This window comes from Mytilus trossulus, chromosome 12 (assembly GCF_036588685.1).
Source record: "Mytilus trossulus isolate FHL-02 chromosome 12, PNRI_Mtr1.1.1.hap1, whole genome shotgun sequence".
Taxonomy (NCBI): domain Eukaryota; kingdom Metazoa; phylum Mollusca; class Bivalvia; order Mytilida; family Mytilidae; genus Mytilus; species Mytilus trossulus.
Window position 1 is genome coordinate 45,646,541 of NC_086384.1, and position 144,179 is coordinate 45,790,719.

Below are 144,179 nucleotides of genomic sequence, written 5' to 3' on the forward strand. Positions count from 1 at the left end.
ACATGACCATGCACAGAAGTACAATGGATCCCTGAGGTAACCAGACCATGCCCAGTATAACAATGGTTCCTTGAAGTAACCCGATCATGCACGGTAGTACCATGGTTCCCTGAGGTAACCTTACCATGCACAGTAGTACAGTGGTTCCCTGAAGTAACCTGGTCATGTATAGTAATTTACAGATGACCTGAGGTAACCTGGTCATGTACAGTAATTTACAGATGACTTTAGGTAGCCTGTCCGTGAAAAAAAAAGAACATAGATGTAATCTGGACTGACTAAGCTGACGAAGGGAGTTATGAACATTCAATTGTGGTAACCTGAGGTTTGTAGAAAATTAGCTTTTTGCAAAGTTTATCTGTGGTAACATGCAGCTGGTACAATGACCATGAAGTTATGACCTTAGGTAACCTCACCATATTCTAACATACAGAGGTATTCTGAGGTTACATATTTATATACAGTAGTTAAGAAATGACATTAGTTAACATGTGCACTTGGCCATGTATAGAAATGCAGAACTGCCCTGAGGAAAACTAAAAAAAAAAGTGTTTTGTAAAGTTTATACAAAGTGTGGTAATACGAGTATGTGCAGTAATACAGAGTAACCTCACCATGTACAGCAATACAGAGGTAATATTAGGTAACCTCACAATGTTCAATCATACAGAGGTGACATGAGGTAACCTCACCATGTGAGCAATCATAGATATGATCTGAGATACAGGAAATACACAGTACATTAGAGATGACCTAAGGTTATCTGACCATGTACAAAAATCCACTGGAGATGTGAGCTTTTTCCTTGAAAATATCCAACATCTCTCAAATAAGATTGATTAAGACAATTAACATTTTAAAAAAGCAGTTATATACTATATAACCTGTGCTTGTAACTACGTTACTTTTAAAGTAATGTCAAATGAAAAAAAATAGATTACTGTTCGTACTGCAATGTTTCTCTTTTTTAATACTGGTCAATAAAATCCTTACAGTGTGTACTGGCTGGTCATCATCGCGTATGATACGATTTTGATACTCATTCACAGCTAATGAATATTATGCATAGATATAGATCACCACGTGTAGCCATAGACTGAGAGTTGTAGATTTGTAGTGTAAATATATAGATGCCGTTTATAGAATACAAAATTAGATCAGAAACATATTTATTAAAATTGAGAAAGGAAATGGTGAATATGTCAAAGCGACAACCACCCGACCATAGAGCAGACAACAGCCGAAGGCAACCAATGGGTCTCCAATGTAGCGATAATTCCCGCAGCTGTAGGTGTCCTTCAGCTGGTCCCTAAAAATATGTATAATAGTTCAGTGATAATGGAAGTCATACTAAACTCCGAATTATACACAAGAAACTAAAATTTAAAATCATACAAGCCTAACAAAGGCAAGAGGCTCCTGACCTGGGACATGCGCAAAATTGCGGCGGGGTTAAACATGTTTATGAGATCTCAACCCTCTCCCTATACATCTAGCCAGTGTAGAAAAGTAAAAGCATAACCATACGCACATTATAATTTAGTCCAAGAGAAGTCCGAATCCGATGTCAAAAGATGCAACAAAAGAAAATAAATAAAATGACAATAGTACATAAATAACAACAGACTACTAGCAGTTAACTTACATGCCAGCTCCAGACCTCAATTAAACTGATTGAAAGATTATGTGTTCATCATATGGATATCAGGCACAATCCCTCCCGTTAGAGGTTTAGTATCATACTATCATAAAATATATGAGAAGAACATAACCCGTGTCATGCCAACAACTGTTTTTTTTAGAGATAGATGTGTTTAGTTCCGATTAAAAGACTCTATCAGTGAATCAATATTAAAGCCAAAATATGCAATCTTTTAATGACCTGACAACAGTATCGTAACTATATCCCTTTTTAATAAGTCTATTTAAAGGTTTTGTTAGTTTCTGAGGAGAATACTGACATTTTTGTTATTTATATAGAATATTTCCATAAAAAAATGGATGTGAAATACCTGAACGTATACGATGTCTGCATGTTGAGTTATATTTACGAATTATTTCCTTATACCGATGATAAAATTTAGTAAATGTTTTGACCAGTTTGTAATATCGAAAACCCTGGTGTAATAATTTTTTAGTAATACATAAATTTCTTTCGCTAAAATCTAATACGTTGTTACATACACGAGAGAATCGTACAAGTTGAGATATATAAACACCATAAGATGATGACAAGGGAACGTCACCATCTACAAATGGATAATTAACAATAGGAAATGAAAAAAACATCTCTCTTATCAACAATTTTTGTATTAATCTTCCCGTTTATGATATAGATATCAAGATCGAGAAAAGGGCAGTGGTCATTGTTATCATTAGCTTTAATTAAAGTAAGTTCTACAGGATAAATTTCTTTAGTATACATACGGAAGTCGTTATTATTGAGAGCCAATATATCATCCAAATATCTAAAAGTATTGTTAAATTTTTGTATCAAATATTGTTTTGATGGGTATCTGCTAATTTAAGTCATACATTGTAACTCATAACAATACAAACACAGGTCCGCAATAATTGGATCACAGTTAGTCCCCATTGGAATTCCAATAACTTGACGATATACGGAATCTCTAAAGCGAACAAAAATGTTATCAAATAAAAATTCAAGTGTATAAATAGTATCAAATCATGTCCAATTGACATAAATTTTGTTTATTGCTACTAAAAAATGATCGCAAAGAGTTTGAACATATGTATACTCGCATTCCGTCTTTTTAAATGCCCAGTTAATTAGGGATGTGATTTTTTCTTAATAAGAATATGAGGCAAAGTGGTATATAGGGTAGAAAAATCTAAACTTTGAACATATTTAAAATCACCTATATATGCATGCAATTTATCAAGTACTTCCAACGAGTTTTTGACACTCCAAAAGTAATTAATTCCACTATTTTCAAAGGCCTTATTTGAACAATTTATAATTTATAATAGTCTTTTATTGTACCAAGTGTACTAGTAAGTAAAACAGACAATTTAGTAGTTGAACAATGAACAGTGGCGGGTCCGGGGGTGTTCTGGGTAAAGGAAACCCTTTTTTTTTCGGAGATCAATGCATTTGAATGGAAACATATAGTTGGAACCCCCTCCTTGTGTCCTGGATTGGGAACCCCCCCTTTTTTTTAATGGATGGATCCGCCACTGCCCCTCATGCAGTCGGACAAGATGGACTGATTTTCAATACCCTATCTATTAAATGTTATCATTTTCTACTTATGTTACTTTAAAAGAAGTAACTAAAATCAATATATGCGTAATCTGTCCATGTGATAGTGTCATATGTTATTAACTATTTTAAAGCCAATCGAGTAAAATACGGATCTATAAATGTATGCTTTGCTTATATGATAAAGATTTATGATTATTTATACTTTGATATAATTGATGGAATACTTTTCACATATCGATTGTTTGTACAACTTTTATGAGAAATAAAAACCGTATGTGCCTTCCCCAAGTTAGGAGCCTGTAATTCAGTGCTTGTCATTTGTTAACTAGTATGTGCTACATATTTGTTTTTGTTCATTTGTTTTATATAATTAAGGCCGTTAGTTTTCTCGTTTGAATTGGATTTCATTGTTATTTCTGAACCATTTATAGAGTACAATGCGATATGGACTTTGCTCATTGTCGAAGGCCGTACGGTGACCTACAGTTGTTAATTTCTGTGTCCTTTTGTGGACAGTTGTCACACTGGGATTTATACCACAGCTACTTTTTTTTTATATGTATCATTATTTAACGCATACATATCGTTATCTAGGTTCTTTTATTTTAATTGTCGTCTAAACATCAACCCAACAATGTTAGATCTGTAAATTTGCTTTCGCAAATTGTCGGTTCTTCCCTCGCCGGGATTCGATATATATATATCTACTACCCCTTTCGAATAAACAAAGAATGGTACACAAAGAAGCTTTTAATAAAATACATTTCAAACAAAGATAAGAAAAAACCAACGAAAGTGGTAATTATTTAACAATGTTGCATTAGTGTTAATGCTAATCTTACAGTGCAAGATGCATGCAGTACACTTAAATTCAAATAATGCCGTGACAGTTTATAGCGATATTTTTTGTAACAGCTCAGTGGCGGGTCCAGGGGTGTTCTGGTGATAGGAATCCTTTTTTTGTTGGGAGATCAATACATTTGAATGGGAACATATAGTTGGAACCCCCTCCTTGTGTTCTGGATTGGGGACTCCCCCCTTTTTTTTTAAATGAATGGATCCGCCACTGCCCCTCATGCAGTCGAACAAGATGGACTGATTTTAATAACCCATCTATTGAATGTTATCATTTTCTACTTATGTTACTTTAAAAGAAGTAAACAAAATCAATATATGCGTAATCTGTCCATATGTAAGTGTCATATATTACCAAACACAATGATAGTCAAAGTTTCAACAGGACATTCACGAAACTTAGGCAGCAATCAATTCATTTTCAGGGGGGGAGGGGGGCTATGTTTTTTTTTTTAAGTTTGTTTGTAATTGTTCTGCCACTTTATGTAATGCTAAAATTGAAATGAAAGAAAAAAATGCTTTCGACCTGTCTCCAAAAAATGTTGTCTTTCGCCGAAGGAACAAAATCCTTAGCCCCCCCCCCCCCCCCCGAAAATCAAATTGTATATACATTTATTTACATAAATCTCTATGAAACTAGTTGTTGACAACTATTATTATAAAAGTTTAAATCGCCATTTAAAAAGGTGTTTTCTTTTTAATTATTTTAAGTCATTTACGTTTCACTAAATAAATATCTGTTCACGTTGCAATGATCACAAATAAAATAAACCAAATATTTGGATTTTTTTTGTGAATTATTTGTCGTAACTTATTGTAAAAAAATTGTATGTGTTCTTGTTTTCTTCTATTTCTCGCAGATATACTGTCAGTTGAAATAGAAAGTACAATGATGTATTTATAGTTTATTCTATTTTTAGATCATGTTATTACTACGCATATGGGCACTATTGCCAAGATTACCTGAGGGCACCGATTACCTCAGGGCATACAGCAGCGGACCTAACTGCCATCTGCATGTGAACACGGCCTTACATATGTACTACATGTTGTACAATGCTATATTAAGTAAGTATCAAGTGTGTATATTCATATCGTACGGAAGGGTCATGCTAATTTATTTTTTTTCCAATATCATAATTAATAAATAATTTGATATAATTGGAAAATGTAAATAAGCATGACCCTTAATGGCTTCCATTATATTGAACATTTCAAAATTATTGCTATTTTCTCGACCTATAAGGACAATTTCATGTTGTTTAATTAATATGTTTTATAAAAATGTACATACGCACTGTAAACATGTTTAAATTTCTACATGTTTCATGTGCCTCATCCGTCAGGAGTCTGCACCCCGGTGGCCGTTGTTTTTTAGTTTCTCAAAATTGTGGTCGTACACGGTTGTTTCACTGCAAAACTGAATAGTACTTTTAGAACGGAAACATATTGGCGTAATATGAAATATATATCTGAACAATACGTATAATTTGCATACGAACGGTACACTATTCCAGATTCTAATCGTGGTAGTTCACAAGGTATCCGCCCGAATGAGACATATGACCCTTCTATGACACAAAAGTACAGCCAAAAAATCTCCCCGTGACATTTTTTTTTGTATATTCAAAAATGTTGAGTACTTCATTGAATGCACCAGTTACCAGTTTAAAAGTTTTTGGATTGACCCGGCAGATAACCTATCCATCCACTTCCCCAACTCGAGACAAGCACGCTCACTGTTTTTACCATATTGTATTTCCTTTTAATATTAAAAACTAAAATCAAGCCATTAGTTCTTGTATTTTGGATCGTTTATTATCAATTTGTTCATTGTTTAAAACCGTACGGTTAGTTTTAACTGTTTTTTTGTTTTTTTGTTTTTCGTGTATATGCTATCTCTGACCTGAAAATGTTTGTTGAATGTCAGTCACTCGTTCTTATTTAACAAGAGTATTTTTCATTATCTTAATACTTGTCTTAGTGTTCTTCGTCGTTGTATATTTTCAACAAGTGAGAGGTTTAAGAACCTATAAAACCAGGATCAATCATCCATTTTCTACATAAGAAATGCCTGTTCCAAGTATTACGACAATATTAGGTAATATAATTTTGACGTGGTACGGTATTTACATATCCTGCTAGTCTGTTATTGTTCTAATCACTTTTGTATATCTATTATTATTTTGGCTTATGTGCTCCATCTTAAGTGTGTCTATATATTTGTCATTTTGTTTTTCTTTGAAAACATAGTTGTGTTTATTTGTCTGTATGGCTGTTAAGATTATATTACAATGTTAACTGCTGTACACCAATTTATAACATGTTAACCTCTTATGTCTGTATAACGAAAATGTATGTACCAAGTCAGGAAATAAACAGATATTTCCATTCGATTGATGTGTTTGAGCTTTTGATTTGCCATTTAATAAGAAACTTTCTGTGTTAAATATTCCATGGAGTTCGGTATTTTTTGTTTATATTATTTTTATCATATATTTTGTGTTCAATATTTTTCCACAAGGATACTTCTAAAGATTACCTGAGTTGTATTTTACAACTTTCGGGATTTTGGAGGTCCTTAATATCCCTTAACTTTGTACTTTATTTGCGTGGTTTTATTTCGTTTTGTTGTTTTTATTTGATGGTCACGGATGAAATTTTCGTAACCGGAATTCGAGTCTGGCGTTCATGGTTTAATCCTGGTAACTATGACGAACCTTTATATCGTACTTGGCATGTGATGCAATGCCTTCATAATAAAATCATATACATAATGCATTGCCAGAAGTTTTTCACAGGTAGTTTAGTTAAGTTGCGACCCTAAGACGTCATTCAGCTATTTTGGGATTTTTTTGCGCAGTGATAATATAAGTCTAACTATGTTTTTATTCTGAGGTTAATTATGTATTATCCTTAAAAAAAAAACAAAAAAAAAAAACACACATTTTAGAATAAAGAAATCTTCAAACAATTGTGTCAAGTTACGATGAAAACAGGCAAAATAGTTAAAAAGTATGTGTCAAGTTCCGACGAAAATATTAGATCATCTTTTCTCAATTTTCAGGTGAACTCCATTAAGTGGTCTGGTTATGAAACCTTTTTCAAGAGGCATTGGTATCTGAAAACAAAGGAGAAAAATAAAAAGCTGGATTATTGCAATTGTAATCCTTTGACTACAAGGTCGTTTTCTCATTTTTAGGCCATGGCTTTGCCAGTTTATTCTTGACTTATGAATTTGAATTTTCATTTCGTATATATCTCGGAATTGCGACCAAACATAAACTATAAGCATTGTATCTGTTGACCATTAACCTAACCACATGTTCAATGTCCAATCTGTTATCCATTAACATACTGCTTGTTATTCATGTTGCATTTTTGTAAACTTTTGTCGTAAGGTAGTGCTATAGACCGCTAGAAATAGATGCAAGAAAAAAAAATTTAACAGGCGAATGGAAACTAATTTCATCTTTAATAAAAAGATATTCGACTGCTTTTAGTCTCATCTGAATGACCTCAATTGCAAATTGACGCCAAATGTATGACAATTCTCGAAACTAAGCTTACGCACATGGATAGAAATTATACCATATCTCCTAATTTTATATAAATGTTTTCACCTACCTCTGTTTTGGAACCGACTACAAACTTATAATTTTGCACCGTTGAAATGAGAGCATACTTGGTTTCAATCAGAGCAAGTCGCATACCGATACAAACACGTGGTCCCAGGCCAAATGGCAGATAGCTGTACATAGGTCTTGTTGCCTTATTTTCATCTGTAAACCTAGACGAATTTAAATGCATATGCACCAACATCATATAAATGTCAAAGCATAACTGTATCAGAATCAAAGAGTTGTTGCAAGCGTTCGTACGCATATAAAACGCGACACGCACCATTCACGTGCCAACAGATAAACGTCCTGATTCTGACTGCACTTGGAAAATGGACGATTCACGTTTGCAAGTGTGTGTTTTACTGCCTGATGAGGAAATCCAAAATTATCATTTTTTTATATTCCTCAGTGATCCTTGAGGGGTGCAAATTTACTAATTAATATTAAATCTTGATTTAGTCATAACCAATAAAATGTTATCTGTTCATTGTCAATAGTTTTAATACATTTCTCCGGTATTCACTGAATCTAAAAAACAACCAGAATATTAAAACTTATACTTGCTTTCAAAATACAAAGAAAAACACAAGAAGCAAATAAATCCTTCTGAGAAAGATTTTATTCCTTCAGAAGTCAAGGATGATTTTCCAATTAATGAAGCGCATTTCGTCAAGTCATTTACATGATAATTGAAATCTCAGAACTCTCTTAACGATCTGCAAAATAGTGTAATTGATAATAGATTCCTTACAAGTTTTCTTGGAATCTACTAGTATTCAATATATGTACACAGGTAAAATAGCTACGGACGTTTCACGGACGTGGTAATAAACGTCCGTAAAACATCCGTAAAACGGATGTATTACGGATGAAACGGTTACGTCCGTAGAACGTCTGTAAATATTATAGGATTAAACACATTTTTTCTAGAGGTTATTGATGTGTAAACCGGGGCGGTTAACTCACAAACTGAATAAAAGTCCGAAGGACTTTTATGTCAAGTTTGTGAGTTAGAGACCTGGTTTACACATCAATAACCTCTAGAAAAAATGTGTTTAATCCTTATAATTCTTCATCCAAACATACGCGATTATTAATTTACATTATTACTTTGATGGCTACTATATGTACCATCAGAAGCACAATGGCATGTCGTAACCAAGGAGTACGCCGCCATCTTTACTTTCTAAAAATTTAAATGTTCTATAAATGCAACAGAATCTAAAATGAACTAGCACCTACCTCAAAAACTTCATTTTGATTAGATACTATCCGAATTTGAAGCGTACAAGTAACGAAATAATCTTCCGTCTGGAAGTTTTCAATCGTATGACGCCGTGTTTTGCCATGACGTAAATTCGCCAAATTATTCGTGAAATTTCCCGGAATTTTATTCAAATTTTATTTTTATACATTTTCGAAGCTCAAGTGCATGTATTTTATTTCTTCTTTTTTTATTATTATATATGCATTAGAATAGAAACAACTGGTATGCAATTGTTTTATAATCTCAACTTGCTGAAGATCCCAGTACCCCTGCAAGAATGTGTATCGCGCATGAATAGCTTACAAAAGTAGTTTCGGAAACATGGTTTATCGAAGTGTAAACCAAGAGAAAAATTCTACTTGACCAATGCAATTCAAGTATTTATAGATATTCAAATGATATAAGAATTATACATCCGTAAAACATACGTGTAAAAACTGACGTAAAACGGATTGTCTGATTCACGGACGTATCTTAAACATACGTTTTACGGACGTTTCTGCAATATCCGTATTAAGGCCGTTTCATATTCAAAGATGTAAAAGTACCATGCATGATATATGCACGACTGCTAATACACGTACAAAGTAAAATTCTTAACTTGCTTTCAACATTCTGCATGCCAGACATACATATGTATAGTAAATCTCTGCTTCAAGGCTATAACTTTAAATATTAGCATAATATGAGTACATACATGTAGGAAGTGATTTTTTATTATTGAAATAATTAACTTTTGTTCCTTAAGAACATCCATTGGCAACTACCCTATATTTTAAGCCTAGAAATAGTGTACTGTAATTTTTTTTTTATTATAAATGAGCACTGAATTTCTCTCCCATCAGCCCAAAGTGCATGAAGGGTCAATGATAAGAATTAATGTAAAATAAAAAAAAATCCATACCTATCCTATTTTTTCAAAGAGGTAATAGGAAACACATATATTATTTTATTTGATCTAATTGAAAAAAATTAAATCTAAAAATATCTGTCCATTTTAAAAAAAATTAAAGGTTGATTTAATATTACAATTAATATAAAAAAAGAAGATGTGGTATGATTGCCAATGAGACAACTGTCCACAAAGAGACCAAAATGACACAGACATCAACAACTATAAGTCACCATACGGCCTTCAACAATGTGCACAGCCAATACGCCTAGTCAGCTATAAAAATCCCAGATAAAACAATGTAAAACAATTCAAACGTGAAAACAAGTGGCCTCATTTTAAATAAATAAATTAACGAAAAACAAATATGTAACACAAAAACAAACCACAACCACTGAATTACAGGCTCCTGAGTTGAATTATAAATACAAAGAGTGCTTGGTGTCTTTCCAACAACCAACTAATAATGGATGCATGGTTAAATAATTGCCATGGATGCAGTTAAAGAATATAAAACATCTAGCATATAACCTTATTTGTGATGCTTAAGCGAAAATGACTGTATGTATATATTGTACAAGGCTGCATGAATATTAAAATTACCTCAAACCAGGTTTCTTCACATGAGACCAATGGCAATGGATCTGACTGTTGAACTTGTCTAATATATATGATTGTTGATCATTCTGATTATCTGTCCAAGTACAAAACTATGCTAACAAGAAATTGCACATGAGCATATAGAAAGTACCTGAAAAGTTTCAGATTGTTTAATGTCTGAAGTAGTTCTACTGTTCCATGAGGATCATAAGATGCAGGGGGAAGGAAACACTCTTATCGTGGGTTACACTAATGTCCTGACAATGTCCTGACAATGACCTGACAATGTCCTGACAGAAATGTAAATGCTTAATACTTTTTTATTATTGGAAGGATTTACTTGAAATTTGGAATCAAGCAAGATGAGAACTTATATTTAATAAATAAAATTTAAAAAAAATAAAAAAATATTTTTAAGAGTTAGAAAACTTGACCTGACCAACTTGACTTTGAAACTACTAATGTCCTGACCGATATAAAACAGCTAAGAAATGTTTTATCATTGACAGGATAGACTTCAAATTTGATACCAAGGAAGATTAATACATTTGATACAAAAATATAAGAAAAAATAAGAAAAAAAATATTTTCAAGAGTTAGAAAACTTGACCTGACCAACTACATACTCCCGTGACTAATGTCCTGACCGATGTAAAATTCTAATAACTTTTTTTTTATTTGAAGGTTCGACTTCAAATTTAATGTCAAGGAAGATTCTAACATTGAATACAGAGATATAAGTAAAAATATTTAAAAAAATTAATTTTAAGTGTTAGAAAACTTGACCTGACCAACTACGTCTTTCCCATAACTATAATGTCCTGACCAATGTGTAAAATGCCTAAAACTTTTTTATTCTTTAATGTATAGATTTCAAATTTAATGTCAAGGTAGATTATATAAATACTTAATATATTGATGCAAGAAAAAGATTAAAAAAAATAATTAAAAGAGTTAAAAAAGTTGACCTGACCAACGTTGACTCTGCTCTGACTAATGTCCTGACCGATGCAGAAAACTTTTTATTATTATAAAAAATGACTCAAGTTCCTTACCAAGGAAGATGATAGCAATAAATATAGGAATTTATGAGAGAGAAAAAAAACCGCTGAAATTTTTATTTTTTTTATTTTTTTGAAATGTTAGAAAACTTGACCTGACCAACTTGATATTTGTCATGATGAATTTCCCGATCGTTATAAAGATATAACCTTTTTATTATTTATTGGGATACTACCAAGTTAGGTATCAGGGATGATTACATTACTTACTATAAGCATGTAAAAAAATATTTTACACGTGACCTCACCAATGTTTACCTTGTATTGCAATGTTCTGACTGATGAAGAAAAGACAAATATCATAAAACTGTTTTTTTTTCTCTCTCTAAAGACAGAATATACTTAATTCTTTAAATCATATTGATATTTTTTTTATTTAAACATAATAAAGAAAGAACTTGGATGCACTTTTTATTATTCGTAATATATGTGTATAAGAAAGGCAAAAGACAGTGACATAATAAATTTATATTTCTGTGTGATTCTAACATAATTTTACCGTTTGAATGCTTGTAAAAACAATATATCGACATCAAAAGAAGCCCATTTCCTGTCCTTATTTATCATGTTTATGTTATTTGACATGTTTAATCCCTCATTAACTAAACAACAAAAAATGAGTGAAATAAATAAGAAAAATATAGTTAAGTAAACACTCAAATTTGTGTTAATTTTAATTAATGTATGTGTGAATACATTTTAATTATTCATGTCACTGTCTTTGGACTTAATTGCATTCTGTTTATCTTTATAATCCTTTCATATTAAATGTAGAAAAGGTGCATTTACTTATATCTACAGCATCTCTAATCACATATCACTTTTCTCAGTGATATTAAACTTAATTATATCCCTTTCAATAACAAAAAAGTTATGGAACGATCAGGAAATTCATCATGATATAAAGATCAAGCTGGTCAGGTCAAGTTTTCTTACATTTAATAAAATAACAAACATTTTTTTCATAATCTTTTATTATGAAAATTATAATTTCCCTTGGTAAGATTCTATAATTAAGTCAATTCTTTCAATAACAAAAAAGCAATTAACATTTTCTATATTGATCAGGTCCTGGACATTAGTCCGTGCAGAGTCGACTTTGGTCAGGTCAAGTTTTCTAACACTTAAAATTAGTTTTTTTAATATTTTTTCTTATATCTCTGTATTCCAAGTTAGAATCTTCCTTGACACCAAATTTGAAGTCGAACTTTCAAAGAACAAAAAAGTTATTGGCATTTTACATCGGTCAGGACATTAGTCACGGGAGTACGTAGTTGGTCAGGTCAAGTTTTCTAACTCTTGAAAATATTTTTTTTCTTATTTTTTCTTATATTTTTGTATCAAATGTATTAATCTTCCTTGGTATCGAATTTGAAGTCTTTCCTGTCAATGATAAAACATTTCTTAGCTGTTTCATATCGGTCAGGACATTAGTAGTTTCAAAGTCAAGTTGGTCAGGTCAAGTTTTCTAACTCTTAAAAATATTTTTTTATTTTTTTTAAATTTTATTTATTAAATTTAAGTTCTCATCTTGCTTGATTCCAAATTTCAATTAAATCCTTCCAATAATAAAAAAGAATTAAGCATTTTCATTTCTGTCAGGACATTGTCAGGTCATTGTCAGGACATTGTCAGGACATTAGTGTAACCCTCTTATCGTGTTTTAATCACAACAACCAATTGCAATAGTCACATGGTGTTACTTCGTCCCTAAACCCGCCCTTAGAATATGTTAAAGTAGTCAATGTATGTAGAATAATGCCGCTGAAATTAACCTTTATCATACATTTATCCTCCTTTGGTGTGGAATAAAAACAAATTACCTGCTTCTATTTTATTTGTGATTCAAGCAAGCATTTTTGAAACCAGTACTATGGGAAGAAAGGGGTTACTATTTTTTCTTGCAATTATTGTAAATATGTTTAGTTTTAATTTGTTTCCCTAGCATGTGCCTTCTTGTAATCTTCAACATATTGAAGTTAAGAAGTATTATGTAGATGAAGTATTTTTGGGCAAGATAGAAAATTACACTGTAAATGGCCTTTTGATGTAGGTCTATTGTTAACGATGAGGTTGGAAAGGGGGTACCAAGTAAATTGATTTATAACCAAAAATCCAATCAAACGAGATATTAAAGACGGAGAACAAAAGACAAAAACATCAATATTTAAACTTACCATTAAACATAACTGAACTGACTGATCCAGAAATTTTTATAAAGGGGATTGGGGGCACTGACTGTTAAAACAACTGGGCTCTCGGTCATAAAACTTTACTCAGTACTCCGAGTACAAAATAAGTGCTCGAAACACAAAATCCAGTATTTAGATTGGTTGATTCTTGAGTCTGAGTACAAAAATCGTGCTCGAAAGTTTTATGACCGCAAGGCCAGGCCTCACTAGTTAGTCATGCATTGCCAGCGGCGAATCCTGAAATTTTCAGAAGTGGGGCCCACTGACTGCCTAACTGAGGGGTCTGCTCCGGTCATGCTTCAGTGATTTCCTATGTAATCAACTTAATGTCCTGGCCCCTCAAAATTCACCTCTACATGCACTATCAATCAAATATTTCCAACAAAATGGTGAGGGGCAGGCCTGAGGGTGCCCTTAATTCGCCTCTGAATGTGTGCAACATGAGCATACAAAATAAAAGAGTTAACTCAAGTACTGATAGTAAATAGTAAACAGTTCGGAACTTCCCGGGGTTGCTCAAAATTTGGCAACCTACGTCTCAATTGAAAATTTAGTAAGTACAATTTTGATTTGATTCGACATATTGACAAACATGATAACACAAGGGACACACTGACGACATCAAAAGTTTGATGTAGGATAAAAAAAAAAATAGTTTGGGAGGGTGGTGGATGGGTTGCTGCAAGTTTTGATTATCCCACATCAAATTTACATGTATATTCAATCATTTTTTCCAAAATTAAGTGAAGAAGGAGGAGAGGCAGTGAAAAAACTAGGTAAACTCAATTAAGTTTTGTTTATTCAACATTGAACTTTTGATGTCGTCCACAAGATCTGGTGAGCTTTCCGTTGAATATAGGAGGAGAATTATAAAACAAAATATATTGTTTAACTTTTGAACAATTGATGATCAAGTCCAAAATTTAGCAATTTCAAAGATCTATTAGGGTGATAATGTAGCACTGGCTATTCAAATATTTGTTGTAAAACCTTAATTGTATATAGAGTAAATCAAGGAGACAGAAAAAAAAAACTTCGACGTTTCCTAAAAATCATGATTACAAAAGAAGGTCTGTCCGATTGGTAAACTTTCAATTGCACTTAAATGAATGATAAGTGAACATGTAGCCTCAAAAGTTTGATTTATTAGCCTAAAAGTTAAAAAAATGCGGGAGTTAGAGGTATAAAGGACCGTGGCCCAAAGAGATCTTGTAATGAAAACAAAAAGTTACTTTAGTGGTGTTCATCATATAAAAATCATTTTGTATTCAATATTCAACTGTTTGTATGCAGATTCTAAGATGAATATAATAATCATTTATTGGAGAATTTATCAGTACTCTACACTATCACTGTGCTTAAACGGCCGTGGGTAACTTAAGTTACCCACAGCCCAAGATGGAGCCGCCTGGCTTCGGTTAGGAAGTTTGCTCCTATATAATTACAATACCATGAATACAAAATAAATGTTCAGTAATTAAAAAGTTATATAAATCTTTTAGGGAAACTCTGCAATGTAAAACGTGGTTAGTTACTACAAAATAAACGATTACAGCACGATTTGCCAAAACACTTATGATGTCCGTAACTTCAAAACAACTTGTCCGTAACTTTTTTCCTTATACCAATAGGGATGTCCGTAACTTTAGCATGATGTCAGTAACTTTAGCATGATGTCAGTAACTTTCAAAGTGGTCAATCCTTAGCAGAAATACAGATGAATCAGTCCAAACCTCTAAAGAAGATATGTATGATTTGATACCCGATCTTATTGAACCCCTGAGGTCAATGAAATTGTTAGAAAATTTTAAATCTACCTTTATTACTATAATAAACTGACATATGTTCAATAATATAGCCTTCAATGTACTCCTAGATATTGGCATTTTTTTCTCACAATCAACAACAAATCACACTAGATATAGTAAAGACCATACCTTTTTGGCTAACAATTCAGAATAATTTAAAGGAAAGAATGTCATTTTTTTTCCGCCAAGGACTCATCAGTGAACAATCTATAAAGCTAGAAGAATGTTAGATAAATTTCGCCGTACCGTCAGATCCCGTTTTATTCCGGGAATATTTTTTTCAAATTTAACGGAATATCCGTGACACTCTGGTTTACTTTTTCTCTTGTTTAGTTTGAAGCATATCGCTATTGTATAAATCTATGTTATGATTAAGGGGTTTGATAGTGTTTATTGTCCTTTAACTGTTGAAAATGTTAATCTTACAATTTTGAAAAAAAGTTACCCACATCCGAAAATAAAGTTACGGACAGTCTGATTATTTTTAACTTGTAAGTTACGGACATCTTATGCATTTTTTAAAAGTTGGCCTTGCGTTAAAGTGAAGTCAAAATTAACGAATTTGAAGTGATGGTAGGTGATTTCTTTATTCAAAAAGCCTATCAATATTTACATAGATCATGAAAAACGTTGCAAAAAGTATATTTCGTATCAACTGTCATCTCAACGAGTTTAGAGTCCGCCATCTTGGGCTGTGGGTAACTTAAGTTACCCACGGCCGTTTAAGCACAGTGACTATATATTCTTTCATGATACGGCATGCTTTGGTTTTATTTTTGACAAAATTTTGCAAAAATCGCTCTAGATTTCGCTTTAATTTATACTTAATTTCTCTCAAACTACTAAGCTGATTAAAACAAAACTTGTTAATTTAGTGATCAAAGTGAGTGAAATACATGTTTGTCATCTATAATGACTGAAATATTTGGACAGAGACATATAATACTGTATTATATGTCTCTGATTTGGATTATGAAGCACCTTATCCTACATCACCAAATTATTGTCATGTCTTACTTAACTCATTACTGTAATATGAATAGCATGTGCTAAAAATATATTTCGATTTGACTGTTGCAAGTTCTTCTTGACATGTTGTCTCCTGAAGTGTGTGAAGTACTTATTTCCATGTGTAAAAAATATTGATCGTAAACGATCGTAAATATATATATGAAAGCTTGGCAAGTGGAATACGAAAACCCGGAAATATCACCGTTGCCGTTTTTTACACTATGACGCAACTCATCCATGGACGCTCGTCTGCTGCTGAATTCATGTTTTACAGTTGAAAAGAATGGAAAGAAATATAGTAGTCCGATAGATAATACGAGGACCTCTTGTTTTTCAAAACTGTTGGGTCAAACAGTTATTGTAAACAGATAAATTGAAATGGATAGCTTGTCGATTAACTGGAAGAAAGCGGTAAACGAAACGCACACAAACAAGAAAGTTGTGTTTCTTTTTGATGAAATACATACCCACTATTTTGTACTTGGAAAGCACAACGAAAGGTAAATATTATCATGCACATATTTAAGAAGATGCTAGTTGTGTACTATTCACGAAAAAAACATTTGACTTTATAAATTTCATCGCATGCAAACCCGAAAATCAGTCAAAGACAAAGTCAGCTGACATAGCTGCGGAAACGTAGCTCTTCTTCTTTAATAGGCCATGGAAAAACAATTGGTGATTTCGTCTAACCTGACCCACTGCCAAAAGGGCCTAGTTTTTTAGCAACCCTTTCTATAAATGTTCCCACACTTGTTGGTTAAGCTATCATGCAAGTTAGTTTTATTGGAAAGGGGGGTGCTTAGATGTTATTTGAAAAATATGCGTGACTGGATTTCTGTACAAGTTATAAAAAAACTAAAATTAATGTAAAGACTTACTTGTATAATAAACCAGGAACGAAAATATTGAAAAATTAACTGACAGGGCAGATATTTCAATTTTTAAAAATATTGAAAAATTAACTGACAGGACAGATATTTCATTTTTTTAAAAAACACAGGATTATATTTTTATTGTAGCCCCACCCCGTAAAAGTCAAGTGGTGGCTTACTTATTACCAACACGCCCTGCTTTTAAATTGCTCCACTTATAAAAAGGGTTTAATCTGTAAAAATATACTCCTTCTAAGAATGGCCTCGCCCAACTTGGGTAAAATCAAAATGAATATAATCATGATAATCAAGGATTTGTATAGTATACATATACAAATCCTTGATATAATATATAAAAGAATAAAGGTCTGCAAACTTGCCCTTATTTACATAAATTTGTACTTATGTAGACTACATAGTCCAAATAATTATGACTTCTTGAAAGGCTTTTACACAGTCGCCATATATCAGTATTTTTATGGCCCCCCAACTTAGTTGGGGGGGGGGGGGGGGCATATAGCATATTTAGTTTTACCCTTGTTCGAAATTCCGTCATTCGGCAACAAACCATTATACCAAGTTTTTTTTCTAAACACCTTCAGATATTAGCTCATTGAACTTTTTATATTATTTATATTAACAAGAGCAACACACACACACACACATGTTGGTGTATGAATACACAACGTAGGAGTGGGCGTGTCGCCATAAAAATTGACAACATTGAAAATAAAAATTATACTTTTAACCAATCAGAAGACAGTGAATACTTCAAATTTATTTATCGGAGATTGGTATTACATTGGCATAGTCGTTGTCGTCCAAAGACATTTGGTTTTCACACTCTAACTTAAGTAAAAGTAAATAGAAATCTTTGAAATATAAACACAAGGTTCATGACCATAAAAGGAAGGTTGGGATGTTTTTGGGTGTTTTGGTCTCAACAGTTTAGGAATTAGGGGCCAAAAAGGCCCAAATAAGCATTTTCCTATGTTTTCGCACAGTTACTAAAGTACAAGTAAACAGAAATCTATGAAATTTTAACATACGGTCTATGACCACAAAAGAAGGTTGGGATGGATTTTGGGAGCTTTAGTCCCAACAGTTTAGGAACTAGGGGTAAAAAAAAACAGGTCCCAAAATAAGCATTTCCTTGGTGTTTGCACAATATAAACTTTAGTATAAGTTAATATAAATCTATGAAATTTAAAAAAAAAGGTTTATGACCACAAAAGGAAGATTTGGATTTGATTTTGAGAGTTCCCAATTAATTAGGGTCCAAAAGGGTCCAAAATTAAACTTTGTTTGATTTCATTAAAAAATGAATTATTAGGGTTCTTTGATATACCAAATCTAACCGTGTATACAGATTCTTAATTTTTGGTCCTATTGAAAGGGTCCAAAATTAAACTTTAGCTTGATTTTCACAAAAATTGGTACAAATCAGGGTCCAAAATTATTATATTCAGTATTGTGCAATAGCAATAAATCTTTAATTGCACAGTATTGTGCAATAGCAAGAAATTGTCAATTGCACAGTAGTGCGCAATATCAAGAAATCTTCAATTGCACAGTATTGCGCAATAATAAGAAATATCTTGTTACACTAAATTGAAAAATAGCAAGAAATTTTCAATTGCACAGTATTGCGCAATAGCAAGAAATATTCAATTGCACAGTATTGTCATGTTTTCAAATTAGTCTACATTAAGGTCGAAAGTGTAAAAAATTAAACTTTGTTTGATTTCAACAAAAAATGGGGTTCTTCAATATATGCTTAATCTATTAAAAGCGTCAAAGAAAAAAATAATAGTCTTTCAAGACGTCACACTTACATTTTGTATTTGGACACCTATATACTACCCAGAAATTAGAAAACACTGATACAAAAATAAAAAATACAAATTTAATATATACATGAATGATATCTATTGATTTAAAATGATGTGTTATTTCTTAAACAATGATTGGAGATTCATATTTATTATTAAATTATTATGTAATTTATGTATTTATTTACTGTATCATAATCCAATATAATCTATTTGGACTTTTTTTTAGCTGACTCGAAATCATGCTGTTTGGGCCCTCGTGTACAAAGTACATAGGAAGTGGACTCCTTGAGAAGGTGAAAGGTCTGCTTTACATGTACGTAATGTTTATATAAAAATACAAAAATGTGGTGATAGTGAATGAGAAAATAGAAGAATTTTTTAAAGTGTAAATTCACTTTTTTAGCTCACCTGGCCCTTAAGTGAGCTTATGCCATCACTTGGCGTCCGTCGTCGTTGTAAACTATTTCAAGAATCTTCTCCTCTGAAACTACTAGGCCAAATACTTCCAAACTTTAACTGAATGTTCAACAAACATGGTCGCCATTGCTAAAAGTTTTAGAGCATCTAGTATAAATTTTATATTTCATTTCCTTGAATGTCAAGAAACATAGCTCCTATGGCTAAAATAGAACATAGGAGAAATGATTTTTTTTTGCTTTTGAAGAAAATAGGATGATTCAAAGAACATTTAAATAAATTGAAAAGCCAAAATAATCATTAATGAGAGATTTAACCAAAAAAATTATGGTGAGCGATTCAGGCTCTTGAGAGCCTCTTGTTCCACTCCTATTGCCCTAATAAATCTGTCATATTGTAATGATAAGGCCATGACAAATTAATTTTGGTTTCCCCTAACATGGGAAAATTTTAAAGAACCGGCAGGCAGGTTTTTTTTTTTTTTTGTAACCATCCATAATTTTGTATCTATATTGTTTCTACAGCGGAACTTTAATCTTGCATACTTCCAACACACTTTTAGTTGTCTTTTTTTTTTTTTTTTTTTTTCACAAAATAATTGAATGTAGACCCGGCGGTAAAACAGTGACCCGGTTGGGTTAGGGGAAACCATGAATTATTTTCCCATGGCCTAATAATATTTTAATTACGTAACTATTTTCAAAATAAAATATTGTTTAACGAGAAAAAAAAACTCTCCACCAGATATCAGTTGACATTGAAGTTAACTGTTAACAACAATAGGTCACTTTACATCCTTCAACAATGAACCAATACTGCATATTCAGGTTTTAAAGACCCTATTTGAGAATCACAAATTTGTTAATCAATTCAAACAATTGATACAAACTAAAAGACTGATCATGATTTATACAATGCAAAATATAAAAAATGCAGAACAAAAAAACAAAATATGATAAACAGCAACGAAAGACAAATGGAACCACTGAATTACACTAAAAGGCTTCTGAACATGGGACAGACCCATTCAAAAGGTTGTGGTGGGGCTAGACTAGTAGTTTGTGGTGTCAAACCCACGTCCTTTAATTGGGGGCTGGTCAATTTTTCTCATTTCAGATTTCATAAATAAAAAGAAAATTTCTTCAAACATTTTTTTAAGAGGATTATAATATTCAACAGCATAGTGAATTGCTCAAAGGCAAATTTTTGTATTAAGTTCATTAGACCACATTCATCCTGTTTCAGAAACCTACATTGTATGCTGTGTCGTCAACTATTTAGTCACAATCCAAATTTAGAGCTGAATCCAGCTTGAATGGTGTGTCCATACTTGCCTTAGCCATTCAGGGTTCAACCTCTGCGGTTGTATAAAGCTTACCCTGCGGAGCATCTGGTTGGCTTATATAAATACATGTATCACTGAAACAATATTGCATTCAGAGCAAATCTGACCTGAGGTTAAAATGTTCACCAGGTTAAGAAGATCTATCATTTTTTTCAGGGAAAGTTTGTTGGTCTAGCTTAAAAGATCAAAACTAATATCAGCCAATTTTGCTAGATCAAATATTAAATGCAATTTTGGCAGATAATATAAAGTCTTTATTTCATTAAACATTATTTCTTTTAGCATTTTCAATGGATGTACAAGTACAAGTACTTTGAGAAGTAGGAGAAGCTAATCAACAGGACAGAATTCATTTGGGTCATTGCTGTCTAGATTATATAGTGGATTCATAGATAATCGAATAGATTTATGTGCATATGAGCACAGAGGAGCAGTAGTCAATGAATAATTTTGTGAGGAGAGGTATGTCTATATTAAAAATGACGACTTTATTTGATATAAATTTTGTTCTCTTTTCAAATGCGGTAAATCATGTACATGTAGTTTCCAAGATTTGTTTTAAAATTTTAAGTCATAGAGTTCCAAGTTTTGATTCTTGTTGTGGGCAAGTTTGAAAATTATCCATGTTAACAGTTAGAAGTGAGAAATTATTTTTTTTACAAAACCATAAACAATTTGTTGAGATTGATGATGAGGTCAGTTTAAGGAAAGCAAGAAATAAGTTATAATGGTAAAGTAATTAATATTGTGCAATTGTAATAATAAAATAGGGTTATTGCATGAAAATTGTCCTGATAAGAATTTTATATTGCACGAGCTTGCAAGTGCAAAAAAAAAGATTTATGTTCTACAAGGGACAATATTTCCCAATATTCATGCAATAATTTTGAAGATTTATTGCACTGGGTCAGTGAAATATTAGAATTTATTGCACGCTAACTATTGGTTACTTTCTGTTGGAAATATTATATTTCTATGCAATAATTCTCCTTAGTGCTTAACTTCAATGTTGACAAGTTTCTAATTTCTTGATACAGGTCTGAATTTGGATTGTAAATAAATATTTGACATATTATAGGTTTCTGAATAAATGTAGTCAAAGAACTTGAAATTGGTTACACAGCTACTTTTGCATTGGTACGTACTATATCTGAACCAAAAATATGTAGTACTGGAAATATTTAGTACCATTTAGTTACTTTAAAATTATCATAATATTAAGTTCCTTTATTTTACAGTACTTGATTTGTAATTGAAAATTAAGTTCTACAGTACTTATTTATATGACCCCAAAATATTTTTGGGATCATATAATGGTATGATGTCATCTGCGTCATCATCGTCTGAAGACACACAGGTTTACGGATAATAACTTTAGTTTAAGGATCTTCATGAAACTTTTTCAGAAGGTTCAATACCTCAAAAGGAAGGTTGGGATTGATTTTGGGGATGATGGTCCCAACTGATTAGGAATTAGGGGCTCAAAAGGGGCCCAATTAAGCATTTTCTACTTTCAGTATAATAACTTATGTAGAAGTATTTCAATTGCTCTGAAATCATACCGCAATGTTTAAAACCACAAGTAGAAGGTTTGGACTCATTTAAGGGGTTATGGGGCCAAAGTTTAGGAATTGAGGGCCAAAAAGGGGTCAAAACAATCATTTCTCTAGTTTCAAGACAATAACTTATGTGTAATTGTATGGATCTCTCTGAAATTGTACCACAATGTACCATATAACAAAGGAGAGGCTGGGATTAAGTTTTGATTTATTGCCTATAATATGTAGGAATTAGGCCTAAATTAAAATATTGTTTGTTTGCCCTTTTCCGACCCTATGTTTTGAAACAGGGTAGGTAGGTAGGTAAAATATTTTATTTTTTTCCCAAAAAAAATAACTTGGCTCGGTATATTATTTGTCATGGGTAGGCAGGTAGATATAATATTTTATTTTATAGATACAAACTCTGCATAATGTAATTTGTGTCCGTTTTGTTTTTGCAAATAAGTTTTCTGGGACAATTAGTTTATAAAAAAAAATATCACGTAGAATGTGAAGCTAATTCATATGCACTACTATTTTGTTTTCAAATATCAAAATATAGAGCTGTGCCGCATATCTTCAACGTTTATATGCCTGGAACTTTGAAGAGTTTGAACTTGCACTTACATTCTGTACTATGTACCTTGTATGCTTACCTCAAGATTTTCTGTAAAAGATAACTTTGTACTGATAAGATATGTCCGGACAGACGTACATTACTAGTAGAAAAAGTCCCTAGAGTGTTTCCAATAAAAATGCTACAAGACTTAAAACTCTGACAATTGTCACGACTCACGTATTTTACATCGCATTTATAAATGACCTGTATGGAAAACTTGGCGATTTTACTGCCAGATATTCTCCACTTTACAGGGTTTTGTCACTTTTGGTTCATGTCAGATATAAATAATATAGCGACATCGTTAACATAATCATCCTGATCTGCGGATCACAAAAGGCCATCCCTACATAGAATACAACGTCCGTTTACAAATAAGTTTGTACACACGTTGATGATTTTGTATCAAACGAACTTTTTTGTAAATGAAACCTGCTCTTTAAGTATAAAGGTACAGAGTAGCGTACGTCATATCATGGAAGCGTTCACATGCTGAACATCTATTTCAAACAAATGCTTTGAAACTTCAATTGCAAGTTTTCATGTCAAACGCTCAGGTGATACCAAACAGACTGGACCTTATAACTTAAAGATAAAACCCGAGAATTCCGGGTAAAATAGTTTTGAGCGGGAAATACAAATATAAGATTTTTGGTAGGAACGAAAAAATAAAATAAAATAAAATCTTGCTGGTAAATACAAATAAAAGATTTTCAGGCGCAACGAATTTATAGGGTCGGTCGGTAAAGGGCAAACAATCAATATTTTAATTTAAGCCTTAGTGTTCAAAAAAGGGCCAAAAAGAAGCATGTTTCTAGTTTTCAAACAATCATGACAATTACTTGTGTTTAAGTGTATGGATCTCTCTGAAATTAAGTCAGAGCATCGGTTCATACTACATGTAGTTTTTGTCTGGACTTCTTGATTAATTTATATATATATACAATTTTAGCTTGTTACCAAATGAAAGGAAAGGACAGTATTGACAAGGATTGATATCACTGGTGAACATGTATGTCATGTAGGTGTGAAAGTCCTGCAAAACAGAACTGATATCAAAGTAAGTTCATCTGTAGAATTGCAGTTAATTTAGATACTTTGATGTTATCTTCCTTAAACTGTACATGTACACTGTTAGTTATTTTTCTCACTTTCTGATTCAATGCATGCATCAAGCCTTACTCTGCTCCCCTCCTACTGCTCCATACACACACACTTGAGATGTCAGAAATTCAGACTATCATAGCATTTAAATTACAAACTTTCCTAGTCAGACGTATTGATAAGTAAACGTTGTAATCATTTAGAAAACTTTAAAATATTTGCCACTGGAAGTTAAAATAAGGAAAAAAATCAACCAATTAATGATTTTGCATTAATTAACAGAATAAATTTGCAAACATATAGCAATTTATTGAATTAGATTATGTAAATGGATAAACCCTTCACGCTTTTTCAATGAACCAGACTCAACCAATAATTATACTGCAATCAGCTATTTTACTATACAGATAAAGCTATATGTATAAACGTTAGCTTTATACATCAATGACCTCAACTAACCTATAAGCCCCGCCTCCTTTCCGGACCTACGTCACGACCATGACAACGTAAAGTAACAATGGTCAAACTTTTATTAATTTTTAACTTTTATGTCTTCACATTGGATATTTATATACCATGTATATCAAATGTTATTAATTAAGTTCATTTTCCCTTTCTAATTCCTTAACTTCAGTAGAAAGACAATATCATGAATATAGGTATAGTGTCTTGATATATGAAATTTATTTGTATTCGGCACAAAACGGGAAAATGCTCGGTAGAACCTCGCATTTTCCCGTTTCTATGCCTCATACAAATAAATTTCATATTTCAAGACACTATACGTAAATTGTCTAAATATAAAGAGATGAGGTATGATCCTCAATGTGTCATTTAAAAGACCAATGGACATTATTATATATATACATGATATAATATAATGCTATTTCACACTTTCATTTTTTGTCAAAACATAGCGATAAGTATTTCTATTCTTGGCAGTGATGTTAATGATTTGTATAAAGTTTTATATTTTATAAGGTAGAAGATCTGGCCTTGAAGTCATTAAACCTTTTAGTCAGTTATTATACGACCGCAAAATTTGAAAAATTTATTGCTATCACGTTGGCGTCGTCGTCGTCCAAATACTTTTAGTTTTCGCACTCTAACTTTAGTAAAAGTGAATAGAATTTTCGCACTCTAACTTTAGTAAAAGTGAATAGAAATCTATGAAATTTTAACACAAGGTTTATGACCACAAAAGGAAGGTTGGGATTGTTTTTAAGAGTTTTGATCCCAATATTTTAGGAATTAGGGGCCAAAAAGGGCCCAATTTGCATTTTCTTGTTTTTTGCACAGTAACTTTAGTAAAAGTAAATAGTAATCTATGGAATTTTGACACAAGGTTTATGACCACAAAAGAAAGGTTGGGATTGATTTTGGGAGTTTTGGTTCTAACAGTTTAGGAATTAGGGGCCAAAAAGGGGTCCAAATAAGCATTTTTCTTGGTTTTCCCACCATAACTTTAGTATTAGTGAATAGAAATCTATAAAATTTAAACACAAGGTTTATGACCATTAAATGAAGGTTGGTATTGATTTTTTGGAGTTTTGGACATAACAGTTTAGGTGTAAGGGGCCCAAAGGGTCCAAAATTAAACTTTGTTTGATTTCATAAAAATTGAATAATTGGGATTCTTTGATATGCCGAATCTAACTGTGTATGTAGATTCTTAATTTTTGATCCCGTATTTAAATTGGTCTACATTAAGGTCCAAAGGGTCCAAAATTCAACTTAGTTTGATTTTGACAAAAATTGAATCCTTGGGGTTTTTTGATATGCTGAATCTAAAATTGTACTTAGATTTTTGATTATTGGCCCAGTTTTCAAGTTGGTCCAAATCGGGGTCCAAAATCAAACTTTGTTTGATATCATAAAAAAATAAATAAATGGGGTTCTTTGATATGCCAAATCTAACTGTGTATGTAGATTCTTATTTTTTGGTCCTGTTTTCAAATTGGTCTACATTAAAGTCTAAAGGGTCCAAAATTAAACTTAGTTTGATTTTAACAAAAATTGAATTCTTGGGGTTCTTTGATATGCTGAATCCAAACATGTACTTTGATTTTTGATTATAGGCCCAGTTTTCAAGTTGGTCCAAATCAGGATCTAAAATTATAATATGAAGCTATTGTGCAATAGCAAGAAATTTTCCATTGCACAGTATTGTGCAATAGCAAGAAATTTTCCATTGCAAAGTATTGTGCAATAGCAAGAAATCTTCTATTGCACAATACTGCAAGTCTTTTCAATTGCACAGTATTGCACAATAGCAAGAAAAATCTAATTGCACAATATTATGCAATAGCAAGACATTTTTTAATTGGTGTTATCTTTCTTCGTCCAGAATAGTAGTTGAATCAACTTAAATCTTTGTTTTATACAATATACAATGTATATTCACTTTTTACTACCAACTAATAAATTAAAACAATCTTTACCATTCAGTGATAACAAGCATTTTTGTAATACTTTTAGTAACTTTACCTTTATTTTTAAGATTTTAAGCATAAAATACATGGTCAACATGTGCACTCTTAGGTCTTGTTGAGGCACAGGTTACCTATGAGATGTATGCTTAACATGCTTTCACAATTTTGTAAATACTTGTTCAACCTACAGCTTGTATTTAATAAAAGCTCTTCCTAGTTAGGTTTATGGTAGTTTAATCATAATTCCTCCATCATTTGCCCATTGTTTGAGTAATCTATTGATACTGTTTCTGCACATTGGTATATGAGACAGTGAGTACATACACAACTTTCTTTTAAGATTTCTTAAAAGGAAAGGCTTACATTAGTTTGACAGCAACCTTACAACAAAAAGTACAATAAACATGGACATGACAGCAGTTTTTACACAACCCCCAAAAATCACATCATCGTACGATATTGAAAATAAAATTAAAAAATGTTCCAATATTATTAGGGGGGAGGTCAATTTGCAACAGCATAGTGTAGTGCACAAAAGCAAAAAAATGGATATAAATTCAAATCAGATATCTAATTAAAGTTCTTTGACTCCGTTTATCATATTTATTCTTTGTCAGAGAAACCTATTATTTGTCAAATATTTAGTTACAATCAAAATTCTGACCTGTATCAAGTGCTAATATTTTGTCCATTTTTTCCCCAACTGTTCAGGGTTTGACCTCAGCACTCCTATCTCTGCACTTGGCAAAACAACTTATTTTAACATGCTAAACTAACATTTTGCAATAGGCATATATGTTGTAGGCTGTTTGGGACCTCTTAAGTGTATTACACTATTAATTATTATAACATTACTTCATGGAAGTTAGATTTTATATTTTTTTTATGAATATTTAATTTCAGATACCATCCACAGTGAATATGGTGAAGAATAACCAATACATGTACCATGAATACAGGACATGGAAGACCTCACAAACTTGGGAGTTTTACAAAAAATAGAACATTTAAATTTACAAAGAAGACATTTATTTTGACATTCATAGACTTGGAAAGTAAAGAAATTAGAATGTGAATAAAAATCCTTGGAAATAAAATTTTGAACTTTGAAGAAGATTGATGTTTGTTTTAAGAAAGTTTGAAGAAAAAGGATACATTCAAAACTGTAAAAAGGAAACATTTCATTATTCTCAATTTATACTCTGGAGATCAATTACTCTTGATATATAATTTAAAAAAGATCCTATAAAAGTAAGGAAATTTGGTTGAATTGCCAATGAGAAAAATATCAAACAGAGTTCACATGATGTGAGCAATTATAGGTCACCATATGTCCTCCAACAATGAAAAAACCCAACTATAAAGTGTGTTGTGAAAAGGTTTGGACATGACAAATTGAGAAACTAAGAGCCTTATTTTATCAAGTTAATACATGAAAGCAAAGTATGAACCAAAGACCAGCACTGAAATACTTCTGATTATTGTTGATTTACTCTTGAATATTCATGCAGAATGTTTAAAAAGATTTTAAATCAGAGTTATCATCAATATTCAACTTGTTAAACAACAAGTGGCGTACTGTATGACAGAAAGTTCTATGTCAAAATCCTTGTATTTGTATTGCACCAGAAACAAATTGTAGATAGAACACTAGGATACTATAAGGAAATGTAGATAAAAAGTATCATCACCTTAAAATAAAGAAAAGCATTTTGTCATTGACAATTCCATCAAAAGTCTCAGCAATACAATGCAACTGTTACATACAAATCAAACTATACTATATACTATAATAAGTGTGTAATATATTCTACAATAAGTGTATTATATACTATAATATACAATATATTATAATGCATAATAATAATAGACGTTATACGTCCGTGGTACAAAACATCCGTATTACGGTCGTGGTACTAAACGTCCGTATTACGGACGTGGTACTAAATATCCGTATTACGGACGTTTAACAGACGTTTTACGGATGAAAAGCAACGGACGTTTTACGTCCGTGGTACTATTCGTCCGTAGACGTGCCGTATAATACGGACGTATTACGGATTTTTTACGGACGTAAAACATCCGTAGCTATTTTACCTGTGTATAGGTGACTCAATAAAGAATCAGAATTTTGCATTGAGATATTGAAATTTTTTATATTTTTTTGTTTTCTGACAACAGCAGAAGGTCACCAACAGGTCTTCAATGCAGCGAGAAATTCCCGCACCCGCATGCGTCCTTCAGCTTGCTCTTCACAAATATATTATACTAGTTCAGTGATAATGAACGCCAAACTAAACTCCAAATTATACATCAGGAACTAAACGTTGAAATAATACAAGACTAACAAAAGCCAGCGGCTCCTGACTTGGGACAGGCGCAAAAAAATAACTGATTTTGTAAAGATTGGATTTGTAAATGGTTTAACGTTGCCTCCAGTTAGGATACATTACCGTTGGTCCTAACAACTATGTTACTGCAATTCAGAAGAATTATTTGCGATGTTTAATTTTTGCCAAAAGTATAACAGAATACGTGAATAAATAAACATTTGCTTTTTGGAATGTATATAGCATGATTAATAGGCAATACTAAAATTGCAATACTTTATTTCGTGTTGCTGTAGACTATTCATCAATCACAAAACCAAACTACGCGAGAATCAACTAATTTACAATGTTTCCATTAACAATTTAAATATGATCTTTACAGTGATTCGACTTTGAACCCCATAATACTACTGTTGTCTTTATTTACGTTCATAAACTTGTGGAAATAAATTAGGAATTCAGTCGTCCATTTAAATTTATAAAATGAAAGGACTTCTATTTCAAGAAAATTCTGTATGTGAGCGTGTAAAACTTAAATAAATATTTTGACTAATAGTTTTTTACCTTTCTGGATCAAATTTTTCAGGTTCAGGCCAGTATTTTGGATTTCTGTGCAGGGCAGATATTGGTATAGTTACATCAGTGTCATTAGGTATAAACAGTCCATTGACCGTGATATCACTTTTGGCGCGTCTGTTAATCCTTCGTAAAAAATAGTACTGATTAATATATATAATTGCAAATATCTATCATTGGCTAACACAGCACTGACCACTTAGTTTGAGAAATCATCATGGTTGACCACTGCTGGACTAGAAATCTGATCAAATATTATCTATTGTGTAAACCCCTGCAACTGAGTTTTATTCTACTGGATATTTTTTTTGTATGAAATTGCGGTGAGGCTAAGATAAAATTGGAAAAAAGGCAGGACAAAACAAGAATGTGTCCAAAGTACATGGATGCCCCACTCGCACTATCATTTTCCATGTTCCATGGTCCGTAAAATTGGATAAACTCTGATTTAGCATTAAATTAGAAAGACTATACTATAGGGAACATATGTACTAAGTTTCACGTTGATTGGACTTCAGCTTCATCAAAAACTACCTTGACCAAAAACTTTAACCTGAAGCAGGACGAACGGACGCACGGACGCACAGACGGACGAACGGAGGCACAGACCAAAAACATAATGCCCCCCCTACTATATTAGGTGGGGCATGAAAATTTGGATGACTGCATTTTCTAGCTAGCCTCCCCATAACTAGAGGGTTTTATTGACCTTTTTGATTATGTGACTTATTTGTAGGTCTTACTTTATTGTCCATTATTGCTGTTTACAGTTTATCTCTATCTATAATAATATTCAAGATAATAACCAAAAGCTGCAAAATTTTCTGAAAATTACCAATTTTGGGGCAGCAACCCAACAACAGGTTGTCCGATTCATCTGTAAATTTTAGAGCTGATAAACAAATTTACAGATTTGCTCTTTATGCTTTGGTTTTTGAGTAATAAGCCAAAAACTGCATTTTACCCATATGTTTCTATTTTTTGCCGTGGCTGCCATCTTGATTGGTTGACCGGGTCACCGGACACATCTTTTAAACTATATACCTCAATGATGTTTGTGGCCAAGATTGGTTTGATTTGGCCCAGTAGTTTCAGAGATGAACATTTTTGTAAAAGTTAACGACGACGACGCCGTACGTCGGACGCAAAAGTGATGTGAACAGCTCACTTGGCCCCTTCGGGCCAGGTGAGCTAAAAAAGCTATAAAGGCCAAATAAAGTACAATTTATAACAGGTTTTTGCATAATATTCTTTTCCGTCAACCTTGTGTATATGAATTCAATATTAAACTTGACACCTTTTGGTTACAAAATATTTTGATCATTTGTTGTGTCCGAGGTTTTCCTGTTTACTATTATTTTAATAATAAAGTTGAATTTCAAGGATATAATTTGGAAAAAGTGAACCTTGTCCTTTATTAAATTGTTTCTAGTTAAAATGTTGTCAAGAAACAAACATACTACGTTATCAAATAGTTTATTTTTTTTGGCAGCAAATCTATCCATTTGTGCACTCGAGTAAATGTTGGAATTAGTCTTTGTCAAGTGTAAATAGGTTTTCTTTAATGCGACGGTAATATTTCGTCAAAACTCGAACTGGTAATGTGTGAAATTCACTAATTTAAACATTTTCTTTTATATAAGGAGGTGCAAATCCATATAAAGATTTGAATACCAGAACAACTTTCTGATGTTAAAGAACAACTATTGATTTTGTTCTACCGAAGTGCAGTATTTTTCAATATTAATCCAAGCATTGAATCATTTCAATTTTAAGTTTATTTTTAAAAAAAAGTATGTTTTTGTTAAGCCTTGAAGAACCTTATGTAACGTAAAAAAGCATTTTCTTTGAATAAACGAACTTAACTTCAGTTTGTTATTATGCAAGAAGACAGTTTATTTCAAAGTTGTCCAATTTGATCAGGTTCACCTTTGTGTAAAATCATACCTTTATAGATTGAATCAATAATGTCGACTTAAATGCGGGTAAAATAACTTCTGGAGCTCAGTTTTTAATAAGACTATGATGACTTTATAAATGTACTTTTATTAATATTCTTGTAAAAACAATGGTGAAGTTTATATCAAATTTACCTTGGTACTATGGCATACAGACGAAGAACCTCTGCTAGGAACATCTCTAGATACTTCATGTTGGGAAGCGAATCATAGTTGGGAGGTCTCTGTTAAAATAGAGTTTGACATTCTTAACTCAAAAGTGGAACAATTGACAAAGACATGTGTGGAAAAACGAGAAAAAAGACAAATAAGTCCACACAATACTACATAAAAACTATAAATTGAACGACTCCATGCCTTTTCCCGCTTCGAAACAACAGGTATGATTTTTTTTACTGCTGTAGAAGGGTATGTAGATTCTGCTCCACATATCTATAATACTAAAATTACGAGGTCCAATTTGTCAGCCGTCATCACGTGAAAGCGACGAATCAAAGAATTCAACTTTATATACAACTTATATAGTAAAAAGGTGTAGATTAAAAATTACACCACTCCAGGCCCTTTTGTTTTCCACGTAATTAATATTGCCAATAATTAAGAAGTTCCGGGTCGAGTCCGATACCGATACCAATAGTATAATCACCTGTTACTTATCACCTTATCTGTACGTTCCGCATCTGACAGGGGCACCACCAAACAGTGTATGCAGGATTAATATGCTATATACACGGGTCATAATAACAGGGTTGACACTAATAAATTGTCAAATTGTTACCTATTGTAGTATTTTAATCAGTAAGACTTTCTAAGATAACAATACGAATACTAAATATCTGGACTAAAAATAAGGCGTATAGGTACAGTTTTCAATTTGTTAGCGGGCATGAGTGACGTAAAACAGCGAATCAAAGAATTCAACATTATTTATAACGGAAAATGCTGTTGATTTAAAAATACTCCATTCCAGGACCTTTTGTTTTCCAAATAATAAGTATTTATCATGACCAATAATTGATAAGTTCCAGTTCGACGGCTTCAAACAGAAAAATTTGAAAGCAGAGAAAACTGTGTATCTTATAATCGGCATGATTTTATCAGATGACAATACTAATACTAAAGTAAGGCTTGCGCATAGTTATATATTTTAATTCAGTCACGGACCCGCGATGTCACGGGTGTGTTCTAGTGTTACCTATAATGTTTCGCGTGGTAAGTACTAGTAGATATATATATAATTTAAAAGTAAAAAACACAAAAAATCACATCATAAATCGAACATTGTTTCTGTTAGCGATAACGAAAACAATTCTGTCTGATGAACCGCTGGAGATGCGGTGAAAGCGCTAACAGAAACAATGTTCGATTTATGATGTGATTTTTTTGTGTTTTTTACTTTCAAATTATATTTTCTGTACCAAGGACTTTTTATTTATATATATATATATATATATGGTGATAAGTGTGATAAGAAATATACGGATGAAACACTATCAATATTAGTTATAAAGCTTACACAAGTACAAAGTTAAGGAGCATAGATGACTCAAAAATCACCAAAAGTTGTGCCAAATACGGTTACGGGGTGATCTATTCATGGGTAAAGAAAATCTTTTGTTTTTAAAAATGAATATTTGTCAACAGGAAATTTATCAAAATTACCATATAAATGATATTTGTGTCAACACCGAAGTTCTGACTACTGGGCTTGTGATATCCTCGGGACGAAGCGTCCACCAGCAGTGAGTGGTATATCATTTTTATTGATTTGATTCTTCTATCAATAGTACGTTCACTTTCGATCGTTTTGTCGAATAAGCCTGACAATTCTAGTCAATTAGCATTAAAGTCGAATGCACCAGCCATGTGTGGGATTGAAACAGTACTTACACTTTTTAGAACCCATGGCCAACGAGGCCCCATGAAAATGAAATTTTCATACCTTCCCTAGTTCGTTGTCAATTTCAGTAAACAATCTTTCTTGCATATCGGGATGTAAGGCCAAAGCATAGGCGGCAAAGGAAAGAGTGTTCTTTGTTGTATCATAACCAGCTCCAAAAAATATCATGGAATTCGTCAATATTTCATTTTCGTTCATTCCTAAAAAAAAAAAACAGAAATTAATCTGAAGTTGAAGAAATTTAATTCGTAGCTACATGTTCTGGACTTTTCCCCCTGATTTTTGGAAAAGTCATTTGTTTACAAGATAAAGATAACTTGCCCTCATGGAGAAGCCGAGAATGCCACAGGTGTCGGTGCGGTCCATGTTCCTCAGTTCCGCGAAATGAGTTGATTCCTTTTTTATAACCCTTTTTTTTTTTTCATAAAAGCAAGGGTCTAAATGGTTTGAAAATCAGCTATTTATAAAATATACAATAATAAGTATTTTCTAAGGGAACAATTTTTGTTCCCGGTGACTAGTTTTGCTTACATACACAGATTTTGTTTGAAACGTTTTTTTTGTACATGTAGACATTCAAACAAGATAAGTTATATAGTTTTCTTTTTTGCATTGTTTGATATCTTGCAGTCCAGAATGTTTTCATCTTATACTATTTGCTATTAGTTTGCCTACTGTTGAAGGTCTTACGGTGACCCTAAGGTATTTACATGCTCGACCTTTGATATCATAAACAATGTTCTAATTTGTAGTATGTAGTCTAGGTGTACACACACTCAAAAGTCAAATTACAGCACATAAGGCGATAGGACTGCATACCTCTATTTTTGTACTCAGAAAAGTCAAGTCCTCCCAACTCATCAATCCTCCCATTTTCTTTGTCTTTACTTTTATCTTTATGAGAGTTCAACATCAATTGAATAAAATCTCGGAAATGACTCTAAAACAAGAGTAATTTGTTATTCTCGTGGGATTTTGTCTGATGCTCAGTCCGTTTCTGTGTGTGTTACATTTTAGAATTGTGTCGTTGTTCTCCTCTTACATTTGATGCGTTTCCCTTCGTTTTAGTTTGTTACCCCGATTTTGTTTTTTTGTTCATGGATTTATGAGTTTTGAACAGCGGTATACTACTGTTGCCTTTATTTATAGTATTGCTTTTGGTACATGACTCATACAGAAAACAATAACTCATTTGATAAGATGACGCAGATAAATTAGAAAAAAATGTTTATCTATTTTGTTTATTAAGTTCAGGTTTTTGCAAAGCACTGTGACACATAAATATTACAATTAAAATTTAAAGGAAGTTGTTTATACAATCAATGTTCAACACAAGTTCGTGCAAAAGTAAAGCATCAAACCAAAAGCGAACTATTGTGTTTCACTGTCTTGGTACATTGACACTTTGGAATCAATTCTAGTTACTTCCTTTAAGTTACAATGAGGGTCGGTTGAAAACAAAACTTTACAACAAAAAAGATGATTTCAGCTTTCCAATTGTGAACTTTCCATTTCTAAGTAGCAACATTCCAGCAGCACCTGCATAAGGGGTTCGTAAATTTTACGGACGTCATCACGAGTTGGTTGACCGTTATGGAATAACCGTTTCACAAATGATTTCGGATATGTTCCTAACGTCGTAACTACAATCCCCTCCCCTTTCATGAATGTGACTTACCGAATTAGACTATTTACCGGATTTGTTATCACATAAGCAACACGACGGGTGCCACATGTGGAGCAGGATCTGCTCACCCTTCCGGAGCACCTGATATCACCCCTAGTTTTTGATGGGGTTTGTGTTGTTTATTCTTTAGTTTACTATGTTGTGTCATGTGTACTATTGTTTGTCTGTTTCTCTTTTTCATTTTTAGCCTTGGCGTTGTCAGTTTGTTTTAGATTTATGAGTTTGGCTGTACATGTCCTTTTGGTATCTTTCGTCCCTCTTTTACCACTAAGATTGCATGACTGGTCTTACTTTTTGTGCCGCAAAAGAGCTAACATCAGGTTGCAATTGGAGTTTCAGAACTAAATCACAACTAAAACATGAATTATTAATGTTTTGAACATGATGTATAAACAACATGTAAGTCATATATTGTTCATTCGTATGTTTGTTTGATTTTTTAAGTCAGTTTTGTTGTATGTCTGTGATAACCGTTTAGGCTGCTGGGTCAACAATTTTGTAATATTTACCATAACATTTATATCAGTGGTTGAATGTTTACCCATATTGCAAAACAACGTAATATTAACTATCATACAAGTGTGATGTTTAGCTAGCTATAAAATCCGGTTTCAATCACTATTTTCTTCTGAAAGTGCCTGAATCAAGCAAGATTAGTTGTTTGCCAATCGAACCGTTGGTTGATATATTCTGACTATAACGCTTGATTTTATTCAGGTTTTACAGACGTCTTTTCCCCCTTTTTGAATTTACCTTGTAGTTCGGTATTTTTGTTAATATTTTTTTTAATATAAAAAAGCATAACATGATCCAGATATAAAGTTCACAATATATGAGAACAAAAAAATAAGGCCACACTTAAACATAGTTTTGTCTGCACAAAAACTATCCAAAGACCAGACATTTTCTTTTTTTTCTCTCTTTTTTTACGACAAAGATCTATTAAAGAGTAAAAGCTTTTAGTGTTCATGCCTATATAATTAGAGACAATCTTTTTCACATCAGAACGATGAAACAATTTGAGTAAGCCGCTATTTCCTGGTTTGGAAGGGTTAGGGCAAACACATATTATTGTGTTATTATAGCCTAACCTAAAGAACACTATTTATTCGAACCAAAATTCAATATATTGGTAGCGTACTCTTTAATTGCCACGTGGACTTTAATGGACGAAGCAATGTCACCACTGTTTCGGAGATTTACTTTATACTTACATTGGAGTTGGACTTTCTTTCTGCTACTAACTGTTGTACAATATTTCTGAAAAAATCCTCAGAACCCTCTCCGAATACTGGAGCCTTGAACAGAGTTCCCATCAGATTTTTCAAGAACGGAAAAATCACTGAAACATTGTATTATACATACTATATGCGTAACAGAATATTAGATTAAGTTATTCTATATCTCCATTGTAAATTGCGCTTAGAAAGAAAATGAAAATGGCGAATTAATATAAGTTAATCTTATAACACGTATTTCAAAGTAATAGAAACTTAAACCTCTATGTTCATTGTCATTTATTGCAAGATATCAGTGAAAAATCAACAAGGCATTAACCTACAGTTGTTAATTTTTGTCTGAGTCAGTTGGTGTTATCTGGAGAGTTGTTTTATTGGCAATCATGCTTCCTTTTCTTTTTTATAAGAACAATAATAGTCACTTGGGTTATGGTACGATGATACATCACTTACTAACTATCAGGAAATATGGCTTTACAACGGTGTCCGTGACTGTTAACTTTGCATTTTTAACAAACTCGTTGTCAGGTTCTTTTTGCGAGTTCACCTGAAGACCAAAGGCAGTGCTTGCAATGACATCCAATGTAAAACCACCAAAGACTCTGAAAAATATAAATAAAATGAGTACATCTGACACACAGGTTTTTGAAAAAATAGAAATACAATGTGAATAGCATACACATGAACAACACATTTTAAAAATAAATATAAAATGTGTATATATCTGACATATTACAATTATTGAACTTGCAGCTTTTATTTATTTAAAATAATTTCTATGAGTTCGGTTTTTAGTTTTTTAGTGTATACGGATCATTTGCATGTTACATGTTGCATTTCTAACTTCTCGTAGCAATTTAGTTGAAAGCTTTGTTAACATATTATATTAAAAGGTGGAGGCGACAAACAATTTAAATTGTACGACTTGTCATTTTGAATTACTGATTTAATCTTTAACAGGTAGGTGTCGCTATTATGGTCATTTTTAATTCCCACTTTGCTTTCTGTTAATGGTAACCAGTAGAGAAGAAAAAAAATCCCGTTAATGGTAACCAGTAGAGAAGAAAAAAAATCCCGTTAATGGTAACCAGTAGGGAAGGAAAAAAACGTTAATGGTAACCAGAAGAGAAGAAAACAAGAATGTGTCCCCAGTACACGAATGCCCCACTCGCACTATCATGTTCCATGTTCATTGGACCGTGACATTGGGGTAAAAACTCTAATTTGGCATTGAAATAAGAAAGATCATATCATAGGTAACATGTGTACCAAGTTTGAAGTCGATTGGACTTCAACTTCATCAAAAACTACCTTGACCAAAAACTTTAACCTGACGCGGAACAGACGGACGGACGGACGAACAGACGAATTGACGAACAGTCGAACGGACGCACAGACCAGAAAACATAATGCCCCCTCCTATCGTAGGTGGGGCATTAAAAGTAATAAGAATTTGGAGGCTTTCATGACATTCAAAATATTCACAAAAGACGAAAATTAATATAATTTCAAAAAAATAATTTGAATTGTTTTTTATGAGAATAGCTTTTTATTAACACTACTTGTTTGGCACTTCCGGAATAGTCTGTCATTTAACGATTCTAAACAGTTTTAGATCTGGACTAGAAAGGGAGAAGGTTTGGATCCATTAAAACGTTTAATCCCGCTGCAAATATTTGCACCTATCCTTAGTCAGGAATCTGATGTACAGTAGTTGTCGTTTTTTTATGTAATTTATACGTGTTTCTCGTTTCTCGTTTTTTTTACATAGATAAGACCGTTGGTTTTCCCGTTTGGATTGTTTACACTAGTAATTTTGGGGCCCTTTTAAGCGTGTTGTTCGGTGTGAGCCAATGCTCCGTGTTGAAGGCCGTACATTGACCTATAATGGTTTACTTTTTTTAAAATTGTTATTTGGATGTAGAGTTGTCTCATTGACACTCACACCACATCTTCCTATATCTATAAGGATTACAACTGTCCGAATCAACTAGGATAAATCAGTCCAAGTTGGTTCAAAAAAGAAATTCCCAGGGTAGAACAATTCGAAATGAAAAATAAATAAAAGCAGTTTTATGATCGTGATTACTGAATAGAAAAATAAATAATAGTTGTGTTTGCCATATTTGTTATTCGTTTATTATTTTACGTCTTTGGGTTTTCCATTACAAAATTGTACATTTTGTCATGCTCATTGGTTAGGGCCTTATGTTGACCTATAGTACATTTTTTTTACATCGTTCTGTGATCTGGTAGATAATTGTATCACTAACTGCAATCATACCACGTTTCCTTATTAAAATTGATATATCGGTGTCATATAAATAAAAAAAATCACACTCACTCTGTCATTTCTACGGTTTCATGTTGTTCTAATTTACCATTGATATTATTTACGAGATCATCACAGCATCGCAGTATCATTGGAAGCATCTGGTGATATAGAACAGAGAAAATATTTACCGAAAAAGTTTGATGGGATGGTTATAAAATAAATCTACAGAATCATAAATAGGCACTGTGTCATTCGTATTATTCTTAAATAACGTCAAGGCGTCAGCAATGTAGATCCAGTTTGCAAACTTATGTTTGATATTTTGTAGGCTTTGAATTTTGGTATTAAATCATGCATACGCAGTAATAAATCTATAAACAAACTTTTACAAGCGCAAGCATGACCAAATTAAATGGATGTTTGAAGACAGACAAGTTTTTTTGAAAAGCTATTACTTAAAGAATGGAAATGGGGAATGTGTCAAAGAGACAACAACCCGACCAAATGAAAAAACAACAGCAGAAGGTCACCAACAGGTCTTCAATGTAGCGAGAAATTCCCGCACCCGGAGGCGTCCTTCAGCTGGCCCCTAAACAAATATATACTAGTTCAGTGATAATGAACGCCATACTAATTTCCAAATTGTACACAAGAAACTAAAATTTAAATAATACAAGACTAGCAAAGGCCAGAGGCTCCTGACTTGGGACAGGCGCAAAAATGCGGCGGGGTTAAACATGTTTGTGAGATCTCAACCCTCCCCCTATACCTCTAACCAATGTAGAAAAGTAAAAGCATAACAATACGCACATTTAAAAAAATCAGTTCAAGAGAAGTCCGAGTCTGATGTCAGAAGATGTAACCAAAGAAAATAAACAAAATGACAATAATACATAAATAACAACAGACTACTAGCAGTTAACTGACATGCCAGCTCCAGACTTCAATTAAACTGACTGAAAGATTATGATTTCATCATATGAACATCAGGCACAATCCTTCCCGTAAAGGGTTTAGTATCATACCATCATGACATATATGAGAAGAACATAACCCGTGTCATGCCAACAACAGTTTTTAGAATAAATGTGTTTAGTTCCGACGCAATCAGTGACTCAATATTAACGCCAAAATATGCAATCTTTAATGACTTGACAACAGTGTCGTAATTATATCCCTTCTTAATAAGTCTATTCAAAAGTTTTGTAAGTTTATGAGGTGAATACTGACACCTTTGTGATTTATAAAGAATATTTCCATAAAAAATTGGATGTGAAGAACGTATAAGAAGTCTGTACACTCGTTAAGTTGTTGGAATAATCTGACGATAAAGTGTCACTAAGCTTCAATCATAAATCCCCTTAGTGTAACCAATTTCATCATAACATTTTACGATATTGAAAATAATTTCTATAAAAAAAATACATTAATTTTTCAATTTACTATAGATGCTTAAGGATAAAATAGTGTTTTTTTAAATATAGCCAAACTTACAGTTGAACCTGAGCTAGATCAAAGACCAGATCCGAAGATAAACAGCTCGGGGCTTTTTATAGCTGACTATGCGGTATGGGCTTTGCTCATTGTTGAAGGCCGTACGGTAACATATAGTTGTAAATGTTTGTGTCATTTTTTTTTTTTTTTGTGGATAGTTGTCTCATTTGCAAGCATACCACATCTTCTTTTTTACATATATACAAAAAAGAAGATGTGGTATGATTGCAAATGAGACAACTATCCACAAAAGATCATGTTTACTCAGGTAAATATGTGTATCATTGGCAATCGTATCACATAATATTATGCTCATATTTTATATGAAATCAAACATACATTCTTTAATTTTCCAGATGTAAACGTAGGTGTCATAGTACTTCTAATAAACTTCCAATGGTCATCTTCTGCAGCTGTTATCATACTGTCCAACAAATCATCAGTCTTTAAAATCAGCTGCAATGTACAATACACATTTAAGGCCAAAAACTAAAATATATGTTTCCTATTACATCTTTGAAAAAAATTGAATAGGTAGGTCGGGCATTTTTTTTTTAAATTTTACCATATTTTTTACATTGAGTCTATTGGAAGGACAGTCTGACTTTAATAGTGCTTCTTGAAAAATGACAAATAAAAAACTTCCAGGGTACGATATTTTTTGCTTAAATAATAGGGAGGGTATGATTATAGGAAACAGGAAACACATCTTTTTCTATTTAACCCAATAAACATAGTTAATAAATGTATCACCATTTAGACTTAAAATGGATTTGGGTATAGAGCTTAGTCTCAGATTCCGTAACTTTTAAATATTATTTATTTTTTGTGTATTATTCTGTTACTGTAAATTAATTAATACTTTTTGTAGACGTATACGTGCGCAAACAAACATTATTGTAGTTTTATTTAACAAACTTACGACTCGCGGCCGAAAGTGAACTAATCGTGTAGTCGGCTTTAGTATCCAACCACCAACCAAATTTTATTTTTAGACTTAACACAATTTACAACTCACCAATCGTCACATTTCGACTGATTCCGTACAGAAGCGGAGTCACCCGAGGATTGCCGATTGACAACTCACCACACGATTAGTAAATGTTTGATATTCTTTAATAAATATTTCCTTGATCAGATCTGTATCCGTCACTAATAGTGTAGGGATAGTTCCGTTATATATTCTGCAAAATAGAGTTATTCAATGTATGTACAATTATAATAGTTAGTTTTTAACGAATAAATAGTTTACATTTATCATTTCAGGGCTTTTAATAGCTGACTATGCGGTATGAGCTTTGCTCATTGTTAAAAGCCGTATGTTAACTTCTGTGTCAATTGGTCTCTTGCAATCATACCACATCTTCTTTTTTATAGCAGTGTTATATGAAATGAATATGAGAACATACAGCTGATAAGTATCTGCGTCGAAGAAAAACTTATCTTATACAAGTCCACGTTTACTATTCAGATGCAGGATTTTCACACGATGCAGAAGACCCATTGGTGGTCTTGGTTTGTTCTTTTTGTTCTTTTGGTCGTTTTGTTGTCACTGTCACATACATGAAGTCCTCATTTCCATTCACAATTGTAAGTGCATTTGTAAGACTGCGATTGATTTTGGAACATTTAATTACGAAATAAAAGAATTGTTGTCTGTTATGAAGAGTTTTCATAGTGATTGAACGTTAAACAGTTACATACTTTGCATTGAGATTTTTCAACCCGAAAAAATAGTTTTCATGGTTTTCTAGATGTATAAATATTCATTTTCATAAAGTCGATTTCTATTACTATTTTGTGCATTTACGCCAAGATGATGTTATATAAAATTGGAAACCCTGCATTTTTCGTGCATTTCAATTACATTTTGTAGATGCACCTTCTCGGTCTAACCTCAGAGATGTATCTTATTCTTTCAAGATGTATGTACTCTCACTTTATGTAATTAGCATGATCAAAATGTATTTATCTTTTTTTTACATGTACGTTTAATATAAACAGAACTCTATATTCGTATGTAAGTTCACAAAGTTAATTTATGCAAGTTTAGCATTACATTGATGTTTAAAAATAATCATGTGTAAATATAATGTTAAGCATATAATTTATACTATGTGTAAATACTAAAATAGCGTAACAATTATTTAAAGCACTACACAGTTAATTCTGCAAACACTGGTAATACATGTTTCGAAACGTACCCAACCACACTGCCATACTTTGGAACTAGGTCTTGGTCAGTTTTGGTTACTCCCTAAAATACAGCACAATATCATTAATACAGATTTATTTTTTTGAAATTAAGCTTTGTACAAGCTCATTATTAAGTTTTTCATAAAATGGAATGTAAAAGTATAATGATGATAAGAAATAAGATTTTGTAAACAAATATATATGATAAGTTGACATTGTGTACTTTTTGTACTTCTTTTTTTTATCTATAAAGTAATAGAGACTATAAACAGCGACTGCAGTAACAAATAGATAAAGGAAGATGTGAAACCCCCTTTCCTCATGGGTTTTGACCCCCTTTTTCAAAAATAGCTGTATCCGCCCTTGGGTATCACACCAGAATAATGACAGAAAAATCAAACCCTTAGTGGTCAAACATGTAGCACCTATTGATTCAATCTCTGGCACAGATTTCATATCCGTTCCATACATGCTTTGCAATACTGCACTTAATATGACTTCTTTGTTTTTTCCCATAAAAAGTATCTTAATTAAATAAACAGTAATGTAAATAAGAGATTGGGAACAAAAAAGTACGCAAAAAAGGGATGGCAGAGGTCATATTGAGTGTAGTATTACAAAGTATTGAAAGGAACGGATATGTGATCTCTGCGCCGGAGATTGCTATTGATTTACTACCTGTACATTACCTTTACTGCCAAGTCTTTAATGCTGCCAAGGATAGGGAATGGTATTGGTCCAGGAACTCCCAACCTTCTCCATAAAGTATGCTTCCATAATGTATATCTGGTGAAAACACTTTTTTTTGTTATAAGTGATTAAGATTTTAAAACAATGTTGACCGATGTATCTCAATTTTTGACACTTTTACATATTATGTCAGTTTGATTTGCTCACACATTGATGTCAATATAAAATATAAATATACGACTGGCATAGAAGTGAGAGGTTCAGCTAGCTATAAAACTAGGTTTAATCCGCATTTTTCTACATATGGAAACATTGTACCAAGTCGAGAATGTGATAGTTGTTTTTCAATAGTTTGATGTGTTTGTTTAAAATTTTGGTTTTGCTATTTGTTAAGTTTTTTTTTTTTTCATTTAAAAATCTTTCTTGACGTACGAGTTTTTTTGTGTTTTTACTTTTTACATATATGTCTCAATTGCCGGTGGAAAACTTGACACAATAAATTTAGGTTTAAAGGAAATATGAGAAAAAACAAGCAAAACATTATTTTGATGTAGTCACGAATTTTCTATAACGAAGATACCATAAATAATAACTTCTTAGATCTCCCCAATTATATCATTAAATTCATGTTGACATAAGAAATAATGTTTTCTGGGGTACGATCTCGACCGTTTTCAAGATATTTAAACATTCTCAATAGCAGATGCTCTTATCTTATCTGTCTTTCAACTCGCCTTGAAATGACAAACAGGAAAACATATTGCTGTGGTGTCTTCATATCATTATCCAAATATTAGAGCATTCTGATAAAGAAGACAGTCTGGATTACCCTTGGGGACTAACCCTGTATATCATTGGGGGTCAAACCCTGTTTATTATGGGCGGGGGGGGGGGGATGGTCATAACCCTGTATATTATTGGAAGGGGGAATAATATGTATATTAAATGTACTGTGGGCGACTAACCCTGTATATTATTCAACTTGTCTAAGTACGAAAAGATTGTACATAACTATCGTTTAGTGTCGGTCGGAGGTCTCAATAATTTGCTTATTTTAACATTAAAAAATGACAGGGTAGGTGATATATATTTGATTTGATTAACTGTTTTGTGTAATTTAAAAATGGTGCCATGGTCACAACTGAAGGCCCCGTGTCCATTTACTGTTCATAAATTATAGGCAACAAATACAAATTTCTCATAATATTCTATTAAAGAATACATGTAGCCCTCTTTCAGTTATCCCAAATTAAAAAGCAGAATAATAATAAGAATTCAAAAAATTTAAACCTCCTCTTACGATCCTTTATAATAAAAGATGAAACGGAAATGCTAATTTTAAATTGTTTGATCTGACATTTCATATTTCAACCTTTAATTGTCCTACAATTCATTTAGATACAGAGTGTGTTTTAGGGTTGGATTCCATCCCTTTGTATTTGACAACTAATGTTTTTGTATGAAAGCATAGTTATGGTTAGCACCTCCCCTTTTAAAATGGCAGATCCGCTTGACTTTAAATTATATAGTCACAGTTTATACATATATGTACGACAGGCCATACCTCATCTGTCACTATGTGTAATACTAAACTTTAGTGTAAATTAAAGTTTAATTTCCAGTATGCTAACTAAATCCATATTTGGCAATGTACATAATCCGGGTATCTTCCAAGTAACAAGCTTTCATACAAAAACATTAGTTGTCAAATACAAAGGGATTGAATCCAACCCTAAAACACACTCCTGGATCCGCAGCTGGAGGCTTTGTGCGCATATGTCGTGTCTCTTCTCTTCTCTTTTTTGTTTTAATTAGAGCGTGCGTTAAAGCTCAATTGTTTATTATTCCAAGCATATCAGAAATGTGATTGCCTAGTGTCAACAAATTAAACAAGCCCGTTATCCCCGTGGAGCTTACCATAAGTCTATACTAGCAAGTTAAATAATTTGAAAATTAAGGAGATTTTATGTTAAGGCACATGAGGAGATGGTAGATAATTATTCTTAATGTTGATAGGAAAATCAATTATTGATGATACATGTATCATTTTTACAATATAATACCCTCATTTCAAGTTGGCAGTCATCTTGAACATAATAATATATACTAGTCAACAAAAGAAACGATACACGACCTTGGAATAATATTTATCAAAAAGTATTAAATATAAAACAAAATGAGATACAATATTTTAAAAAGCTTTAATTTGCAATGAATGCACATATGATAATGAAAAGCAAAACCTGCCGGAAAATAATTTTGTTACCCTTTATTTAGTTTCACTTTACACTTTTTGTCTATGGTAATTAACTAATTGATAATCTATGCATTTTAACGATTTATTGTGGACCAAACATTACTTTATAAATAAACGAAGAAACTGTATGATTTAAAAAAAAAGACTTGATGGCTAACATTGTCTTTACCTTTTAAGGAGAGGTTGGCATCAATAGTTAGAACTTCTGTTTTTGGAACTGTCGTTTTATGTAAATTTTGTCCCCCAAAAAAATCGCTAAATGACGTCATGAAAGCAAAACTATTCTTTTTAACGGATTTATACTTCCATGGTCATTAAGCACTACTATACCTTCAATAATGGTCCTTTAAACGGAAAACTTCATCTTTAGTTTGAAAAAAGTCGTGTATCGTTCTTTTTGTTGACTAGTATATATCCCACCGGGCGTCAAGCAATTAACAACCAATAATTAATCAACCCCAATGCCAGTCGAGATTCCCTTATTGTCATTTTGAGTTTTACATACTTAGAATTTACGTTAGACTTCCCCTTCGTTTGTAATGTTATTTTTGTGATAACAAGTCCGAACAATACAAAGATCTCAGGGATTAAATATTTAACATTAACAATTGAAAATCTGACTTGTTTGTATACAAAATGATTAAGAAAAACTTACAAATATAGTGTAAGAATGAACAGTAGAATCGTGAATATCCATGAAGGTATATCTACCAGACCCAAAACTTCCATGTCTACAGCGTTATAAATAAATCAGTATTCGTCAAAAACGACCCAGGATTTAATACCTAGTGAAATAAGTATGTTGACTCAAAAAAAGGTTAAAATATAGGTCGCTCAATTATACGTGTGTCCTAGATCGCAACTTTATTTATTGATTTCATCATCCGTAACTTGACATGTCTAGAAAAGTTTACAAATGAGACCTTGTTACTTGGAAGATACCCGGATTATGTACATTGCCAAATATGGATTTAGTTAGCGTACTGGAAATTAAACTTTAATTTACACTAAAGTTTAGTATTACACATAGTGACAGATGAGGTATGGCCTGTCGTACATATATGTATAAACTGTGACTATATAATTTAAAGTCAAGCGGATCTGCCATTTTAAAAGGGGATGTGCTAACCATAACTATGCTTTCATACAAAAACATTAGTTGTCAAATACAAAGGGATGGAATCCAACCCTAAAACACACTCCTGGATCCGCAGCTGGAGGCTTTGTACGCATATGTCGTGTCTCCTCTCTTCTCTTTTTTGTTTTAATTAGAGCGTGCATTAACGCTCAATTGTTTATTATTCCAAGCATATACATTTGACAAATGCTCTGTTTCTGATAAGCAAATTCATTTATTCTTTTTTCTTGTTGCACTCCAGATGATCTTTTTATGAAATACATAATAAATTAATTTGGCGCGTAAGCAACACGTGATCTCCTCACCTTTTAAAATACTTGATGATTTGTTTTTATAGATTAGTGACCATACGATCGTTTTTAGGAAATGACGGAGTGGCAACCATTGTCAAAAAGAAACTACTTTGATCTTCTGCTGCATTTGAAACACTGCAATTGATGAACAAGAATCGAATTATTGTGCCTTTTATTTTTGTTATGCGTACATATGAATGAAGAGCAAGGGGTGGATTTCATGCCAAATCAAATAAACACTTAACATAGTAGTGTTAGGGAGACAATTACCACCCCATTCAGGGGCGGATCCAGCCATTTTAAAAAGGGGGGTTTCCTAACACAGGACAAAAAAAGGGGGGTTTCCAACTACTACATGTCGTCATTCAGATGCATTGATCGTCCAAAAAAAGGGGGGGTTTCAACCCCCGGAACCCCCCCTCTGGATCCGCGCCTGCCATTATAACATTTCACGTAATCGATAATACTGATGTTGCAATTCCCCAGGGAAAGTTGACTTAAGGCGGGGTTGGTTGTTTTGTATAGAGTTATCTCCCTGTAGTGTTAGGTACCACCTTTAGACGGGGTTGGCTGTTTTATATAGAGTTATTTGATATTGATGATATCAATCGTTTATATTATTTGACTTTTTACTCTGAGTCAAAAGTGTTTCTAATAAAGATTTACACAGAAACACGTGTTTTTCACATGGATAGTGTTAGGTACCACCTTAAGACGGGGTTGGTTGTCTTGTATAGAGTTACCTCCCGGTAGTGTTAGGTACCACCTTAAGATGGGGTTGGCTGCTTTGTATAGAGATATCTCCCTGTAGTGTTAGATACCACCTTAAGACGGGGTTGGCTGTTTTGTATAGAGTTATCTCCCTGTAGTGTTAGGTACCACCTTTAGACGGGGTTGGCTGTTTTATATAGAGTTATTTGATATTGATGATATCAATCGTTTATATTATTTGACTTTTTACTCTGAGTCAAAAGTGTTTCTAATAAAGATTTACACAGAAACACGTGTTTTTCACATGGATCTGGGCTGATCCAATCGTAGTACTAATTTATCATATTAGAATATACCATGTATAAACAATCAGTCCGTTCGTAAAAAATCTAAAGTAGTTTTATGCATGTTTTGGCGGTTTTTTCTCTACACTAAGTAAACTATCGTACTTTCTTCATTTTAACCTAAATTACGGTACTTGATAACCAATTGCAAAATTGGAATTGAATAATGTATAATTCTCAAGCTTTGGGACAGTGATAAAAACCTATTTTTTAAACTGTTTTACGGATTATTCTCAAACAGACAACTCATAAAGGAAAAATCACACACTCTTTTGACTCGTACACTTCACATACACACTCAGTCCTAATAAAAAAGATAGCCGTTCTCCCTTATATGATTTGAAAACCATTTAAAAAAAACACACGGAATCCTAAAAAATATGGAAAAGTATACGCAAACCTTCACTGCAAACTTGTTTATGTCATAAACTTTGACTGCATTCTCAGGCTGTCAAACCTTAAACTTAGACGTTTGTTTTCAAATGACAGCTTGTCAACCTTTTCCGATAGAAGATAAACAACCATGGCGTTGTCAGTTTATTTTAGATTTATGAGTTTTACTGTCCCTTTAGTAACTTTCGTCCCTCTTTTTTAACAAGTCGACATGTTAATATCGGAAATTAGAACATCTGAATTATCATCAAAGGTGTTTTTTTTAGATTTTAATCAAACTCAGTGTATCATCTTTAAAAAGAAAAAAAGAGGGTAAAGATCCACAAAGAAAATATCTGATGTGCTCACAGCAGCTAAATACAGACTAGTTAAGACAATCAAAAACCATAAAGAAACACTTTATTCAAAGCCTACCACTGACGATTTTTTTAATGGAATTAGAAACTATAAATAACGATACAGCATGCTGCAAATTAGAATGATTTATTCTAAATATCGCCGTGCTTTGAATTAATATCTTCAATATTTGTTTAGCCTTGAAAATTTAAGACAAATATAGTACGTACATATAATCCTGTTAAATTTTGAAGGGAAAACCATCATTATCTTCATTTACGTTTTAATTCTCAAAGGTGATTGAGATTTAATGTAGCTTATCATTGCGGTGATCAAGTTTTGTCATTATAAAAGACAAATTTTGAATGGTTTCTTTTTACTTATATGTATAGTTTCACAGATATGCTCGTTAAAGATACCCTAAAATGCATTTTGAAATTTAATTTGATTTATATCGTTAGATATAAGACACAAACACAAAGTTTTCTTCTTTATCAATAGTTTAATGTCATTGCGTTCTAAACACAGTAGGTTTAACTTCAAAATCTAGCTAATGTAAAATAGAAATAAAACCTAAAACATGTCGTTTAACCTGTAAATTTTAATCTTCCTTGGTTGTAAAATCTAATTCAAGGTATAAAGAGAAAGAATCGATTTATGTGTATGTTATGAAAACGTCTGTTGTAATGTTTTCTTTAGATCACGAAAGACAATTTGATTTTGTCCTTTATGTATAAAACAAAATGAGGTGATGTGATATGATTACCAATGAAACATTAATATATTATAAATCAGCAAAACCCGTTATCTTATAGTCGGCTTAAAAAGACCAGACATACTAAGATTTGAAACCATTCAATAAAAAAGATTAAAAAAAACAACGTTCTTTTCATGACCAAACTATAATGATATACATCAACCAATGAAAGGCTTCAGTTTGGAATCTGAAGCAAGTGTCATACAAGTGAGAGGTTTTAAATTAGCTAGCTTTAAAACCATGTTCAATCCACCATTTTCTGCATGAGAAAATGCCTGTACCTGGTAAGGAATACGACAGTTGTTATCTATTCGTTTGATGTGTTTGAACATTTGATTTTGCCACTTGAATAGAGACTTTCCTTTTTGAATTTTCCTTGGAGTTCAGTATTTTTGTAATTTTACTTTTTGTTTATTTCCTTTCTTTTCGTATATATTTATTCAAAAGCACCTGAGATTACCCACAGTTTTTGGTGAGGTTCGTCTAGATTAGATCTTTTTTTCTATATGTTGCGTTTTGTGTACTATTTTTTGTCTCTTTTTGTTAGCCATTGCGTTGTCATTTTATTTTAGATTTATGAGTATGAATGTCCCTCTGCTATTTTTTCGCCCCTCTTTCATGAAGGATATTTATAAACTACACAAAATACAGCCCTCCCGTTTGCTCTACATTGAAGGTGATTTTGAAATACAATATATAATAACTTCTCTTTGAAAAAACATATGGACACGGCTTAACTAAAAAAAATAACAACCACTTTATTTTTAGAATTAACCATAAAAAGGTTTGAAAAAAATAGTAATTGTTCTATGACACATACAAATGAGACATAACATATAAAAAGCAATACTATGTGGTAGGCTAAATGCAAGAGACCGCTATCAGTTTGTGCACTTTATGTGTATTTTGAAAATATCTATGCTCATGATTGTTCTGAGGGTAGAATTATTTTGAAGATTAAACTTATCAGTAGAAAAATTATCCTAATCTAGTTTTTAAACCTCGATTCAACATTCATGTAGTATATCCTTACACCAATATTGTTACAGACACTGCTAAAAAAAATTTAGAAAATAAAGGCAACAGTTGTATACCGCTGTTCAATAGTCATAAATCGATTAAGCAAAGACTTATCCGGGTCTCTAACAAAAAACCGAGAGAAACACATCAACTATAGAAAGAAAGAAACAAACAACATTAACACTGAACTGTAAAAAAATCATCAAATAACAGATGGAAATAGTGTTATCCTGCTGGTTTGTGATGCCAATAATAAATATGTTGAACTTTGTCAAATGAGCTTTGAATATATTTATCAGAGATTAAATATATAAGCTAGACATTGCTTTCGAAGATTGCCATTTGAGGATATATTTTACACTAGTAATTTTGGGGCCCTTTATAGCTTGTTGTTCGGTGTGAGCCAAGGCTCCGTGTTGAAGACCGTACTTTAACCTATGATGGTTTAATTTTTAAATTGTTATTTGGATGGAGAGTTGTCTCATTGGCACTCACACCACATCTTCCTATATCTATTTGATAAAAGTTTAAACAGATCAGGCCGTTGAATTTCTCGTTTTGATTGTTTCACATTTTATCATGGCAACGTCATTACCTCCTCTGTAACTATATCTTATGCCCTTAAGAGGTCTACTTTTACATGATAACTTAACGATCTCCACTACCAATTAGGTTTCCCACGGTTGGTTTGATATAGTCATAAGCGGCATGGAAAATATATATCGTTAAAACAAATCATTACTCATTGTTTTCTCTCTCTCTCTTTTTCTCCCCTCTCTCTCTCTCTCTCTCTCTCTCTCTCTCTCTCTCTCTCTCGCTCTCTCTCCGTTTTTGTCCTTCTGTACTGATTCAGCGTTAAAAAAAAATATTTCTATGAGCACCTTTTACAAAACCTGTATTGATCTTCTAAAAGAGCGGCGAAAGATACCAGAGGGACGTTCAAACTCATAGATAAAAAATAAACTAACAACGCCATGGCTAAAAAAGGAAAATAAACAAACAAACAAATAATTGTACACAATACACAACATAGAAAACTAAAGACGAAGCAACATAGCTTATTATATGGTATTTGTTTGCTCATTATTAAACACCATACAGTGCCCTATAGTTGTTAACATCTTGTGCATGATGTATTAACACACACACTCTAGTCACAATCTCGTTATATCCGATGTCTTCTTTCCACGTAGGCATTCCTATTATAGTGCAACGCTCTAAACACTGAATTGTAAAATAAATCATTAGATAAGAGATGAAAATAGTGTTATCCTGCTGGTTTGTGATGCCAATAATAAATATGTTGAACTTTGTCAAATGAGCTTTGAATATATTTATCAGAGATTAAATATTTAAGCTAGACATTGCTATCGAACATTGCCATTTGAGGATATATAAGCATTTGATAAAAGTTAAAACAGATCAGGCCGTTGATTTTTTCGTTTTGATTGTTTCACATTGTTTCATCATCCAGGTGTCTTTAAGGTGGTACCTAACACTACAGAGAGATAACACTGTAAAGTCAGCTAAACGTTTTAATTACGTTGTGTTGTGAAGGATATATTAAGCTTCTTAGTGATCAAAATTGGTGTTTGTCAAAATGCTATATAACCAGTGTTATTTTTCTGATAAAATGGTTGGTTCAAAATTCTTGAAATTTTTATATTTTTGTTTAAGGGTCAAAGTAAATACTTTGTAAAAAAATTATGAAAATTAAACGAGCCAAATTAATTTTAGTGAAAGTGTTGAGTACCACCTTAATAGCTTATTATATGAAATAAGTTTGCTCATTATTAAAGACCGTTCAGTGACCTAGCTATAGTTATTTACATCTTGTGCATGATGTATTAATACACACACACGTCTAGTCACATTCAATCTCGTTATATCCGATGTCTTCTTTCCGCGTAGGCATTGTTATTATAGTGCAACGCTCTCTTTACGCCTAATTACAAATGCCACAACCTTTGAAAGGTCTACTTCTACATGATAATTAAACAATCTCGACTACCAATTAGGTTTCACATGGTTGGTTTGATATATTTATAAGCGGCATGGAAAATGGCTTCCTTTTTGGCAGTTTTCCAATTGTCTTCGGTAACAATTCTGCCATTCAGGAACTTTCCTACAATATTGTATTTATATTTCAAGCTTGTCTTGACATAAGGGAAAGTATGAACTTCAAATTGCTATCACGTTGTGTTCGCTGTCGTCTGTACTCATTCAACGTCTTAAGTTACGAAGACGAATATACAAACAATAGATGGAGAGGAACTTCGAACACGAAATACTCTACATTTTATAAGGTAAACATAATATATAAGTTATGAATTGTCGTCTAGTTTTTACTGTTAGAGGATTGACCTGGTTGAAGATTCACATTGATCCGTGTGTGTGACTTAGACCTTTTGGAGTGTCGAATTGCTCTCATTCTGAATAAACATGATATATTTGCCATATGGAGGTGAACAAATCAATTAGTTGAATTATAACATATACAAAACATCTTAATTGCATACATATAGATAAAACATAAGGTAGATTTAAAAAAAGTATTCCCTATATGAACTTAATCTTTGTATATATCTTCAAAAAAAAATCATTACTAATTTTCTCTCTCTTTCTCTCTCTCTCTCTCTCTCTCTCTCTCTCTCAATTTTTGTTCTTCTGTACTCATTCAGAGTCTTAAAAAATATGATATGTCTATGAGCACCTTTTACAAACCAGTATTGATCTTCTAAAAGAGCGGCGTAAGATACCAGAGGGACGTTCAAACTAATAGATAAAAATTAAAGTGACAACGCCATGGCTAAAAATGGAAAATAAACAAACAGATAGACAAATAAGAGTACACAATACACAACATAGAAACATAAAGACGAAGCAACACGAATCCAACCAGAAACTGGGGGTATTATCGGCTGTTTCGAAAGGGTGAGCAGATCCTGCCATGTATATGACAACCGTCGTGTTTTTCGTGTTTTAAGTGGTAAGTCTATTTTCATATAAAGGGTCAAGAAAAATAATTAAAACAAAACAAGGGACAATTCGCATTCAGTTATGGCATAATTGAGTCGAGGAAAAAAGAGAACGACATAGAGGCAACAAAAGGATCACATCGGTGGTTTTTTGTCAAACACATAAATACACATCAACTATAGTAAGAAAAAAGGAACAACATAAACACTGAACTGTAAAATAAATCTTTAAATAAGAGATGGAAATAGTGTTGTCCTGCTAGTTTGTGATGCCAATGATAGATGTGTTGAACTTTGTTAAAGGAGCTTTGAATATATTTATTTGAGATTAAATATGTAGGCTAGACATTGCTTTCGAACATTGCCATTTGAGGATATATAAGCATTTGATAAAAGTTTAAACAGATCAGGCCGTTGATTTTCTCGTTTTGATTGTTTCACCATTTTATCATGGAGGTGTCTTTAATAGCTTATTATATGGTATTTGTTTGCTCATTTTTAAACACCGTACAGTGCCCTATAGTTGTTTACATCTTGTGCATGATGTATTAATACACACACATGTCTAGTCACAATCTCGTTATATCCGATGTCTTCTTTTCGCGTAGGCATTGCTTTTATAGTGCAACGCTCTCTTTACGCTTAATTACAAATGCCACAACCTTTGAAAGGTCTACTTCTACATGTTCTACATGATAATTTAACAATCTCGACTACCAATTGAATGTCACATGGTTGATTTGATATATTTATAAGGCGCATGAAAAATTGCTTCCTTTTTGGCAGTTTTCCAATTGTCTTCGGTAACAATTCTGCCATTCAGGAACTTTCCTACAATATTGTATTAATATTTCAAGCTTGTCTTGACATAAGGGAAAGTATGAACTTTAAATTGCTATCAAACTTAGTTCGCTGTCGTCTGTACTCATTTAGCGTCTTAAATTACGAAGACGAATATACAAACAATAGATGGAGAGGAACTTCGAACACGAAATACTCTACATTTTATAAGATAAACATAATATATAAGTTATGAATTGTCGTCTAGTTTTTACTGTTAGAGGATTGACCTGGTTGAAGATTCACATTGATCCGTGTGTGTGACTTAGACCTTTTGGAGTGTCGAATTGCTCTCATTCTGAATAAACATGATGTATTTGCCATATGGAGGTGAACAAATCAATTAGTTGAATTATAACATATACAAAACATCTTAATTGCATACATATAGATAAAACATAAGGTAGATTTAAAAAAAGTATTCCCTATATGAACTTAATCTTTGTATATATCTTCAAAAAAAAATCATTACTAATTTTCTCTCTCTTTCTCTCTCTCTCTCTCTCTCTCAATTTTTGTTCTTCTGTACTCATTCAGAGTCTTAAAAAATATGATATGTCTATGAGCACCTTTTACAAACCAGTATTGATCTTCTAAAAGAGCGGCGAAAGATACCAGAGGGACGTTCAAACTAATAGATAAAAATTAAAGTGACAACGCCATGGCTAAAAATGGAAAATAAACAAACAGATAGACAAATAAGAGTACACAATACACAACATAGAAACCAAAAGACGAAGCAACACGAATCCAACCAGAAACTGGGGGTATTATCGGCTGTTTCGAAAGGGTGAGCAGATCCTGCCATGTATATGGCAACCGTCGTGTTTTTCGTGTTTTAAGTGGTAAGTCTATTTTCATATAAAGGGTCAAGAAAAATAATTAAAAAAAAAAACAAGGGACAATTCGCATTCAGTTATGGCATAATTGAGTCGAGGAAAAAAGAGAACGACATAGAGGCAACAAAAGGATCACATCGGTGGTTTTTTGTCAAACACATAAATACACATCAACTATAGTAAGAAAAAAGGAACAACATAAACACTGAACTGTAAAATAAATCTTTAAATAAGAGATGGAAATAGTGTTGTCCTGCTAGTTTGTGATGCCAATGATAGATGTGTTGAACTTTGTTAAAGGAGCTTTGAATATATTTATTTGAGATTAAATATGTAGGCTAGACATTGCTTTCGAACATTGCCATTTGAGGATATATAAGCATTTGATAAAAGTTTAAACAGATCAGGCCGTTGATTTTCTCGTTTTGATTGTTTCACCATTTTATCATGGAGGTGTCTTTAATAGCTTATTATATGGTATTTGTTTGCTCATTTTTAAACACCGTACAGTGCCCTATAGTTGTTTACATCTTGTGCATGATGTATTAATACACACACATGTCTAGTCACAATCTCGTTATATCCGATGTCTTCTTTTCGCGTAGGCATTGCTTTTATAGTGCAACGCTCTCTTTACGCTTAATTACAAATGCCACAACCTTTGAAAGGTCTACTTCTACATGTTCTACATGATAATTTAACAATCTCGACTACCAATTGAATGTCACATGGTTGATTTGATATATTTATAAGGCGCATGAAAAATTGCTTCCTTTTTGGCAGTTTTCCAATTGTCTTCGGTAACAATTCTGCCATTCAGGAACTTTCCTACAATATTGTATTAATATTTCAAGCTTGTCTTGACATAAGGGAAAGTATGAACTTTAAATTGCTATCAAACTTAGTTCGCTGTCGTCTGTACTCATTTAGCGTCTTAAATTACGAAGACGAATATACAAACAATAGATGGAGAGGAACTTCGAACACGAAATACTCTACATTTTATAAGGTAAACATAATATATAAGTTATGAATTGTCGTCTAGTTTTTACTGTTAGAGGATTGACCTGGTTGAAGATTCACATTGATCCGTGTGTGTGACTTAGACCTTTTGGAGTGTCGAATTGCTCTCATTCTGAATAAACATGATGTATTTGCCATATGGAGGTGAACAAATCAATTAGTTGAATTATAACATATACAAAACATCTTAATTGCATACATATAGATAAAACATAAGGTAGATTTAAAAAAAGTATTCCCTATATGAACTTAATCTTTGTATATATCTTCAAAAAAAAATCATTACTAATTTTCTCTCTCTTTCTCTCTCTCTCTCTCTCTCTCAATTTTTGTTCTTCTGTACTCATTCAGAGTCTTAAAAAATATGATATGTCTATGAGCACCTTTTACAAACCAGTATTGATCTTCTAAAAGAGCGGCGAAAGATACCAGAGGGACGTTCAAACTAATAGATAAAAATTAAAGTGACAACGCCATGGCTAAAAATGGAAAATAAACAAACAGATAGACAAATAAGAGTACACAATACACAACATAGAAACCAAAAGACGAAGCAACACGAATCCAACCAGAAACTGGGGGTATTATCGGCTGTTTCGAAAGGGTGAGCAGATCCTGCCATGTATATGGCAACCGTCGTGTTTTTCGTGTTTTAAGTGGTAAGTCTATTTTCATATAAAGGGTCAAGAAAAATAATTAAAAAAAAAAACAAGGGACAATTCGCATTCAGTTATGGCATAATTGAGTCGAGGAAAAAAGAGAACGACATAGAGGCAACAAAAGGATCACATCGGTGGTTTTTTGTCAAACACATAAATACACATCAACTATAGTAAGAAAAAAGGAACAACATAAACACTGAACTGTAAAATAAATCTTTAAATAAGAGATGGAAATAGTGTTGTCCTGCTAGTTTGTGATGCCAATGATAGATGTGTTGAACTTTGTTAAAGGAGCTTTGAATATATTTATTTGAGATTAAATATGTAGGCTAGACATTGCTTTCGAACATTGCCATTTGAGGATATATAAGCATTTGATAAAAGTTTAAACAGATCAGGCCGTTGATTTTCTCGTTTTGATTGTTTCACCATTTTATCATGGAGGTGTCTTTAATAGCTTATTATATGGTATTTGTTTGCTCATTTTTAAACACCGTACAGTGCCCTATAGTTGTTTACATCTTGTGCATGATGTATTAATACACACACATGTCTAGTCACAATCTCGTTATATCCGATGTCTTCTTTTCGCGTAGGCATTGCTTTTATAGTGCAACGCTCTCTTTACGCTTAATTACAAATGCCACAACCTTTGAAAGGTCTACTTCTACATGTTCTACATGATAATTTAACAATCTCGACTACCAATTGAATGTCACATGGTTGATTTGATATATTTATAAGGCGCATGAAAAATTGCTTCCTTTTTGGCAGTTTTCCAATTGTCTTCGGTAACAATTCTGCCATTCAGGAACTTTCCTACAATATTGTATTAATATTTCAAGCTTGTCTTGACATAAGGGAAAGTATGAACTTTAAATTGCTATCAAACTTAGTTCGCTGTCGTCTGTACTCATTTAGCGTCTTAAATTACGAAGACGAATATACAAACAATAGATGGAGAGGAACTTCGAACACGAAATACTCTACATTTTATAAGGTAAACATAATATATAAGTTATGAATTGTCGTCTAGTTTTTACTGTTAGAGGATTGACCTGGTTGAAGATTCACATTGATCCGTGTGTGTGACTTAGACCTTTTGGAGTGTCGAATTGCTCTCATTCTGAATAAACATGATGTATTTGCCATATGGAGGTGAACAAATCAATTAGTTGAATTATAACATATACAAAACATCTTAATTGCATACATATAGATAAAACATAAGGTAGATTTAAAAAAAGTATTCCCTATATGAACTTAATCTTTGTATATATCTTCAAAAAAAAATCATTACTAATTTTCTCTCTCTTTCTCTCTCTCTCTCTCTCTCAATTTTTGTTCTTCTGTACTCATTCAGAGTCTTAAAAAATATGATATGTCTATGAGCACCTTTTACAAACCAGTATTGATCTTCTAAAAGAGCGGCGAAAGATACCAGAGGGACGTTCAAACTAATAGATAAAAATTAAAGTGACAACGCCATGGCTAAAAATGGAAAATAAACAAACAGATAGACAAATAAGAGTACACAATACACAACATAGAAACCAAAAGACGAAGCAACACGAATCCAACCAGAAACTGGGGGTATTATCGGCTGTTTCGAAAGGGTGAGCAGATCCTGCCATGTATATGGCAACCGTCGTGTTTTTCGTGTTTTAAGTGGTAAGTCTATTTTCATATAAAGGGTCAAGAAAAATAATTAAAAAAAAAACAAGGGACAATTCGCATTCAGTTATGGCATAATTGAGTCGAGGAAAAAAGAGAACGACATAGAGGCAACAAAAGGATCACATCGGTGGTTTTTTGTCAAACACATAAATACACATCAACTATAGTAAGAAAAAAGGAACAACATAAACACTGAACTGTAAAATAAATCATTAAATAAGAGATGGAAATCGTGTTGTCCTGCTAGTTTGTGATGCCAATGATAGATGTGTTGAACTTTGTTAAAGGAGCTTTGAATATATTTATTTGAGATTAAATATGTAGGCTAGACATTGCTTTCGAACATTGCCATTTGAGGATATATAAGCATTTGATAAAAGTTTAAACAGATCAGGCCGTTGATTTTCTCGTTTTGATTGTTTCACCATTTTATCATGGAGGTGTCTTTAATAGCGTATTACATGGTATTTGTTTGCTCATTTTTAAACACCGTACAGTGCCCTATAGTTGTTTACATCTTGTGCATGATGTATTAATACACACACATGTCTAGTCACAATCTCGTTATATCCGATGTCTTCTTTTCGCGTAGGCATTGCTATTATAGTGCAACGCTCTCTTTACGCTTAATTACAAATGCCACAACCTTTGAAAGGTCTACTTCTACATGTTCTACATGATAATTTAACAATCTCGACTACAAATTTAATGTCACATGGTTGATTTGATATATTTATAAGGCGCATGGAAAATTGCTTCCTTTTTGGCAGTTTTCCAATTGTCTTCGGTAACAATTCTGCCATTCAGGAACTTTCCTACAATATTGTATTAATATTTCAAGCTTGTCTTGACATAAGGGAAAGTATGAACTTTAAATTGCTATCAAATTAAGTTCGCTGTCGTCTGTACTCATTTAGCGTCTTAAATTACGAAGACGAATATACAAACAATAGATGGAGAGGAACTTCGAACAGAAAATACTCTACATTTTATAAGGTAAAACATATTATCGCTATTTTGTGCATTTTTACTTTGATCTTTTTTGTGATAATTTTCATATCATGCTTCTCGCTTGAGATGGAAACATTATCGCTAGAAACTAAGGAGACCACGTGGCGTTGCTAACGAAATTGACATTGAAACTGACAACGTCGTCATAGGTAAAATAGCGATAAACAGATTATCATTGGTCATCTCAACTCGATTGCTTTTCTCACTTTCGCTGTTCCAGCTCAAGGGAGAAAATCAATCTCGTTGAGATGATCAACGATAATCTATAAATATATTAGTTATGAATTGTCGTCTAGTTTTTACTGTTAGATGATTGACATAGTTGAAGATGCACATTGATCCGTGTATGCGACTGAAGACTTTTTGGAGTTTCGAGTTGCTCTCATTCTGAATAAACATTTTATATTTGCCATATGGAGGTGAACAAGTCAATAAGTTTGAATTATAACAAATACAAAACATCTTAATTGCATACATATAGATAAAACATAAGGTAGATTTTAAAAAAGTATTCCCTATATGAACTTAATTTTGTATATATCTTTAAAAAAAATCATTTACTAATTGTTCTCTCTCTCTCTCTCTCTCTCTCTCTCTCTCTCTCTCTCTCTCTCTCTCTCTCTCAAAGTTTGCCAATCTGTACTCATTCAGCGTCTAAAAAATATGATATTTCTATGAGCACCTTTTACAAACCAGTATTGATCTTCTCAAAGAGGGGCAAAAAATACCAGATTGACGTTCAAACTCATAGATAAAAAATAAACTGAAAACGCCATGGCTGAATAAAGGAAAATAAACAAACAGATAGACAAATAATAGTACACGATACACAACATAGAAAACTAAAGACGAAGCAACACGAATCCAACCTAAAAACTGGGGGTAATCTCGGCTGTTTCGGAAGGATGAGCAGATCCTGCCATACATATGGAAACCGTTGCTCATGTTAAGTGGTACATTTAACCAAGTATAAGAACGACAGAAAGAAGTAAATTCAGGATCAAATATATATATTTATATAATTTATAAATATATAAATGTAAGTTGGTCGGAAAGTGCACATTTCAGATGGTTGTGTCATGTATAGAAAACATAAAACCAATTATTTTCCCGTTACCTATTTTGTAGCGATTGAAAGCTTGAATTTACTTCTTTACGTTGAAGTTACCTGATTGGCTACTAGGATGTCCTACCACATAATAGGTAACCTGTCAATAAAAAAATAATATAAATACCGGAGTCAAAAGTCGATATTATGAAGGGTTTATAGTATCATTTGTAAGCGACAACACTCTAGCAAGGAAATAAAAATTGAAAACACATGCCCCTGAATATGCGGGTGATTCTGAAATTCAAGGTTCAATACGGGTTCAATGATATTACGGAAACGATAAAAAAAACCTAGACATTGCAATGTCTTACATATTTAAGATTTTCTATCATGCCTTTATTGTTTTTCATTACGGCATTAAGTAACAGAATGCATCAATAAACAACAAGAAACGATAAAACTATTCTTTGCAATGGCATTTATGCATCACTTCTAGACTAAAACAGTAAAAGATTCATCAATAAGATATAAAAATCGTTATATCGTCAGATATTATAATTCATCCTCTAAAAACCTAAGACAAAATTAGAGACATTACGTCGCAGCTCCTACAACATTCATCACGCACCAAATTACATGTATGTAATAAAACAATTACTAGTTTTGGCTTTCAGACGCTTTTTACACGATGGAACATGCTAAAAGATTAATTACTTTGCTATTTAATCATCTGTTGATAATTTAACGTGTAGGCTGTTTTGCTAAAAGATGCAGTTCGTAAACTATTTTAATAAAATTCTTCAGGAATCCGAATAGCTGCGTGTCAATTATTTCTATCCCATTACATTATTGAACTTTTATTTTTGCAAGATTTTTTTTATTATTATGTTCAAGATATTTGTGCTTGTAGTAAAGATTTCATTGTAAAAAAAAACCATGCGTTTAAGCCGCTTATTTCTTCGTTTACTATTTAAAAGTATACCCCGTGATTTCTCGCTGCTTCAAAGACCCATTGGTGGCCATGGGCTGTTTTCTGTTTTTTGATAGGTTTGTTGTCTCTTTGGTCCATTCCCGGTTTCCATTCTTCTTTAAATTTTGCTCTGGAAACAAGAAAAAGTTTCAAGCGGACACATAAAGAATTTCGCACGATCACATTTTTACGTTCAATAGACCGCCATATCTGGGTTAAATCCATTATTGGCAAATATTTTGATAATTTCACATCTATCATAATGAACAGTTGAAAAAGATTCAAGTTAATAGACGAACAATGTCATGGTAAACTGCTTTAGCACAAAACTTTCATATGGAACTGAATGGAAGAACACATTGCCATCAGCCCATTATATCGTAATAAATTAATGTTAAAAGTCAAAAGAGACAAGAGCTATTATAAAAAGGAATAAACTAAAATTGACTAATGGCAAAAAATACGAAACGACTCGAAAAAAAAACACATTTAAAACTAAGCAACACCAAACTAATGGTGCAAACTCTTGTGCTGTTGATAAAGCTGTTTGTTAAGGTTTCATGCAAAATGTCGTGTGACATTTAACTCTTTTCTATCATTAACTAATCATATTCCTATAAATATATAGGAGGTAAGATAACACTATATATTTAACATTGCAGACATTTCATATCAATGGGATTACACAGAGAACCACGCTGCCCTTTTCAGCTCGGACTAAAAGACGTTCGCATTGTACTCAAAACTATTTTCTTCTTATTCATCCAAATTGATTTGAACGTCCATAAATATGCGTATAAGTAACACGCTTATTCCTCAGCCTAAATCTTGTTTCTTTAGGACAATTTATTGGATAATAGATTTTTCATCATTTAGAAAATACATTCTACAGAAATGACGTGATAGTTGACGTGATATGACTCTTAACAACAAAGTCTTATAGGTACAACCAAATACCAAAAACAAAATTAAAACAATAGACAACTGCCCATTGCCGGATAAGTACACGGAGATAATGATGCAACATGACGCAGATTAAGAAAGGAAGTAGTTAATTTGAAATATCGCAATGTTTTAAATTGTATCGTTAGACTTTGTTTCGCCATGATCATTTGATTCAACTTTTGTTATCCATTCGTTTGTTGGGTTTGAGCTTTTGATTTTTCCATTTGATTAGGGACTTTCCGTTTTGAATTTTTCTCGGAGTTCAGTATTTTTGTGATTTTAGCTTTTGATAGAATACTCGTATATCTGATCCTATTCAATTTTGTTGGAAAACATTATTATCTTCATTTCATCTTTCCGTTGATTCAGATAAAGCTTATCATTTCGGCAATCGAGTTCTGTCGGTTTAAAAGCAAACATTTAATGGTTTTCTTGTACTTATATGTAATTTAATCTTTCGAATATAATACGGTTTCACAGATATGCTCGTAGAAGATACCCTAAAATGCTTATTAAATTTTTATTTGATATAAAACACAACTACAAACGTGTGTTCGAAATCAATACTTCAGCGTTCTTAGGTTTTAAAAATCCAGGTTAACCTTCAAGCTTATGCATGACAAACAAAAAATAAACAAAATAAGTTGTTTACTTGAAAAAAATCATATTCGTTAAAAGTGAATAGAACATGTTAAGCTGAACAGAGTGCACAAAAGACTAGATTGTTACAAAAATGACGTTGTGCTTATGGGGGGACTTTTTATAACTTTATATAAGGAGATGTGGTCCAACTGACGCGCAGCTAATCATTGATAGGTAACCATTTAGCCATCAACAACGAGGAAAACCAATACTGTATATAATCAGCGTTAAAACACCCTATATGACAATATGTGAAACAAATTAATCCCAAAAACCGACGATTTCCCATAAGAGTTTAGGAGGAGCACTTTCAAATAAGATGATATCTATTTTTTAGATGAATGAAATAAATTTGTACATGCATAATAATTATCCTAACACATTAAAAGCAACCACAACATTTAAAAAGCAACAGAAGAGTTCCAATAGCATGTGTTAAGCAAAATACATATCTTTAAAGTGAATGAAATACTTTTTTCATTCTGTAAATAAAACATTCGTAAAAGCAATGGTAGTATACCGCTTTTCGAAAATAATAAATCGATTGAGAGAAAAAAAAATCCGGGTTACTTACAAAAACTGAGATAAACACACCAACTATAATAGAAAAAAAAACGAAACAACAGAAACACTTAAGCACAATATAAAAAAAACATAACGTCAATACAATACACACAGAAACGAATTTTAAGATAACAATTGTTTTTTTCTTGACTTAGAACAGAACATTTTATGAAGAATAATGGGTTGCACTTGGTTATGCGGCTAGCCAAACCTCCCACTTGTATGTCAATGTTAAATATAACACTTAAATACCAAACAAAACATCTAAAAACCATCACAAATACCACGTAATTAGCAAAATGCAAGACACCACTGTCAGTTTGATATACTTTATGTGTACTTTGAAATTTTATTATCATTATTGCTCTTTGAGTAGACTTATTGTGAACATAAAAACATTTAAGTAGGATAATAATCATTATCTGCTATTTTACCTTGATAAAACTTTATAATTAATGTCCTTTAATCGATAATGTTGCAGACATTAAGCAGATTAAGTAGAATAAGTCATTTCATTAGAAATGAGAAGATTGCAATCGTGATGATTTGTGATGCCAATAATAAAATTGAGAATGGAAATGGGGAATGTGTCAAAGAGACAACAACCCGACCAAATAAAAAGACAACAGCAGAAGATCACCAACAGGTCTTCAATGTAGCGAGAAATTCCCGCACCCGGAAGCGTCCTTCAGCTGGCCCCTAATATGCCCCTAAAATACATGTTTTAAACTTTGTAAATGCAGTTAAGAAGATAACTCTAAGAAGTAAATATGCAAGGCTTGTATGGAGGATATATTTACATTTAAATAAACTAGAACATATCAGGCCGTTAGTTTATTCTTTAGGTCTATTTCACATCTTGCCATTATCCGGTTTTTAAGCACCCAATACGGTATGGGTTTTGCTCAACCTGACTTTTAAACATATCTTTTGGAGCGTTGTTTGATTACATATTTTCACTTAGTTAAATTTGAACAGACCAGATCGTTAATTTATTCTTTGATTAATTTCACATTTTATCTTGCCATTATCAGCCCCTTTTTAGGATACTATATGATAAATGTTTCACACATTTTTGAAGTCCATACGATTAATTGTAGTTTATAGGAAGAGCTCCCTTTACATTAAGATTATGAACAGCGACAAAGATTTGGTCTTCTTTGATGCGGGGTTCACACATTGACGATTATTGCTCCCGTTTGAGATCAGATAGTGATACGAAACTAAAAGTGATAAAGTCGGATTACTATCCTCAATTATCTGTAAAGTCCTATCATTGTCTGAACGCATTCGTTTAAGTTTGAAACAGATTCCTACAAATTCCTATAGATTTCCTATTTGAGAAAACCGAATCTAAGCGATACGAATATCTATACGCCAAATTAAGAAATGAATGTTACTTTTGTATAGAGTTTTTCACCATTTATATCCTTTGGTTGAATAGCCACTGAGTCCTTGTAAACGACACCCCTGTAACAAGAAAATAATGAGTGAAAAAGCATTGCCCTTGTATATGCAATAAATAAGGAGATATACACGTACAACATATGTGTGGGTACTGCTGGAAATGATTGTTGAAAACACGTTTCTGTTATATAGGTGAAATGTTACATAATCAACAAATCGTCATTCCTTTTACATTTAAGATTTATTGTACGTTTAAGTAGTTCTCTTTCATTAACGCACAAATATATCAATATATTATTTTAGGTTCATGTTGATTCCTTTCACGAAATTGGTACCGTTGATTTTATTACTACCACTGGGTCGATGCCTCTGCTAGTGGACTATTAGTCCCCGAGGGTATCACCAGCCCAGTAGCCAGTACTTCGGCACTGGCTTGAAAATACGGATTTTTTTGTGTTATTAAAATTTGCTGTTACAAAATATTAGAAATTATTATAAATTAAGGAATGTATCTCCCTCATGCAAAGCTCTGATTCCTTTCACGAATTTGGCTATACTTTTTGGACCTTTTGGAGTAAAGCTCTTCATCTTTTATATATGCTTTGGATTTCAAATATTTTGGCCACGAGCATCACTGAAGAGACATGTATTGTCGAAATGCGCATCTGGTGCAACAAAATTGGTACCGTTGATTTTATTACTACCACTGGGTCGATGCCTCTGCTGGTGGACTATTAGTCCCCGAGGGTATCACCAGCCCAGTAGCCAGTACTTCGGTACTGGCATGAAAATACGGATTTTTTTGTGTTATTAAAATTTGCTGTTACAAAATATTAGAAATTATTATAAATTAAGGAATGTATCTCCTTCATGCAAAGCTCTGATTCCTTTCACGAATTTGGCTATACTTTTTGGACCTTTTGGATTAAAGCTCTTCATCTTTTATATATGCTTTGGATTTCAAATATTTTGGCCACGAGCATCACTGAAGAGACATGTATTGTCGAAATGCGCATCTGGTGCAACAAAATTGGTACCGTTGATTTTATTACTACCACTGGGTCGATGCCTCTGCTGGTGGACTATTAGTCCCCGAGGATATCACCAGCCCAGTAGCCAGTACTTCGGTACTGGCATGAAAATACGTTTTTTTTTGTGTTATTCAAATTTGCTGTTACAAAATATTAGAAATTATTATAAATTAAGGAATGTATCTCCCTCATGCAAAGCTCTGATTCCTTTCACGAATTTGGCTATACTTTTTGGACCTTTTGGATTAAAGCTCTTCATCTTTTATATATACTTTGGATTTCAAATATTTTGGCCACGAGCATCACTGAAGAGACATCTATTGTCGAAATGCGCATCTGGTGCAACAAAATTGGTACCGTTGATTTTATTACTACCACTGGGTCGATGCCTCTGCTGGTGGACTATTAGTCCCCGAGGATATCACCAGCCCAGTAGCCAGTACTTCGGTACTGGCATGAAAATACGTTTTTTTTTGTGTTATTTAAATTTGCTGTTACAAAATATTAGAAATTATTATAAATTAAGGAATGTATCTCCCTCATGCAAAGCTCTGATTCCTTTCACGAATTTGGCTATACTTTTTGGACCTTTTGGATTAAAGCTCTTCATCTTTTATATATGCTTTGGATTTCAAATATTTTGGCCACGAGCATCACTGAAGAGACATGTATTGTCGAAATGCGCATCTGGTGCAACAAAATTGGTACCGTTGATTTTATTACTACCACTGGGTCGATGCCTCTGCTAGTGGACTATTAGTCCCCGAGGGTATCACCAGCCCAGTAGCCAGTACTTCGGCACTGGCTTGAAAATACGGATTTTTTTGTGTTATTAAAATTTGCTGTTACAAAATATTAGAAATTATTATAAATTAAGGAATGTATCTCCCTCATGCAAAGCTCTGATTCCTTTCACGAATTTGGCTATACTTTTTGGACCTTTTGGAGTAAAGCTCTTCATCTTTTATATATGCTTTGGATTTCAAATATTTTGGCCACGAGCATCACTGAAGAGACATGTATTGTCGAAATGCGCATCTGGTGCAACAAAATTGGTACCGTTGATTTTATTACTACCACTGGGTCGATGCCTCTGCTGGTGGACTATTAGTCCCCGAGGGTATCACCAGCCCAGTAGCCAGTACTTCGGTACTGGCATGAAAATACGGATTTTTTTGTGTTATTAAAGTTTGCTGTTACAAAATATTAGAAATTATAATAAATTAAGGAATGTATCTCCCTCATGCAAAGCTCTGATTCCTTTCACGAATTTGGCTATACTTTTTGGACCTTTTGGATTAAAGCTCTTCATCTTTTATATATGCTTTGGATTTCAAATATTTTGGCCACGAGCATCACTGAAGAGACATGTATTGTCGAAATGCGCATCTGGTGCAACAAAATTGGTACCGTTGATTTTATTGATCCTCTGGATAAAATGGTCGTATTTTCACCTCAAAATTTACTCTGAGTACAGATAAATCTGTGCATCTGTAAAATAATTCAGGCATAGCATGCCTTAGATAAAAAAAAATTAAATATATATTATGTTTGAGAAAAATAAAAACTTACCACGTTCTTGCAGTACACTTTTTCCATTCCTCAAAAAGGCGCCAAAATAAACTAAGTTGGGAAACAGGTTTGAGAACTTCCCCACGGGTAATAATTAAAGTGACCGTTTTTAATTGACATGGACATTAGATGGACAATAGATACCTGACAATAATTGGTATTTAAACTGTGTACCTGAGTGGACCATATCAAGGGAAACTCAACTATTTGTTTATTTCGTCATCTTCTGCAGGGACGAAAAAAGTGGACGGGAAAATACAGTTAAGTTATGAATTTTCTAAATCATACAATGCATTGGTATTCTATTTATCTAGGGCATGCTATGCCTTAAAACTTTTCCAGATGCATAGATTTGTCTGTACACATAGTAAATTTTGAGGTGAAAATATAGTCATTTTAGCCTTATGGTCCACATGAACCTTTAGTTACAAGCTTGATCAGTTAACAATAGAACATATAAAACTGTTACTAGCTGACCCATTTTTGTATCACTACTAGACTAAAATGGTTATTAATTGAATGATAAAAACATTTATTTTTATTTTCAGATATTCGATTTTCATCTCATTTCTCTATAATAGACAAAACTCACATCTCCCAAAAGATTCATTATGTATAACATTACATGTATATATTTAACAATTATCGGCTGTAAGACGATTTTAACACGAAGGAACATGTTTAATATATAATAACTTTGATATTTACTCACCTTTTTTTAATTTGACTTGGAGACGTTTTTCATAAAAATGTAATTTGTGACCTATTTCTTAAAAGTCTACAGGAAGTCGACCAGCTTCGTGTCAATTATTTCTATCCTGTTACATTATTGAACTTTTATTTACTCCTTTTTAATGAAAGTTTTTATCATTAACAAATTATTTGTAAAAGTAGATGTTAAAAGTACATGCAGTTAAGCTGTTTATTTTTTAGACTCTCTATAAAATCATAATAATTCTCTTTTAAGCACAATGCCATAGAAGTAAAAATTAGTTCCAAGGCGACACCATGACCAACTCGCACTGTCACTTTTCTATTTTCAGTGAACCGCGATATCTGGGTCAAACCCTATTTCATTTTGGCAAATATTTTAAGTTCACATCGTAATAGACACAAGCTGATGAAACAACAAATTCATGGTAAACTACCTCAATCAATAACTTTAACTCAATATGGGATGGAAGGAAGCATGATAGCACTGACCGGAATCATAACTATCCGCATATTATATTTATATCCGCATGCTATAAACTGATTAAGAAGTGTCGGAATATGCCAAATAGAGAATTCAAATTCAAAAATCAAAGAGGCCGGCAAAAATGAAGAAAAAAACGAGGAACCACGAAAAGACTACAAAATACTACATGACAAAATCAAAAAGCCCTAAAAAACATTAACAATGAAAATGAGCTGTTTCAGACGGAATCCTTATATAGTTGATAAAGCAAGTCGATACACAATTATTAATTTTATACTGTGTTTAAAAAAAGATATTTTCAACTGTTGTTTAATGTGTTATGGTTATTGATTTGATTTAAATATTGGGAAGAATCACTCTTTAAAAAGGCCTCATATCTGGCGGCGAAAAATGTACAACACAATGAAATTTACCTGCAGAAACCATTCGATGGTGAACGAATTCGTTTGAGTATGGACTGATATATCAACAATAAGTATAAAACAAAACGATTAATAGGTTTTAAGAAAAAATACATTAACAGGTGAAATATGTTTTTCCAACAATTGTAAAAGAAAAAAGTTTGAGTCGTCAAATACTTCGTTGTAAACATGTTGTCTCGTAGGCACATTCTCCATATTCATTCTCAGTTTTATTGGAAACAAAGACAGGTTGAAGAGGTCGTAATGAATATTTCAGTATAGTTCCTGCAACTTCTATTTAGATATTCCAGAGGAACAGTGATATCAAGTGAGTGACTATATGACATGAAAATATACAGTCAATATAGTTTGACTGCTCTAATTTAACGAGTGCAGTATAAACAAATATGCCATAGAGCTATGGAAGCATGTTTTAAAATTAGGGGGGGGGGGGTAATGTGATCTGGACGATATTTGATTCAAATGTACATATTTGTGATCCTAAAATAAAATATTTTACTATTTGGTTTTGAAATTGGCGGAACTTGTAATTTTAAATATACAAAATATTAATTTGTATGAACGAAAGGAAAAATCCTCTACAAGATTACCTACTCAACAGTGGAATAAACTCTTTGAATATTGTTTTTATTGGTGTAAATATAGATTTTGTTTATCAGGAAATTAAAACCATAGTAAATATTAGATATATGTACTTCACCGTACCACAATATGTCGATACTTTTAATTTAGCATTCATGCAACTCATTTTTTTTTAATATTAATGACGTCTTTCACTAAATTCATTATATATATTAAAAGTGTACTGTTTCATATAATGATTGTTTTCATGAGTTGCTATTGGTTTAGAACAAGCTCTACGTAATCTGTACTTATCTGTATCAAATGAAAATTTCTAATCGCAGAAACACGTTTTCATGGGACTTTTTGAATGTTATCAAATGAAATATTGTTGTTTATTTTTCAGATATTTTTTTTATAATGTCAGAAATTAACTACGTTAAAATGAAAAGAGATTGTGAGATCTCCGGAAAAGACTTTTCATTTGGCATACTTTAAAACTGATACTGAGAGGAATTCAAAAAAAATGTACGCCTGAACTGTCATACCTGGTTGATTCGAAAAATTATTACGTGGCAAAACACAGACAGCACATTGGATTACACAGTTTGGATTTTATAACAAATGAAATCAAAACCGATGTACCTCTTTTTCGATATATGTTTGAGTACCTAATGAGACTTATCATAAATTTCTAATTTCATGAGCATGATGAGCAACACGATATATGACAAATGTGGAACAACATGAGCAACACGACATATGCCAAATGTGGAACTACATATGCTACCCTTCCAAAACACCTGAAATCAACTCAAGATTTCGTTTAGGTACGTGTAGCTCAGTTTTAATGTTGTATTCTATAGACAGTTTTTTTTATTTTTGTACGTTTTTAGATGCGTTTTTTTGTAATGGTATTGTCAGTTCGTCTTCGACTAATGAGTTTGTACCCGTTAGAATCTTGCACTTCTTCATTATATAAACCTTACCACTTGTGATGATATTTCCACGATTTGTATTTGCAGTACTCTTAGAAATAATGTAGTAGGCGTTTTCTCAGGTTTAATTAAGACGTTAAAGCGTAATGGTAGTTCAATACCTTTTGAAGAGTCTCTCGATACTTCAAATCCTAATTAAAATGAAATGTAAGACCTGTTTGACACCATTATTCACTTCTGTAGCAGTTAGCACTCGTTAACCCTAGCTTCACATCACAAATTTTATCTATTAAAAATAAAAAAATAAATAAAAATACTTAACTCCGAGGAAAAAACAAAACGTAAAGTCCCTAATAAAATGGCAAATTCAAATGATAAAACACATCAAACGAATGGACAACAATAACTGCCATATGCCACATATGTAGAAAATGGTGGATTGAACCAGATTTTATAGCGGTAAACCTCTCACTTGTATGACAGTCGCATCAATTTAATTTACTGAGATAAGAATTTATCAGCACTGCCACACTAAGGCTTGGTCTTTGAAAACAATCCCACAATTGTTCTAAAAGAAGTACATCTGAATTTTATAATAGAAGGACATCTTGATATTAAAAACTGACCATGTCTTTCAACGTAAAATAAGTAAGTACGATATCTAAGAACTATTTCCTTGATAGAATTTTACGGAAGCAGTATTAAACCTAGTGGTTAAATAATTCATTTCAATAAAAATTTCGTATTAGTTAGTTGTCCGTTATGAAATGTTTCTTTCCTAGATGACAACGGATACTCCTTCTTGAAGAAGACATAACCAAAGTTGACCATTATGTGCAAGACTTTCGATACCCTACGTGAAGAACATGCTAACACTCTGGGTCACCTCAGATAATCCACTATTTTGTGGGGCTCGTGTTGTTCAGTTTTTTAGTTTTCTAATCTGATGTGTTTGCAGTACTCTTAGATATAATGTAGTTCGCGTTATCTTTTAGTTGTCCTCATAATTTTAATCTGTTTATTATAAATACTAGTATAGCGTAACCTGGAAGACATAGCGCGGCATTGTGTATATCAACAATTTCAGTCATCTTTCATTTAAGATATTTAATTTTAAGTGTTAAATAAACATATTCTGGTCTCATCAGTTTTCATTAACTCTGTCACGATGTAAGTAATGTAGGTCTAACAGTGTCAATTATATTGCTTAAAATAATATTACGGATTCCTAAATTCGTCGCTTGTTATATTGAACCAGACAGGTTTAATTAAGACTCTAACGCTTAATGGTAGTTCACCACCTTTTGACGAGTCTCTTGAGACTGCAAGTCCTAATTAAAGTGAAATGTAAGATATATTTTACGCAATTGTTCACGTCTGTAGCAGTAAGCACTCTCGTTAACCATAACTAAACACCACAAATTATATACATTAATTAACCGAGATGAGAATTAATAGAGACGGTCACACCAGTCTTGGTCTTTGAAAATATACCACATGTTTTCTAATAAATGGACATCTTGAATTTAAAATGACTGACCGTGTCTTTCAAAGAAAATTAGTTGGTAGCATAATTATTTTTTTAATTTTATTTCATTATTGCCTCAATAGAGTTTTGTTGCATTTACGGAAGCAACATTCATCTCAATTGAAATTTTGTTTTAGTTACTGTGGATTCATGATTATTTGATGCATACCAATTTCCGTATATTTCGTGGTACCAGGTAAACCACGGAATAAATTCAATAAATGACAAATTTTCTACAGACTTGTGTGCAAAACCACGAAATTAAATATCCACGAACATACAAGTTTTGCTTTATCCACGAAAATAAATGAATCCACAGTCGTTACCTGCTATGGAATATTTCTTTGCAGAGATAACGACGGATACTCTTCCTGAAATAAGACATCACCGAAGTTGTCTGTCATGTGGTACACTACCGGTACCACATGCGCAGAAGAACATGCTTCAATACTCTCTCCATCACCTCATGTAACCACTTCGTCTAGTGGAGTTCGTATCGCTCAGTCTTTTAGTTTTTAAAGCTTTGTTTTGTAGACTACAGTCTTTTTGTCTATTCTCGCTATTAACATGACGTTGTCAGGTTGTTTTCCATTTATGAGATTTTAGTATTCCTTTGGTATCATCTGACTCATGATTGAGTAAGTCCAACTACATATGTGATGTTGGGTTTTATCATTTTGTATTATAGAAACAAGTGTGTTTTCTTTTTTTCATCTGCAAACTGTTATATGACTTTATAAGTATGGGTCAAACGTATCAATGTTGGAGATGTCTTGGTCCATGTTATTTAAGCTGTGTTGACGTATTGGACCAATCAAAGACATAATATGCAATTTTATGTAAAGCTAATTCAAGTTCTCCAGGCTGTGGGAACACAGATAAGCTGTCTTAATCATACATACATCAATTAGATATGTTGATAAGTTCATTTGGACGAGATGGCGACTGCGATTAAAGAAAAATGTATGTAGCGCGAACACCTGTAAAAGTCATTGAGTGTGTCAGTAAAAGAGGGGCGAAAGATACCAAATTTTTATTTCTAAGAGCTCTTTATTCCGTAGCATCGAAGTTAGCAATACTGGCTTATCGAGGAAATTAAGATAGAAATCATATTTGTAGAGCTCATAAATAACAAATCGGCTTTGATGCACTATATATATATTCAATAGTAACGATTATATATGCACCTATATAAACACGAGAATAAAATTTACCCGACTTTGGTAAATAAGGCATACACTTAAAGTCACGAAATGCGTTTTTAATGTTTACTATTTCAGTCCTCTGTTTTTTTAGAAAAAAATACATTATAACTCTAAAATAATACAATGCTTGAAAAATCATCTTCCTATCTCATATATCTTCATTCACTTTGTCAATTTGTTAGTAATGAATTTCAAACATTCTCATTAATACTGCTTAAAATGATAACACGGTTTCAACAATACGTTGTTTGTTATATAGAACCTGACAGGTTTAATGCAGACTCTAATGTATAATTGTTATTTACCATCGTTTAAAACGTCACTGATGATTGCAAGTTCTAATTAAAGTAAAATTTAAGAGGTACTTTATTATTTTTACTTATATTATGTTGCACTTGTAAATCTAGAAGTAAACCTGATGAAATAAAGTTTGAAAACATATATATGTGGCTTAAATGAAATTGTAGTTTTAGATTAAAGAAAATGCGAAAAAGGGACAAAACAAAATCATAATTCCATTAAGAACATAACTGCACGGCAAAACCTCCTCCACCCCAACCCTCAAACAAAAGGAAATCTAAAAAAGTAGTAAGAAAACACTTTATAGCATTAACACACTGGTGGATGAGCACAGGTACTCTGTAAGGCCGAGCAGATGTTACTGGTTTCATTCGCCATAGTACTTTTGTTATGTACAACGCAACAACTAGTTCAAAACTGTCTTTTCCTTAAAGATACGAATGATCTAACTCTGACCAAGTGTTAAGCATTGCTATCAAATCATGTTTTAAAAGGACAGACAAGACTGTTACCGATACGTTGATACGTTACCTCTCAAAATACAATACCTCGAGATTATTGTAAACGGTTAACCAAATAACGAATACTTTTAATGTTAGTTATTAATGTTATCCTGTTAACTGTCGAGAAAACATAATATTGAATATCATTTCGAAATTGGTACATGTAATTATAAATTGAAAGATAAAATTTTAAATTATCATTAAAGTACTAACGAAATCAATTGTTTGGTATATCTAAATCTTTCCAAGTATAAGTGAGTCAATTCCTGGTCATGTTTTATGTCTTGTTCAAAAGACTTAGCAATGTAAACGTTTGCAATAATCAACATGTTTTTTTATAATACAATTTTCTTTTTGTTAAATCGTTTTGATCTTTTTCGTATTGAAATTTGCTAAGATGAATGTAAATAGTTATCAAAAGTACCAGGATTATAATTTTATACGCCGACGCGCGTTTCGTCTACATAAGACTCATCAGTGACGCTCAGATCAAAATAGTTAAAAAGCCAAACAAATACAAAGTTGAAGAGCATTGAAGACCCCAAATAAACTTCATAAGTGTAGTTACATAAAGCTAACTTTCATAATTAATCTCAATGATAATCATTCACGTACAGCATTTAAATAGCATAGAAGGCCATGTACTATGAACATTAGAAAGAAAGAAGAAGATATTTTAGTATATTCTAACAATTCAATAAACAATATCTAAAGTGAACAAATTTTGCAAGGTACAGATGTTAATCTTTAATTTTCATTAAGCAATTGTAGGGAGATCCAAACAAATTTTTTAATTACTTTACCTCAGAATATTACGATATGGCCGCAAATGAAAAAAATAGCAATTATCGACATCCAAGGTTGAGCAATTTTGTTTGTCGATTTTTTAACTTATGTGAAAAGTCATTTAAGGTACGTTACTGTGTGAGTTACATTTTCGGGTTGTGTTTTTTGTTGTTTCGTAGTTCTCTTATATTTGATGTGTTTCCCTCAGTTTTAGTTTGTAACACCTATTTGGTTTTTTTTTCTCAATCGACTTATGGATTTCGAACAGAGGTATACTACTCTTGTCTTTATTTACTCTGTACAAATATCCGAAAACTCTGTTTAGATTACATACAGATATATAATATAATACCTTAGCTACAGAAAGCTGCTTTTAACCGAATCATACAAACTGGTACAACAACATAAAACACAATAATGGAAGTAAAATAACAAAAGAGAAAACACATAGCACTAATCAAGTTATTCACACAAGCATTAGAAATGAAAAAACACAGCAACTTTCATTTTTTTATTATAGTGGGTCTTTCTGTGTTGTTACGTTACACTATTGTTTAAGGTTAGATAAGGTTGGTACCTAATAAAACGTTTAAACCTGCGACATTTGTTTGCATCTGTTGGACGATAGGAACCTTATGTTCAGTTGTTGTAGTTTGTTGATGTGGTTCATAAATATTTCTCGTTTATCGTGTTTTCTATATAGATCAGACCGTTGGTTTTCCTGTTTGAGGGTTAAACACTAGTTATTTTGGGGTCCTTCATAGTTTGCTGTTAGGTTTAGGCCAAGACTTCGTATTGAAGGTAGCAATTTGACCTTTAATGGTTTACCTTTACAAATCGTGACATGGATGGAGAGTTATATACTAGAAATGACAATAATCTGTTTTCCTTTCTGAAATGATACTGGAGACTTGAATTGATCTGTCTTCAAATTCATGTACATCGTCACTTGCAAAAAATAGAGCTACATATATAATGTATCTACAGGTATAAATGAGTGTCACACAACCAATGATATCATTCCCATTTAATTTACAACTTTTTGTAAGATATCAAAGGGTAAAAATTGTAAACACGACATAGATTATTGATTGTTTTGCTTTTTGTAATATTGAAGATATCAAAAGCTATAACGCAATATTACAACATTCATAATGCTTTTTTGCATGCTCTCGATAATATTTTTTTTAACGGTATTATAATTTTATCATTTCCCATGATGGCCCATTTCTGGTCATTAATATACAATTAGAGACAGAAGTTTTCCAACTTGTCTGATTCCAAATAGGTTCTTCAACTTAATCAAAAGTCTGATTTGATAAGGACCATTACATCGCCACTTTTATTGTTTCTTTCACGACGTTAAATATGATATATGCAAACTTGAAATAGATTGTCGTTGAACATTTAGTATAAATTCGTTTCTAAAGTCGACTCTCTTCTTGGTTAGCAGTTGCTTCATTGTTATCGAACACAATTATCAAGAGGCCTCTCCCCTATTCTTTCAAGCTCTTAAATTGTAATATCATATGTGTCGTGTTTACGTCTGAAATTTTATGTTGTGATGAGGTGAGGAGATCAACGCAGTCGATTGTGTTTTGTCTTTTCAATATGGTTATTAAAATATTTGACATTAAAAATTCAATTTAAGAATATCATATGCATACACATGTAGTGATATGTATGATAATATATCTTTGAGTTGACATAAACTAAACCCTTCGTGCTGATTGTTATTAACTTTTGGCGAGTTTACAGCTTTCAAGTTCGAAACTTTGCAGGATACAAGTCAATTGCTTTTTGTATCTGTATTTGTGAGGTATGTTTCCATTTCTGCTTTAGTCATACTTTGTAAAAATTTCAATAATGTTTAACAGTTTTGGTTTAACATGATTCCCTTTGGCCGCCTCCCCTGACACAGAAAGTATTTGTGACTAGTGATTCAGTATAATTGGACTTTTTGACAATAAACAAAATATGATGTCTATATAGCATAAAATGTACATGTATTCCATTAAGGTTTTGGATAACCTTGTAGTATGGTTTTGAAATAAAGTACTATAAATTACAGTCATAGCCCCTTTGAAGTTTTATGATACAGTTGAATTTCAATGCCATAATTGAACCTAAAAGAACCTCATCCAAAGGTTTCACAAAGATGACAATGAATCAGATACACATCTTTCCAAGAACAGCAGGGTGGTCCTTTAATGTAGATAATGTTGTTTGAAGTAAAACATAATAAGAGTTAGCAAAAATTGTAAATTTCTTGGTAAGAGTGAACAATGACCACATAATTAGGTTTAAAAAACATCAGAGGCTGTATATTTTGTATTTGTCTGATTTTTTTTATGCATAGAATTTCGTATCAACTCATTACTCTGGTTTTGTTATGTTGCTACACAGAAATTTTGATATTGATTTTCACATTAAAAGCTCATTTGTATTGAGTAATAAAAAAAGGAACCTTTTCGCACTAACGTTCAAATCTGAAAAGATCACCTTCATTATTACCAAAATTTCAATCAACACTGTATATTGCTGTACCTAAGTATAAAACATGTAAAAATTAGTTACCTACTTGTTATTCCATGAAAATATGCCGAAACAGTATCGTGCTATTTATAAACACTTTAATGTGTATGTCATTTGACTTTCTACCTGCTTTGATTTGAGCGTCACTGGTTTGTCTTTAGTAGACGAAATGAGCGTATGACATACAACATTTTAAACCTGGTTTCCTTAATAAGTTATTTTGTATACCGCATAAAAGCTTTTATAAAATAAACCTGCAAATCAGGAATCAACTTTTAACAGCCGTGACAGCTGGACATTTATTCATTCAAAAATGTAATATTTGAACCCGGCTAAAATAATAAATAAAATTAAATTTGCACAAAAATGATCAAGCGTTCCATTATTACTCCATCTTGAATAAACGCTGTCTTTCGGAAGCAAGGGTTGAACCAATTCAGTAAAAATGTAGGCGTAAGCAATTTTGTTTTGCATTTTTCTATGTGTGTTTGCGTCTTAGAACTTAAGCATCAATATATTAAAAGTATGATTCTACTTAACGCATGCAGTTATGTTTTTTTTCAGAGTCATGACACACATTGGGGAAGAACAATCGACCCTCCTAATTTTGATCGTCCTACTGTCGTTGCTTCCTTTCTATTTAAGCTGTCTATTTTTTTAATATGTATATTTGCTTATGAATGTTTTTATTATCTTCCATACATTTAATTTTCAATAGTTGAGTAGGGAAATATATTTGGACCAAAGGACAATTTGAATATCTTTGAGTGTAATCTTTGCTGAACCCCATGGTTTTCGCCTCCATTTTTTATAAAATTGACAATGTAGTTGGGAAATGGTGTTAATAATTTCTGAACCGTTGTTTGCTGTGAAATTTAAAAAAACGGACTGTCAAACAGATAACAGCTCATAAAACATACAGAAGTTTGTATGGGAAACCTTGATTGATTTATTACATGTAACATGTGTAATTTGCTCAGACCTAGATTTTAGTAGCTGTGAGTAGTACTACTTCTTTTAGATCGGTTGTTTGTTTCGTTAGACTTTTAACTAGCAATTGTTTGTGTTTTGTTTCAACTGATGATTAGTAAATCCTTTATGCTTAAGTGTGTACATGTGTTGTGCTTTTTAACAATGTATAGTGATAAACTTCAATGGAAACCCAAATAGCACAAGGGAGACCGTCTTTATTTAGAGACATTAATCGAACAGAAAAACATCATACGAGCACTCGTACTGAAGTTTCTACGTGACCTACTTTAGTCATTTATCAACATTATTGGATAGAAGTTGGCAATAATATTGAGTTTGAGCTGTCACTAAGTGTCAAGAAAAATTATATTGTTTTAATTTGATCCAATCTAATACGCTTTTAAAGTGATATATATGTATGCAGAGACACTTAGCATCAGTTAGAGTGCTTGAGTTTAGTGAAAACAAGCAATTTTCAAAGAAAATCAGAAAAGATTTTTTATCTTGACGTACATCAAATGAACGCATTCATTTGATTTTAACACATTTGAATTTAATATGCTCACCCAATCAAATATATTGAACTGTCGAAAAGGACGTTGGATGACGTAAATTAATTGAAAACAAAAAAAATAAAGATCTTACTAATGTACTACGTACAATTGCAAGAATATACAAATATCATTTTATTGAAACAATATAATATGTTCACTCAAAATTGCTTTCTGAAATAACATTCACCAGTAATGCTACATTCCAAGAAATGAAAACCAGGGGCGATTTCATATCAAGTTTTGACTATACTTAAAGTTCTTTTAGATTATATTATGCCTTTATGGCTGGTATTATGTTTTGATGCAATTACTTCATGTTCTACTGAATTGATACCTCTGCTGGTACATGTATCTCTTCTTTCTTGTTTACGCCAACTTTTGTCATTTTTGTTACATTATCTCCAAAACATGTTTGTGAGAACTCTCAGATTTATGCTTAGTGTCATTTTTGTGGAGATGTATAAGTATCCTGCTACGTCAACGATTTGTTTTTGTTATATATGTACTTCTATTTAAACTCATCAGACCAAAAAAAAACATTTGCTACCATATATCGGTAGTATATATACCCTTGTTCAAAAGTCATTAATCGGTTAAGAGAACCAAAACCAGGTCACAACAGTTCCAGATTAGGGGATGATTGGCACCTTCAAACTAGTTCAACCCGCTACAATCTGCATGTGCCTGTCAATACTCAAGAGCTTGTAATTCATTGGTTGTCGCTTGTTACTGTGTAGTGTAACATATTTGTTTTTCGTACATATATAAAATCCGTGAGTACTACATTTGTCAATTGTTGCCTTCTATAGCCGACTATCTTGTATGGGTTTTGCTCATTGTTAAGGTAGATTTATGGTATACCGCCATCTTGGATTGTACAATCACAGTATAAAATTGGTCTAGTTATTTGCCTAAATCAGCAAATTTGGAAACAGATTTGCAATTTAATGGTTAGACAGTTTATTTATATAGAGAAAACTTGTTAATTTATTGTTTTATTCAAAATATTTTAACAAATATCAACCTTTTGGTTATTAAAATCATTTTTTTAAAATGAGCCATTTCAGGGGAGATAACTCCTTTAGTACAAAATGTATACTGGGCTAATAGGAAATTTTTTATTTTTACTTGTGGCAAGAAAACAAGTTCGGTGACACCATGTTTTCTTTTTATTTTCTTAAAACATATTATGAAACCTATCTTCTCACAATTGATTTCAAAATTCTATCTCATAGATTTTTTTGTATCCACTCTTATGTTTTTTAATGAACAACTTACCAAATGTAGGCAATTTTCAACGACTCATAGCTTCAAAAATAGCACGGTGACCTATACTTTTTTTTATATTTTTGAAAAAAGCATATTAAAATCTTCATTTTTGCAAATTATAAAAAAATTCTGTCTCAAAAAACATTTACATATGATCTACCTTAAACACCATTCGGTGACATATATATGTTAATTTCTGTCATTCGGTGTCTTGCGAAAAAATGTCTCATTGGCAGTTATAAAACATCTTTTCATTTTCATATAAACCTAACATATTATCTGCGTGTCTGTCATACATCAAGAGCCTGTATTTCCGGATCGTCGTTTGTTGCGGTGGATGTTCATTCGTTTTTTAACATAAATATGGCCATTTGTTTTTCTCGTTTGAATACTTTTACATTTGATATATTTTGGCCTTCTATGACTGACTAAGCGGTATGTGATTTATTTGTTATGAAAGGCCGTACTGTGTCAAATAATCGTTTATTTTTGTCCCAATTAACCAACAAAACTGGTACACTACAAATATTAAAGAATACCTACGAAGATGCTAATACGATACTAGTGCCCAGCTTAATCAAAACGGGGGCATTGCAATATACAAATTACTTCAGCCTTATTAATGTTACCTAAAATGACAATCTTACATCAGGATTCTGACATCTGAACATCTCAACTACTGGTAGAAGTAACGATCTGCCTCCTCACGATCAAGTAACTATTGCTCTAAATATTGATTAACTATGCATTAGTTTCCATTCGTTTTATGTGTCTGAGCTTTTGATTTTTATACGACCACAAAAGAATTTTGCGGTCGTATATTGGTATGACGTTGTCGTTGTCGTCGTCGTCGTCGTCGTCGTCGTCGTCGTCCGAAGACACACTGGATTTCGCACTATAACTTTAGATGAAGTAAAAAGAAATCTATGAAATTAAAAGACAGGGTTTATGTTCACAAAAGGAAGGTTGGGATTGATTTTGGGAGTTTTGGTCTTAACAGTTTAGGAATTAATGGCCAAAAAGGGCCCAAATAAGCATTTTTCTTGGTTTTCGCATCATAACTTTAGTAAAAGTAATATAGAAATCTATGAAATTTAAACACAAGGTGTGTGACAATAAAAGGAAAGTTTGGATTGATTTTATGGAGTTTTGGTCCCAACAGTATAGGAATAAGGGGCCCGAAAGGTCCAAAACTTAACTTTGTTTCCCAAAATTAAGTAATTGGGGTTCTTTGATATGCCGAATCTAACTGTGTATGTAGATTCTTAATTTTTTGTCCCGTTTTCAAATATGTCTACATTAAGGTCATAAGGGTCCAAAATTAAACTTTTTTTGATTTCAACAAAAATTAAATCCTTGGGGTTCTTTGATATGCTGATTCTAAACATGTACTTAGTTTTTTTTATGATGGACCTAGTTTTCAAGTTGGTCCAAATCGGGGTCCAAAATTAAACTTTGTTTGATTTCAACAAAAATTGAATCCTTGGGATTATTTGATATGCTAAATCTAAACATGTATAAAGATTTTTTGATTATAGGCCCAGTTTTTTTGAAGTTGATCCAAATAGGGGTCCAAAATTAAAATTTGTTTGATTTCAACAAAAATTGAATATATGGGGTTCTTTGATATGCTGAATCTTAACATGTACTTAGATTTTTTATTATGAGCCCAGGCCTCACGGTCATAAAACTTTCGAGCATGATTTTTGTACTCAGACTCGAAAATCAACCACTCAAATTGCTGTATTTCATGTTTCGAGCATAGTTTTTGTACTCCGAGCACTGAGCAAAGTTTTATGCCTTCAAGGCCAGGTTTAAAGTTGGTCCAAATCGGGGTCCAAAATTAAACTTTGTTTGATTTAAAAAAAAAATTTCTTGGGATTATTTGCTATGCTGAATCTTAACATGTATAAATGGTTGAATGGCTTGAATGGTTTTGAATGGTTTTACACGAGTAATTTTTGGGCCCTTTATAGCTTGTTGTTCGGTGTGAGCCAAGGCTCCGTGTTGAAGGCCGTACTTTAACCTATAATGGTTTACTTTTTAAATTGTTATTTGGATGGAGAGTTGTCTCTTTGGCACTTACACCACATCTTCCTATATCTATAAAGATTTTTTTATCATAGGCCCAATTTTCAAGTAAGTCAAAATTGGGGTACAAAATTAAATTTTTGTTTGATTTCAACAAAAATTGAATCCTTGGGATTCTTTGATATGTTGAATTCAAAAATGAAATACGAAATACGAAATACGAAATATTTTATCAAAGAAACCTGTATAAAGATTTTTTAATAAAGGCCCAGTTTTCAAGTTGGTACAAATCGGGGTCCAAAATTAAAACTTTGTATGATTTCAACAAAAATTGAATATATGGGGTTCATTGATATATGCTGAATCGTACCATGTATTTAGATGTTTGATATTTGGGCCCGGTTATCAAATTGGTCCACATTGAGGTCTAAAGGGTCCGAATTGAACGTTATTTGATTTCATCAAAAAATGAACTCTTGTGGTTCTTTGATATGCTGAATCTAAGATATTGGATATTGGATGATCGTAGGTAAATGTCCAATTCAAAACGTTTAAGTTTTTAATTTTAAGTTCTTAGACCACATTCATTCTGTGTCAAAAACCTATGTTGTGTCAAGTATTTAATCACAATCCAAATTCAGAGCTGTATCAAATTTGAATGTTGTGTCCATACTTGCTCCAATTGTTCAGGGTTCGAACTCTGTGGTTGTATAACGCTGCATTCTGCCAAGCATCTGGTTTAATTTCATAAGGGACTTTCCAATTTGAATTTTACTTGAAGGTCGGGTTTTTTTTTATTTACTTTTAACACGCATTTTCACGAGATTTTTCTATTAGCAAAACAAACGCTAACCTAAATATCCAACTACTCTGAGGTTTTTCGTTTTTATATTTGTTTAGGGGCAACCTGAAGCATGTTTCCTTGTGCCGGAATTTTTTGTTGCTGTATTGAAAATTCATTGGTTGTCTTTGTCTGTTTTCTGTTTTTTGGTCGGATTTTATCTCTTTTACACATTTGCCATTACCATTCTCAATATTATAGATTGTTTTAAAATCAGACATAATTTGATACTACGTGTTTGCACTAACAATGACAAAAAATATCTATATTTTTTAAACTTCATTGTAAGTGGAATTTCCAGTTTCCCCATAAACCATACAATTTGTTGTTGTCAATCTATAATACAAAGCCTTCTACTGAAAAAACTAAAGTAGATTTTTCAAATTTGCTGACATTCTAGTGACCTCTAATATTCCGACGCATAAAGTAAGATATAAATGACAATTCAAGTTACATCAAAATGTCAAAAATGCAGATCTATAGAATTGTAAGTTTCGCATCTAATATTCAAAAACACCATCTTCTTGTCCAATTTCTGTAGCATTTTTCTTTGCTGTATGATTAAATTACAATCATATATTACTGTAATCAACTTTGTACTCTATTAGCCTTTTTTTAATTCGAGCTTCATTGGTGAGTTTTATCGTCGACGAAACTGGCGTTTGGCGTGTACACTTCAAGTCTGGTATCTATAACGAATGCATTTATTGATAATCCCAAATAATTATGTACGATGTAATCTCTTACTCCTCAACCCTGAAAGCGAATCTGAATTTCAGATTAGGTTTTTTTTACAGCTTTTCGCATTGATACACTGGTACGTACTCGTATTAACAACATGTTACAGTTTTGAAATACTAAGACTTTTCTATCTCAGGAATAGATTACCTTAGCTGTAGTTGGTATAACTTTTAGGAATTTTTGGTTCTCAATGCTCTTCCACTTCGTATTTTTTTTGTCCTTTTTAAACATTTTTGATTCGAGCGTAACTGATGAGTATTTTGAAGAAGAAACGCGCGTCTGGCGTAAATGTACAATTTTAGTCTTGGTATCTGTGATGAGTTTATATACAAACACTGGGTCGATGCCACTGCTGGTGGAGATTTATGTCCCCAAGAGTATCACTAGCCCAGTAGTCAGCACTTCTGTGTTGATTTGAGTTATCATTGATATGTTCATAATAATAAATTTACGGTTAACAAAACTTAGAATTTTGCAAATGCTAAGGCTTTTCTGCCTCCTGAAAAGATTACCGTAGATGTATTTGGCAAAACTTATAGGAATTCTTGGTCCTCAAAGCTCTTCAACTTCGTACTTTATTTGGCCTTTTGTCGACCGTCACTGATGAGTCTTTAGAAAAGACGAAACGCACGTCTGACGTAAGTTTCAAATTTAAGTCCTATGATCAGTTTATTTACTCTCATCATTATAATAACGAAGTTTTATTATTTACAAATCAAGAATTGCCATTACATGCAAGTTAGTCGACTATTACTAGTAAAATAATGATATTTTGTGGGTCAAATTACAATTCAATGATTTTCGTTTGTTGCATTCTCAATGTACACATTTTTCCAGTAAATAACCGAATGCACACACTTCATTCGTCATCTATCCCTCGGTAAGGATTTAAACTGAAGTTCACATGAATACGGATTCAATGAGTTCGTACTTTTCACTTGCAAATGAATAACTCATTATTAACTTCTCTTCGCTTCATTTGACAAAATTAAACCCTACTGGCTGGTAAATGCGAACTTTTTTCGCTTTCATTAATGATCATACTTAAGATTTTTTTAAAATCTAGAAGCAAGTGCGATATGTTTTAATTGATCGAAATATTATTTTGCTAACCAATAATATGAAAAAAACATAATTCATATAAATGATCATCACAATCCAAACAAAATTTACCGTTTTACTTCATATCATTGATAAATAAATAAATTAACAAATAACAATTTCACAGATATTTTTAATAGTTTATTTTTTTAGTATCAATATTAAATCAAGGCATATCTCTATTAAAATATTCATGGATAATTTCTAAATTAGAAGGACACTTAAATTTGAAACTTAATTATCATAACTAAGGTTTCAAAAATCCTCAAGGAAATTGAGTTTAGGTCGATTTGGCTTATGTCTAATTATTCACTGTGTTCACGTGCCTCTTCAAATATATTTAGAGTATTTAAACATCCTTTGCTTTGAGGTTTTTTGCTAGAGCGTTAGACAACAACCAGCATTCATTAGCTATCGTATTCTCATTAAATGATTTCAATGTTTCTTTATATTATATATTACACAATTAACTTATTTAAACGTCTATATATAACAAAAACCTTGCAAATAAACGACCTTTTCGTACCAGAAGTTGCAAATTGACCTTTAAACGAATCTTCACATTAAAAAAAAATTAACGACAGACAGAAGGGAAGACATGTTTTTATTCACCTAACTGTGGTGCCTAACCAAACAGAGAGAGAACTCTGTCTTATTAGCTAAACGTTTTAATCACGTTGTATTGTTACGGAAATATTAAGCTTCTCATGATCAAAAATGTTTGTCAAACTCAATACATCTAATGAATTTTTACGAGAGAATGATTGGTTTAAATTTTTGAAATCTTTATATTTTTGTAAACGGGTCAAAGTAAATATTTTTTCTCAAAATATAATGAAAATTAAACGAGCCAAATTAATTTAAGGTACGGTGTTAGGTACCACATTAAAAGCGAAGTGTCTGTAAACCTGTTTGCAATTAGATTCCCATGCGTTATTTACAAGTAAGCAGTCTTGTCTGATAAGAATGGGGACCTACCAAGTTGTATTCATTGTGAATTAACTCTCATCTCTTATATGTATTAAATATATAAGTCAGGAGCCTTTTGCCTTTGTTAGTCTTGTATTCTTTTTTATTTTAGTTTCTTGTGTACAATTTTGAGTTAAGTATGGTGTTCATTATCACTGAACTAATATATATATATTTGTTTATACGCCTCCGGGTGTAGGAATTTCTCGCTGCATTGAAGACCTCTTGGTGACCTTCTGCTGTTGTCTGCTCTATGGTCCAGTTGTTGTCTCTTTGACACATTCCTCATTTCTATTTTCAATTTCATACATGTAAATTACGTCTAAATGTAGGTTACAGGTGTGAAAAATTCTATTATGCAGGTGATTAAAGCCGATGTTTAGGTGATTTACACCGAAATACTAATGAAAAAAATTTGATATGAAACCAGTGTTTATTAAATGAAACTTATTGTAAACATGTGTACGATACGTGACGTCGGGTGCAATCACAGCTTAAATCATAGTTCATGTAGATGTAATTGTAAATGCTGTAGACTTTAGCTTTTCATCTCTTTGAGTATATCTATAGTCTATAAATCCCATGCTTAAGCTAACATATTAAGCTTGCATTTTGCTTATTTAGTTTGAATAAAAATACACATTTATAATATACTTTTTTATGTTAACAAGATTTTTACTGCCTTCATTATAATTGAATATTTTTGTTTATTTGTTATTTACCACTTCAGTTAATGCCTTGCATGAATTTGAAACGATCAACTGTTATTGTCTCTTGTTATTGATTCGTTCGGATCAATGAACATGGAATAACTTCCTCATTCCGAATGAGTTGATAATTCAATTTAACGATAATTTGTAACCGTCATGATAGTTTTGCATAATATCGGAAAGTCTTTTTCCGGCATTGACAAACTAATACCATCATTTCTGCATTATATCGATAATATTGAAGTCAGGAGTGTTTGCAGCCTTCTTGATCAATTTGAATATTAGTTTGTCGACTTTTAAAAATACAAATAAAAGCATTCAATATAGCTTTCAAAGTAACACATAAAACAGAATGAACATGTGGTATAAATATATTGTATAAATAAAGGCAACAGTAGTATACCACTGTTCGAAATTAAAAAATCAATAGAGAAAAAACAAATTCGGGTTACAAACTAAAACTGGGGAAAACGTATCAAATATAAGAGAATAAAAAAATTAACGGTACTAATTTTCTTGCACCAGATGCGCATTTCGACAATACATGTCTCTTCAGTGATGCTCATTGCCAAAATATTTGAAATCCAAAGCTTATATAAAGATGAAGAGCTATAATTCAAAAGGTCCACAAAGTAAAGCCTAATCCGTGAAAGGAATCAGAGCTTTGCATGATGGAGATACATTCCTTAATTTATGATAATTTCTAATATTTGTAACAGCAAATTTGATTAAACGATTATTTTAACGTTATTATTTTTTTCCTAAGGTCGATCTGATTATTTTCTTAATACTGAGTTGTGGTCACAACCCTCCTCAATTTTTTTTTAGTACTAATACAAACAAACTCATTATAGATGGTAGGATTGGAATTAGACATTTACGCTAGTCGCGCGTGTCGTCTACAAAAGACTCATCAGTAACGTCATCATTGGTCATAATAAAAAATATTGAGTGTTTTTGATCAGCTATATAACTTGTATTTCTCGTCTTTATTATCAAACACATTCTCATGGAATAATTTATTTTTTCATTTTATTATTCATAACACACTTCTCTGATTTGAACTTCAAATAAAGCAAACCCGCAAAGTGGAAAGGGATTAATATAAGTAGTAAAACTTGTTTCCCAATCCACTATAAATAAATATGTTTAAACTAATAAAGCAAAACTCGTAAACAAAAAGCATATTATTATCTCAAGTTAGAAACAGAACGTTTTAAGAGTCTAACATCAAAATTAATGATAAACAACAAGAATCAAATATGTTTCTCTCCTAAATGGAATAGTTCCGATGATTTTATTTCTCGTATTTAACAATAAATCACGTGTTGTACGCACATCAATAGATAATTTATGTTTACATATTAATAAGTTCAAAAGCTAGTCAAAAGAAATAACTTCTGATCAATAGTGTTAATACTATGGAACTACGTCATCAACGCTTCTGATGTCATAAACCTTTTACCCCAGTTGTATCTATCTTCCAAAGCTTTTATGAAATCTCGTTTGCAGTTGCTTTGCAAATTCGCGTTTTGAACGTTAAAAAACAATGTCAAAACTTCTATCTGATGTCATAAACCATTTACGACATTTTTAATTATCTTCTAAACAGCTAAAGAATCTCTTTGATAAACCAAAAAACGCGTCTCAAAGGGTAAAAACGATGTTGTTTCAACGAATTGATCTATTGATCGATGTACGCGACATCAGTGAAGAATATCAAAAATTAAAATCACAAAAATAACGAGGGACGAAGAAATTTGAAAATGGAAAGTGTCTAATCAAATAGCAAAATCAAAAGCTGGAATACGTATGGATAATAACTGTTCTACTCCTGACTTGGTACAAGCATTTTCTTAAGTAGAAAATGATGGATTAAACCGGGTTTTATAACTAGCTAAACCTGCTATGACAGTCGCATTATATCATAATTATTTCATTTTTGACTTTATATTATTCTCTTATTTGAACCTCTAATAAAGGAAAACTAATAACAGAAAAAAACGTATTATTACCTCACGCAAAATGGGTTCAAAAGGTTAAAAACGACATAAGAGTTTCAATAGAGTTGATATCCTATACAACAGATGCCCGATGCACTTGACATCAATTAACAAGATCAAGATAACTTGAATAAAGTTAAATTAGTAGTCTTTTTTCTAGTAAGTTTTCTTTTTCGTCTAATATATAAAACTGAAATAATGAGTTAATCCCTGTTTTGTCACATCGCATATTAAAGTCTGTCGTAGTTTTAAATTGTAGTCACTTTCTCTTCGTGCTTTTTCTAATGATATTCGGTTGTCTCAGTAGAATTATTAAAAGATGGTTTCGACGACTCTAGCTATGTAAGATATAGCAATAACTGTTAGGCAGTTGTCCATCATTAAAAAAACTAACTGTATCGTGTGATGTTAACATATTTTGTACTAATAAAAAAATATGTTTGATTGCCAATGCGACAGCTCTCCTCAACAGACCAAATGAGACAGACATTGACAGATAAAGGTCACCGTACGGACTTAAACAATGAGCAAAGCCCATACCATACATGTTTTATTGTTGAAGTTTAAATTGTTATTGAAAGTGGAGTGCATAGAAAGGAAATAATGAGTTATATTTGAGTCAATAGGTACAACTAGTTGTTGAGATAAGTTTTGTTATTTGATAATAATAATACTTTAAATCGACACATGCAAAATTTGTATTTATAAAATAAACAAAGCAACTAGGATATCATTTGTTTTCTTTGCACCAACTAACGGTTCGACACATGCAACAATTGTGTTTATAACACAACCAAAGCAACACGTATACCATTTGTTTTCTTCGCACTGTTACGGCCAGAAATCGCCTTTAAATTGTAGCCAACAAAAGACACAAATCAATAGTAAAATTTAACAATATTTAATATACAAAAGTTTACAAAAGGTATTACACAAATATTACTGTTAACTTAACTGTCAAAATATGAGTCCAATCTGTTATCTTTATCTGTATCCAGAAATCTTTCGGAATCCAATTTGAATATTACGTTCACTACTAATGTCACAATCCAGTATGATGTTGTTTGTAGAATAAAAGTGTCAATCCAAATGCTGTGAATACTAATGTCTATCAAAGTCTATGTCCAAGTTTAATTATGAGAGTTTAACTTTAGTGTCTGTATATATATAGTTGTGACGGATTATTCTAGAACACGCTAGAACGGAACATTGTGGAAAATCCTGGAAAGTTACAACGGAAGTTTCTGGAATAACGTAGAAGTTTAAATTACGGATCTTTTATAAGGAACATTCTAGAATCGTCAAATAGAAAGTTCCAATCATTCCATAAGTATCTGTGATTGTTCCAGTGATTTCTAAACTGCACAGTTATAAGATTATTTGGTAAACAACTATCAGGCCATACAACACAAATTAGGCCAACATAAATAAACATAATAATTACAATATCACAACAGCACCAATTTACGGTATCATATCCAAGTTGAGGTTCATTCAAAGTTCACTTTTGATCTTAATACTGTTTCTTTGATATTTACACTTTTATCTACTAAATTACTCCAAACTGATTGCATTGTGTCATTCAAACCAATATCTCAATTATAGGGTAACACTATCAAATCACACTCTATTTGTAAGATGTTATGAACTGAATTTCTAGTTTGTCCCGGAGTAATAGAAAATATGAGAATTGGCATTTCAGGGTCATATAATTAAGTGAATCTATTTCTTTGGTTCAATTTTAGTAGTATCTTGCGTTTGGTGATACTATTTTCTTTTATGATAAGACGGATTTTAAATCGCCAGCACTTATAATTTATACAATGGACCATTATCACCTGAACATATTTACCTCATGAAGTTTTTAAGAGAAAGCAATTTATTTCACAATTGTTATTTTATTTATTTCTTAAACAATGACAAGTTGTTTTATGTATACAATTTTCAGTTAAGATTCACCATGTTCACGTTAGTTTTGTTTTGACACATCTACACATGTGAAGCAGGGTCTGCTTACGCTTCCGGAGTACCTGTGATCACCACCAGTCTCATGAAGGGTTCGTGATGCTCAGTCTTTAGTTTTCTATGTTGTTTCTTGTATACTATTATTTGTTTGTTTGTTTTTTTCACTTTTAGTCATAGCGTTGTCAGTTTATGTTCGATTTATGAGTTTAACTGTTCCTCTGGTATCTTTCATCCCTCTTATCTCTTACAACTCAGTGGCCAAGTGGTGTAAGTAGCTACTACTGTGATCAATAGTCAGTCAACACGGCGGAGATTGTGAGTTCGAACCTCGCTCGTGCGGGTGCACTCAACTCCAATCCTAATTGACTAGGATTGTAAGTTTTCCTATCGAATGTCGGTGGTTTTGTCCGGGCACTCCCGATTCCTCAACCAATAAAAACTGGCCGCGACGAAATAGCCTTAATCCGTTGCTTAAAAATGGCGTTAAAACACCAAAAATCAAAAATTAAATCTTCTACAACTATTCTATGTCGTCTTCAAGTAGTTTTTTTTTCACTGGTATATATCTCTCAGAATCGATTTTGTAGAATCTTGTATAAGACTTTGTGCTCCTTTTGCACCATTCGTCATTGCTCGGTCAATTCCGTATCTTGAGGACAGTAGCGGATTCCCCCGAGGATTGCCGATTGCCTTTTTGAATATGATACGATTTACACAGTTCTACTTGTTAGTTACCTTGATTTTTTCGATCACGTGATTTGAACATTAAAACACTACTGTTGCCCTATAGCTAGTTTACTAGTTCTCCGTTTTTTTGTTTACATTGTTTTTTGTTTTTTTTATATCGCGTCAAATGGTGTATATCAGTTCCTAATCCTTCATATAAAACTATTCTTACAAATAGAGGAACTATGTTTGTGTTTCCGGAACTGAGTGATGAAGTAAACATAAATAACTGAGTAGAAGTTTAATAGTTTTAGGCAGCACTGCAATATATTTTGTGGCTGTCTATTTGAATGAATATTCAGTTTTGTCACATTGTAATTGTACACCCCCTCTCTAATTACCTCTTTTTTTTTGTCTGAAATGAGTGTTTTTAAATTTTGCGTGTTTTTTTTCTATAAATGGATCAATATATACTCTTTGTTAGTGTAGGTGGCATGTGTTCATTTGATAGTTACTGCCAGTATGAGTTTGGTCGATGTGATTCTTTAACACTTGGTGTCCATCAAATACCTCTCGAGCAACCTCTTTGTAGATGTTATATATAGATATTATATATAGAGAGAGATTGTTACTTTATCAAGGACACATGCAGTTGTTTTATTAATTTAAAGACATGAAAGTTACACTTCAAAAAGGTTAAGCTAGAAATCACTAATCGGGCTTGCATTGCATTGCATTTACAAAAATTTCGTTAGAGCATAAAATATTATAAAATTGTGGTATGATTGCTATAGACAACTATATAACAAAGTCCGAATGACGCCAAAGTAAGTAACATCCTTGGCATTTGTACTAGCATCCTGTATTGTACAAAAGTTCTGGGGCCAACACTATGTACCGTACATGCCCTTTATTTTACACAACAATACTAAAGTTGTGGTTAACTTGAAGACATTTAAAATCCTGACAATGTCTACATTCTTAGTATATGTATCAACAACCTGGCTAATATTAAAGTTCTAGCTTGGGATTTGGAATATTATTTAATTGGACTACAAACTCCGCATGCATAATCCGGAAAAAGGAAATGATGTTCAACATGCTGTTAATATGGAAACCTACAGATAATAAAAAAAATCTTCTTGTATTCACATATTTAGCATACATCTAAACATCCTGCTTTGATATATATATGATGTAGCATATGAAGCTTGTGTGGCAATCCATGTACCCTATCTAAGTTAAACAGGAATGAACAGTTTGACCCTAGACATTTTTGGCGGTAGCCTAGAATATTTTGATTATAGTTTTATTAAATGCCTGTTATCAATATTGTTATAAGAATGACATGAAATGTACTATTTTGATAGAATTGGTTCGTAATAATCTGTATTCTGAATGTTTATACCGACTAAATATTTTTATTATTATAATCACTTTCGCGAGATGTTTCGTGTTTTATCAAGATTTCTAACGAAAACATGAATAATTTATAATTAAATAGATTGGAACTGCCATTCAATCGCCAAGAATGTTATATTACTCTTTATTCCGTATGCATCAATAATTGATTTATTGGTATGCGGCGACATTAAGTTGGCAAAGCTATTGACATTTAAGCTTTTCCGAAAATTGGAATTTGCAATATGTTCTAGGGTAACTACATTGTAATCTATTATAATTTACTTAGATATGTGTGAAAGTGTTCGCCTCTTCCTAATGATGAAATAGCTTTTCAATTCGACTGCACTTTAATTTGTTGCTGTTTTATTTTTTTAACTATGTATTTATTCCATCTGTAAATCTGTAAATCTTTCTAAATGATTGCATCGGTATATCTCGCTAAACAAAGAAAAGTATAAACTGTATATTACCATTTTAATAGCTATAAGACATAGTAGAGCAGTTTGACTGTCACTTTGGTATCTTTCGTCCATCTTTCCTTTTTTTGCACAACTCAAAATAATTAATACGGTTCTTAACTATGATTAATTAAATATGTTTTACGACAAAAAGGTTGACTTCAGTTTTAGCGTTGTGAAATTTTCTATTCTTATATAGAATCACCCGTGAATCTCTTGTTTCAGGAGTAAATCTCTCTCGGTTGATTAAAAAAATCAATGACTTGTCCCCTCTTAGGGTGTACGGAGACTTGCAAATCATAAGGAAGATGATGGTAATTTTAACGACATTTACTGGCTATACAACCCTTGCACGGTCAGTCATAAGGAAGTTATTGAAGCAAGAGGTTATATAGTTATTTAGTTTGCCTGTCATCGCATCAAATGTAATTTTATCTTTATTGCGTTTTTGTACGGTTCGTTGTACTCGGTCTTCATTTCTATGCTACGTTTTGTATACTAATATTGATCTTTAATTCAATGACATTGTCCAGTTGTTTTCGATTTACTAGTTTGAATATCCATTTGTAATCTTTTGACTTTCTTTGACAGCATTGTATATATATGGTAGACACAATGTTGTATTTGATACTTATCTTGTTGTATTTGATACTTATCTTGTTGTTTTTTATACTTATCTTGTTGTATTTGATACTTATCTTGTTGTATTTAATACTTATCTTGTTGTATTTAATCCTTATCTTGTTGTATTTGATACGATACTTATCTTGTTGTATTTGATACTTATCTTGTTGTATTTGATACTTATCTTGTTGTATTTGATACTTATCTTGTTGATCACGGATATATATTCTCCCACGTATCGACGAAATAATCTCGTTCTCGTTATCAAAAAGTATAAAAGGGAACTATAAGCGAGTGTACATTATTTACAAAATTGTAATTGACTGTCCAATATAGGTATACCTTGTACATGCTAACACTATGTATCATTTTACTATTTCGACCGACAAGATTAAAAGGTACCTAAACGTTCCTACAAAATTAATATACAGTTTACCTCAACGCATTTTAACTATTGATTTCTTTATTTGCTGATTAATAGATTTACTCATTGTTATATTCTGAGCAGAATTTGCTAATACATTTGATTAGGGACTTTCCCTTTTGTTCTGAATTGTCCTTGGAGTTCATTTTTTTTTGTGAATTTACTTTCCACTTTATTTCACCTTTTCTATTTTTATTTTCATTTTATTGTTTTTATTAATGCTATTTTTATGGTCTTTGAAATAAATAATGTAAAAAACAAATGAATCAAAATTAGCTTGTATAATTTCTTTTCATATCTGACGCTTTTCTTTTACGATTATTACATTGATGCCAGGGCTTTAATTCGAATACCAGCTTGACGGGAATATAAAATGCTTTATAATTGATTTTATTAGCAATAACACCTGTTATATATATTTTTATAACAATATTTATTGACCACCAAAGAACAATGAACAGAAACTAATACAACTAACATGAAAAGTTTATTATTTTATGCTCATCTAATGCGCTATTAATTGATTGATAAGGTACTATATCTTTTTCCTTGGAGTTCGGTATTTTTGATATTTTACTTTTTACTAAATTACAGTTCACGTATCTTCATTACTCTTTCAATATACCCAACCAGGAACAGATATATTGCTACCCTTTGATTATACCCAACCTGGAACTGTTATATAGCTACTATTTGAGTATACCTAACCTGGAACTGGTATATTGCTACTATTTGATTATACCCAACCCGGAACTGGTATATTGCTACTATTTGAGTATACCCAACCAGGAACTGGTATATTGCTTCTCTTTGAAAATACACAACCTAGAACTGGTATATTTCTGTTCTTTTTTTTTCTACCCAACCTGGACCTGGTATATTGCTACTCTTTTGTTATACCAAACCTGGAAGTGGTATATTGCTTCTCTTTGAGTGTACACAACCTGGACTTGATATATTGCTTCTCTTTGATTATACCTAACCAGGAACTGGTATATTGCTACCCATTGTTTATACCCATCTTGGACCTGGTATATTAATACTATTTGGTTATACCAAAGTAGGAACAGGTATATTGCTACTCTTTGATTATACACAACCAGTGATTGGAATATTGCTACTCATTGTTTATACCTAACCTGTACCTGTTATATTGCTACTCCTTGATTATACACAACCTGGACTTGATATATTGCTACTCTTTGATTATACACAACCAGGAACTGGTATATTGCTACTCATTGTTTATACCCAACATGGACCTGGTATATAACTACTATTTGGTTATAACAAAATAGGAACATGTATATTGCTACTTTTTGAGTATACCCAACCAGGAGCTGGTATATTACTACTCTTTGATTATTCTCAACCAGGAACGGGTACATTGCTACTCTTTGATTATACTCAACCAGGAACTGGTCTATTGCTTCTCTTTGATTATACCCAACCAGGAACTGGTACATTGCTACTCTTTGATTAAACCCAACCAGGAACTGGTACATTTCTACTCTTTGCTTGCATCCAACCTGGAACTGGTATATTGCTACTCTTTTAATATATCACACCAGAAACTGGTATATTGCTACTCATTGTTTATACCCAACCTGGACCTGGTATATACATTCTATTTGATTATACCGAAGCAGGAACTGGTACATTACTATTCGTTGATTTTACCCGGCTTCTTGTTTTTGCTGCAGAAAAATATTAAACATATGCATAGTTATTCATTGTTAAAAATAGAAAAAAAACACACGCAGGGCACACGTATATTTATTTTTACACAATCGAAAACAACACACATTGATTACACACAAAATTTCTTTGTTTGTTGGCACATCCATAATGATTGTTTATCACCATTGTCAGCTACAACAACAACTGTGTTAAGTAATACAGCAATAGCGCTAACTAAGAAGATGTAGCAACAACAGCTAAAACTGACAATAAATATTTATTTATTTCTAATTATGTAGCACCAGTTGTAGTGGTAGGTACAGTGGTAGCTGTAGTAGTAGCAGCAGTGGTTGCAGCTGCAGCAGTGGTAGCAACAGAAGCAGCAGCAGCTACAATAAGAAACATAAGGATTATATATCGTTCATTCACATATGCACAATGATAAATTATTATTACACACTCACGTCTAACGTATGTACAAAATTTAGTCCTGGTATCTATGATGAGTTTATTTAATTATTTATCTGAGAGAAAAGTAGACATCATTTGAAATCAATATTGTGGTATATTAAAAAGTATGAACTGTATTCAATTAACCTTACGCAAGACTGTATGACTATGAGGTTTCTTTCCCACAAAATAGCAGATATATTAGTGTTTAAAATTTACAAATGAAATAAAAACAAGTGTGCTTATCAACATGTATGATTCTATTCAGCACTGGAAAAATCGTCTTCAAAATTAAACAAATACACCCTAACAGTGACTAACACCTTGTGCATAACATGCAACGTTTCCGACATTGAAATTCAAATAAATATTTACGTAAATAAAATCTATATCTATTTTTGTTTACAATCTCTTATTTTTAATGCCTTTAGTGCTATTCCGAAGAAAATGGATAGAATGATTGGTATTTCAAATTGTTGCGTGACAACTTGATTTTTATTTTTTAACTATTCAAATTTAATGAAATTACTTAAAGAAATATATTTGCTCGACGTATTTTGAGATACATGCAAATATTGTCCTTTGATTTTTCCGAGTCTCGGTGGCCAAGTTACCAAAGTAGTCGAACTAATAACTATATTCATTTTGTATCAATAGCTTGTCATGCCTGATATTATTAGTTCGAATCATGATCAAGGCATGTTAGCCAAATTGAGTTTTGACTGGCAAGTTTTTTTAGTTGTCCTACCAAGGGTTGGTGGTTTGTCTGATTTTTTAAAAAGGTAGCGCGAATTTTTTTTTATCCAGAGTTAAGTTCCAAATTATTTTTTTTGTAAGCCCAATATGTGTACTTCAAATTTTCAACAAAAGTTGGCTACTTTCTAAGTAGATCATCAAAATATTATCGCCCGCTGATATGCATTAACATCAATCCTAAAATGTTTCAGACACTTTTAGCAATTAATATGAACTGCCCTTCACGGCAAAGTGTAGCATTGAATAACATTTTAATCAAAAGAAAAATGTAGATTTTAGAAACTCACTGTGAGGAACAATGTAATTGATATAACCTCTGGCAAATTTTTAAAAGGGTTGAGATCTCACAAACGTGTTATCCCCGCCGCATTGTTGCGCCTGTCCCAAGTTAGAAGCATCTGGCCTTTTTTTAGTCTTGTACTATTTTAACTTTTAGTTTCTTGTGTACAATTTGGAGTTTAGTATGGCTTCATTATCACTGAACTAGTATATATATTTGTTTAGGAGCTAGCTAAAGGACGCCTCCGGGTGCGGGAATTTCTCGCTGCATTGAAGACTTGTTTGTGACCTTTTGCTGTTACCTGCTCTATGATCGGGTTGTCGTCTCTTTGACACATTCCTCACTTCCATTCTCAATTTAATCTAAGACATACTTGTTGCTGTTGTGGTAACAGTAGTTGCACTTGCTGTAGTGGAAGTTACCCCAAGACCTAATGCCATTACTAAAATAAATAACTATAATATATCAAACATAGTCAAGACGTTTTAGTGCACTAGAACAACGATGGAGCAATAAATATTTCTGTAAATTTGACGATTTTATACCTTTTTAATTCATGGTCAGTTTTTTATATACCGTACAAAAATATTGATATTACAGAAATCTAAGATAATAAGGCTAACCATGACTGTTTTGTTTTGGCTTATTGTTAAATTGTACACTTATAAATATTGAAAACATTGAAATGAATAAAAAAGAGTGTTATAGTGGCTTTTGTAAATTTGACACTGATAACAATTCGCCGTTTCAGAATCTAATGCATTCTGGGTAATATTTCAAAAGCGTACACCAAAGCGTTGTGATTGGTTTAGCACATTCTAAACAATGGAAATTCAACCAATGTCGTAACGTTATTTTCATTTTGGGGTACGAACAATGAAATTACCCATGAATCTGTAGATTCTGAAACGGCCAATTGTGGATGTTGTAACATATTTATGAATCAAGTCTGGATTTATTCTAAACGCATTGTGTTAAACAGATGTCCATGTAGGACAAATAAATCTCTTTCGTGACGCTAACAATTCCTTGCAACAACTCATTTTCGACCGCCATCCAACATACGTGAAATTTACTATAAAAAAAAACATAACATAAAGATAAGAGAGAGCATCATAAAAAAGAGAGACGAGATATAACCCGAAATGAGTAAGCGTGTGTTTCGTTTGAAAATGAAGTTTAGAAAAAAAAATATACTAGTCAACATACTGTAATATTGTTTCTGTCTATTTGAAATAACATAGAAAAATGTGGTGCACACTGTTAAATAATCCGCTACGCACGTCATTCAGTGTGCACCAAATTTTGTTTGTTATTTCTTCATCGTCAGAATGCTCACTCGTTTCAGGTTATATCTCGTATCTCTTTTTTATGGTGCTCTCTCTTGTCTTTATGTTATTTTTTTTCGTTTATAGTAAATTTAACGTATGTTAGATGGCGGTCGAAAATGATGTTATGGGCTGATAACAAAATAAAGTCAGCCAATCAGAAGACGCGTTACATCCAAAATTAAATTATATAAATTTATGGTCAACGTACCAAAAAGATTAGAGAGAGCATCATATACATATATATTTATGGTCAACGTAAAATTAGAGAGTCAGTTTCAACGTTATTATATAATTTATGAACTGACAATTGTAATAAGAAGATTTGATTATTTGTCATAGCAATACTAACATAAGACGGGTATAAATAACAGCGGTAATAACATTCCAAATCCTCCTCCTAATCCATTGTCAAATCCACCATCAAATCCACCATCCTGTAATCCGTTGTCTTCGACAACTACAACTGACCGTCTATCATCAAATCGGCTATCTGCACCACCAGGAACCGGTTGAGGTACAGGTACTGGCAAAAAGCTGACCCTGCCACCTGGTGGAAGGAAAGGGGTCGGTCCTATTCCCGGTGGTTGTGGTAAGAACTGACATATAACATGAACAGGAACATGTATTAATCCAATAAAAGCGGTTATGAAAAGGATGGTAAGTTTCAAATAGGCCATCTATTAACAAAACAAAAATATTATAAAGGAAAGCCCGACTACATTGAAATACAAGTTATCGCACGTAATAACATAAACGATTGTCTCACAGTAAATAATCACATTATATAGAGAGATATTTCGTTTGACACCTTTTTATCACCATAAGACAATACCATTCATAATACAACACAAAACAGATAGAAATTAGATATGAGAAAATGTGGTATGCGGGCTAATAAGACAATCTCCTTCCACGTCACAATATGTAAATAAAAACCAATATAGGTCAAAGTACGGTCATCAACGCGGAGCAACACAAGCAGCAAACTATAAAGAGCCCCCAAAAATACGAGTGTAAAATATTCGAAGGAAAAATCCCGAAGTCTAATCTATATAATAAACGAGGAACTAGAAACACTTGTGAACCACATCAACAAACGACAACTACTGAACATCAAGTTCTTACTTGGGACAGGTGCAAACAAATGCAGCGGGTTTAAAAATTTTAATTGTTACCAATTTTCACTTCATCTAACCTGGAAAAATAGTGTAACATCACAATAAAGACATCTACTCAACAACATATCAATTAGAATGACTTTAAGGTGATACCCAACACTTTTTCTAAAATTAATTTTGCTCTTTTAATTTTCATAAAATTTAAAGAATGTATTAACTTTGACACTTTAACAAAAATATAAAGATTTCAAAAAAATTGAACCAACCGTTTTATCAGAAAAATTACACTGGTTATATAGCAGTTTGACAAACCCCAATTTTGATCATTGAGAAGCTTAATATTCTATTTTCAACACAACGTAATTAAAACGTTTAGCTGACTTTACAGAGTTATCTCCCTGTAGTGTTAGGTACCACCTTAAAATAAGGGGTGAATGAATAAAAGCAACAGTAGTATACAGCTGTGGTGTGTTAAATAACTTCAGAAAAATAATCATAACAAATGCCACTAAATATGATTATGCACACAAGTAAATGAAAAACAATCGTTGTTAGAAATACAGTATAACTTAAGTGTAGAACGGAAATAAATTTACGAATCAATAATTTTTTTGTTCATCGTTCGAAAAGAGAATGAAAATTTTATTGTCATACATGTACCAATCAGAAAGATGGTATATATTAAAAATAGAAAGGCGAGATATAACCCTGAATAAGTAAGCGTGTGTTTCGTTTTGAAAATCAAGTTTAAAAAAAAAATCGAGTCATGACAGAACAACTTTTTCTTCCATTGCAAGGAAATCCTTCAAGTCATGGAACACCTCATATTTTTATGTGTATTGATACGTGTCACATAATATTAAAACTTATTTGACAACATTAATATCTTATTAATGTTTGGCTGGTCACTCGTTGAATATTTTCCGGCAATATAATTTTGTGATTAGGTATTCGGTTAGTATCTGAGAATCAGAAATAAATAAATAGATAAATAAATGAATAGAATTGTTGTCTTATAACAACAACTTGAATAAAGGTCGGATGTGAATACAACTTTCACTTAAAAATAGATATATATTTTTCCGTATAAAACAGTACATTATTATTTTTTAAAACTTTTAAAATTTGAAGTTTGATTGACAAAATTTTATATAAAACATGCAGAAAAACTTTCCATTTACCTTTGATGTCACCGATTGTCCTGTCGAAGAAAAAGATGTGATCCCGATCTTTATATATGATGTGATGAGGAAGATAAGCCTTCGGTATACTCTCTTATCTTATCAAATCGTGTATGTTTGGATGAAAACACACACAAAAATAACTCTCTATTGACATCAGGTCACGACATAAACTTACCTTTCAGCCAATATTAGAGTTCACCCTTTTTTTATTATCCTTTTATAAGCTCAGAGCTAGATCATGTTACATGCAGTTTGTTTAATAAGAGTACAATTATCTTGTATGTTAACTGACAGTTCCGTATAGGTCATTATCCTTGATTCCATACCAAAGTTCATTATAAACTACGAGCGAACCTAATCTTCTTTTTTATATATTATTAAATGTCATTCAAATTCCATGTATTATGTGTAGATTCATTACATCGTAACCAACATGAACACGGAACCCGAATTCCGACATTGTTAATTAGTAGGTCATGTAAAGGCCGATTTGTCCTCAAATTTCAGGTTCATCTAACAAAAGATTTTGAAAACATTTGAACACTCTAGTGTCTATTTCAGTTGTTTCAATTAGCTTCTGTGAAAGATTTTAATAGATTGAGTCATTAAAAACGCTCCGATTGCAGCTTAAATATAAAAATATCTTACAAATATGCCAAAACTGTCACTTTACACTTTACGAATTTTGTCTCAACTTAAGGTGGCCGCGTCCGTGTTCATCCACAAGCTTTATATATTAAGTATTATCATCAAATACTTATATTTCAATATTAAGAATGAACAAGAATGCTGCCACTTTCATTTGAGACTGAAAAAGTATAAAATTTAAATAAAATGCTAAAATTGTGAAGATTCTAATAATTTAGCATGACTTTATGATGCTAGTACCCGATATATGTGAATTGTTTTGTAAAAAAAAACCACTGGCAGCCAATATTTATGTAGCAGAAGCATTCTATTTTCCAATAAATAACTGAAAATTTCCATTTAAAAAAATTTGTAAAACTGCTATATTTTGGGACCAAAAAGGGATCTTACTTTTCGTTTTTTAAGGTGTTCCATAGGATAAAGACAGGGAACATGTAAGAAGCAAAAACCAATGTTGGGAAGGAATAACAGTCCCATCAAGTTTCAACTTCATGTTAGCTGTCTATAAAAGAGGTACACAAAATTGACTTCAGTTTGCCCTGTTTTATTTCACTCCAGAACAATTTTCCAAACTTTTTCTTCAATTTGTATATCCTAGCTTTATATATAGATTAACTCTGTGGTTGTAACAATAATGTCATATTTCAGAAAATGTAGCTTAATCGACTGTGCGGGATTTATCAAGTACGCAGCCGTATCTGGTCAGAATGGGAAATTGAAATCCGATGCCTTGTGTAGAAAGAGTGTCACGCTCTCTTCAAGATAAAAACCCTTTCAACAACTCTATTTGGGTTCTGTATATGGCCTATTGCAAGGCAAAAAATGACTTCTAGCTAATGTGCCCAAGGTTTGAGAAGAGTTTGGCGTTCACAAATATGCTGAATCCCGCCACACTCTGTTTGTGATTGTAAATTTTGTACGCTAGACACGTGCACGCGTTTCGAATAGAAAAAAGGTAGCTCCAGTAGATAAAGTTAGAAGACAAATAAAGGATGAAAAATTGAAGAGCATTAAGAAACCAAAACAAAAGATAGGTTTTGGAAAATGTAGCTGAGGAAATCTTTATCTCATGTGAAGTATCTTATTTTTCCGATTAGTCAGTTTATGGATTTGACAACATCAATGAAAATTGAAGAAAAGTATAAAGTTCAGAAATTAATCAGACATTTTTTTTACTTCTCTTTTTAATTTCAGTAATTTTGCAAAATGACTACGTATTTTTGTCGATTAATATATATCGGCCTGTTGAAAAAATCATCCTTATTCGTAATTTTTAAAGAATTGTGATCAACATCCTTAAACATAACATTAGTATTTAGTTATTTCATTTGAATGTTCAAACATTCGGTCTTTGTAAATTGGTTTAGAAATAAAAACAAAATGTTTCTAAGTGACTGATGCGTTTTTCTGTTTGATTTCAACCATTTGGCCCTATTTGTTGCGCAATATTAACATTACTTACAAATTCTCTCCATATATTAAAGTTCCTTCAACACATACTAAATACATAAGAAATTATCTTCTCTAAAGACAACTACTTCTATAAGCAAGATAATGTAATAGATTTATTTTGTTGAATGAACAATTTCTCTTAATCTAAAAATACTTTCAGCAAAAAATAAAACATTTGTTAACATTATCCTTTAGGAGGTAATTGATAATTTTACCTTATGTAGATCATATTTCATTTCTATCATTAACTATATGAAAAAAGATGTGGTATGATTGCAAATGAGACATTTCACCACAAGAGATCAAATGACACAGATATTAACAACTAGAAGTTACCATACGACCTTCTACAAGTTGCAAAGCCCATACCGCACAGTCAGCTATAAAATGCCCCGAAATGAAAAGCTTTTAAAACGCGAAAACTAACGGCCTAATGTATCTACAAAAAATAAACTAAAAACACATATGTAACACATCCACACATGATAACCACTGAATTACAGGCTCCTCACTTGGGACAGGCACATACATACAAAAAGTGGCGGGGTTTAACAACGTTAGCGGGACCCCAATCATCCCTTTACCTGATGTAACTGTACAACAGAAGAACGAACTATAACAATCAGTTCAATAAGGGTTTAACACATCAGATGGACCCAAAATATTACGTCAGGTCTGTGAAAACGGCTACAATCATCAGTCAAAGGCTATACCTGTATTCTAAAACTACCGGGTTGTCTTCCGCGGGGAATTACTTTTCAACTCATCGCCATCTATTGACGACATTCACAGAAATTATCTGCACTTGATTCTCTAATAATAAATCCGGGTTCTTAGCAACGGATTAAACAAATGGGATATTGGATCCTTATTAATGATTATTGCAATTTTGTTTCACAAAACAAATAAATTTATTTAACCTCTTTCAAACTAACGACTCTATACACCTTTTCTAAAATGTTATAGATATAAAACTGATATAAGATATTATTGGTACTAACATGTATTTTGTTTTTAATAAATTGGAATTAAATATGTGTCCAGTACTGAACCCCTACGGTCCTGCATCCTACATCCTGTCGACATATATAGATATATTGCATAATGTTACCGGATTTGTAATAACATAAGCAACACAATGGCCTCACACGTGGAACAGGATCTGCTTACCCTTCGGGTCATCTGAGATCACCCCAAGTTTTTGGTGGGGTTCGTGTTGCTTAGTCTTTAGTTTTTATATGTTGTGTCTTCTGTACTATTATTTGTCTGTTTGCCTTTTTATTTTTAGCCATGGCGTTGTCAGTTTATTTTCTATTTATGAGTTTGACTCTCCCTCTGGTATTTTTTGTCCCTCTTTTATGCATATATTTGAATAGTTGTAACATCTTTTCAATGAATCTATTGGAAGTGTGGTGAAAGAATTTGGTCCGGAAAATATTTTGTTTTCTTGATTAGTAATTCATTTGTTTAACTTGCAGTAACTGCGAGTACTTTATGATCTGTGATTGTTTCTTTGGTCTGTTTGTAAGTTATGCATGGGATTATCGCATTGTTAAAGATAATACATGCACATAAAATTGCTTACATCTACGTCATTTGGTATGTAGTGGATAGTTTGTTTTATAGGTAATATTACCAATTCTTCTATTTTTCTAAATAATTTATCTTTAAAAGGGGTCATTTTATTTCGGTAATGTTTATTTAAATGCATTCTACGCGTCTGGTTACTTTTCCTATTTAAAGATGTTTCCATTCAATAACAGTTTTCAAAATATTAGCAAGCAAAGCCAAATTTTCTAAGAAATGAACAATTCAGAATCATTTGCTCTAAAATATTTGTCTGGTGTATCTGAAATTTATTTTACCACACTGTGAATATATCTTCGAATTTTGCTTTTATTGGTTTAGATATTAATTTGTTATGAGTAAATTAAAACCATACTAACAATACACATTTTTACTTTCGCGTTGCTACACTCTGTCGATACTTATAGCTTTGTATCGCCCTATATCGGGGTTTTCTCTGACTGCTGAAGACGCATTTATACTAGATGCAGTATATGTTACATTTGAACTGATGAAAACATGATTTTTGTCATAAATTGTTATTGACTTTTGGTTAGCCGTCGTAGATGCGAGTACTCCCAGATCTGAACTTTGGGATTTTATGTTTTAAAAATATATTAGTACCGTATAACATCCACTCTGTGTTTTGGTTAGATGTATTTCTATTAGCGTCTGATGACTGATACCTTGAAAAGAATATTATGTTTTATCTTATGTTGTACTGAGCATTTAAAAACATTTTTAACCCTGCAAACTTCTTTATGTGACTGTCTGGAACCTGTAGCTCAGTAGTTGTGGTTGGTTTATATCTGTGGTTTTTTGTTATTCGTATTTTTTTTTTGTGTTAATTTTCTCAATTGCGTGGTTTCATATTTTTCATGTTAAACCCGACAGTACGTTACCAATTGTCGGAGGCAGTACGATTGCCTACAATTGTTAACATCAACATAGTTGGTGTTTACCTTTTCCAACGTCAAACAAGCAAAGCATTGCAAGTGTTTTTTTAATTTTATGGATGCTGACATATCGTTGCAAATATGATGGAATTTGATGCGACTGTAATACAAGTGAGAGGTTTAGCGCTATAAAACAAGATTCAATCCACCATTTTCTACATTGGAATCAGGAATATGACAAATGTTGTCCATTAGTTTGATGTGTTTTATCCTTTGAGTTTGCAATTTGATTAGAAATTTTCCATTTGGAATTGTTCGGAGTTCAGTATTTTTGTGATTTTACTTTCCACTTTATTTGAACTGTGGTGGTCAGTTGTCTCTTTGGAATTCATACCACATGTCTTTATTTTCTATAATAATTTGGTGCAAATATCTACCCTATGTCAGATTTGCTCTTATTGCTTTTGGTGTTTGAAATATAAGTCAAAACTGCCAAATGTATAAACATATTTATTTGTTGTTCGATTAACTACACAATTTGTTGTCCGGGTTTTGGAAACATTAAACATGATAAATAAGATGAACACTACCCACTATTAAATTATGCTCTTTTTTAAGCAAAAAAGGTCGTGTTTGTTGGTGGATATAATTCTATGATAATACCATTTTAAACAAAATGCCAATTAAACATTCAAGTAAGGTTTGTTATCAATTGATTTAGAATTTTCAGAGATTGTCTTGAGGGATGGACAGACCACGCACGTCAAGTGATTATGTCTATTAAATACTATAGAATTTAATGCAAGCGAGAGGTTTATAAGGCAATAAAATCAGGTATTATTGACCATTTAGTAGAGGAAAACGCCTGGATAACATCAGGAATATGACATATAAAATCTTCATCTTTAATATCCCCATAACACTAGGACCATGATCCAGATACGACCTACGTTATTATGAAGAATTGTGGAAGTCGTAGTAAAATCGTGATAATCGTGGCATAGTCCAAGTAAGGACATGTATTGACATGTCAAGTCTCCAACTATTCGCTGTGCAATGGTGCAATTGTGGAAGCCAATGGGAATGATTTCGCTTGGAACTTACCCTTCCGAAGCACCCCGTTGATTTGGTGGGGTTCGTGTGGCTTATTCTTCAGTTTTCGATGTTGTGTCTTTTGTTCTTTTATTTGTTGTTTGTCTTTAATTTTGTGCCATGGCGTTGTCAGTTTATTTTCTATGAATTTGACTCTCCTTATAGTATCTTTTACTACAATTACACTTCGACTGTCCCGAATACATTAGTCTACGTCTTTATTATGCTTCTTTTACGATATTGATAAGTTTACACTACGATGATGAATGCAATGATACCCCGCTACTACGCGCTTGCCGTCATAAGTACGATCTCTTTCCGATACGTCTTTGATTCGCTAGTCAGGATAATTGCATGACCTCATTCTGTTGATAAATCTACCTTTCAACCACGACCTCTAATTTTGGTTTAAACAATTGGATGCATGTTGTCTTCAGAAAACTGGTGTGTACAGTTGAAAAGTCAAGAGTCGTAGTTCGATCGTAGTAAACTCGTATTGAGACGTAGCAAGAGAGTGAGCAGATCATAAACCTATACTATAATGATATTGTTACAAAAAGTATTGCTCATTAAGTTCGTAATCACGCATCTCAGAAGGCTATCGATTTAGTATTTTAGAGAAGTTATTTTACCAGCTGCCATATTTCACATACTTAACATATTTTTCCATTATTTTCCCGCCTTTATTTCAGCACCCCATCATTCTGTTTTTTTCAAATTATTTCAATTTTTTTCTCTTTTCTTTTTTTTTTTAACCTCCATTTCTCCCCATGTTTCTTCATTCTTAATAACCCTAACCAGAACCTCGGATAATGCCTTCTCTATGAGAGATCGCCAACATTATGTTGTATTCGTTCAGACAAACAAGACTGTCGTTTATTCATACTGTTTCTTATTTGTACAATGTAAATAAAAATCAAATTGAGTATAATCAAAATATATTCATTGCAGAATCATCAGTATGCCTCGTCTCTCACAATGTAAGTAATTCATCAAAAACAGTGGTAAGTTATCAATAAACGGTACTACATAATGAAGAAGCAGAAGTGGTAATTCCAGCTACAATATTAGAATCAGCGGCGGCGGCGGCGGCATCCACTGAAATAAAATAAAAAAGTTTCAACAGTGGATATTATTAAGAAACTTTTGTTTTAGAATTAATCTGAAAACAAAAATCACTTTGCTTTTCGAATAGTCAAATCCAGGTTTCTCAAATTTTTGTTTAATTCGTTATGACATAAAAGACAACGATTTAACATATTCACACAAATTCATTTCAACATCATGTAAAAAACATATATATTTTTTGCACAATGATCTTTATGCCACTTATCTTACCACGGTTTACCAAAATCAGTGGTATCTATAATAATATCAATAGTCTCTGTGGTATCTGATGCAGTAACAGTGGTAACCAATGCAGGAACAACAGTAGTAACTCCTGCTGCAGGAGTAAAATCAGCAGCAGCAGCAGTAGCTGAAAAAGTAAACAACATGTTCGTGACTTTCTTTCACCATTGTTTACACGTGAAGTTCTGAAGGAGCATATTAATTAAAAAGTATAATGGATTGAATGTTTATATTTGTCATTTCGTGACCGTTTATACTGGAAAGTTGTATGAATTTGCTCATTGTTGAAGGCCGTATATTGCCTTATAGTTGGTGGTCTTTGTGTCATTCGTATTTATTGGTAGAAACATATCTCATTGTCAATCATACCACATGTTATTTTTTATAGATGTACTTTTTTGCGTTACAAATTTTATTTCACGATAACAAAATTTTGCACTTCTAAATAAACACGATATTGTTCCTTGAACTATATATATTTCGGGTAAAATGTTTAATAATGATTTTTCTGCCAAAAAATAACAATGGGAGAAATATTTTATTACCGACTCAAGTTTCTGTTACACTTTAACATACATGCGTATTTTGTGCTTGCTTTTTGGGTTGGCGGAGGGAGGAACGCCTGGTGGCCAGGCGATTTTAGTAATCGAACAAATGTATCATCAGCTTTGTGGTTAAACACCAATAAATTTCGCAATGAATCTTTTTTTAAATTTAAACACTAGGTACATGTAACAAGAAGGGTAACATGTTTCACAAGAAATTCGGTGCACGTGACAAAATAGTCGATCTTCTAATTTGTTTTAAAGTGTAACCCCATATTTTAGAGCGTACAAGAAAGAGCAAACACTTACGTTAAATTTAAAAAATAATTTTTCGTTATATTTACAACATTTGGACATGTGGATTTATTAAGGCTAGGGATCTGCATATATCGATTAAAAAATGAAGAAAAAAACTCAAATCCAATATCTGAATTGATGCAGCTCCAAAATACAATGTAAGTCATTCCGAAACTAAGAATTCACGACCAGATCAGACAGGATGACGTTTAAAATTGTCGGGTGCCACATGTGGAGCAAGGATCTGCTTACCCTTCCGGATCACCTGAGATCATCCCTAGTTGTTGGTGGGGTTCTTGTTGTGTATTCTTTAGTTTTCTATGTTGTGTCAAGTGTACTATTGTTTTTCTGTTTGTCTGTTTCATATTTCGCCATGGCGTTGACAGTTTATTTTAGATTTATGAGTTTGACTGTCCCTCTGAGACTATTGCACTGAGATGGACATTACAAACAGTTATGGCAATGATTTCAAATGTATATCAACAAAACAGAGATATGAACAAGATTTCTTAAGTTAGAGGGACGATAAAACAAATTCAAAAAATATTTGTTTGTGTATTAAATGATGTATAATGATAGATTATCGTTGATCATGTCATGTTGAGCCCGTATGGCAAACGTGATAAAAGCAATCAAGGGGAGATAATCAATGATAATCTGTTGATCGCTATTTTACCTATGACGACGTTTTTAATTGCATGTCAATTCCATTAACAGCGCCACGTGCCCCTTAGTTTCTAGCGACAATTTTTTATATCAGAGAGAAAGGAAATTATCAGTCAGCAAGATTAAGAGAACATTTCGTAAAAAAGCGATATTGAGGCATATTCGTTCACAAAAAACTTATCATAAGAATGTCTCATATTTTTACTAAAGAAAAGTAGGCTGTTATCATTAGATTTTTTATAAACTTTCATGATACACATTTTCCCCTGAAATCTCTCCGTAAAATCGTGTTTTAAATATTTACTTCAATTCGCTATTTCAAAGCCAAATAAGTTATCATAACGGTCTGAGTATTTCTAAGCATGTAATCAAATTATCAATGGTATAAGTACCTGACGAAATTCCAAACTGCGAAATTTCGATTAATGTTTAGGAAATATTTAGCAAGTTTATAGTAACTGTCTTCAATTGCAACCTGTAGTGTAAAATAACTTTTGGATTAAAAAGAAATATGTACTAGTTTGTGAAATTCGATCTAATGAAAATGATATGAGCCTCTAGTGTTCAAATTCTTGTAAAGTTTGACAATATTAGAATGTTGATCCTGTACATGTAAGTGCAATAAATTCAGAGGGACAAGAGTTATGATTTATAACTCAGCAGTACTAAATAATAATGAAAACTACCCGAGGACGAATCGGTCAGCAAATTTTAAAGCATACTTGTTGTTGGTGTGGTCATTGCAGTTGTACCTTCTGCAATTTCTGTTGTGGCAGATGAATCAAGACGTAATGCCAAAACTACAATACATATCATATATAGAATCTATAATCAAGAGGATTTTATTGCAATTAGAAAATCTTAAGAACTTTTAATAGTTTTGTAATTTTGACGTTTCTTAACTTTTAGAAGTTTATACGCGGTAATGCAATTTTAATAATGTAAAAATTATAAATACTCTGATTTTGGCGTAATTGTTATAAATATGGAAAACTTTAGCCGTTAGATCAATTACAAAAACCCATTGAAATGAAATATCGCAACGTCTGAAAAAAAGTCTCTTACTTAGCCTGTCCCATTAGTGACTATTTTAAATTTCATATTTAAACTTGAAGTTAATGTAAGATATATACTAAGCATATTCTGTGTTTTATAGACTGATTGTGTTAAATATGTTTTCAATGTTGAGCGAGTAACTTGGTCTCAACACGTTGACGATTCCTTATAACAATTCCATTTTTACCGCATTCAAGCATACATAAAAATCTTTTCCTACTTTAATCGCAAAAACATACCACGAAGATATCACATAACATCATTAACAATGGAAATACGTGAATATTCATACATCAATGGCCATTGAAAAATTATTTCTATATGTATATCTATTTCAAGTTATATGCAATGGCCATTGAAAAATTATTTCTATATGTATATCTATTTCAGGTTATTTGACCGTTGGCAGTCTTCGGCTGTCATATGTATTGTTAATACATCGGCGTCATTAATAAAATCACACAACATTCAAATTGTTTTGTGGTCTTTTGGTAAATTTCCTTTATTCCTTGTTGCATAGTTAATTATTCCTTCTCTCTTTTGTATACAGTTTTTCATTTCCTTTGTAGTTTGTTGTACAAATGCCATATATATGCAATGTTACCACTTCTAATATCAATAGTAAATTTTAGACAGAAAAAAATTGTAGAAAGGACAATGGCGTTTAAGTATAAGTTATACAGTTATAATTTTCAATTAGAGCGTGACTGTTTAACCCTGACAGAATACAGTGGGTAGTTTGACCAAAATGTGGAAAGGTAAATTAACAATATTATGACTGTATTAACCCAACAGTAAGTAAATAATAATAATAAGTTTGAGCAAGACTCACAAACAGCGGGTATTAATAACAGTGCCAAATTTGATTGAAATCCTCCTCCAAATTCATTGCCAAATGCACCACCGTTTTGTAAACGATTGTCTTGAACAAATATAACCAACCTTTTTAATATGTAGAACTAGATAGTAAAAATCTTAGAATGTCTCTATTGAATTCATTTACAATTGTGTGTCAAATACAGCTAAAAAGAAATAATACGCCATAGACTTTACATTGAGGTCTTACTTTCTTCAATTTGTGAGTTTATTGGTCACGATAAAACCTTTTAAAAATATTACAATTCATCCTGTTATTTTAAGTCTGAAAAAAAAATGTATTCAGTTTAAAGTGAGCTGTCAAATGAGACCGTGTGGTAACTAAAGTAAGTGGAGCGGAAGTGGCAGATTATCGCCCTCAGTATGTACCTAGCAACCATATATTTACAGATTTAAGTAAGGTTTATTTTCTTATGACATCGGCAGTGAATGTTGATAACCCAAATGTAATACTGATAATTAACGCTAATTCGTGTCCTAATTTTTTGTTGGTCACTTGTTAAATATTGATTATTTTTGTTCTTCTCATAACACCGACTATCAACATTATATTTGTTCAAATGCTAAAAAACCTTTTTGTAATTGATTTTTTTATTATATTGTATTAAACAAATCAATTATACAAGCAATTTTGTTTTGAACTAAAAACAATTCTGCTTTTATTGTTTTTATTGGAAATTCAAATACCCAAATTCAACATTGTACAGTGTAGAATATCATTTCAGTTACCTTTGTAGTCGCCAATTGTCCTGCCGAAGAAATTGTAAGTTTTCGATTTTGAAATATTCTGTGCCGAGGAAGATAAGTCTTCTGAATACCCAATAATCTAAATAAATCTTATACATTATGATGACACCATAACCTGAATTTGACATTTTAACTTACCTGTAAGCAAAAATTTTCTATTGAACCTATAACTCACCTTTTAGGACATATAAGAGGTCATCTTTTTCTCATCCTTTTTAAAGCTTTGAGCTAAATCATGTTTATGTGTTAAAAAGTACATGTATTCATGATCGTGTATGAATAAATACATTAGCTGACATTCTGTAATTGATTAAAATTCTCGATATTATGGACGAATCTGATGAAGGTTATGTCACAGTCACGTTTTGTGCAGTAACGAAAATAAGTGTTTTCTACTTATTAACTCGTTGTCATCATCCTTGAAACTAGCTCATCAAATCGAAACTAAATAACCTTAAGTAAAGACCAGAAATATTTTTAAAAGAAAAAAAACAGGAAAGTCGGAAGGAATAAAAAAAGACGCATCTGCTATAAAAGTTGTATCAATAAAGTTTACAGTTTTGTGTTAGCTGGCTCCGAGAAGGAGTTCAGATTTCCCTAAATTTTTTTCTCACCAGTGCCATTTGTAAAAATGTCTTCACTGTATTCTACAATTGGCAGTATCATAGTTTGAATGTACACTTATGTTACACCTTAATTTAGATATTCATTATTGGTCATTATGTATGTGCCTGTCCTATGCCACGAGCCTGAAATTCGGTAGTTGTCGTTTGATTATGAGTTACAAATTTGTTTTTCGCTCAGTTTTTGTACATAAATTAAACCTTTAGTTTTCTCGTTTGAATTGTAGGTATGCCAAATAAAATAGTATTAAGAAACGTTTTTCTTGTACAGATTTTGGCAAATATCTATTCCGCATCTTTATAAATGCTGTAATGATGACGATAAGTCTATGACATATTCTCTAGGCTAATGAAAGCTTGTACAATTTGATGAAAACACACAAAAAAAATATGTTCTTTTGAACTTATATCTCACCTTTCAGCACATGCGAGAGTTCACCTTTTTGTTATCCTTTTATAAGCTGTGAGCTAAATCATGTTAGTTTGCCTAAAAGTACATGATCTTGTCTGTAAACGAAGGGTTCATTTCTAGGTTATTACATTTGATTTTTACCAACGTTGAATAGGAAATTACAAAACGAACATATTTTCATGTATTACAAGGATTTCATTAATCATAAAGCAGGAATGCCGCAAATTAAAGTTTTTGAGATTTTACTATTTGATTTTTGTTTGTATTAAATAAAACAAATAAATATCATTTAAAGAAAAAACAAAAAATATCTAGTGCACCAAAACGCGCGAGATTTTAGCTGACAACCTCAGAGTTGACAAGCTAGTGAAACAGAAGCTCGACAACTAAGACGACTTGAACAACTTCAATAATGTAAAAAACCCATACCGTGTAGTCGGCTAGAAAAGACCCTGATATGAAACAAATAAACGATTTAAATTGAGAAGTTGACGGCCTATTATATAACAAACAATTTACAAAAACAAATACGACAGATATGAACCAACTACAACTACTGAGTACAGAATTGGAACAGTCGTTTACTAAATTTAGACAAGTTTAAAATGTCTTTACAAAAAAACTCAACAATAATTCCAGGTTCACAAATATTGACGCCTGACGCGCGTTTTGTTTAAAAAAAAACACCCAGAAATAAGATCGGTTAATGAATTAAAAGATAGGTAAAAGAGGAAACGTATGGAGAGCATTTATTACCCTTAATGCCGACAGCTTTTGCAAAATAAAGCTATGATAATCTATACCTTATATTCAGAATCTTCAGTTTTCCGATGAGGTATAAGTTTTATTAACTGTGAATAAAAGACAAGACAACACCAATAATAATTGAATGTTAAAATCCAAATGCTGACTACTGTAATAAAAGATTTGTACATTTCATATATTGTAAATTGCATTGTTTTCAAGCATTTAGAAAATGCCTTGAAAATTAAAACATATTTTACAAAATGATAGAAATTATTGCAAAAAATGAAATGCCTGTAAAACAGTGTACATTTAAATACTAATTGACAAAGCATTATATTTATTCATTATCTGTTTCGTATTCTACGTTGGCTAGAAGTATCGGGGTAAGTACATATATCATACGTATATTGTAGACTTTTTCATTACCGTTCAACATAAAATACCGAGTAAGATAAAATCGAACTGAAAAGTCACTGTGGTTGATTTCGTTATCAATCGTGTTCTGTTTTCCCCGGTCAAAATGTATGTGTCTTTTCAAAAAAGATCGGAGTAGCTTCCCGTGATATTTTTAATAAAATGATCGTTTTAAAAAAATCAGTGAATCTAAATACAATTTTAGCTTATAAGCTTTATGAAAGAATATGATCGTACCTCTTTTAAGTTTTTAAATATAAAAGATGTTACTTCCTTTCTGAGTCTTATTTCCCTTTCCTTTATTAATTTATACAGCGATCATTATACCGGGAACCACTACATCAATAAGTTAGTTCTTCTTATAAATTCTAAACAATGCAGATAGGGATCAAAATCAGAAATTCAGACTTCAGGCGAAGACTTGAACAGAATTTTGCTTTTCAGATCCTACAGTTTGTCTTGAGAGAGTGGGGAGATACTATTCATGAACATAAAAAAGTTCAATGTGTCGGCAAACAAAACGTAGGTGCCAGACAGAGCCGAAAATGTGATCACACCTTACAACTCATCACTGTCGATGTGTTAACTCTTGTTGCTTTGAACTGTTTGTTTGTTGATACGTTCTAGTTTAAATACACCGATTCTATTGTGCAAATTGATTTTCGTATGCATTATCGTAAGCTGAAAGAAATGCGAGTGTAAATGAAAAATGTATTTATATAGAGTTCAAGATTGACATCTTTAGTTGGAGGAGTGTGAAATCTAAAGTATGCTATTTAATACATTTATCTTGGCTTGAATGTGGAATACATGTATTCCTTTATGTTGTGCACGTGTTTACCTAATATATCTTTTAACGAATTTGATAAATGAAAAAAAGAAAATGTGGTCTGATTTCCAATGAGACAAATTTTCACAAGAGACAAATTGACACAGAAATAAACATGTTGTGGCTTCTCATTTGAAAAAGAATAATCAAATGATGTATTATATGTAACACCTAACTGTTATCTTGTACAGACAAATAACACATGATTAAAAACTAAGTGGAAATAAAGTCAATAAGTGCTTCTATACAGTTTTAGATTTCATATTTTCAAAGTGTTTTTTTTTGGTTTTTTTTTGTTCTGTAAACTTGAAATAGTTTGACGTCAGCGTATTCATTGAAGAATAAGAAGTGGTTGTTTCAAACCACTATATTCAGTAGATACATTTATTAACGGACACAACAACTCAATTAGCAATTTGTTAAAGTATTTGTCCTATACACGAGTACCATTAATAGTTATAAAATTTAACAAATGTTTTATCTACACCTGAAGTGCACGATTATTTTCAATAACGTTTTTACCCCGAGGGTTGACTAGTGAATACGCTTATTGATATCTTCATCAATAGAATTCGCTCGCACGGTCAGTAAAACGTTAACTAAAGTGGTTTAGCTATCATGCATGTATAAATATATATCCACGTGTTGCTGGAATGGGGAAATACGTTGAATTCGATATTTCTTGTGAGCCAAAAGTCCTGCTCTAAGCACATTAAGGGTCAGAGGGAATGTGTGGACGAGCCAAAGAAGGCTGGTCATTAGGCTACATGATATTCCTTATCCAACATACCGTCATTTTTGTCTTAATTTAATACAAAGGTAATTTTGAAACTTAAGTCTGTAGTCTTGAGGTTAACACTATTTCTGTGGTATTCTTGCTGCTCATTCTTTTGTTCTTTACGTTGTATTTTGTCACATGAGTATTATTTGTGTTTTGTTGTTATCATATTTTGGGCTGTGACATTGTTAATTGTGTTTTCACTTATGCAATATGATTTATCCTTTGGTATATTGTGCTTCTCCAGAACTTCTGAGATTGTCAAACTATTATAACATAAGCAATATTTTATATTTTATAAAACGCCGCTCCCATAATTCAATTTTGCATATGAAATAACAATATTGTATATAAGAATAATTCGTGACGAGTAGGGGGGTTTGCCGCCTCATGTATGCCCTAAGTCTGCAATTGGCTTCAAACTAGCCTTTAGTTATTGTTGATGGTTTGTTTATATTGTTTTTGTGGTTTTTTAAAAGATGATAGGCCATCAATAATATCTTGATTCGTTTTTAGATCGAGAACCTTTGTGTTTGCTTTCTGCTCTTGATTGTACAATACGTTTGATCCGTATCAATTTCATTACAATTTTTTTAATATACACTGTTTCTAATGTCATTTAAACATTTTCTTGGCTGACGGGATTCCTGCATCTTTTATCTGATACAGAAATTGTGACTGCTTGTCATTTTGCAAACCCCATCTTTATTATCATGTACATAATCCAACCCTGTCTTAAAACTAAATTAATATAATTTAAAAACAGTTATCGAAACAGTTTCCCCCATTACAATAGTCATTCCTATGCTCAACGTACTGACGTAAATTGTATGCCCAACAATCGCGCAAATGACGTCCCTTTAAACCGAACACTTTGTCGGAGAGAAAACGATTTGAACCCATCGTGTTCAAATAACTTCATTTTGTTTTACTTCAAAACAGATTATACTTCTTTCAGGAGCAAATGATATACCTAGGACAATGTAGGAGACTGAACGACTTCTTTTTTAGCAAATATATATTAGATGCTTGTTATGTTCACCAGTAGTTCGTAATTTACATTCATGATACATCTATCACCTCCCGTGTGTGTGCAGCAGAAAAGTACTTTTTGATTTTAATTTCGAAAAGTCTTTTTTTCTGGAACTAAAATTTGAAAATTGAGGTCATTCATAAGAGCAGATACTAGTACTTTGCAATTCAGGGTAATGTACTTGTGCATAAAGGTTTTTGACATTTAAAGATATCAGTATTCAGAATAAATATATCCATATATAAGTACATGTGCAGATGATTTTTATTTCAATTTTCCAAAGTCATGACGTATTTGTCAATGATTTTGTATAAACATTGTCTAATAGTCTCTTGATAAATCTCTAAAAACACCTCCAGTACCTTTTGCTTTTTCATTACTAGTAATGAAAAAGCAGAAAGTACTCATTTTGGAGGCACTAATGGTATTTAAAGTAAATTTTGGATAATAAATGGATTATTCAAATATCTATTTCTGTCATTGGTCCACGATGAATGTAAATAGCATTAAGCAACAATGAAGGTAAATATTCATATTTCAATGTACTGTTTTTATCGTCAATTTCCTCACTCTTATGATCACATGAACATACGACAATATCAAAGCTAGAAATATCAAAATCCATTTGTATAGTACAGAGTGCCACCAAATATATTGGTTTTAGTTCTTTTTTTAGCATATATCTATATAAAAAAAGTATTGCGATGAACGTCAGGTAACAATATGAATTTTTTTTTAACGTGGCCATTTTCTGGTTCCGTACAGAATAGTCTTGTTTAAGTCATTTCATCATTGGTCATGTCAATTAGAAATTTGCTTAGCTAAATGAGCACTAAAAGTGACTCGGGAAAACAATACTATCTGTCTCCGACCGGCAATACAACCCATGACCAAATAGGATGATTGCGTGTCTGTGCGAAATGTAAATATACACAGCCATGGTTGTTTAGAACGAGGACGTTAAATTCTATGCACTGTGTAAAGAGATAACGACAATATATCAAAGGAGTAGGTCCAGTAAGACCCCTTTTTGGCCCCAAAATATAGCTGTTTTACAAAATTGTTAAAATGTAAAGTTTTAGTTAACGAATGGACAGTAGAATGCTTCTGCTACAGAAATATGGGCCGTTTTTGACCATACAATGCACATATATCGGGTACTAGCACCAATAAGTCAAGCTAAATTACTAAAATCTTCATTATTCTAGCATTTTAGTTAAATTTTAAACGGGTTCCGTGTAAAACGAAAGTGGCCACATTCGTGTTCATCCAAAATATTGAAATGTAAATTGTATTTGATGATAATACATAACATATATAAGGGTTGAGGATGAACACGGATGCGGCCACTTTCATTGTGACAAAAAACATCGGAAAAGTGACATTTTTCGGCATATTTGGTAGATTTTTCATATGTAAGCTTGAATCGGAACGTTATTAATGACCAAATTAGTTAAAATCTTCCACATAAATTAATTGAATCAAATGAAATAGGCACTTAAGTGTTTAAAAAGAGGTCAAAATCTTTCGTCAGATAAATCTGAAATCTGAGGCCAAAATCGGTACTTACCGGATCTACTCTTTTGTAAATTGAATATCTGACTTATTGCTACGTTAATAGCAATCAAATGTACCAGGCTTATAATTTTATACGCAAGACTCGCGTTTCGTCTTCATAGGACTCATTAGTGATGCTCATCTCAACAAATTTCGAAAGCCAAAAAAAGTATACAAAGTTAAAGAGCATTAAGGACAAAAATGTATGAATATTATACATCAGTCTACTTATCAAAATATTGTGTCCTTCAATTTGACAGTTATCGTTTCCAAAGGGTGAAACAACAATCACTTCATCACAATTATTATTCTTTTTTCCATTAATGGCAATATTTCTAAAATAAAATTTTACATTTTAGAATTCTAAAGTTTCACAACTGTTATGATATTGTAATTATTGTATTTAATTATGATTGCCTAATTTGTGTTGTATGGCCTGATAGTTGTTTACCAAATAATCTTATAACTGTGCAGTTTAGGAATCACTGGAAGAATCACAGAATGATTAGAACTTTCTAGAATGATCCTTATAAAAGATGCGTAATTTAAACTTCTACGTTATTCCAGAAACGTCCGTTGTAACTTTCCAGGATTTTCCACAATGTTCCATTATAGAGTGTTCTAGAATTTTCCATGACAACACTATATATACAGACACTAAAGTTAAACTCTCATAATTAAACTTGAACATAGACATTGATAGACATTAGTATTCACAGCATTTGGATTGACACCTTTATTCTACATACAACATCATACTGGATTGTGACCTTAGTATAGTTACGTAATATTCAGATTGGATTCCGAAAGATTTCCGGATACAGATAAAGCTAAAAGATTGGACTCATATTTTGACAGTTAAGTTAACAGTAATATTTGTAAAATACTTCGTGTAAACTTTTGTATAATAAATATTGTTAAATTTTACTATTGATTTGTGTCTTTTGTTGGCTACAATTTAAAGGCGATTTCTGGCCGTAACAGAAATTGGGGGCTCGTCCGGGATATCTTAAAAATATTTTATTCAAAATTTGTTTAGTATTTTTATTATAACTAGCCAACAAAATTCTACAAAATGGCATTTGATGCAGGTAAATTTTTGAAAACGCCAGACCTGGAGAGTTTTGATAATTTAAAGAAAGAGGAATTAGTGTTGCTTGCTAAACATCTGAAATTTGTTTTTAAAATATCTATGAGAAAACAAATTATAAAAAATTGGGTTATAGACAAATTAGTTGACGAAGAAATTTTAGGTGAAGAGGCTCTTGATCTTAAGGTTGAAAATGTTGACGTTATCAAATTAAAACAGCTTGCATTAGAACATGAACTTAAATTAAAAGAACTGGAAATGAAGGAAAGGTTGGAGATGGAGAAAATAAAAGAAAAAGAAGATGAGTTCAAATTAAAACAAGATGAACTAAAAATTAAACAGGCAGAGCTGGAAATGAAGGAAAGGTTGGAAATGGATAAAAAAGAAAAAGAAGATGAATTTAAATTAAAAGAACTTGAAATGAGAGAAAGGCTAGAGATGGAAAAACTGAAAATTGAAATGGTCAAAGAAGAAAGCAACACTAAAGTTCAGTCGAAATCAGATTATTTTGATGCAGCAAAAAATATACGTTTGGTTCCAAAATTTTGTGAAAAAACAGTCGATAAATATTTTCCACAGTTTGAGAAAATTGCTATTAATTTGAAATGGCTAATGCCGTATTGGACTACGATGCTGCAAAGTGTTTTTGAGGGTAAGGCCGCTGAAATATACTCTGCACTTCCATCAGAAAAAAGTTCTGATTATGACATAGTGAAACAGGAAGTTTTGAAAGCCTATGAGCTAGTACCAGAAGCATATAGACAAAAATTTAGATCTTATAAAAAGTTTGATTCACAAACCTATGTTGAATTTGCTCGGGAAAAAGAAGATCTATTTGATAAATGGCTAACGTCAAAGAAAATTACGTCAAAGAAAACAGATAACAATTTTGATAACCTAAGACAATATATGTTATTAGAAGAGTTCAAACAATGTGTTCATTTAGACTTAAAAACACATTTAGACGACAAAACTGTTGAGTCAATACATGATGCAGCTGTTATTTCAGATAATTATACTCTTTCACATAAAAGAAGTTTCAAGGGTCAAAATGTTAATACTTCCAGTGGAAATTACAAAAATCAAAGCACTGAGCGTAGTGATAGTAAGCCTGTTCCACAGAATAAGAGTCAGTCCAGTTATAATATGTCTAGTCCAAAATTTGATACTTTTGAGAAGAAGTCACTGACTTGTGCTTATTGTAAGAAGATTGGTCACCTGATGGCTGATTGTTTTAGACTCCGGAAGAAGAATGAACGAGATAATAAGCCAAAGACCAGTGCTTGTACGACACCTTATATTACCAGTGCGTTGGAATGTCCTGCGAGTCAGGCTTTTAAGTCCAGTTTTTGTGATTACATGGCGGAATATAAACCCTTTATGTCTAATGGGTTTGTTTCTATTGTTGATGATACCACTCTTCAGCCTATTAAGATTTTACGGGACACTGGAGCTTCTCAGTCTTTATTGTTAGAAGGTGTGTTGCCTTTGTCCGAGAAGACTTCTGTTGGTGCCTCCGTTTTGTTACAAGGTGTAGAGTTGGGTTGTATAGATGTTCCTCTCCATCGTATTTATCTGAAGTCAGATTTGATAACTGGACCAGTTGTTGTAGGTGTTCGTCCTAATCTCCCTGTTGAGGGTGTTACATTATTGCTAGGAAATGATCTAGCTAGGAACAAAGTGGTTGCTGAACCAATTGTTACCAGTGAACCGGTGGTGGATGTTAAATCACCTGAAGAGGATGCTGAATTGTATCCAGCTTGTGTTGTTACTAGGGCGATGGCTAGAAAACAACAAGATGATAATTTGAAAGAAGACAAATTTGATTACATGGACCTTTCTGACACTTTTATAGCTGACATTGAAGGTCCTGGTAGCTCAGAAAAGGCCATTACAAAACCACCTAGTGTTAACAAGAATGTTATTATGCCATGGCCAGACGTTAACAGCCATTCATTAGACCGAAAGAATTTATCTGAAGAACAACATAAAGACCCTGAGGTTCTTCAGCTCAGCCAAAGGGCTCAACCACAGGAGGAAGCAGACAAAGTGACTGAATGCTATTACCATCAGGACGGCATTTTAATGAGGAAGTGGAGGCCTCCTGATGCCACCCCAGAGGAGGAATGGAGAGTGGTATACCAAGTGGTGGTGCCTAAAGTTTATAGGCAAGAAATTATTGGTCTTGCCCATGACACCCCCTTGGCTGGACACTTAGGTATAAGAAAGACTTGCCTTAAGATATTGCAGCATTTCTACTGGCCCAGACTTAGAAACGATGTTGCAGAATACTGCAAATCATGCCATATATGCCAGGTTGTTGGTAAGCCTAACCAGAAAATACCACCAGCACCTCTTCTGCCTATTCCAGCCTTTGACGAACCTTTCAGCAGAGTTCTAATTGACTGCGTTGGACCTTTACCAAAGACCAAGACTGGAAATGCGTATTTATTGACGATCATGTGTACATCTACTCGTTTTCCTGAAGCTATTCCGCTCAGAAATATCAAGACACCGACTATCGTCAAAGCTTTGATCAAATTTTTCACATTAGTAGGACTTCCTAAGTCTATACAGTCCGACCAGGGATCAAATTTCATGTCAGGTTTATTTCAACAAGTCGTGTACCAGTTAGGGATTGCTCAATACAGATCAAGTGCTTATCATCCAGAATCTCAAGGTGCCTTAGAACGTTTTCATCAAACATTGAAGAACATGATTAGAACTTTTTGTCTTCAATTTGACAGAGACTGGGATGATGGAGTTCACTTTCTACTTTTTGCGGTCCGAGAGGCTGTTCAGGAATCCCTTGGATTTAGTCCCTTTGAGTTGGTATTTGGTCATACTGTAAGGGGACCGTTAAAATTGATTAAGGAAAAGTGGCTTACTGAACATACTGACTTGAATCTTTTAGACTATGTATCTAGATTTAAAGAAAAATTGTTTACTGCTTGTCAAATTGCTCAGAAAAACTTAAAAAATGTACAGAACAAGATGAAAATATGGTATGATAAAGATGCCAGGGACAGAGTTTTTAAGCCTGGTGATAAGGTACTTGTATTTTTGCCAGTCCCTGGACATCCTTTACAGGCTAAATATTGTGGTCCTTATACAATAGAGAGTAAAATTAATGATTTGAATTATATTATAAAAACTCCAGGTCGGCGCAAACAAAATAGAGTGTGTCATATTAATATGTTAAAACCATATTTCGAGCGTACTAATGTATGTGATAGTAAACCAGTTGCCACTTTAGGCATGGTTCAATTTGAGAACAATCATGACAAACCAGATGTAATTGAACAACCTTTTAGTTCTAAATCTATGGAAGAGACCATTAGATTGAAAAATTCAGAAATTTTGTCAAACTTAGACTCAAAAGTTGCACATCTGTCTTTTGATCGTAGAGAAGAAATAAAAACTTTGGTATTTTCTTTAAGGCAACATCCTTACCGGCTCAATCCACTCAAACTTGAAGTTATGAGAAAAGAAATTAAATATATGCTTGACAATGATATTATTGAGCCGAGTAACAGTGAATGGAGCTCTCCTTGTCTCCTTGTGCCAAAACCAGATAAAACCTTTCGTTTCGTGACTGATTTCAGAAAAGTAAATTCAGTCTCAAAATCTGATTCCTATCCGATTCCAAGGATAGACGATTGTATTGACAACATTGGTCAAGCAAAATTTGTGAGTAAATTTGATTTATTGAAAGGTTATTGGCAAGTTCCATTGACACAGAGAGCTCGTGAAATATCAGCTTTTGTTACACCAGATGGCTTATTTCAAAATACTGTAATGCCATTTGGCATGAAAAGTGCTCCAGCTACATTTCAAAGAATGATCAATAATGTTATAAAAGATTTAGACTGTTGTTATGCTTATATTGGTGATCTTATTGTATGTAGTGATAGCTGGGAACAGCATTTAACACATTTGTATGATACTTTTGATAGATTGTCAAAATCAAATTTGACTGTTAATCTGGGTAAAAGTGAATTTTGTCAGGCCACTGTTGATTATTTAGGGCATACAGTTGGCCAAGGTCAAGTAAAACCTATTATGGCTAAAGTGGAAGCTATTTCCAAGTTTCCACCTCCTACAAATAGAAAACAACTTATGAGATATTTAGGCATGATTGGATTTTACAGACAATTTTGCTCAAATTTTGCTACTGTTGTTCAACCATTGACTCATCTTTTACGGAAAGATTCTAAATTTATCTGGAGCCAAAATTGTCAAAAAGCTTTTGAAAATAGCAAATCACTTTTAACAAATAGTCCAGTTCTGATTACTCCAGACTTTGAAAAACAATTTAAACTTGCCGTTGATGCAAGCGATGTAGGAATAGGAGCTGTTTTATATCAAGAAACAGATGATAATGTTGAAAAACCTATATCATATTTTTCGATAAAAATTAGATAAATATCAGAAAAATTATTCAACTATTGAAAAAGAGTGTTTTGCAATGTTGTCAGCACTTCAACATTTTGATGTATATTTGAATCACACTGTATATCCTATTCTTGTTTATACTGATCATAATCCTCTCACCTTCATGCATAAAATGAGAAACAAGAATCAGAGGTTGACTAGGTGGAGTTTATTGTTACAGGAATATGATGTAATTGTAAAACATAATAAGGGTAAAGATAATGTAATAGCTGATGCTTTATCTAGAGCTTATTAAATCACTTTGTATATATTATGTTTTTTTGTTTTTTTGTTACACTAAAACTTCTTTTAAGGGGGGAGGTGTTATGATATTGTAATTATTGTATTTATTTATGTTGGCCTAATTTGTGTTGTATGGCCTGATAGTTGTTTACCAAATAATCTTATAACTGTGCAGTTTAGGAATCACTGGAAGAATCACAGAATGATTAGAACTTTCTAGAATGATCCTTATAAAAGATGCGTAATTTAAACTTCTACGTTATTCCAGAAACTTCCGTTGTAACTTTCCAGGATTTTCCACAATGTTCCATTATAGAGTGCTCTAGAATTTTCCATGACAACACTATATATACAGACACTAAAGTTAAACTCTCATAATTAAACTTGGACATAGACATTGATAGACATTAGTATTCACAGCATTTGGATTGACACCTTTATTCTACATACAACATCATACTGGATTGTGACCTAAGTATAGTTACGTAATATTCAGATTGGATTCCGAAAGATTTCCGGATACAGATAAAGCTAAAAGATTGGACTTATATTTTGACAGTTAAGTTAACAGTAATATTTGTAAAATACTTCGTGTAAACTTTTGTAAAATAAATATTGTTAAATTTTACTATTGATTTGTGTCTTTTGTTGGCTACAATTTAAAGGCGATTTCTGGCCGTAACACAACCAACCGGTGAATTCAGTACATAGTACACACTTGGTAAACAGGCAATCTTTTTATAAACATGGCAGTTTTGTGTTCCGTTTGAATATTTGTTTTAATTTGTTTAACACCTTTTTCCCTGCAGTAGTGAAAAAGACACAGAATCTACCAAAGAAATACGTTGGCTATACATTTTAAAGCAACATGAATTTCCACGGACAGACGTATCTTAAGAAGTTATTCATCTTTTTTTCCGCATACAGAAAAATATTTCTAACTCATAAACATGATGCATTCTCGAATGATTTATTGCCTTTGGATGAAATAAAAAGAATCATTAAACATGTAAGAAAGGAAAATATATTTGATGCATTTTAGATCGTTGTACTGTATTAAATAATAGAGAAAAAACAATAAATATAAATGTATTAGGTGTTTTCATTGCCTTAATGAAACTTGATTGATGCTTTTGTTGTCAGTACTTAAAACAGGTACGAGCAAACTGTTATTTATTTAATCAAAAGAATATGGCAATTTAAACTGTTTTGGGAACCTTTACAAATAAGTTTCCGATTGTGCTAGACATTCATGGGGAGCGAATGTCGTAAACACCCCGATTTAGCAGTAAAACACGTGATCAATACCAGTCTCACATTGACGAAAAACTTCAGACGATTTTATTCGGTTATTCTTGAAGGTTAAAAATTATAAATCAATGTGAGATTGGTATGCTTTAAAGGTAATGAAATTGTTCTGGTTTTTTATTACGATTTTGTTAAATGAATTCACCTTTAGTTAGTAAATTCTTAACACACAAACATAAATTTTTATTAAGTTTAATTGAAAATTGAAGTAAATGTCTTCCTGTGTAACATTACCATGACATGATAAATATTGTCGCTATTGAAAGGCTTCATCAAAACCATAAAGAAAGACATAAGTTTCAAGTACAACACGAAGTAATTGTAACATGATGCTGTTACGAAGTCGCCCAAACAAAGCTCCCATAACTCGCCATTCCTATGGTCACATATTCATTTGATTTTTTGTATTGTCCCATATAAGAATATATGTGGTTTAGGGGTGGGGATCTCAACCATTTCAAAGTTTTTCAAACATGTGGGGGTTGGGGTGACCCCCATGGTCTCTCCCTATACTTCATTTGATGTGTTTTATTATTCCATACAAGAAATGGTTAGTGGGTGGGGATCATGACCATTTACAAGTTTTCAAACAAGAGGGGTTGGGGTCAACCCCTAGGTGCTTCCCTTTTTTTCATTTGTTTTATTGTGTCCTGCAATAATATATATGGTTTGGGGTGGGGATCTCGAAATTTTTCAAGATGATAGCATATTTTCGAATTTAACAGGGTGGGGTGACCCCCAGGGATTTTCCATTAATTTTATTTGATTAGTTTAATTGTCCCATACAAGAGTATATATGGTTTAGGGGTGGGGATCTGGACATTTTGCAAGATATAGCGCATTCTCAAATTGAACAGGATGGGGATGACCCCAAGGGACTTTCCTTTAATTTTAGTTGGATTTGTTTTATCGTCCTAATCAAGAAAATATATGGTTTAGGGATGTGGATCTGGACCACTTCACAAGATAATAACATAGTCTCTAATTAAGGGGGTTAGGATGACCCTCCAAGTTCTTACTTTATATTTCGTTTGATTTGTTTTATTGTCCTGTGATCATTTCTGAAGACTGCATTATCACTTACAGTTTTCAAATTATAGTCATTTAAAAAATTTTAAAAATGAAATCTCATAGAGTTCTATGGTAAAACCCTCCCTTCTTTCGGCCCTTCAAAATACCCCTTAGAAGACCCCAATGCACAAACGAAAGATTGTAGCTCACCTAGACATGTTAGCCTAAAATTTTATGAAATCCTAATTAAATCTGACAAACAGTTTTGAAGACCCGCTGCGGAAAAGTTCATTTTTAAAGTGGCACAAAAAGAAAATGAAAAAGAAAAATAATAAAAATAATAAGAACTGAGCAAAAACAATAAGTCTCCAAACTTTGTTTGGGAGACTTAATAAAGCGTATATGAGATATGTTTTATGTATGACATAGTGTATTTAACTAAACAAATATAATGCCTCGATCAGGGCTCTTTATATTATAGGGTTGTCTAATGATTAAACGGATGTAAGATCATTAGAAGCCATATAAAATTATGATTTTTGAATATCATCATATCACCATATAACTCTTTGGTTATACATAAACAAGAACTGGTATATTGCTACTCTTTGATTATACCCAACCAGGAACTGGTATATTGTTACTCTTTGATTATACCCAACTAGGAACTGGTATATTGCTACTCTTTGGTTATACCCAAACTGGAACTGGTATATTGCTACTCTTTGATTATACCCAACCTAGAACTGGTATATTGGTACTCTTTGATTATACCCAACTAGGAACTGGTATATTGCTACTCTTTGATTATACCCAACCTGGAACTGGTATATTGCTACTCTTTGATTATACCCAACCAGGAACTGGTATATTGTTACTCTTTGATTATACCCAACTAGGAACTGGTATATTGCTACTCTTTGGTTATACATAAACAAGAACTGGTATATTGCTACTTTTTGATTATACTCAACCAGGAACTGGTCTATTGCTACTATTTGATTATACTCAACAAGGAATTGGTATATTGCTACTCTTTGATTATACCCAACCAGGAACTGGTATATTGCTAGTCTTTGATTATACATTAACAAGAACTGGTATATTGCTAATCTTTCATTATACTCAACCAGTAACTGGTCTATTGCTTCTCTTTGATTATACTCAACCAGGAACTAATATATTGCTACTCTTTGATTATACCCAACCAGGAACTGGTATATTGTTACTCTTTGGTTATACATAAACAAGAACTGGCATATTGCTACTTTTTGATTATACTCAACCAGGAACTGGTCTATTGCTACTCTTTGGTTAGACATAAACAAGAACTGGTATATTGCTACTCTTTGATTATACTCAACCAGGAACTGGTCTATTGCTACTCTTTGATTATACTCAACAAGGAATTGGTATATTGCTACTCTTTGATTATACCCAACCAGGAACTGGTATATTGCTACTCTTTGGTTATACATAAACAAGAACTGGTATATTGCTACTTTTTGATTATACTCAACCAGGAACTGGTCTATTGCTACTCTTTGGTTAGACATAAACAAGAACTGGTATATTGCTACTCTTTGATTATACTCAACCAGGAACTGGTCTATTGCTACTCTTTGATTATACTCAACAAGGAATTGGTATATTGCTACTCTTTGATTATACCCAACCAGGAACTGGTATATTGCTACTCTTTGGTTATACATAAACAAGAATTGGTATATTGCTAATCTTTTATTATACTCAACCAGGAACTGGTCTATTGCTACTCTTTGATTATACCCAACCTGGAACTGGGATATTGTTACTCTTTGATTATACCCAACCTGGAACTGGTATATTGTTAATCCTTGATTATACCCAACCTGGAACTGGGATATTGTTACTCTTTGATTATACCCAACCTTGAACTGGTATATTGTTACTCTTTGATTATACCCAACCTGGAACTGGGATATTGCTACTCTTTGATTATACCCAACGAGGAACTGGTATATTGCTACTCTTTGATTATACCAAACCTAGACCTGTTATATTAATACTATTTGATTATACCAAAGCAGGAACTGGTATATTGCTACTCTTTGATTATACACAACCTGGAACTGGTATATTGTTACTCATTGTTTATACCAAACCTAGACCTGTTATATTAATACTATTTGATTATACCAAAGCAGGAACTGGTATATTGCTACTCTTTGATTATACACAACCTGGAACAGGTATATTGCTACTCATTGTTTATACCCAACCTGGACCTGGTATATAAATACTATTGGATTATACCTGGACCTGGTATATAACATGTATAAATACTATTTGTTTATTCCAAAGCAGAAACTGGTGTATTGCTTCTCTTAGATTATACCCGGCTTCTTGTTTTTGGTGCAGACAAAGATTAAACATATGCATAGTTATTCATTGTTACCAAATAGAAAAAAAACACACGCTGGGTACACATATATTTATTTTTACACAATCGAAAAGAACACACATTGATTACACACAATATTTCCTTGTTTGTTGGCACATCCATAATGATTGTTAATCACCATTGTCAGCTACAACAACAACTGTGTTAAGTAATACAGCAATAGCGCTAACTAAGAAGATGTAGCAACAACAGCTAAAACTGACAATAAATATTTATTTATTTCTAATTAAGGAGGAGGAGAAGTAGTGGTCATTGTGGTAGGTACTGTGGTAGCTGTAGTAGTAGCAGCAGCAGTGGTCGCAGCAGCAGCAGTGGTAGCAGCAGCTACAATAGAAAACATAATGCTTATTGAAGAGGAGTACCGGGCTCTGTAACAATGGTAGGTACTGTACATGTGGTAGCTGAAGTACTAGCAGCAGCAGCAGTGGAAGCAACAGAAGTAGCAGCAGCTACAATAGAAAACATAATGCTAATGTAGGAGGAGTACCGGGCACTGTAACAATGGTAGGTTATGTAGTAGCTGAAGTAGTAGCAACAGAAGCAGCAGCAGTAGCAGCTACAATAGATAACATAATGCTTATGGAGGAGGAGTACCGGGCACTGTAACAGTGGTAGGTACTGTGGTAGCTGAAGTAGTAGCAGCAGCAGCAGTGGTTGCGGCAGCAGCAGTGGTAGCAACAGAAGCAGCAGCAGCAGCAGCTACAATACAAAACATAATGCTTATGGACGAGGAGTACCGGGCACTGTAACAGTGGTAGGTACTGTGGTAGCTGAGGTAGAAGCAGCAGCAGCAGCTACAATAGAAAACATAATGCTTATGGAGGAGGAGTACCGGGCACTGTAACAGTGGTAGGTACTGTGGTAGCTGTAGTAGCAGCAGCAGCAGTGGTCGCAGCAGCAGCAGTGGTAGCAACAGAAGCAGCAGCAGCTAAAACTGACAATACATGTTTATATCTATTGCTGATTATTGGTCGGTGGTAGTGGGCATTGTAACAGTGGTAGGTATTGTGGCAGCTGTAGTAGCAGCAGCAGCAGCAGCGGTAGCAACAGAAGCAACAGCAGCAGCAGCTACAATAGAAAACATAATGCTTATATATCGTTTATGCACATATGCAGAATGATAAATATTCATTACACACTAACGTCTGGCGTATGGACAAAATTTAGTCCTGGTATCTATGATGAGTTTATTTCATTTTTTATCTGAGAGAAAAGTAGACGTCATTTGAAATCAATATTGTGGTATATTAAAAAGTATGAACTGTATTCAATTAACCTTACGCAAGACTGTATGACTATGAGGTTTCTTTCCCACAAAATAGCAGATATATTAGTGTTTAAAATTTACAAATGAAATAAAAACAAGTGTGCTTATCAACAGGTATGATTCTATTCAGCACTGGAAAAATATTCTTCAAAATTAAACAAATACACCCTTACAGTGACTAACACCTTGTGCATAACATGGCTTAGGAATGACACATTTCAAACAGTGGACAAATGCAACACCAAAAGAGAAGAGTAGCATGGTACAGTCAGAAATAAGAACAGTAGAAGAAGAACAAAGAAGGGAAAAAGCAGTAAAGCTTAGCCGTCAAGCACCATGGGTGAGGTGGAACTTGCCAGAAAGAAAGATCACATGGGCAGAGTTATGGAGGATGGAACCATTCAGGATCTCATTCATGCTACGGTCAGTGTACGATACACTTCCTTCCCCTTCAAACTTACACCAGTGGGGACTGATAGAAGAACCAAGCTGCAAGTTATGTGGTGAACGAGGTACTATGGCACATATACTTTCAGGCTGCAAGGTTGCTCTGACACAGGGAAGGTATCGATGGCTGCACGACAAGGTCCTAAAACATCTAGCAGACATCCTTGATATTGAGAGAAGAAAGAAGAGACCTTTAAAAACAGAGGCAAAGCAGATCAGATTCGTTAGAGAGGGAGATACAGGACATACAACAAAGTCGCAACAGCACTTCATCTTGGACAAGGGCAGTGATTGGAACATGAGAGCTGACATTGGAAAGAAGCTTGTGTTCCCAGAATGCGTACAGACAACCCTACGCCTAGACATTGTAGTTTGGTCACAGTCGTCAAAGATGATAGTTGCAATAGAACTGACAGTTCCTTGGGAAGAGAGATGTGAAGAGGCAAATCAGCGGAAGAAGGAAAAATACACAGAGCTGATGACAACATGTAGAAAGAGAGGTTGGAAAGCGTGGCTGTTCCCAGTAGAAGTAGGATGCAGAAGTTTTCCTGCATAGTCGGTATTGAGGATGCTACAGTCAATGGGAATAGTTGGAAAGGCAAGGAGGACAGCAGTAAGACAGCTAGGGGAAGCAGCAGAACGTTCATCTTGCTGGTTATGGCATCGCCGATATTATCTGAGATGGAAGCCGAGTGCTGATGAGTAGAGGTTTGGCCACCTCTACCGACCCGCCAACCGGAGGATGTAATGGTACAGGGTAGAAACATCTGGTGAAGGTTGGAACCATTTGGACCGACAGAGAGCGACAGGGATTCAGAGATGAAGGAAGATGAGCAGTCAAGAGAATATGACAGCAGAAAAGCAGAATACCACCATCTGTAAGTAATAATCAACGTTTCCGACATTGAAATTCAAATAAATATTTACGTAAATGAAATCTATTTTTGTTTACAATCTCTTATTTTTAATGCCTATAGTGCTATCAAATTATTCCGAAGAAAATGGATAGAATAATTGGTATTTCAAATTGTTGCGTGACAACTTGAATTTTATTGTTTAACTATTCAAATTTAATGAAATTACTGAAAGAAATATCTTTGCTCGACGTATTTTGAGATACATGCATATATTGTCCTTTGATTTTTCCGAGTCTCGGTGGCCAAGTTACCTGAGCTTGTCATGCCTGATATTATTAGTTCGAATCATGATCAAGGCATGTTAGCCAAATTGAGTTTTGACTGTCAAGTTTTATTAAGTGTCCTACCAAGGGTTGGTGGTTTGTCTGATTTTTAGAAAAGGTAGCGCGAATTTTTTTTTTATCCAGAGTTAAGTTCAAAATTTCAACAAAAGTTGGCTACTTTCTAAGTAGATCATCAAAATATTACCGCCCGCTGATATGCACCCGCTGATATGCATTAACAGCAATCCTAAAATTTCAAACACGTTTAGCAATTAATATGAACTGCCCTTCACCGCAAAGTGTAGCAATGAATAACATTTTAATCAAAAGAAAGATGTAGGTTTTAGAAACTCACTGTTAGGTAAATTATATAACCTCAGGAAAATTTTAAAAAGGGTTGAGATCTCACGAACGTGTTATCCCCGCCGCATTTTTGCGCCTGTCCCAAGTCAGGAGCCTCTGGCCTTTTTTAGTCTTGTATTATTTTAACTTTTAGCTTCTTGTGTACAGTTTGGAGTTTAGTATGGCTTCATTATCATTGAACTAGTATATATATTTGTTTAGGAGCCAGCTGAAGGACGCCTGTGGGTGTGGGAATTTCTCGCTGCATTGAAGACATGTTTGTGAACTTTTGCTGTTGCCTGCTCTATGATCGGGTTGTTGTCTCTTTGACACATTCCTCACTTCAATTCTCAATTTAATCTAAGACATACTTGTTGCTGTTGTGGTCACAGTAGTTGCACTTGCTGTAGTGGTAGTTACCCCAAGACCTAATGCCATTACTAAAATAAATAACTATAATATATCAAACATAGTCAAGAAGTTTTTTGTGCACTTAGAATAACGATGGAGCAATAAATATTTCTGAAAATTTGGCGATTTTATTCCTTTAAAATTCATGGTCAGTTTTTTATATACTGTTTTGTCTTATTGTTAAATTGTACACTTATAAATATTCAAAACATTGAAATGAATAAGAAAGAGTGTTCATGTCGTAGCTTTTGTAAATTTGACATTGATTACAATTCGCCGTTTCAGAATCTAATGCATTCTGGGTAATATTTTCAAAAGCGTACACCAAAGCGTTGTGATTGGTTGAAAACATTCTAAACAATGGAAATTCAACCAATGACGTAACGTTTTTTTTCATTTTGGGGTTCGAACAATGAAATTACCCATGCATCTTTAGATTCTGAAACGGCCAATTGTGGATGTTGTAACATATTTATGAATCCAGTCTGGATTTATTCTTAACGCATTGTGATAATCAGATGTCCATGTAGGACAAATAAATCTCTTTCATGACGCTAACAATTCCTTGCATCAACTCATATTCGACCGCCATCCAACATAAGTGAAATTTACTATAAACGAAAAAACAATACATAAAGATAAGAGAGAGCATCATAAAAAAGACAGACGAAATATAACCCGAAATGAGTACGCGTGTGTTTCGTTTGAAAAGGAAGTTTAGAAAAAAAATATTCTAGTCAACATACGTTTAAGATTAGAGAGAGCATCATATATATTAAAGGAATGACTGTAATATTTTTTCTGCCGATGAAGAAATAACAAACAAAATTTGGTGCACACTGAATAACGCGCGTAGCGGATTATTTAACAGTGTGCACCACATTTTTTTAATGTTATTTCAAATAGACAGAAACAATATTACAGTATGTTGACTAGAATATTTTTTTTCTAAACTTCATTTTCAAACGGATACACGCTTACTCATTTCGGGTTATATCTCGTTTGTCTTTTTTATGGTGCTCTCTCTTGTCTTTATGTGATGTTTTTTTCGGTTATAGTAAATTTCACGTATATTAGATGGCGGTCGAAAATGAGTTATTGCAAGGAATTGTTAACGTGATGAAAGAGAGTTATTTGTCCTATTAATTATTTTTTAACCGTAGAAAACCATGAAAAAATGATGATGACTAAATGATGTAATGGGCTGATAAAAAAATAACGTCAGCCAATCAGAAGACGCGTTACATCCAAAATTAAATTATATAAATTTATGGTCAACCTACCAAAAAGATTAGAGAGAGCATCATATATATATATATATATATATATATATGTATGGTCAACGTTAAATTAGAGAGTCAGTTTTGACGTTATTATTTAATTTATGAACTGACAATTGTAATAAGTAGATTTAATTATTTGTCATAGCAATACTAACATAAGACGGGTATAAATAACAGCGGTAATAACATTCCAAATCCTCCTCCTAATCCATTGTCAAATCCACCATCAAATCCACCATCCTGTAATCCGTTGTCTTCGACAACTACAACTGACCGTCTATCATCAAATCGGCTATCTGCACCACCAGAAACCGGTTGAGGGACAGGTACTGGCAAAACACTGACCCTGCCACCTGGTGGAAAGAAAGTGGGTGGTCCTATTCCCGGTGGTTGTGGTAAGAACTGACATACAACATGAACAGGAACATGTATTAATCCAATAAAAGCCGTTATGGAAAGGATGGTAAGTTTCAAAAAGGCCATCTATTAACAAAACAAAAATATTATAAAGGAAAGCCCGACTACATTGAAATACACGTTATCGCACGTAATAACATAAACGATTGTCTCACAGTAAATAATCACATTATATAGAGAGATATTTCGTTTGACACCTTTTTATCACCATAAGACAATACCATTCATAATACAACACAAAACAGATAGAAATTAGATATGTGAAAATGTGGTATGCGGGCTAATAAGACAATCTCCTTCCACGTCACAATATGTAAATAAAAACCAATATAGGTCAAAGTACGGTCATCAACGCGGAGCAACACAAACAGCAAACTGTAAAGAGCCCCCAAAAATACGAGTGTAAAATATTCGAAGGAAAAATCCCACAGTGTAATCTACATAACAAACGAGGAACTAGAAACACTTGTGAACCACATCAACAAACGACAACTACTGAACATCAAGTTTTTACTTGGGACAGGTGCACACAAATGCAGCGGGTTTAAACATTTTAATTGTGACCAATTTTCACTTCATCTAAGTAGAAAAATAGTATAACATCACAATAAAGACATCTACTAAACAACATATCAATTATAATGACTTTAAGGTGATACCCAACACTTTTTCTAAAATTAATTTGGCTCTTTTAATTTTCATAAAATTTTAAGAATGTATTAACTTTTACACTTTAACAAAAATATAAAAATTTCAAAAAAATTGAACCAACCGTTTTTTCAGAAAAATTACACTGGTTATATAGCAGTTTGACAAACCCCAATTTTGATCATTGAGAAGCTTAATATTCCCTTTACAACACAACGTAATTAAAACGTTTAGCTGACTTTACAGAGTTATCTCCCTGTAGTGTTAGGTTCCACCTTAAAATAAGGGGTGAATGAATAAAAGCAACAGTAGTATACAGCTGTGGTGTGTTAAATAACTTCAGAAAAATAATCATAACAAATGCCACTAAATATGATTATGCACACAAGTAAATGAAAAACAATCGTTCTTAGAAATACACTATAAGTGTAGAACGGAAATAATTTTACGAATCAATAATTTTTGTGTTCATTGTTCGAAAAGAGAATGAAAATTTTATTGTCATACATGTACCAATCAAAAAGATGGTATATATTAAAAATAGAAAGACGAGATATAACCCTGAATAAATAAGCGTGTGTTTCGTTTTGAAAATCAAGTTTAAAAAAAAATCGAGTCATGACAGAACAACTTTTTCTTCCATTGCAAGGAAATCCTTCAAGTCATGGAACACCTCATATTTTTATGTGTATTGATACGTATCACACAATATTACAACTAGTTGACAACACTTATATCTTATTAATGTTTGGCTGGTCACTCGTTGAATATTTTCCGGCAATATAATTTTGTGATTAGGTATTCGGTTAGTATCTTAGAATCAGAAATAAATAAAGAGATAAATAGATGAATAGATTTTTTGTCTTATAACAACAATTTGAATAAAGATCGGATGTGAATATAACTTTTACTTAAAGTATCTACATATTTTTCCGTCTCAAACAGCACATTATTATTTTTTAAAACTTGTTAAATTTGAAGTTTGATTGGCCAAATTTTATATAAAACGTGCAGAAAAACTTTCCATTTACCTTTGATGTCACCGATTGTCCTGTCGAAGAAAAAGATGTGATCCCGATCTTTATATATGATGTGATGAGGAAGATAAGCCTTCGGTATACTCTCTTATCTAATCAAATCGTGTATGTTTGGATGAAAACATACAAAAAAATAATTTCCTATTGACTTCAGGTCACGACATAAACTAACCTTTCAGCCAATATTAGAGTTCAACCTTTTTTTTTATTATCCCTTTATAAGCTCAGAGCTAGATCATGTTACATGTAGTTTGTTTAATAAGAGTACAATTATCTTGTATGTAAACTGACAGTTCCGTATAGGTCATTATCCTTGATTCCATACCAAAGTTCATTATAAACTACAAGCGAACCTAATCTTCTTTTTTTATATATTATTAAATGTCATTCAAATTCCATGTATTATGTATGGATTCATTACATCGTAACTAACTTGACCACGGAACCCGAATTCCGACATTGTAAATGAGTAGGTCATGTAAAGGCCGATTTGTCCTCAAATTTCAGGTTCATCTAACGAAAGTTTTTGAAAACATTTTTAACACTCTAGTGTCTATTTCAGTTGTTTCAATTAGCTTATGTGAAAGATTTTAACAGATTGAGTCATTAAAAATGCTCCGATTGCAGCTTAAATATGAAAAATCTATCAAATATGCCAAACAATTTCACTTTACAGACGAATTTTGTCTCAACTTAAAGTAGCCGCATCCGTGTTCGTCCACAACCTTTATATGTTATGTATTATCATCAAATACTTATATTTCAATATTAAGAATGAACAAGAATGCTGCCACTTTTATTTAAGACTGAAAAAGTACAAAAATTAAATAAAATGCTAAAATTGTAAAGATTCCAGTAATTTAGCATGACTTTATGATGCTCATACCCGATATATGTGCATTGTATTGTAAAAAACACTGGCAGCCAATATTTATGTAGCAGAAGCAATTTTGTAAAACTGCTATATTTTGGGACCAACAAGGGATCTTACTGAACCTGTTCCTTTTCTCATAACACCGACTATCAACATTATATTTGTTCAAATGCTAAAAAAAAAACGTTTTGTAATTGTGTTTTTTTATTTATGGTATTAAACAAATCAATTTTGTTTTGAACTAAAAAATAATTCTGCTTTTATTGTTTTTATTGGAAATTCAAATACCCAAATTCAACATTGTACAGTGTAGAATATCATTTCAGTTACCTTTGTAGTCGCCAATTGTCCTGCCGAAGAAATTGTAGGTTTTCGATTTTGAAATATTCTGTGCCGAGGAAGATAAGTCTTCTGAATACCCAATAATCTTAATAAATCTTATACATTATGATGACACCATAACCTGAATTTGACATTATAACTTACCTGTAAGCAAACATTTTCTATTGAACCTATAACTCACCTTTCAGGACATATAAGAGGTCATCTTTTTTCTCATCCTTTTTAAAGCTTTGAGCTAAATCATGTTTGCGTGTTAAAAAGTACATGTATTCATGATCGTGTATGAATAAATACATTAGCTAACATTCCGTAATTGATTAAAATTCTCGATATTATTGACGAATCTGATGAAGGTTATTTCACAGTCACGCTTTGTGCAGTAACGAAAATAAGTGTTTTCTACTTATTAACTCGTTGTCATCATCCTTGAAACTAGTTCATCAAATCAGAACTAAATAACCTTAAGTAAAGACCAGAAATAGTTTTAAAAGAAAAAAAACCAGGAAAGTCGAAAGGAATAAAAAAAGACGCATCTGCTATAAAAGTTGTATCAATAAAGTTTACAGTTTTGTGTTAGCTGGCTCCGAGAAGGAGTTCAGATTTCCCTTATTTTTTTTTTCTCAACAGTGCCATTTTTAAAAATGTCTTCACTGTATTCTACAATTGGCAGTATCATAGTTTGACTGTACAATTATGTAACACCTAAATTTAGATATTCATTATTGGTCATTATGTATGTGCCTGTCCTATGCCACGAGCCTGAAATTCGGTAGTTGTCGTTTGATTATGAGTTTCAAATTTGTTTTTCGCTCAGTTTTTGTACATAAATAAAACCTTTAGTTTTCTCGTTTGAATTGTAGGTATGCCAAATAAAATAGTATTAAGAAACGTTTTTACTTGTACAGAATTTGGCAAATATCTATTCCGCATCTTTATAAATGCTGTAATGATGACGATAAGTCTATGACATATTCTCTAGGCTAATTAAAGCTTGTACAATTTGATGAAAACACACAAAAAAAATATTTTCTATTGAACTTATATCTCACCTTTCAGCACATGCGAGAGTTCACCTTTTTGTTATCCTTTTATAAGCTATGAGCTAAATCATGTTAGTTTGCATAAAAGTACATTATCTTGTCTGTAAACGAAAGGTTCATTTCTAGGTTACTACATTTGATTTTTACCAACGTTGAATAGGAAATTACAAACGAACTTATTTTCATGTATTACAAGGATTTCATTAATCATAAAGCAGGAATGCCGCAAATAACAGTTTTTGAGATTTTACTATTTGATTTTTGTTTGTATTAAATAAAACAAACTAATATCATTTAAAGAAAAAACAAAAAATATCTTGTGCACCAACAACGTTCAAGATTTTAGCTGACAACCTCAGAGTTGCAAGCTAGTGAAACAGAAGCTCGACAACTAAGACGACTTGAACAACTTCAATAATGTAAAAAAAAACATACCGTGTAGTCGGCTACAAAAGACCCTGATATGAAACAAATAAAAAGTTATATCACAAAAATACTGAACTCAGAGGAAAATCTATTAGGAAAGTCCATAATCACATGGCAAAATCAAAAAACAAAACGCATCAAAAACGAATGGACAAGAACTGTCATATTCCTGACTTGGTACAGGCATTTTCAAATGTAGAAAATGTAAACCATTTTAATTTAGAAGTTGACGGCCTATTATATAACAAACAATTTACAAAAACAAATACGACAGATATGAACCAACTACAACCACTGAGTACAGAATTGGAACAGTCGTTTCCTAAATTTAGACAAGTTTAAAATTTCTTTACAAAAAAACTCATCAATAATTCCAGGTTCATAAATATTGACGCCTGACGCGCGTTTTGTTTAAAAAAAAAAACAGAAATGAGATCGGTTAATGTATTAAAAGACAGGTAAAAGAGGAAACGTATGGAGAGCATTTATTACCCTTAATGCCGACATCTTTTGCAAAATATAGCTATGATAATCTATATCTTATATTCAGAATCTTCAGTTTTCCGATGAGGTATAAGTTTTATTAACTGTGAATAAATGACAAGACAACACCAATAATAATTGAATGTTAAAATCCAAATGCTGACTACTGTAATAAAAGATTTGTACATTTCATATATTGTAAATTGCATAGTTTTCAAAAATTTAGAAAATGCCTTGAAAAATAAAAACATATTTTACAAAATGATAGAAATTATTGCAAAAAATGAAATGCCTGCAAAACAGTGCACATTTAAATACTAATTGACAAAGCAGTATATTTATTGATTATCTGTTTCGTATTCTATACATTGGCTAGAAGTATCGGGGGCAGATTGAAATCCCACAACACATGTTTAACCCCCTCGCTTTTTTGCGCCTGCCCCTAGTCAGTAGCATCTGGCCTTTTTCAGACTTTTATGTTTTTCTTTTTTGTTCATTTATATGTTGTTGAGATTAGTGTGACAACCTTTTTGACTGGACTAATATACAATTTTATTAAGGGGCCGTTGTGGGATTTTCTCGCGTCGTTTTTCGATTGTTGTCTCTTTGACATATTCCTCATTTTCATTCTCAATTTTATTTTATGATAGTTTATAAAAGTTAATTTTATTGATTTATTTACAACTGTCACAATCCTGAATTTTTTCAGCTTTACAATAATTATTTGTTATTTCATGTTTTGATGGCAGGATATCTTTTTTTTTCAAACTTTGTTTGTCAAGAAATTTTGTGTTGATTCTGGTTGTACTACTGGCACTACAACTGCAGATGACGAACCCTGTCTATTACAAATTCAGATCTATCAAGTCTTTTTTTCTGATAGTAAACTTAACCTTATAAAAAACAGCACACACAAGAAGATTTTTTTTCTATTTGCTATCTCACAAGATTCAAAATGATATTTACACCATAAGAAGAAAAACAAAGATGTGGTATCATAATGTTTACTAACATGACATTAGTTTAACGTGATATATTCCTAGGGCTTACTAAGGTGTTGAAATAGACACTTAAATCGTCCGCATCTAAACCTATTGATATTGTCAGACATTTTGAAATTTAATTAGGGTATATACTATAAACTGTGTAATTAACGACATACACGAATTCTTGCATACCTTTTGAAAAAAAACTGAATTTAAATGTATCGTTAGTTTTTATTTCTTCTTTCCGATAAATTTGGTTTCGACGTGTTCCTGAATGAAATTCATTTTCTCCATGTAACCAGAAATCAAACTTTTAAATTGTTGAATTCTTTAGGTTTTAATTTCACTCATTTTGCAAGATGACTAGTTATTCTTGTTTATCTAAATCTAATTCGACTGGGGGAAAAGAAGTTTCATTACTGTTACTTTTAAGATAGTGTGTAATTAATTCAAAATAGTGTGTAGCTTCCTTTATCAATTTATACAGCAACCATTAAACCGGGTATCTGTGATAAGTTTATATACATATAGCGTGAAAGATTTTTTCAAAATGATATGATACAAAGGCTTAACAATAACGTTATAACTATGTTAAAGCATTTACATGTTCAAACATTCGGTCTACATGGCATATGTAAATAGTTTTAGTAAAAAAAAGTGTTTTTGTTTGTTTGTTTTTTTAAATCGTCATTTAAGCCAAATAAAATAAATGAGCAGTCTTATGTATGATACTACACTGCTGTTAGTACATATATCATACGTATATTGTAGACATGTAGGACTTTTTCATTACCGTTCAACATAAAATACCGAGTAAGATAAAATTGAACTGTAAAGTCACTGTGGTTGATTTCGTTATCAATCGTGTTCTGTTTTCCCCGGTCAAAATGTATGTGTCTTTTCAAAAAAGATCGGAGTAGCTTCCCGTGATATTTTTTATAAAAGGATCGTTTAAAACAAATCAGTGAATCTATATACAATTTCAGCTTATTAGCTTTATAAAAGAATATGATCGTACCTCTTTTAAGTTTTTAAAAATAAAAGATGTTACTTCCTTTCTGAGTCTTATTTCCCTTTTCTTTATTAATTTATACAGCGATCATTATACCGGGAACCACTACATCAAGAAGTTAGTTCTTCTTATAAATTCTAAACAATGCAGATAGGGATCAAAATCAGAAATTCAGATTTAAGGCGTAGACTTGAACATAATTTTGCATTTCAGATCCCACAGTTTGTCTTGAGAGAGTGGGAAGATACTATTTATGAAAATGAAAAAGTTCAATATGTCGACAAACAAAACGTAGGTGCCGAAAATGTGATCACACTTTACAACTCATCACTGTCGATGTGTTAACTATTGTTGCTTTGATTAGTTTGATTCTTTAGTTGGAGGAGTGTAAAATCTAAAGTATGCTATAAAATACATTTATTTTGGCTTGAATGTGGAATACCTGTATTCTTTTATGTTGTGCACGTGTTTACCCAATATATCTTTTAACGAATTGGATAAATGTAAAAAGGAAAATGTGGTCTGATTGCTAATGACACAACTTTTCACAAGAGAAAAAATGACACAGAAATAAACATATTGATGCTTCTCATTTGAAAAGGAATACTCAAATGAAGTATAATATGTAACACCTATCTGTTATCTTGTACAGAACAATAACACATGATTAAAAACTAAGTGGGTGGGAATAAAGTCAATAAGTGCTGCTATACGGTTTTATAACTCATATTTCTAATGCTTTTTTTGTTTTTGTTTTTTAAACTTGAAATAAGTTTGACGTGAGCGTATCCATTGAAGAATTAGAAGTGGTTGTTTCAAAGCACTATATTCAGTAGATACATTTATTTACGGGCACAACAACTCAATTAGCAAATTGGTAAAGTATTTGTCCTTTACACGAGTACCATTAATAGCTATTAAATTTAACAAATGTTTTCTCTATACCTGAAGAGCATCACAATTATTTTCAATAACATTTTTACCCCGAGGGTTGACTGGTGAATTCACTCGCACGGTCAGTAAAACGTTAACTAAAGTGATTTAGCTATCCTGCATGTATAAACATACATCCACGTATTGCTGGAATGGGGAAATACGTTGAATTCAATATTTCTTGTAGGGCAAAAGTCCTGCTCTAGGCACATTAAGGGTCAGGAGGAATGTGTTGAAGGGCCAAAAAAGGCTTGTCATAAGGCAACATGATATTCCTTATCCAACATACCATCATGTTGTGCATCAATATAATACAAACGTAATTCAGAAACTTGAATCTGTAATCTTGAGGTTAACACTAGTTATGTGGTATTTTTGCTGCTCATTTTTTGGTTCTTTGTGTTGTATTTTGTCGAATGAGTGTTATTTGTCTTTTGTTTTCATTATATTTTGTGATGTGACATTGTTAGTTGTTTTTTCTACTTATGCAATATGATTTATCCTTTGGTATATTCTAAAGAACTTCTGAAACTGTCTAAATGTTATAGTATAAGCAATATTCTATATATAAAACGCCGCTACCATAATTCAATTTTGCATATAAACTCACAATATTGTATATAAGAATATTTCGTGGCGAAGAGGGGGATTTAATCATTCGTGACGAGTAGGGGGATTGCCGCCTCCATGTATGCACTAAGTCTGCAATTGGCTTCAAACTAGCTTTAAATTATTGTTTATAGTTTAATTACTAGTATATCGTTTTTGTCGTTTTTTTTAAAGATGATAGGCTATCAATCATATCTGGATTCGCTTTAAAATCGAGAAACTTTGTGTTTGCTTACTGTTTTTGATTATACAATACATTTGATCCACATCATTTCCATTACAAGACAAACTCTTTTTAATATACGCTCTTTCTTATGTAATTTACAGTTAACGAAGCAGTTTTGCCCATTATAATAGTCATTCCTATGCTCAATGTACTGACGGTAATTGCATGCTCAACAAACGCTCAAATGATTTCCCTTTCAACCGAACACTTTGTCGGAAAGAAAACGATTTGAACCCATCGTGTTCAAATAACTTCATTTTGTGTTACTTCAAAACAGATAATACTTCTTTCATGAGTAAATGATATACCTAGGACAATGTAGGAGACTGAGCGACTTCTTTTTTAGCAAATATATATTAGATGATTGTTTTGTTCAGCAGTAGTTCGTAATTTACATTCATGATACATTTATCACCTCTCGTGTGTGTGCAGCAGAAAAGTTCCTTTTTGATTTTATTTTCGAAAAGTCTTTTTTCTGGAACTAAAATTTGAATGTTGAAGTCATACATAAGAGCAGAGACTAGTACTTGGGCATTCGGGGTTATGTACTGGTGCATGAAGGTTTTTGACATTTAAAAATATCAGTATTCAGAATAAATATATCCATATTTAAGTACATGTGAAGCTGATTTTTATTTCAATTTCCAAAGTCATGACGCAAACTCGTATTTTCAATTATTTTGTTTAAACATTATGTCCAGAATTCTCTTAAAAATCTCTAAGAACACCTCCAGTATCTTCTGCTTTATCATTATCTCATTTTGGAGGCACTCATGTAGTTTAAAGTAAATTTTGGATAATTAATGGATTATTCAAATATCTATTTCTGTCATTGATTCACGATGAATGTAAATAGCATTAAGCAACATTCATATTTCAATGTACTGTTATTATCGTCAATTTCCTCACTCTTATGATCACATGAACATACGACAATATCAGAGCTAGAATATCAAAATCTATTTGTATAGTGCTGTGTGCCACCACATATTTTGGTTTTAGTTCTTTTTAAGACAGTTGCATATATAAAACGATATAATTTTTTCAATAAGTCCATTTTCGGGTTCGGTTTAGAATTTTTTTGTTAA

General features: G+C 32.5%; 1 protein-coding gene and 2 long non-coding RNA genes across 5 annotated transcripts; 1 reads left to right on the plus strand and 2 right to left on the minus strand.

The window, feature by feature from the left end:
* Positions 1-7,015: 7,015 nt before the first annotated feature.
* Positions 7,016-82,935, minus strand: LOC134692672 (cytochrome P450 3A24-like). Of its 2 annotated transcripts, XM_063553141.1 has the most exons (15): positions 82,924-82,935; positions 45,960-46,077; positions 43,047-43,143; positions 42,366-42,418; positions 41,249-41,345; positions 40,501-40,617; positions 38,737-38,825; positions 36,846-36,994; positions 36,369-36,496; positions 34,287-34,407; positions 33,510-33,667; positions 31,703-31,791; positions 29,598-29,735; positions 7,709-7,871; positions 7,016-7,202 (listed from the first exon to the last, which is right to left on the minus strand). In XM_063553141.1, the coding sequence occupies exons 2-15, from the start codon at positions 46,031-46,033 to the stop codon at positions 7,128-7,130; spliced, it is 1,548 nt and encodes a 515-aa protein (XP_063409211.1). In that variant the 5' UTR covers positions 46,034-46,077; positions 82,924-82,935; the 3' UTR covers positions 7,016-7,127. The 2 variants fall into 2 exon arrangements, with proteins under 2 accessions (XP_063409211.1, XP_063409210.1); XM_063553140.1 differs by lacking the exon at positions 82,924-82,935 and having other exon boundaries at positions 45,960-46,140.
* Positions 16,716-27,817, plus strand: LOC134692673 (uncharacterized). 2 transcript variants are annotated; one of them, XR_010102253.1, is made up of 6 exons: positions 16,716-17,035; positions 19,472-19,558; positions 21,290-21,469; positions 22,086-22,144; positions 24,120-24,227; positions 27,607-27,817. It is a non-coding gene; the product is annotated as an uncharacterized LOC134692673 (long non-coding RNA). The 2 variants fall into 2 exon arrangements; XR_010102252.1 differs by lacking the exon at positions 22,086-22,144 and having other exon boundaries at positions 16,724-17,035.
* Positions 59,914-64,970, minus strand: LOC134692178 (uncharacterized). Its single transcript, XR_010102245.1, has 4 exons — positions 64,899-64,970; positions 61,360-61,477; positions 60,495-60,534; positions 59,914-59,980 (listed from the first exon to the last, which is right to left on the minus strand). It is a non-coding gene; the product is annotated as an uncharacterized LOC134692178 (long non-coding RNA).
* Positions 82,936-144,179: the final 61,244 nt, after the last annotated feature.

Excerpts from the sequence above, each read along its gene's own strand:
- LOC134692672 (XM_063553141.1), bottom strand. The coding sequence starts at position 46,033 with ATGGAAGTTTTGGGTCTGGTAGATATACCTTCATGGATATTCACGATT. Across the intron at positions 41,346-42,365 it reads AAGTATGGCAGTGTGGTTGG|AATATATAACGGAACTATCC; the intron begins GTACGTTTCGAA and ends TCTATTTTGCAG. Across the intron at positions 36,497-36,845 it reads GCCATATTTCCTGATAGTTA|TGATTTTTCCGTTCTTGAAA; the intron begins GTAAGTGATGTA and ends ACAATGTTTCAG.